The sequence below is a fragment of the Ictidomys tridecemlineatus genome, chromosome 12 (assembly GCF_052094955.1).
Source record: "Ictidomys tridecemlineatus isolate mIctTri1 chromosome 12, mIctTri1.hap1, whole genome shotgun sequence".
Classification (NCBI taxonomy): domain Eukaryota; kingdom Metazoa; phylum Chordata; class Mammalia; order Rodentia; family Sciuridae; genus Ictidomys; species Ictidomys tridecemlineatus.
In genome coordinates this window covers 68,680,069-68,818,159 of record NC_135488.1, presented here as the reverse complement: position 1 = coordinate 68,818,159, position 138,091 = coordinate 68,680,069, and the positions used below count along the sequence as shown (strand labels likewise).

Below are 138,091 nucleotides of genomic sequence, written 5' to 3'. Positions count from 1 at the left end.
GGTACCAAAAAAAAAAAAAAAAAAGTGTGTTGTTTGCCACATACCTCCATAAAATTAAGTCTTGACAGGACAACTAGGTTGCAGGCCTTAACTGAGCATCTACAGTAAGCCAAGCGCCAAGCCAGGAACAACAAAGAAGAATGCCCCAGGCCATAGAACTACTGAGACAGTCCCTAAGGGTGGGCAGTTAGTTGCCCATGCCTCTACCATGGTCCCCACCACACCCAGCCGTTCTTTTGTATCTTGTTTTCAGTGACACCACATTCCAGCACAATTAGGAATTCTAGAAGCCTCTAATAAAAGGATTATCCTGCAAGCTCATACTGGAAGCCCTCCATTCCTCTGCTCTGAAGAAACAGATGCCTGTTCCAACCTGGATACTTCCAGCTTGTCATAGAATATGGAAACCAATTTTAATTTCTGGGAAAGGTACAAAGGATGAGGAGAGAGACTTTGCACAGATCAAAGGCCTAGTGTGGCCTTTGACAAATATTAATTTGCATTCCTACCCTGGCCTGTGGTTGCCTTGATTCTCTCCTGTGGAGAGTGCTTGAAGGCTGGGTTAGTGCCTACTGATTGAGTTTTGTTTTGTTTTGTTTTAAATAGCCAAATCAAAAGCAGCAGTTCCACACACTCAGCTGCCTCTGCCTAGGTGACCAGGAAGTGCGCTGGTCTGTTGGATCAGGATCCTTCTCAAAGGAACTTTCACTTACCTCCAGGAGCAGCATAAGCCATGCAGCCAGGAGGAGCATAGGGCTCCAGTCCCAGCTCTGCCACTCGCTTGCTATGTGACTCTGGGCACAATAACCTCTCCGCGGCTCAGTCTCCTCAGAGTTAAAATGGGGTTAATAAACTGGGCACTGTGGCGCACGCTTGCAATCTTAACGACTCAGGAGGTTGAGTCAGGAGGATCACAAGATCCAGACCAGCTACTTAGCAAGACCCCCATCTCAAAACAAAACATAAAAAAGGCTGGGGAGGCAGCTCAGGGGAAGAGCGTCCCTGGGTTCAATCCTTAGTACAGCAAAAATAAATAGATGATATAATAAAATGGGGATAATAACTGCAGCAATGATGTAGGCTTTTGTGAGGATTGAATGAGTTGGTATATATTAAATGCTCAGAAAAGCACCTGACACATGAAATGTATTGTCAGTGTTTGCTCTCAAATCAGAGTAGATATAAAGGTTCCCAAGCAGCCTGTGTCCCTTGGTGCCTGGGCCCAACAAAAAGCATGTGTGCATTTTTTTTGGGGGGGGGGGGCGGGTGGCAGGGGTACCAGGGATTGAACCCAAAGACGCTTAACCACTGAGTCACATCCCCAGTCCTTTTTATGTTTTATTTTGAGACAGGGTCTCACTAAGTTGCTTAGGGCCTCGCTAAATTGCTGAGTCTGGCTTTGAACTTGCCATCCTCCTGCCTCAGCCTCCTGAGCCACTGGGATCACAGGCATGCGCCACCACGCCCAGCTCTGCATGTGTGCATTTGACCCTTTTCCCTTTGGAGAGATGGAGAGGAAAATCTGCCCAACTCGTAGGCCTCTCAGCTCATCCATCCTTATGCAATACAAGAATGAGTCTAACATTTTGTTCTAAAAGCATTTGGACTTCTGCTTTAAAGGAACTGGGCCTTGTTAGGATGCACTTGGATGACTCTTCTTCACAAAAGGAGTGTTCCATTCACCATTTCCTCTCTTCAGTTATGTTCTTCCAAGTCGCAACCCAGAATGCAGACAGCTCCCAGCAACACGCTGTCTTCCAGACAGGGATTTGCAATCTTGGCCAGCACTTAGCCCCTTAACCATCACGGAGGGACTCAGGGAAGGGAAAGACAGGCGTGGGTGTTGGGTTCCGATCTGCCTGCCAATCTCAGGGCTCTTGATCTGCAGGCCCCCAACTTGGTGATCTCAATGAGTGAGGCAACACGTATCAAGAGGGAATGATTTAAATAAAATTTCCCCTCTCAAAGGAAAACAGTCATGAGCTCTCATGGGTTTTTAACTATATTGAGAATTGGAGCTTAGTGTTTCAAAATTTCTCTGAATTATTTGTTATAGGAGCTGTATTTTTAGCCTGTTTCCTGTTGCTAATTCCACAATGCCACAGACTGAGTTAAAAGAAAAAAGGTTTATTTGGGCTCATGGTTCTAGAGATCCAAGGTCAAAGGCCCAAATGATGATGACCTTCTTGCTGGAAGAGTCCTGATGTGGTGCAAGACATTATATGGCCCAGACAGGGAGTACACATCACATGTATGTGTATGTACATGTAACTTGTACATCTTCTGGTGTGCCTCCCTCTTATAAAGCCACAAGGATTCCATCATGAGAGCTCTATCCTAATGGCCTTATCTAGTCCTAATATCTCCTAAAGCCCTCACCTCTGAGAAACACCCATCACTGGATTAAGTTACCTGCATCTTAATACCTCTCAGTGGGGATTATATTCAACACATGAACCCTTAGGAGTCACACCCAAACTGCATCTCAACCACAGCAGGAGCAAGACATAGAAGAACATTGGGGGCTGGGGTTGTAGCTTAGTGGTGGAGCACTTGCCTAGCACGTGAGAGGTATTGGGTTCGATCCTCAGCACCACATAAAAATAAATAAATATATTCCATCTACAACTAAAAATGCTTTAAGAACAAAATAAAACAAAAAAGAACATTGGGCTGGATTGTTAGCAAATATAAGATTATTTGGAACAAGATGTGATCTTGGGATTCTTAGGGTGATTTATAACAGGTAAATTTGTTCCAGGACCAAGGGCACATCATGCCCAATATCTGCCTTTAAGGGCAAGAGAAAACCATGCATGAAGTTCAGAAGTGTTCCTTCTTTGAAAAAAATAGCTCCAGGGGATGTCCTAAAGTTAGTAGATCAGTAAGATTCAGCATCTCTCTTTCTTTTTTTCTTTTTCTTTTTCTTTTTTTTTTTTTTTTGCATGCTGGAGATTGAACCTAGGGCCTCTCACACATGCTCGGCAAGCTCTACCACTGAACTATATCCTCAGCCCCAAATTTTTTTTAATAATAGGGATAGAATCCACATGCCATAAAATTCACTCTTGTAAAATGAGCAATGCCATGGTTTTTAGTATATCCACAGAGTTGTGCAATTATCACCATAATTTAATTCCAGAAAGTTTTCATCACCCCAAGAAGAAACCCTGGACCCCTAGAAATAAAAGTAGAATCTACTTTCTCTCTCGTGAATTTGCCTATTCTATACATTTCATATATGTGGGATCATAACATCTCTTCCTTTTATAGATGCATCCCAGGTAAAGAGAATTGATGTTCAGAAGGAACCACTGCCCACCTTCCCACTCACTACAGCCTTCTCCCCACACACTCAAAGGAGGCCTTACAAGAGAAGATCCACTAAAGGTTCAGTCATTTTCACTTGTTCTCCATCTATTCAGAAGAATTTTTTTTTTAAATCAGGAGTTAGACCCAAAAAGTGGGAGGGGGGAGCAACGGGGGAGGTGAAGATTTCTGGTTAATGTATTAACCAGAACACTTAACTTAGAAGATTCTTTTGCCCAAATATGTATAACAGATGTTGGTCTCTGCATCTGAATCACATGCTAAGTTAAAGTGTGGTCTGCATCCAGGCAACTGATTCTGTTAACACTGGCAGGGCTGCCATACTGCGTAGTACCATGGGGGCATAATTCACATTGCATTCTGGGTGAATGATGCTCACAGTTGTGCAGTGTGAAGACTTCCTGTGTGCACATGATAGACCTGGACTCTAGAGGGCAGCTATAATTTAAAAGTTTGACTCAGCTGACCACAGTGGTGCACGCCTGTAATCTCAGCAACTCAGGAAGCTGAGGCAGGAGGATCACAAGTTAAAGGCCAGCACTCAGCAGCCTAGTAAGACCCTGTGTCAAAATTAAAAAGTAGAAAGGCCTGGAGATATAATTCATTGGTAGAACATCCCTGAGCTCAATCCCCAATGCCACAAAAGAAAAAAGAAAGGTTTGACTCACATTCAAACACAAAGCATGTTGAATATGTGTGCTCTATAAAAATGGTGTTGCTGTTCTTGTTTTTCCTTTTAAGAAGTGTGGGCTAATGAGTCTCCAAGGCAAAGGGGTTGTGGTCAAGAGGAACTTCCTTGCCAGACACAGTGGCCCACTCCTGTAATCCCATCTGCTTTGGGGCAGGGGGAAGGCTAAGGCAGGAAAATCACAAGTTTGAGGACAGCCTCAACAACTTAGCAAGTCCCTAACCAACTTAGAGAGACCCTGTCTCAAAATAAAAACTGAAAAGGACTGGGGATGTAGCTCAGTAGTTGAGCGTCCCTAGTTTCAATTCTCGGTACAACAAAAAACAGGAACTTCCTTAACCAGCTGCAGGTCATATTGACTTTCCATTTGCATGTGTGTTCCTATAATAAGGCATCCAGGTTTGTTGCTAGGCACTTATAGCATCAACATACCTTTTATCTCTCTGTTCTCTGAGCACCTGGCTGTCTGGCTGGATTGCCTCCAGCCAAGCCCCTTTAAGACCAATCTCATGACAATGGGTAGTCTCAAGATCTCAAGACTGGAAGACCATTTCATTCAGTCTTCTCAGAAACACAGCACAGTAATGGCCAGAACTGAGAGAGGCCAAGTGTCAAAGAGTGCAATAGCATCTTTGGTTTTATTCCATTTATTCCAGGTCAAAATCCAACAGAACTGATCTATGGAGTCAGGAGTCCAATGAGCAGCATCCTATGCGTGAAGGAAGAGGGTAGTGATTGGAAAGTGACAAGAGGGCCCACTGAAAGTTCTAGCAGTGTTTTATTTCCAGACCTGGATGAGCGTTTGCTTTGTGATAATTTGTTACATTCACACTTAACGTTTTATGTACTTTTCCATAATTAAGAAAATGGGGTTTTATGTACTTTTCCATAATTGAGAAAATTTTTTTTAAAAAAATGAAAGAGCTGCCAGGTATGGGGGCACACGTCTATAATCCCAGAGACTCAGGAGTCTGAGGCAGGAGGATCACAAGTTCAAAGCCAGTCTCAGCAACTTAGGACCTAAGCAACTTGGCAAAACCCTGTCTCAAAATTTAAAAAATAAAATACAATAAAAAGGGCTGGAGATATTGCTCAATGGTTAAGCACCCCTGGGTTTAATATCTGATACCAAAACCAAAAAAATTAAAAAGTAAACCAGTGCAAATAAAAGTTGTCCCCTTTAGCCACAGATGCTGCTAACTAGGAAAACCCATGTGGTTACTCAGTCTTAAAACCTCAAAGGACACCTGTGAAGAGGGGAGAAAAGCCACATTCACTGGGATATATAGGGCAGAGCCGACAAACTCTACCCCTGATTCTCAACCTCGAAGGCTCATTAGGATCACCCAGATTCAAAAACTTGCCAGTGCCCCACCCACAAAGATTCTCATTCAATTGGTCTAGGCTTGCACATGGATATTGATATTTTACAAAAAGTTCCAGTGGGACAGGCATGATGACATTTACCTGTAATCCCAGTGACTCAGGAAATGAGGCAGGAGGATCACAATTTTGAGGCCAGACTGAGGGCAATTTAGCACACACACACACAAAAAAAAAGTTAAAAATAAATTAAATTAAAGAGACTGGGGTAAATTAAAAGAGCTCAGTGGTAGAGCACCCTTGGGTTCAATTCCCAGTACCATAAAAAAAAAAAAGTCCGTGTGATTCTAATGGGCAGTCAAGGCTGCAAACCAAGGGCTAGGTATGATACCGCCCTTCCTGACCCAGGTACTTTCTCTCACTGTCTAGTCATTTATATGAAAAGCTCCAGATGGTGTTCCATTTTCCATATTCACATTTCCTACCATTTGCCCTTTTGTACAATTAAAAGGTGCCACACGCGGTATTGTTGTATGCAAAACTGACAGCCGTGTTCACACGAGAGAGATGACAGTCCTGAAGAACAGACTTGGCATGACTTTTTCACAATACCACCAGCCGGTACCACAAGCATCTTGTTGGTGACATGCATTATCATATGCATGTCACCAACAAGAGCTCTGGTGGCACTCCATGCAGTGGGGTGGGCTCTGATCAATGTGCACTTGTCCTTAGTTCTTTTGTTTTGAATTATGCAAGTAAGATGTGTTTCATTCCCCAGATGTAATAGCCATCAAAAAAAAAAAAAAAACATGCAAATGACAAAGGTGGCAAAGGAGCCATAAAAGTGCCGAGGAAGTATATCAGATGGGTATCAAAATGAACACAAAGAACTGAATGAGGAAACTGAAGATAAAAATCCACAACTAGGGAGTACAAGGAGCCCTCCCATCAAGAAACATCAGGGCAGCCAGAAGAGAGGTCAAAACTGTGAACAAGATTAGAAGACAAGGTAACAGGACAACTGTCACAACTTGAGATTTGGGGAGAATGATGTCAAGACACATTTCCTTGGGCTCATGCCCAAGTCTGTCTTGAAGTCAAGTGTATCTGCCTTGAATAAAGAACGCGATCTCTGGTAAGGGATTCAAATTGCAAACAACGGAATCCACTAATTACAAAAAGCACAACAGCATTGATGACAGGGCATTACTTAGGAGCATACAGAACTTCCCAGAGGGACAGGAAAACAGGTGGGTTACTAACAGTCTGGAACAGTGCAGTTAAGAGCCCTGACTTCTAGAAGAGCTGCTCTAACACCTGTTCCATGGCTGCCACAGCCCACCACTCTACACCTGTGACACCCCCTCTGAAAGCTACTCCAGTGGGATTTTTCCAAGGTAGCCCCACCCCATAATGCTCACGGCCACCTTCCCAGGTGCACCTTCACACAGGAGCCACTGCTTGACAAAACTGCTGGGAATTCTGGGAAAGCAATGTCCTGGTTTCAGCCTTTCTAGCTCAGGAAGCACACCTGTGGGACCTGGAATGGCTTTGAGTAGCAGACCTGCAGTGTCCGCCACCATTCCTATTGACAGGGCACATCCCTCTCTTCTGGACAAGGTCTGGACTCTTCTGAATGCCTATTAGATGACAAATGCTAATAATTTCATAAATGATTACTTCAAATCCTCTCATGGTGCTCCTGCCCACCAGCCAATGGATCTATTTCTGCATTGTCACCATGTTTGTTGAGCAATATTTGTTTCATAGCTCTTTGAGTGTTTTATTGTACTTGCCCTTGTTCTCTCCACCCTGCTCTCTCAAGTGGCAAACAGGGAAATGAAAGTAATGATATTTGTAATTAGAAACATACATCCCATAAATTCAATAAAATGGAGATAAAGATTAAAATTACCAGTAGATGCCAGGCACAGTGGTGCACGCTTGTAATTCCAATGGCCCAGGAGGCTGAGGCAGGAGGATCACAAGTCCAAAGCCAGCCTCAGCAACTTGTGAGGCCCTAAGCAACTCATTCAGGCCCTGTCTCTAAATAAAATATTTTAAAAGGGCTGCATGTGTGTCTAAGTGGTTAAGCACCCCTGGGTTCAATCACTGGTACCAAAAAAAAAAAATTACCAGTAGAATCAGGCATGGTGGCCCACACTGTAATCCCAGCAACTCAGGAGGCTGAGGCAGGAGATCACAAGTTTGAGGCCAGCCTCAGCAATTTAGCAAGACCCTGTCTCAAAATAAAATGAAGAAGGATTGTGGATGTAGCTCAGTGGTAGAGCCTTTGCCTAGCATGCATGAAAGCCTGGATTTAATCCCTGGTACTGAAAAAAAAATATACGATAGTACCCAAAGCCTCAATAAGATTTTCATTGAGATGAACAATTTCTTCACATGTCAAGAGTACATCTCTACTGCTAAGACTGTGTGAATGGAGAACACGGCTTGTGGACAAAGTGACTTTAAGAATTTCATAGTCTTTCTGGGAGAGGACCCCTCCTCTTATAATATGGAAGACTGTTTTGCAGTTTTGCCCGTCTTTACTTGGATGCATTTTCCAGACTCCATCAATGTATAAGACAGGGCTTCCCTCTACAGAGAGGAGAAGAGCAGTAGAAGGGGATGAGGAAGGACCCCCAGGTTGGGTCCTCTCCTGTTGCTCACCTGAGACAACCCCCCAGCACCTAGCACCTGGCCCATCAGCTACCAGCCCAGTTTCCCGTTCTTAGTACCAAGACCCTACCTGGCCCAGCAGTCTAGGAAGGGGACAGCCCCAGGCCCTTGGTCCTCCATCTGTTGCTCATTCCTGCTCATCCTGACCCCCTGGTCTGGCTGGCAATGAAATGAAGACACTGAGAACAGCTGGAAGCAGAAGGGAGAGGTCCTCTTTGCCACAGTGATAAGAGATTCGGAGGAACCTTCCAGGTGAGCTGAGCAGTGCTTGGAAAGTATCCATTGTAGGGCACCAGGCACTACTTGGGGGTGGGTATTTGACCTGGGCATGGCTCCTTCTTAGGTAGCTAAAATGAAATACTTCATTTTCTGATAGAATGTCCTACACTTACAAACATGTCATTTCCATCTGGGTGACAGTAGTGACTTTCAGCAGAGCACAGACCCACATTGCTGAGGGCAACACCAGCATGTCCCATGAGGCTGCTGACCTGTAAACTATAAACTGCCGAACTTAGACTAAATTCACTTTTTTTTTTTTTTAAGAGAAATGGCTTGGAACTTCTCCAAATCACAAAAGATGTTTTAATTGAAGCCCAATGAAATAATTACTGGAGCTAGAGGGCCACCCTGTGGTTAAGTGTTAAAAAAGGAGATCTGGGCTTTTCTTTATCCTTTGCAATTCTGCAATTAGAATAGTTCCCCCTTATCTCTGGTTTTGCTTTCCCAGGTTTCAGTTACCTGAGGTCAAGCACTGTGCAAAATGATTAAATGGAAAATTCCAGAAATAAATTGTCCCAACAGGCAGGACACATCAACGTGGGCAGTGAACCTAGATGGGGAGGAATGAAGGGACAAGAGACACGAAAGATGACAGCAAGACAGGAGTTCTGATCAAGCTGCAAACTTTTATTGTTCACACAGGGGTATTTATGTGCTGGGGATGGGGAAGCTCTCTTATCGGCAGTTGCTGGAAGTCTTCACAAGGTGAGATAATGCAGGATGTTTCAGGAAGACAGATGGCCGCAGGATGTCTCAGGGAGATAGATGGCTGCAGGATGTCTCCCAGGGAGCTGTTTCTTGTAACTGTCAGGCTATTCTTTGAAGGAGAACTCCCTTCTAGTCCCTGGCAATAAATAATTTATATTTTTGTTTATTTGTTCCAGTACTAGGTATTGAACCCAGGGGCACTCTGTCACTGAGCTACATCCCCAACCTTTTTTATTTTCTATTTTGACACAGGGTCTCACCAAGTTGCTGAAGCTGGCCTCAAACTTGCATTCCTCCTGCCTCAGCTTCCGTAATCACTGGGATTACAGAGGTGTGACACTATACCTGGCAAATGTATGAGTTTTAACTAACTTTTTATTAGATTATATTGTTATAATTGTTCTATTTTATTATTAGTTATTGTTAACCTCTTACTGAGCCTAATTGATAAATTAAACTTTATCTTAAGTATGTATGTACAGGAAAAAAAACATATTCTATATGGGTTAGATACTATCTGCAGTTTTGGGTCTTCACTGGAGGTCTTAAAACAAATACCTTGAGGCTACTAATAATCTTTTCACCCAAAGAGGCAAACAGGAACACTAAGCCAATTTTTTCCAATTTTCTGCTTAGAATGGTCAATTAGCTTTGCAGACCAAAGTATATTCCTGGACCTCACCCCACACCTGCTCAATCAGATGCTCTGGGATGAATCCCAACCACCTGAGTTTTAACAAGCCTTCCAAGTGCCAGGTTAAGACGGAGGACCGCCAGTTTAGACCAGTTGGGTAACAAAGAATCTTTTGCTCTGGGTTAGCATAACAGCTTGAATTAACTGAAATTGATTGTAATTATTGTAGAATTTGTTCATTCAGCAACTATTGTATTTCATTCTATTGCAGGGTGATCTGTACCCCAACAGGGTAGGTTCCTGCTCAGGAGGTATGAGCTGCCTGGGAAATAAAAAGTCTGAAATAATCAATAAGAAATAAGACAGAGGGCTGGGGTTGTGGCTCTGTGGTAGAGTGCTTTCCTAGCATATGTGAGGCACTGGGTTCGATTCTCAGCACCACATACCAATAAATAAATAAAATTAAAAAAAAAAGAAAAGAAAAGAAAAAGAAATAAGACAGAGCCAGAAATTAGATTCAAAGAGGAACACCAGATGGGTCTTTCAGTCCTGATAGGAGCTGGAACTGAACAAGGGGAAAAGGGCCCCTTATTCTTTATTTCAGGGGTATACATCAAAGGCAGGGATAAGGTTTCAGGGGGAGGAGTCTTGGTTCCAGACTTGCTTCTCCATATGGCAGAGATTTTGCAGGAAACAGGTTGATTGGCATTTTGGCATCTCCAAGAGGTTGTGTGGCTCCAGCAGGTTCACCCCATCTCTGGTGCTGTGACGAACTTGATTGGAGTGAGCCAGGACCCCATGTGAACCAGGCATTCTCAAACCAGCAGGGTTGCTACTGGGAGTTCCTGATACCAGGCTTTCCTGCCTGATGGCTTCCACATCACTTTAGTTCATGCACTGTTCATGGATGGCTCCCACCTCATTCATTTAACAAACGTGTTCTGTGCTCAGCTAGAAGGCCTTCGTGATTGGAGAAAAGTAGCTAGAGGAGAGAGCAGAGGAAATGTGTTCTGAGAGGTAGGCAGGGGCCAGGTTGTGCATATAAGGAGAGCATGATGAGGACTTGTGCGTCACGGGGCACTGGATGGTACTGACCAGGGAGTGGATATGATATGACTGTCCTGCTATAAATAACCAGTCCAGCTACTGCAGAGAGAACAGCCAGCGGTGGAGCAGGAGGCCAGAGAGAAGCCCACACAAAGCTGAGAACTTGGCCTGGGCCTAGCCTGGAAGCACTGAGATGGCTGAATTCTGTGTAGATTTTGAAGATAGAGCCAACTGGACTTACGTGTAAATTGGATATGAGGAGTCCACAATGATACCAATGCTTTGAGCCTAACCAAAACTATATTTAGGAAGGATAATGAGCTACCTACCACGGATACACTTACAATGTATCTCGAAACTTAGTAGTTTATGAACATAGTTAAAATGTTTTAGTAAGAAAAAAAAAACAATGAAATTAAGATTATCGGCCAGGCGTAGTGATGAATGTCTGTAATCCCAGCCATTCACGAGGCTGAGGCAGGAAGACCACAAGTTCAAAGCCAGCCTCAGCAAGTCATTGAGGCCCTGAGCAACTTGGCAAGACCCTGTCTCAAAATAAAAAATACAAAGGGTTGGGGAGGTGGCTTAGTGGTTAAGTGTTCCTGGGTTCAAGACTATGGGTCATTTGGGAGTTCCACACTATTTACCTAATTCTTTGCTTTTGTTTCAAACAATAGTTCATCTTCTTTTCTGAAAAGGTGTTTGAACTAAAGATTGCTGAATTTCAGGCAGTACTTTTGTACACCGACACCTATGATGAAGATAGGGGCTATACTGAAGGTAATCTATAGGTATTCTTCATTATAGACAGAAAAATAGGATTCCTTTATTAGCTTGCTACTTTATTCTTCCCGCTGTACCAATTAGCAGCAATTATGCATGCCAGCAAACATACATTTTAATACATAGCGGATACCTACTGCCTCTTTGCAGCCAAATTCCTTACAACCTCCACCTTTTGGAGCTCAGGCATGAATTCCCAAGCCACACTCAAAGTTGGGCACGGTGGCACTCACCTGTAGTCCCAGCTGCTTAGGAGGCTGAGGCAGGAGGATCTTGAATTCAAAACCAGCCTCAACTTTAGTGAGGCCCTAAGCAATTCAGCAAGACCCTGTCTCTAAATAAAATACAAAAAAAGGGCTGGGGATGTGGCTATTTTGCTCAGTGGTTAAGCGCCCCTAAATTCACCAGGACTAAAAAAAAAAAAAAAAAAAAAAAAAAAAAAAAAAAAAAAAACCTCCAAGCCACACTCAATAGCTTAAGGGATGCATCTAAAATTAAGGTTAATGATTTAGCAAGTTTCATTATTTGGTTTTCCCTGGCAACCACCCAGACTTCCCCAGGTTGAATCTAATTCAGTCCGTGGTCATTGAGTGCTTACTGTGTACAGGGCATGGTCATACTGTAATGACAAATAGACAGGATGAAGACAAAAGATGACCACGAACTGCAGCCAGCAGTGAGGAAAAAGAAAGGTCCCCATCTAGAAGAAGACAAAACTCTCTGAGCTTCTGAATTAGCACTGATCACACAAGACAATTAAATAGCCCCTCAGCTGAATTATAGCCTAAATTACACAATACAACATAATACAATGCCTAAATTACATAATAATAGCCCATCAAATTTTTAAAAGGAAAAAGAAAAGAAAAGTGAAGATGTTAGTAACTATAGGCAAATATATAAGACATTTTAGAAAAAAGTAATCAAAACAATTAGCACTTCACTTAAAGGGTTTTTCTGTTGGTTTTGTTTTGGTTTTGGTTTACTAGGGCTTGAATTCAGAGGTGTTCTGTCAGTGAACTACATCCCCAGCCCTTTTTGTTCTTTATTTTTAGACAGGTCTCACTATGGCTTTGGGCCTCACTAAAGGTTACAAGTTCAAGGCTGAGGCTGCCCTCGAACTTGCAACCCTCCTGCCTCAGCCACCGGAGTCACTAGGATTACAAGTTTGTGCCACCATGCCCAGCTAAAGGAGTCATTTTTAGTAGTCTCAATGATTAATTAAATTCAAACTATCTCATTTCCATGAGAATTAATATAAATGGGCACAGAAGTTTCTATTAAGAAAGAATTTGAAAATTGAATTTTGACTGGCCAAATAGACCCCTAGTCTTTGGATCTTTTTTATATGAATGGGTTATCCTGGAGATGAAGGGTTGGAAAGAGAAAGAATAATTGCTAGGCCTTTCCTCCCCTTGAATTCTCTCCTCTTCCTTTTTTCCTTCTCTTTGTCTTTTTTTGCTTTTTATTTGGAAAATTTAAAAATATACACAAAAGTAAGCAAAATAGCATAATAGAAGCTTTATATATTCATCATCCACTGGTCATTCTACCTCATCTAGACTCATCCAGATCCCTTTCTTGAATTATTTTGAAGCAAATCTCAGACATCATATATTTTTGTCCATAAATATTTTACTGTGTATTGTTTAGCAACTAAAGAGTCATTTTTTTGAAAATACCTCAAATTCCATTATTGTATCTAAATAATTAATGTTTTTTTCAGTACAGGGATTGAATGCAGGACTTTGAGCATGCTAGGCAAGGATTCTCCTGTAGTGGCACCCCCTTTCTCCACAGAAAAGTCTTAATTGGGCTTTTCCAGAAATCTTCACCATGGCTGATTTTAGAAGTGTCAGCAAGAGTCTCTATAAAAGAGTTCAGTGTAGATAAACTTCCAATTTTCATGTTGCCCTGTTTTACTTGGTCACTGGCCAGGAAGAAATCAGCACTCCAGGTGCTGGACACCCCCTTACCAGTTTCTCACAAACATTTATCCAGCATAGTAGTTTGTAAAAATTTGTAAACAAGGCCTCTGGCCTTGAGCTGCAGCTTCACAGAGATGTCTACATTTCTGAGATAAGAGAAGTTACCAATTGGGCTCAGTGGTAACAGCTAGCAGGAGGAGGAAAGAAAGGGGAGAAGAAGCTCTCCCCTTCTCAGGTATTGTCCTTGAAGGGTTAACTTGCCCAGAATAGTGAAAGAAAAAGCTGCTTTTATGTGAATTTCTGCAGACTGTGAACTTCTGAGCCCCTCCTCTTACATGATCTGAAACTACCTGAACTTGAGATTCAGGGGATTGATTGATTACAGCAAAAGCTGTGCCCTCTGAACCTGACTGCAGCCAAATAAAACTGTTTCCTGCTGTCTTTGGTGCCCTGCCTCGTCTGTCCCTACAACACTCCCACTAAGCTACATTCTCAGTGGCTATTGAAAATTCTTTAATCTGATCAAATCTCTACTGAGTTCAGATTTCCAATTGCTTAATAGATTAAGCTTTAAAAAAGAGGTTTATTTTGGCTTGTGACAAGTAATAACTTTCTATAAGAATCAGACTCTGCCATTGAGACTTAGTCCCCTTGTTCCCCCAGCCCTTAAAATTTTTTTTTCACTGAAATTAATTGGTTGAACTCATCGGGGCCTTTGGCCTGGAGAATCCGCACAGTCTGGATTTTGCTGATTACAATTCCATGACAACCTCGCCTTATGTGCTCCTCTCTCCTCTCCTTTGAGCACCTATGAATTGCTGGTTGGAATTGATTCAGGTTCAGTGTTTTTCCAAGACTCCTTTGTGGGTGGTGATGTGTTATTTTAGCAGGAGGCTTCTCATGTCTGGTGCTCTCTCTTTTTGGTCTGACGAAACAAAAGGATCATGGGTCCTGAAATACAGACAAGGTTATAACTCAGAGATAGTTTAATACCAAGTCCTTATAACAGCACTTACAGAGGAAAGGCGCTGGGGATGCAGCTCAGTGGTGGGGTGCTTGCCTACCATGCATAAGGCCCTGTGTGGGATCCCAGTACTGCCAAAAAAAAAAGGAGAGGGAGTGGAGAGAGAATGTTCTGCATTTACTATTTGGTTCCCCAGTGATACAGTTCATACAGAAAAACAGGATAAATGATTGAATCTTTTTCTTTTTTCTTTTAATTTGTTATATATGACAGCAGAATATAATTCATAATACACATATAGAGTACAATTTTTCATATCTCTGGTTGTACATAAAGTAGAGTCACACCATTCAGGTCTTCACATATGTACTTAAGGTAATAAGTACATCTCATTCCTGAATCTTTTTCTTTATCAACCAGTTTTCAAAATAAATGGGTTGGCTTTCTATCGTCTTCAACAGGGAACAATTTATTTCTTCTTAGGAATATCATTAACCGTAGCTTCAACTCTATTTGACGTGTTTTAATTCCTTGCAGTTTTTATCCTCACTGATGCTGAATTCATCCTGCCTTTAGCCAGTGGAGGCTTTCAGTTGGCTTCTGAATTCTTTTGGCATGACCTAAGTCATCTTTGAAAGTTTCCATACTCTCCAGTATGAAAAGACCTTCCAGTCTCATTTCATAATTTCCTGCTAAAGACATGGACAAAGATTTCTCCCAGGCATCCTGGTTTCTTTTGGTGGGAAATAATCATTTGATCCCATAATCTGGAGGTTAAGGGTGCTCAGTGCTATAGGCTGGGTCATTGCTTCTAGGTCCTTGCAGACAGGGCCAGGAGATACATTCTGAACTCACACTGATGGTCCCCATTTAGAAGCACCACTATAGGGTTTTTGACTTGACCCCTCTATCTTATATCCATATCTTCTTTCTCCTACACTGAAACTTCTCGTTTTCATTGACTCTTGGAACAACAGAATTATAAGGTCACAATAATGTGTTACCATTGGGCTAAACATTAATCAGTGCCTAGGAAAGCTTGCAGTGAGAATTTTAAAGTCTTTAAAAGAATGTAGTAAGCCAGGCATGGTGGTGTACACCTAATCCAAGCTACTCTGGAGGCCTGAGATAGGAGGATTACAAGTTCAAAGCTAGCCTCAGCAACTTAGTGAGGTCCTAAACAACTTAGCAAAACCCTGTCTTAAAAAAAATAAAAATAAAAAGGGCTGGGGATGTGGCTCAGAGATACAGTACCCCTCGGTTCAATAAATAAATAAATAAAAGAATGTGATAATGAGGGAAATGGAGAAGGGAAGCTGGCATTCCCCTTTAATCCTTAGGAGAGGACCTGAACAGAGTGACCTTAGTTGTGAAGTAAAGCAATGAATTCAAAACATCTGAAGAAAGTCCCCTGCACAGTGGGATATAAATGCATATTCTCTACATTTTCCCCCAGCTTGTAGATACTGCAGGGCCCTCCATTGTGGCCTGGCCCCCACAATAATAAAATATCCAAAACCTCTCCATATGCTTGGGATGTTTACAGCCTGGGAGGGAAGAATTGAACAATTTATCACACAACAATAAAATTTCATAATCACATAACAACATTTCTGAAAACAAAAATATGATCATTTGGGTTTTGTGTGGGTTTTTTTGTTGTTTGTTTTTATTTGTTTGTTTTTGTCTTTTCAGGAAACATTTTTTTGTTGCTCCATGTTTAAGAATTGTCACTGATGATAGAAAATCAACACTTTTAGATGCTCTCCTGCATAGCCCAGCTCAGCTTCTGAATCTTGTTTTTTGCAGACATATCAACATATTTCTCTCCAATATGAACAATCATTTAACTCATGATTGCCACATCAGTCTTCACCTCCAATTTCAATACTTGGCCTTGACTTAGAAAGCTCTTCAGGACTGTCCTTAATTCAGAGAAAACAGCTTCAGATAAAGGAGACGTGGTGGTCACTGTGCAAGGTACTTCTCCGAGGTACACACTCACAGTGGTAGAAAAGGCAGAAATGAAGCCATGGGCATTGCCTAGGCAACTGTTTTTAGCAAGCAAGTCCATCAGGTTAGACCTGATGGGGAAAACCTCCCTTTTGTTGTCATGTCACATAGGTTTTTTGTTTTGTGTTTTTTTTGGGGGGGGGCGGGGGGGCGGGTATGCCAGGGATTGAACTCAAAGGCACTTGACCACTGAGCCACATCCCAGCCCTATTTTGTATTTTATTTAGAGACAGGATCTCACTGAGTTGCTTAGCGCCTTGCTAAATTGCCGAGGCTGGCTTTGAACTCTGGATCCTTCTGCCTCAGCCTCCAGAGCTGCTGGGATTACAGGCATGTGCCAACCACGCCCTGTCTAAGTTTTTCATTTTGATGGAACACTTAACATAGGGATTCAGAATAGAAGCCGCCACATTGTGTTCCCTCATGAGTCGTGCTACTCTCAACAACTCTTTTCTACTTGTTCCGGTTTATTCTGTTTAGATGCAGTAGAACAAAAAGCATAGCATAGTGGCTTTCAATGCCGTATATCTGAACAGGAGGTCTTCAAGCTTGGTAAATGGTCTGACCACAGATGTGCGGAAGCATCACCTGCCTCAAGAGCCCAGTCAGCCATCTTCTCTCCTGATCATTTGGTTTTTAAAAATGTGTTTTGTTTTGTTTTTCTGTCCTGGGGATTTAACCCAGGGCACTTTTCCACTGAGCTACATCTCCAGAACTTTTTATTCTTTGAGACAGGGTCTCACTAAGTGACTTAGGGCCTCAGTAAATTGCTAAGGCTGGTCTCTGATTTGCAATCCTCCTGCCTCACTCCTGAGTCACTGGGATTATAGACATCTGGCAACACATCCAGCTGTATGTGTGTATTTTTAAAACACAATTGCATATTCTCTACATTTTTCTCTATCTTGCTTTTTTACTTCACAATATACCTTAGAGATCAGCCCATGGTGGTATTTAGAGATATTCTTCATGTATTTTTATGTAGACAGCTGCCAACTGTGATTGAGTGTTTATTGTACCCTGTGCCAGCATTGTTTCAAATGGTTTATACAAATTATCCCACTTAATTTTCCTAACAACCTAGTGAGATTGAAACTATTATAATTGCCATTTTTCAAATAGGAAATTGAGGGTTGAGTAATTTGTCCAAAGGAGCCCAACTGAAAAGCAATGAATCATCTTTAAGACAGAAGGAGAAAACTGGGACAGGCAGGATGGCATACATCTGTAATCTCAGCAACTGGGTAGGCTGAGGCAGGAGGATCACAAGGTTAAAGCCAGCCTCAGCAAGAGCAACTTAGCAAGACCTTGTCTCAAAATAAAACATGAAAAGGGCTAGAGATGTGGCTCAGTGGTTAAGTGCCCCTAGGTTCAATCCCTGATGCCAAAAAAAAAAAAAAGGAAAAAATTGGATAAATTTTACATCTTCATTTTTCATATATTTCCTTACCTTTAGTTAGAGGAAATTTACACTAGCATACAATTAGTAGACATCAGTGTCCCAGAATACTCAGAAGCTATGCCTGATCACAAAGATTCCTGGAGAAGTTTCCATGGATTCAGATGGCTTACAGAGCAAACAGAACATTTTTTTTTTTAAAGAGAGAGGAGAGAGAGAGAGAGAGAGAGAGAGAGAGAATTTTTAATATTTATTTTTTAGTTCTCGGCGGCGGACACAACATCTTTGTTGGTATGTGATGCTGAGGATCGAACCCGGGCCGCACGCATGCCAGGCGAGCGTGCTACCGCTTGAGCCACATCCCCAGCCCCAAACAGAACATTTAAATAGACACAGAAGGTAGATTGAAAACCGCTTTTAAAAGCTATTCTAGTATGTGAATAAAAGCAGCCTCGATTAACTATACAAATGATGAGATGACTTGGAATAAATGAAAACTTAAAGTAAGCACAATGTCACAGAAATCATCGACAGGGTGTAAATTCTCTTTTTTTTAATATTTATTTTTTTTAGTTTTCGGTGAACACAACATCTTTGTTTGTATGTGGTGCTGAGGATCGAACCCGGGCCGCACGCATGCCAGGCGAGCGCGCTACCGCTTGAGCCACATCCCCAGCCCCAACAGGGTGTAAATTCTTTGGGCACAGAGGGACATGTCTACTTACACGATCCATCTCTTTCCTTATTTTGTTGTTCTTTTTTCTGTTGTGTCTTTTTATAGCAGGATCTTTTTCAGTCATCAGCTTTCCACCCAGGGGAGATGGAAACGTTCTAGAAAGAGGGAGCTAGAGAGCTAGGAGGCGAAGCCAAATAGCATCTATTCCAGGCCTTATTTTAATGCTTTATATTCTAATTGTTTATATGCCTGGTTTCTCCTATTTATTTATTTATTTATTTATTTATTTATTTATTTATTTATTTATGTGCTGGCAATTGAACCCAGGGGCGCTTAACCACTGAGCCACATCCCCAGTCCTTTTTAATATTTCATTTAGAGACAGGGTCTTGATGAGTTGCTTAGGGCCTTGCTGAGTTGCTGAGATTGGCTTTGAACTGGGGCTTTGAACTATAAAAACAAAAGAAATTCATCTTACTAAAGTAGAGTAACTTGTCCAAATTCAGAAATTTCATAAGGATTGTTTTAGAATGTGAATTTAAAAGGTGGTCAACAGCAAAAAAAAGAGATGAAACGGTTTTAGGTATGAAATATATATTTTAATATAGAAAGTAAAAGAAATTTTTTTGGATGAAAAAGTCTTTTGCCTGGTAAAGGAAAAAGCTGTAAAATGTCTAAATAAGTTACAGAAGGTTTATGGAGGGTAAATTTCAAAAAGTTTGTGTGTAACTAAATTGGTTATATATAATTAACACAATTAGGTAAAGTTACATAAGGCTTTTTTTATTTTTCTTTTTTTATAGTGTGGGGGATTGAACTCAAGGCTTTATACATGTGAGGCAAGCACTTTACCAACTGAACTATATCCCCCACTAGGCTTTTTCCTCTTGAAAGAAGATTTCTAATCTACAAGGCTAAAGGTTTATGAAGGGGGAAGGGTGTCTCTGACATGGAGCATGCTTACAGAAACAGATGAAAAGAAAGGGCTCTTTTCAAAGACATCTGATACATTTCAGGAGGGAGTAGTCAGACTCCTAGGACAGTTATTTACGATCCAATATGTAGGGACCCATGGGTTAATTAGGCTTCCTGAAAAAGGGCTGAGAGACTGGAGGGGAACTGACCATTTCTCCAGACACAAGTCAAATATACTGATATAAACCAAAGTTTGACTCTCTATGTATTAAAGAAATAAGGATTTCTTAAAACTTTAATCTGTTCTTACTTATCAAGTTAATTTCTTATGTCTGTTAAGTTTTGTAATTTAGAAAAACTAATCTTAAAGGAATTATTGTTTGTCTAACTCTGGTTAAACAACAGCTAATATTTTAGAATATTCCACTACATTCCAGAGTCTTAAATTTTTCTTCAAAAGCAAAATTTCGTTAGTATAAGAAATCAGTGTAATTGTGATGTTATTACTAGCTTCTTTGTATACTGGATGTATTTGTATTTTCCAAATGTACAAGCCTTTAAAGTATAAGGTTTTTTTTTACCTTTATTTTATTTATTTTTATGGGGTGCTGAGGATCGAACCTAGGGCCTCACATGTGCTCTCGGCAAGCGCTCTACCACTGAGCCACAACCCCAGCCCCTAAAGTGTAAGATTTAAAAGAACATTTTACCGAGCTTGTGTTCTCAAAACTAAAGTTCTTCATAACAGTGGACTCTTACAGACTTATATAAAAATAACAAATTTAGTTGGGAATTTATTTATGCTATTTAATATCTTGTAATTAGATAAAATAATTTGTCAAAAGTTATAAAATTTTGTGTTAATCTTTACACCATGATGGGAATTTGAATACATTTTTGAAAGGTGATAGGACAGCCTGGTGTATTTAAAGGTTGACAATTTGGGATAGAAAGACATCTTGCCACTTTCTCATAGAAGGGGGTTAAAAGCTCTTTTAACTTGTTTGATTCATGTTTCAGATGTTGAATTATGTTAATGTTGAATTATGTTAACTGATTCATATTGACTCAGAAAATGATATATAAAAACTTTATAAAATCATATTTGAGAGAGAGACAAAGACCAGTTTCAGAAATAAAACACCTTACCTAAGCTTTGTCAAGAGGCCACCTCACCCAAATTAAGACTCTGTTTCTCACTTTATTCTATGTTAAGATAATCATTCAAGTTCATTTAAAATTAGGTTCAAAAGGTAGATTTAGTTATAAGGATTACTGTAATCTTGAACAGGAAATATATAACTAAGTAAAGATTTGAGATTACAAAAATTATATTTCTTGGTTCCTAGCTATGATACAAACTAAATATGTTTTTGCTCTTGTTAATCTTGTATTTTCCTTGTAAACTTTATAACTATTGTTTTCTTAGTGCCTTTCAGAAGTATAACTTCTAGTATAACAACCTAAGTGAATTTGAGATAATTAGGCCATCACCTATAGGACAAACAAGGTGTGAGGCTGACTTCCAGGACTTAATGACCCCATTTCAAAATTTTGTTGCTCATCTAATTATAAAAGGCATAAGTTGAGTTGTACAATTGTGAAAGCTGAGCCTTCTTTCATTGTGATACCCTCTTCAGTTCAACAACAACAACATTGGCTTTGACAATTCCTCACCTGCTTGACAGGTGACTTTTGCTAATTTTCCTGGCCAAGTAGAAAATACACATCAAGTCATTTCTCAGTGTTTGGCTACTTCTCCAGTGCTAGGCCATCCTCTATAAACTAAAACTGATAATACTTTCACTGATAGCAGTTCTTCTTTTCAACCGTTTTGTGATCGGTATCATATTGATCACCAAATTTGTATCCCTTATACTCCCCAAGGCCAGGCCATTGTAGAACGGGCTCACTTGTCCCTTAAGTCACAATTACAAAAACAAAAAGAGAAAGATAGAACCCCACAAAATTGGAGGCTGGGGTTGTAGCTCAGTGGTAGAGCTCTCGTCTAGCATGTGCGAGGCCCTGGGTTCGATCCTTAGCATCATATAAAAATAAACAAAATAAAGGTATTGTGTCCAAATACTTCTAAAAAAGAACTCCACAAAATTATTTGAATCATGCTATCTTTGTTTTAAGATTTTTTTAATTGTGATTTTTTAAAATTTTTTTAATTGTCTCACTGCTCAGAGTGACACAATGTACCTCCCACTGCAGGAGGCCCTCAGGCCTAGTCTGGTGGACAGACTTACAAACAGGACAATGGAATGGCCCAGATCTGGTAATGATGTAGGGTAGAGACCATGCTTGTGTCTTTCCAGAAGGTGCAGCTAATCCTATCTGGCTATCTGAGTGCGCTGTTCGTCATCACCATGGAGGATCTCAAGCCACCATTCAGAAAACTGAAGAACCTGACACACACATCAAGCTGAGCAGATCGTCAAACAGCAGGGAGGTTCTAAATCTTCAGCCACCAGGATTGTGGCTATGCTGGCTTTGTTGAGCTGTCAGGTAAGTAGGGTTCATGGGGCAACTTATTGGACTTATTTCCCAGATCCACCTTTAGTACACCCAGCAGTGTGGACTGGAGAATCCATTCTAGGATTTACTAATGATACACGCAGAACGGGAGGTTTTTTCAGATAAACATATGGCCCTTGTTCATAAAATTGGATTTAATTATACTGGATATAGTGGGAGTCTACCTATAGGTTAGTCCTACTATTTAAATGTGACCCCAGAGAAGTCAGAATACGGGAAGCCAAAGTAGCCATTGTCATTGGCCCCTGGAATTTTAAAGTGTATGTCCAGTTAGAAAAATGGGACTCCCCAATGACATAACCGTGTTCCCCACAGAACATCCCCCAATACCTTATTGCCCTAATCACACTACAACAGAATCGGGAGCCTTTTCTAAATGCGTGGGGTGTGCCAATATTTTGCCACTGTGACATAATGTCTCCGGCAGTAGTGGATATATTTTGGACTGGTCTCATAGATTTGATAAGAGGCACCCACATCAGGAACTTTGACTCCTGGAGGATTTGTTAGTAATGTTCTGACCTTCAGTGGTGATGGCATACAAAGAGATCTGCGGCATTTGATAGCTGTCTTAGATTTCATCTATTATCCTGGCAGCTCCCTAACTGATCTTGTGGACAAGAGCTGTAAAGTGGTTCCCTGTTACGACCTGAGGGCCTGCGTACAATCTCCTTATGTTTTAATTTCTGGGAATATAAAAGTAAATAGAACTGGAGAAAAGTACTATGTAACTTGTCCAAGTTGCAATCTGACTGATTGCATTACTAGGTATAATAGAGGACAAGGAGTGCTTGTGTTACTCCAACCCTCCTTTGTTTTAATCCCAGCCAACATTTCAAAGCCCTGGTACTCTCATGCTGGAGTGCAATCCTACAACAGATTCCCATCTAGCTGAATAGACACCAGTGTGCTCTTGGTCTTATTGCATTTGGAGTAGTCATTTTGATATCTGTTTTGGTCTCTGCCGTGACATCCACCCTATCCTTATCTAAAAGCATTCAAAATGCACATTTTCTATGATTTGGCTCAAAATACTTGTAAGTCTCTACAAAATCAGATAAATATTGATGAAAAAACTAAATGATGATTGATGAAAAAACCATTGATGATAAAAACTAAATCAAATATCCTGGAAGCTATGGTGATAAATATGGGTAATGAGCTTATTGCTCTTAAATTCAGACAGTGGCTTTGTTGCCATATTGGCTACCAATCTGTTTGTATTACAACAGCAAGATACAACATTTCTCAATGGGACTGGGAGAAAGTTAAAAATCATTTAATGGGCATTTGGCAGAAAAATAATGACAGTCTAGACCTTATGGAGTTACATCACATCCATGATATTCAGGAGAGCAGGAATGATCTTGTGGATCCCGCATGACTTGCTGAACAAATACTTATTGATTTAAAGGATTTTAATCCTTGGAATATGTTAAAATATATGATATGGTACATTTTTGGAATTATGTGTTTGCTACTGATACTCTTTTGTATTATAACATTAGGCTGCCTCATCTTCCGAGAAGAAATCCAACAACTCCATATCATAGCTCATCATCAAAGTGGGGGAGATGTTGGGAGTGGTGATCCCAGTCTCTGACTGTCATGCGACAGGAGTATGCCTGCGCTAGGAACTCCTTGTACAAACGCACAAGTTGAGACTGCTCAGTTGCTCTGGTGACACTGTTCAAAGGAGGTTCTGTGCATGGCACAACACTATCAGTCTTGACCCTGAATTCAGATACCACCTGCCAGGGGTAAAGAATTATGAGTGCAAGTTGATAATTACAATTGGGACTGCCCAGAACTTCTTCCTTCATCCTGCATGCTTTGAAGAAACCCCCCCCAAAAAATAAAATAAAATAAAAAACACAACAACTTTGATGTTAAAACCTATATAGTAAACATGCCAAGCTAGCTCTGGGTCATTATATCTCCATCAGAGTACAAATGATCCACCTGGTCTCAGCTTTTTCTCTCTTTGTCTGTCTGTTTATCTTTTCTAATCCCCCATCACCCCTCACTGGTTTCCTGAATTAATGGCTGCACAGGTCATAGCAAGAGCACCTCTCCTTCCCCTAAGCTCTGTGGTGTGAAGGGGATAAGCTCGCATTGGGGACCTCCTGTGGCACCCCCCAACAGGGATTGATCTCCTGATGCAGGTGAACTTCCCCCTCAAGCTCTGCCAGAGATCCCACGTAGCACCTGAGATGGGTGTGACCTGCCAAGATGTCAATCAACCTGCTGACTCCAAGATATCTTGAAGCAAGACTCCGGCCTTGAAACCTTATCCCTGCCTTTGATGTCCTCCAATATAAGGATTCCATTTTTCTTTTTCTAGTGTGGAAGCTCCATCCCTAAGATTGGCTAGCCGGTCCTGACCCTGCTTTCTAAAAATATTTCCTGTGTTCTATGGTTTTTTTCATCGCTTTATCTTTCTTAGCCTTTATTTCGCAACCAGCCCATTTCACCCAGGGGAACCCCATTTCTAACAAGCAGAAGTGGGAAAGGGGAGCAGGTCAAGCAAAGACAAAGGTAGGGAAAAGAGGGATATGTCCAGAGATTGATGAGTAATCAGCCCACTGGGACACACAGCCCAAGCACAAAAGCACTGAGAGAAGACACCAGAAGGCTTGGTTGGGTCTGTGGAGTGTCGGCCTAGCACTGCCAGGTCCTGGGGTAGGGAGCTCCTGCATTGGCAATAGGGAGTCGTGAAAAGTTCCATGTGTTATAATTGTTATCTTCTTTATGGCTCTTTCAGACTCCTAGCGGGTAGGAGAGCTGGTGTATACAATAGTGATTGATAAGATGAAATGTCAGTACAAGGCAGGAGGACAAGGTTAGACAGACTCACCAGTAGAACTAGACCAAGGGCTCTGAGGCTGCTGTGGGAATCTGATACTGGACCCGGATAAGCCCCTCTTCTGCCCAGGGTAAGCCATTCCCATTTAACATGTCCTTCCACACGAGAAAAAAAAAAAAAAAGTTGCCCCCTGAGGGTAATGGCAACTGTAACCATAACACACCAAGGCTGCCCCCGGTGCTGAGAAAGTGAACAGTCATGAAGTTCCCATCTAACCCTGTCTTACACTCCCTCTCCCAATAGCAACTTGACTACCTACTTCCAGGATTGAGAGGAAATATTCTAACATATATATATATTTCTTTCCATCACTTTAGTGACCTTAGGCAAGTCACTTAACCTCTGTGTGCCTCAGTTTCCTTGTATGTGAAGTGGGGATAATAAAAGTACATGAATGTCAATAATGTTTTATGATAATAATAAAACCGTTGGTGAGATTAACTGAGACTTATTAACATGTAAATTGCTCATTCTGCCTGGTACATATTAAGTGTCCGTTAAATGTTATCTATTGCTACTGTAGTGAGTATTTCAAGTTTTAACTGAAGCATCTGGGTGCAACAGACTGTGGATACTACTGTGAGCTGTGAATCCTACTGTAGGCTTTTCATAGCAGAGGACTGAGATCTGTTAGCAAATTACCTAGATTAAGGATCTGAGAGCACTGGCTGCCGGAAACAAAAAAGGGGGAATCACTGGAGCATTTCTTTGGAGAAATAAACAAGGGGTGTGCTTGTCATTGAACGCTCAGCTTCAAACCCACCCTCCATCCACTTCTCTGTGGGGACTCCACCAGCCACATTTTTTCTTGCCAACTGGGGACAATAGAGGGATATGACAGGGCTGTCTGCTTCACTACACGGCCACCATCGCCCTAGCAAACATGCTCCTCTCCTGCTCCTCTTTGGCAGGAGCCATTGGTTATGGTAGCAGCGGTTAATTCCCACCTCTCACTGATCCAACCTAATCACATCTGTAGGGCTAGACCACAAGCTTCTGTGTTTGTCACTGCAGCTGCTCTGCTTGTGCCCCAGCCCTAGGGGATGCCCTTGCTCCCTGCAGGTGCTATGTCAATGGCAACTTAGTGGGATTTTTTTTTTCCTTTTTAGTTCTTCAATGCCTAGTTAATGACTCTTTATGTTAAATCCTCAGTTAAAATAATTGATGTGGTTTCTTTTTCCTATGGCTTCTGAATGACGGAATGGGTAGTGCCCACCTTTACCCAGTCTAACAGAGAGGAGTGTCAAGATTTTGTAAGAAGGGCTGGGGTTATGGCTCAGTGGCAGAGTGCTCGCCTAGCATGTGCAAGGCTCTGGGTTCGATCCTCCGCACCACATAAAAAATAAATAATAAAGTATTGTGTCAACTACAACTAAAATATATTTAAAAAAAAAAAAAGATTTTGTAAGAAGCCAGGCATGGTGGTCCACGTCTACAGACTCAGCTACTCGGGAGGCTGAGGCAGAAGGATAAATCAAGCCCAGGAGTTCAAGGCCAGCCTGGGGCAACAATAATGAGATGGTCTCAAAAGGAAAGAAAGATTTGTTGGAGACCCTGGATTTGGACTGGGCACCTGCCCTGCCCTGGGCCCAACAGACCAAACCACTGTAGTTTTATCTTAGTCACAGCTTTGGCTTGTTGCAGTTGACTATGAACAAATAGTTAAACTTAAAGCAGTGGACTGGTTTACTGACCAGGCTATTGCAAACTAAGGAATCTTCTATGTTTCACTTCCATTTTTCTATTAATGCTGTCTGAACACATGGTTGGTGGGGATTTTCAAACCCTGCTCCAGTTCTGGGAACTGCCTAATTTGTGAGTTGTCTTTGGTTTTGGTTTTGTTCAAATAAAATCTACGACGTTTAATTGGTCTCAGGAATGTTCCATTTAATGAGTAATTCAGCTAGAGCCCTTGATGAACTTGATAAGTATTCCATACAGTTATTGGGACAGAGCAGACGAGTGGCTTTGTCCCTACTGGGGAACTTCAGAGGTCAAAGGTGAGCTGATGAGCTGCTCAGGAAGGAGTGGGAAGAGCTGTTGGCACATTGGGATGGACCTGCACTCCCAGATTCTAAGGTCACAAGGAGTGAGAGTGTCAGACCCAATTCAAGCCACATTTGGTGAGGGGGAGTGGCAGAGATGGAGCCAGTGGGGTTATCTAAGCCAATCAGGGCCAGCTAGAGGAGCCATGCACTCTCTGCCCAAAGGAGGCTGAGTTGATTCCTAGATACTGTGGAGGGAGCAAAGAAATGGCTTGAGTGCGAGTCAAGGGAATTCAGGTGGGACCAGCAGTGTTTAGTTTCTCAAAAGAAAACCCCTAGAGAAAATCGAATTTTTTAACACCTCCAAACTTGGAGAATACAATGCCATCTTACAACAGTATTACTCAGGTAAAAAAGTTCCTGGGCCCCCTCCCATTTTTTCCTCCTCAGGGTACAATCCTGAAGGATTAGAAAATTGGGATAGAAATCAGGTGACTTGGGAGGCTGAGGCAGGAGGATTGCAAGTTTGAGGCCAGCCTAGAGAGACCCTGTTGCAAAATAAAAAACAAAAAAGGCTGAGGATGTAGCTTAGTGGGAGAGAACCCCCTTGGTTCAATCCCCAGTACTGGGGGCAGGGAGAAAGTCGGGCCGAGGTGGGTAGACTTGAGCTGTGGATAGAAGATAATTACACCTTTCCCCTCATCCCCACATCTCATAGGAGGCTCCTGTAGGGAGAGGGGAGAAGGCTTGAAATTAAGTTAGGAATTCTGATTACTTAGAACTGACAAAAAGGCTGAATTGAGACTGTGTTGATGACTTTAAGTGATGACTTCTTAAAAGTAACCAAAAAAATAATGGGGCTTGCTGAGTTTAATGCAGGCCAAGAGGAAGAATTATTGCCCCTCCCCCAGAGGTGAGAGGATTTAAACTAAAGTTAGGATTATAACTCATAAATCCTGCTTGTTCAACATGCACTTGGATTAATAATGCTGATAGTTGTGCAATTTCTGTTAATAAAGCATCTTATTTTTCTCTATAGATTGTTACTGTCCCCCAACACTCTGCAAAAATTTGTGCCTTCTGTCAGCTTTGTCCTTGTTAAATGTGCCCGAGAACAGGGTTTGGTGATACAAACCTGTAATCCCAGTTACTCAGGAGGCAAGAGATCGCAAGTTCAAGGCCAGCCTGGGCAATTTGGTGACAGCAGAGTCTTGGAATAAAAAGGCCCAGGGATGTAGCTTGGTGATAAAGTATGGGCCAACATGCAGGAGGAGGTCTCCAGTCTTCAACTCTTTAGGGCACAATAGACTCCACCTTGTGGTCATACTGGGGAATTGCACCACTGTTGTCCATGGTCCTACTCATGGTCACCACCCACTCTTTCCTGGTCCCTCTTTAGGTCTCTTTAAAAAAATAAAAATATACCAAGATAAAGTCTATTTAATGGGACCTCATTCATCTTAAACATAATTGACCTAAAAACAAATATATATATATATTTCTTGTACATCCTCTTCGATCAATATTATGTTTTCATTGATGTCTTCAAAGCCACATGGGTCAGGTAGGTAAACACATTTTCACACTAAATCCTTATAGTAACTGGGAGACACAAATGTTACTAACCTCATTTCACAAATGAGGAAATTTAGGCCTGCAGGGTCAGTGAGTTTCAAGAACTCACCCAAGGTCACATATCTTATTTTGGGAGAAGTTGAAATTTGAGTCACATCCTAGCTTTATTTTGTTTTTTATTAGAGACAGGGTCTCACTGAGTTGCTTAGGGCCTTGCCATTGCTGAGGCTGGCTTTGAACTCACGATCCTCCTGCCTCAGGCTCCCAAGCTGCTAGGATTAAAGGTGTGCGCCACCATGTCTGGCTAAAGTTGGATTTTTTTTTTATTTGTTCTTTTATTATACATGACAGTAGAATGTATTTTGACATATTGTATATATATGAAGTATAGCTTCCCATGGGGGCTGGGGATGTGGCTCAAGCGGTAGCGTGCTGGCCTGGCATGCGTGCGGCCCCGGTTCGATTCTCAGCACCACATACAAACAAAGATGTTGTGTCCACCAAAAACTAAAAAATAAATATTGAAAGAAAAATTCTCTCTCTCTCTCTCTCTCTCTCTCTCTCTCTTTAAAAAAAAATGAAGTATAGCTTCCCTTGTGGTTATACATGATGTGGAGTTACACTGGTTGGGTATTTATATATAAACACAGGAAAGTTATGACCAATTCATTCTACTCTCTTTCCTATTCCCATCTCTCCTCCCTTCCCTTCATTCCCCTTTGCTTAATCTAGTGAACTTCTATTCTCTGCTCCCCCCACCACCATTGTGTGTTAGCATCCAAATATTAGAGAGAACATTCAGCCTTTGGTTTTTTTGTTTTTGGTTTTGGTTTGGTTTTGGGGTTTTTTTTATATTGGCTTATTTCACTTAGCATGGTAGTCTCCAGTTCAGTTCCATCCATTTACTGACTAATGTCATAGTTTTATTCTTCTTTATGGCTGAGTAATATTCCATTGTGTATATATACACATTTTCTTTATCAATTCATCTGTTAAAGGTTACCTAGGTTGGTCCAGAGCTTAGCTATTATGAATTGAGCTGCTATAAACACTGATGTGGCTGTATCACTGTAGTATGCTGATTTTAAGTGTTCTGAGTATATGCCAAGGAGTGGGAATAACTGGGTCAAATAGTGGTTCCATTCCAAGTTTTCTGAGGACTCTCCATGCTGCTTTTCAAAGTGGTTGCACCAATTTGCAGTTCCACCAGCAATGTATGAATGTACCTTTTTACCCACATCCTTGCCAACATTTATTGTTACTTGTATTTTTTCTCTTAGTGGGGAGATATCAGGATTAAACTCAAGGGCACTTGACCACTGAGCCACATCCCCAGCCCTATTTTGTATTTTATTCCAGGGTCTCACTGAGTTGCTTAGCACCTTGCTTTTGCTGAGGCTGGCTTTGAACTTGTGATCCTCGTAGGCCTCAGCCTCCCCAGTTGCTGGGATTATAGGTGTATACCACCACTCCCAGCCTTGGTACTTGTATTCTTTTCTTTTCTTTTAACATTTATTTTTTTAGTTGTAGGTGAATGCAGTACCTTTATTTTGTTCTTATGTGGTGATGAAAATTGAATCCAGTGCATCACGCATGCTAGGCGAGCACTCTACCTCTGAGTCACAACCCCAGCCTATACTTGTATTCTTGATAATTGTCATTCTGACTAAAGTTGGATGAAATCTCAGTGTAGTTTTAATTTGCACTTCTGTAGTTGCTGGTGATGTTGAACATTTCTTCATATATTTGTTGACCAATCATATTACTACTTCTATGAAGAATCTGTTTACTTCCTTTGCCCATTTATTGATTCAGTTATCAGATTTTTTGGTGATAAGTTTTGGTGTTGAGTTCTTTATCCCAGAGATTAACGGTCTGGAGATGCAGGTGGCAAAGATTTTTTCCCATTCTGTAGGCTCTCTCTTTGCATTCTTGATTGTTTCCTCTGCTGTGAATAAGGTTTTTAGTTTGGTATCATCCCATTTATTGTTTCTTGATTTTACTTCTTGGGCTTTAGAAGCCTTGTTGAGGAATTCAGTTCTAAGCTGACGTGATGGAGATTTGGGCCGATGTATTCTATTAGCAGGTGCAGGGTCTCTGATGTAATGCCTAGGTCCTTGATCTACTTTGTGTTGATTTTTGTGCAGAGTGAGAGGGGTTCAATTTCATTTTGCTACATATGGATTTCCAGTTTTCCCAGCACCATTTGTTGAAGAAGCTATCTTTTCTCCAATGTATGTTTATGGAGCCTTTATCTAGTATGAGATAACTTTATTTACGTGGGTTTGTCTCTGTGTCCTCTGTGTCTTTCATTCTATACCATTGGTCTATGAGTCTGTTTTGGTGCCATACTATGCCGTTTTTGTTACTGTAGCTCTGCAGTACAATTTAAGATCTGGTATTGCAATGCATCCTGCTTCACTTCTCTTGCTGAGGATTGCTTTGGCTAGTCTGGGCCTCTTTTCCATGACTGCTTTTTCTATTTCTATGAAGAATATCATTGAAATTTTAATGGGAATTGCATTAAATCTATATAGTGCTTTTGGTAGTATGGCCATTTTTGACAATATTTATTCTGCCTAGCCAAAAACATGGGAGATCTTTCCATCTTCTAAGGTCTTCTTCAATTTTTTTCTTTAGAGTTCTGTAGTTTTCATTGTAGAGGTCTTTCACCTCTTTTGTTAGATTGATTCTCAAATATTTTTTTTCAAGGCTATTGTGAATGGTGTAGTTTTCTTAACAGTAAAGGGATCTTGATTGTTGCTTCCTCTACCCATAAGCAGAAACAGTTTTTTTATATCACCTCCTGAATGATACTGGAATCTGTGTTTTCCTCCCTTTCCCTACAGCCTCAATCTTACTTCAGCCCTTCAGCCATTACATTGCATATGAAATACTACAATAGCCTCCCCACAGGTTTCTATGGCTCCCAATCCTGCTCCATTGAAGAGAGGAGTCAAACTCAGTGGTGCACACCTGCAGTCCCAGCAACTCAGATAGATGAAGCAGGAGGACTGCAAGTTTGAGACCAGACACTGCAACTTAGCAAGACCCCGTATCAAAATAAAAAATTATAACAAGGGCAGGGGTTATAGTTCAGTGGTGGAGTGCCTGCCTAGAATACATGAGGTCCTAGATTCGATCCCTAGAGCTACAATAAATAAGTAAATAAACAAATATCCAAACTCAAAGTCACCGTCCATTTAGAGGACATTTATGCTAGAAGTATCAAGAGTTTTAAAAATGGATACACCCTGGAAGCTGAGGTTGTGGCTCAGTGGTAGCGCATTTGCCTGGCCTGTGTGAGGCATTGGGTTCTATTCTCAGCACTACATATAAATAAATAAAATAAAGGTCCATTGACAAAAATATTTTTAAAAAAGAATGGTTACACTCTTTCAGTCAGCAATTAAACAGACTGAATTTGTGCTATATGCACAAAGATGGTCAAGGGGTCTTACTGACACAATACATCCATCCTTTATAACTTTCTAAATACTCTACATAGAATAAATTATTTAAATCAACTTAATTTCAACTCCAAAACAACAGGATTTTCCACCTCAGGCTCTGCTTGGGAAGTCCTCAGAAGGCCCTGCAATTATGGGTCATTCATCTGTCACTGACAAGGTCATCCGTGTCCCAATTTACCTGGTTCCCTCAGTTCTAACAGCCCATTAGTTTTAGTGCCACCCTTGAGAAACATGGCTACTGGTGAGTCAGGAAACAGCTGTGGAGACAGCTGTTTCTCTCTGAGGTCTGGCCACCCCCTGGGGTATTGTCAGAAAGCCGGACATGGGCCTCAGCTTTGCAGAACACTGGAACCACCACCTCCCCTTGAAGCAGTGTTTTAGCCTGGGCAGAATCTACCACAGCAGCCTGTTGGGCTTCCCCTGGAGTCCTTTCCCGTCTCTCCACGCACTCAGGGGGTTAGGCTTCTGAAAACAAAGCCAGGAAGGGAGGTGTTTTGCTGGCAGCTTTTGCTTTCAGCCTGCCACAAAGCACCTCCGAGGAAAGCCAAACAAAGCCTGCTACCTGCTTGAGGAAGGGAAAGGAATGGGAAAACACAGGGGGGGAAATCCCACATTCATAGCTCAAAAAATTACCATACTTAAAGAAGCCCCAGGATGACACAATTTCATAAAACATGAGTTGAGACATGAAGTGTGTGGGTCACACATGGATGCTGACACAGCCTGGCCCTATCAATGAGCAAAATTGTTTATTTTAGTTTGTGCATTTCCAAAGTTTTGGTGAAAATGGCTGAATGAATAGATATTACAGTGACTGACCGGGGCTTTCCAGCTTTACCCTCCCTTCCACACCTATGGAAATCGCTTTCCTGTCTGTTATTTTATCTATTACATCGACAGGATCGATCTGTCGCTGTGAGGGGAGTCTGAGAAGGTCTGGAGGAGATCTGTATTTGAACTTTCCAGATCCTTGACTCCACTGTAGGAAAGAATTTAAGGGTGACTCAGATTTTAGTAAAGTGAGGAAGAGCTTTATTAGAAATGAAAAGCAATGGTGCATGCTTTCAGAACAGAATGTGGGCAAGCTCAAGAGCATGGTGCTGACCCGCTGTGGTGGTGCACACCTGTAATCCCGGCAACTCGGGAGGCTGAGGCAGGAGGATTTGCAAGTTCAAAGCCAGCCTCAGCAACTTATCGAGACCTTGTCTGAAAATACAACATAAAAAGGACTAGTGAGGTAACTCTCAGCGGATGAGCACCCTTGGCTTCAATCCTCAGTATGTAAAAAAAGCGGGGAGGGTGAGATGTTCCACCAAGGCTTATGGCTTTTACTGGAGTACATCATTAGGTGGACTATGTATGATCCAAAGGGGCTGGACTTTCCTCAGAATTGGGAAATATTAAGATCACCTTTCCCCATTAGGGGGCCTGATACATAGATTTCAGCTTACATCAATGTCTGTGGTGGCTCGGTGGTCATTAGGGTGATTGGGTCAGAGGGTCATGGTCCAACTAATATTAGCCAAGAGGTTAATGGTATCTTTCTGATGAGGTCTTGTTCCTGTTTCGCTCCATTCCGGAAAACTTATAGGGAACTAAAGAGTTACAAAATGTTCAGTGCATTCTTACATTTTGATCCTTTTCAGTCCCTTCGGCTTCTTTGTCTGGCTCACAAGTTGTTTAGGAGTTGTTTGCTCTGGATTTGAATAGGGATATCTTTCCTGTAGAGACTCAAGTGTTCTCTCCATATCCCTAACTTTCCACCTCAAACCAACCCTTCTCCCTCTGTGGCTCTGGCTTCCCAACTTCATTCTGCACATCTCACTCACTTCACACCCCAAGTCCACACAGTCTTCACTCAGGTCAGCCTCCTGTGCACACATTTCACTTTTTGTCAGTGAAACAGGAGGGGAAGGTCTGAGCAAATTCATTCCTCTTCAACATCCCCCGGTGGAAGTATCCTATACAGAAGAACTTCCTCTACAGAAGTTGCCACTTGCTACTACCATTTAGATGAATGGATTGGAATGAGCCCCAGTCACAAGCACGGCCATGCTATTGGCCAACCAGACCTACTGAAGTAGCTTGGAGTGAAAGTTCCGACCAGCAAGTCCACCTTCTATTAAACAGTGACCAGCTGAATAATCTGATCATTTCTCAGGGGCTTTAAAGACACATAGGTGTTGGTATTGCAGGAGGGTAAAAGCAGAGGTAGAAAGAGATGGTAATTTAGGTACTATAATGGGTCTCATAGATAAAGTCAATCAGGTCATCAGGAACTCTGTTGGTCTCATTCACTCCTATAGCAGGTGAGCGTTCCAGTGGTTGGGAAATAGAAGGAAGTATAGATGTTTTTCTCTATACTTCCTTCCTTCCTCCCTTCCTACTGCCCACCCCCTCAACACATTTTTCCTTTTTTTTTTGGTGGTAGTAATGGGGTCTGAATGACCTCCCTATATGAGTTTGAGGTGAATCCCCATGTGAGTCTTGGCAAAAGGGAAGGCCATAAATCCCACAACAGAAGCTGAGAGGGTCAGGTACTTTCCAGCCCCACATCCTGGAAGCTGGAGCTTGAGCACAAGATGATTGTGATACTGAATCAGAGACTCAAAGTCCATTGAGAAAAACTTTACTGCAGCAGCATCAAATGTAAACAGTGGCCCGAACTAACAACAGTATGCTAGCCATACTGTTTGTCTTTTTAATAATTCCATTACAGACTTTAATAAAGACAATCCCTGGATACATGTATAGTGCATGTATACATATAATATTTTAAGTATTATCAATCCTTTAAAATACAGAGTATTTGCTTTCTCTAAAAATAATTATAGTAGCACATTTATTGTTTCATTCACAAGCACACTTTAGTCAAATAAAAAGATCTGTGTAAAGTGCCTCTTTGCTGAGATGAATAAAACCCCACACTACACATACACATAAAATCTTAGATATGGATTTCCTCCAAATAAATTTTTTTTTAATTTCACTTTTAGTTATATTTTAAAAAGTTAAAGTCAATAAGTACTTTAAAATATATATATCACATCCAGGGCTGGGGAGTAGCTCAGTGGTAGAGTGTTTGCCTAACATGCACTAGGGTTTGGGTTCAATCCCCAGTACCCTTTGGCTCTGGCATGATCAAGGGTGTGCATTCTTATTGAGGTTCAGCTGGCAACCACCAACATGGAATGTAAGCAAAGACCACAGGGTACTTTTGTCTTCAGGTGACACCTGAGAAAGGTAGGCAGTGATTTAAAAAAAAAAAAATCAGACATAACTCTGAAGAAAAATTTTACTGGCAGAAGAGCTCCACACTATACAAAGTTACCCACGAAGCCTTTAGGACAGGGAAGTCAAAGACTTCTCAAGCTTCTCCAACCAGGGGATCATCCCATTCTCTGAAATTATGTGTGAGGCTAGGGCATTGTAAGAGACCCCCTTGGCTTTTCCAGCCTGAAGAAGCTGAACCTGTGGTTCAATATCACCCACCTCACAGTACTTGACCTAGTGGAACATCTCCGAAATTTCAGGCACCGGGCCCAACATAGGGGTAGCGGCTTGGATGGCTGCAGTGGCCAGCCAGACTATTCTTGTCATGAGAAAAGCTACAAACCTATAGAAAAGTTGAAAGAGTGCAATGTAGATAGCCTTAGTGTGTACATAGTTATTAGTGATTAATTATCTATTGCTGAAAAAAAAATCTCCAAACACCATAGCTAAACAGAACAATGCTCCAGGTGTGTATCTCAGTGATAGAGTGCATGCCCTGAGTTGATAGAGTGATTGATAGAGTGCAATCCCCAGTACCAAAATAAAGTGTATCATGATGGTTAACTTTAAAATTTAGTCTACACATTACAACATTAAAATGGGATGATGTTGAAACTTAGAGGAAGAATAGACCATCACCTACAGATGTTGCACTTAGGTCAAATACAATAAATGATAAGACTTTGAGAGATCCTACTCAGGAAAGTGATAAGTACATTTTGCTGTTGTAGGAGAGATGGTTGATTATGTTGTAAGGGAGTATTTTTATTTAAAATTGAAAGCATAGAGTGAAGCTTGTCTGTGACTATTGGGCAGCCTAGGGGCTAAATTATAGTGGGGTTATTTTTGGCTACCTAGGATCTAACTATTCTTCTAGTTGGAGGGTGAGTCTTATTTAAGTTGGGCCCCTCCTCCCCACACTAGAAGCCAACAGGTTGAATAGAAACCACAGAAGAAACCAGAACTCCCCTTCCCTATTGGCAGTTAGAACACAAGCATATAACTAGACTAGACCCAGCAAATGGTCCTTTCCAAAACACGAATCCTGAGTGAAGGCATAATTTCACAGAAAAGGTAAAATATAATTCATGGCCACACCAAGGTGCAGGTATGCACCCTAATCAAGGTTGGAGCAAATGGTTTGGCTAAGTAACTTGCTACTGGATCTCCCTGGGTTTTTATTTCTAGGCCTGGTTCTCTTGCTTTTCTGGTGCAAAGAGTATAACCACGCACAGCCTCCAGGCTTACTATCCCTGCACTTACAAGTACCAGAGGAAAGAGCGAGCCTCTTCCTTCCTCATTCTCTGATATCCCTGACAAGGGCTCAGACCATGTCAGGTAGACTCATAAACCCATCCCTTGGGAAACCTTTGAGAACAAGAGGAGAGGGATTATAATTGGCTAAGCCTGAGCTCCATGCTGCCCTTTCTCCACACCATCTCAAAGAATTGTGGTACAAAAGAACCATCTGATTAACTGAACGCAGACAATTCCTCAAAGGAAAGATTACTGTCAAGTAAAAACAAAAGATGCTCACAATATTTCAGAATTTCAGAGCAAAAAGGAAGATGGAACTCATCTATTCTATTCCCTCTCTCACACGTGAGAAAATCATACAGGGTACAAAATGACAAAGGTCATAGAAAAAACAGATGACTGGGGGGGGGCAAAGGAGAAAACACCTTTGGCTGAGGATCTCAAGGAGGGCTGATGAAGGTGGGGAGATTTGACCTAGGTCCTGACATACACAGAGTATAACATGCTTGTCTTATGCTTACAGTAGAATTACTGACTTCCTTTCTGGTCACAGTCTGTTTATCTCAAGTTCCAACACCCATAACTTCCTTAGCTTTTTTGAGTACTTACTCACTTGGCTTTGATTCTCTTTCAAGTTCCCTTCACTTGATCTAGTGCCCCAACTCTCTGCTGGCCAGACCTGGCTGCCTGTTTGGACTTGTTCCAGTTCTGTGTTCAGCTATGTTGGAAAAGTCCCAAATCTCAAGTTTGTGGGATTAAGTGACTCATCTGGAGGTCTCCTATGAGTACTGAAACAACCAAGGGCCACAAACACAAATGCCTTCAGATGTCAGGTAAGTAACAATAATACATGAAATCTCTGGCTACTACTTAACATACAAGTGGTACTTGTGGATTCATTCGTTTGGTGTTGGGAAATGAACCCAGAGCCTCCTATAGGCTAATAAATTCTTATTTAAAAACAAAAATCAGCTGGGCATGGTGGCACATGCCTGTAATCCCAGCAGCTCAGGAGGCTGAGGCAGGAGGATCACAAGTTCAAAGCCAGCCTCAGCAAAAGTGAAGCACTAAGCAACTCGGGTGAGACCCTATCTCTAAATAAAATACAAAATAGGGCTGGAGATGTGGCTCAGTGGTTGAGTGACTCTGAGTTCAATCCCTGGTACCAAAAAAAAAAAAAAAAACAGTTTGCAACTTCAAATCCAGCTTCAGCAACTTAGTGAGTCTCTGTCCAACTTAGACTCTGTCTCAAAATAAAAAATAAAAAGGGTTGGAGATGTGGTTCAGTGGTTAAGCACCACAGGGTTCAATCTATAGTACTAAAATACAAAAAGCAAACAAAACCATCTGAGGGCTAACTGCCACTGTCCTGATAGGTTCAGGAAAACCTAAGCCCCTTAACGCCTAACTACAATGGGGGTCAAGGAGCTGCAAAGGAATTCAAATCCTGCTCACGGTTCACATTTACAGACTGTTTTTATGAACTGGGGGGACATTTTGTGGAAATCAGAAAATGTTGATGAGAGAAAATCATAAGGGAGGGTCTGAGATAGGTTACAAAGTGACCCCCTTCCCCATGACTGCCAGGTAATAGTTCCTCAATGATTCAGGGGCTCAGTGGTAAAACGTTTTTGCCTAGCATGCCTGAGCCCCTGGGTTCAATCCCTAGTACCCCCAAAATACAAAAACAAACCCTCTATGTTACAGTATTCTACTCGGTGGTAATTAGGCTCCTAGGCATCTTGGCTCCCACTTCCCCTCGGACTCTATCACCGACTCCCCATTAGACCAGGCTGCTCAGAGTGCCACTAAGCAGCTCCTGGTTCATTTATCCCTTCTCTCCCTCCCAAACCAGCGTGCGTCCCACCTCTTCCTGAATGCTGACACCAGTCGCCGGGCTGAGCGATCGTCCAGCGGCGCCTGCTTCTGACAAACCCTAGCTAGCACCTGTTGCCGCCTGCGTCAGGCCACCAGGTTTAGACGCGAAAGTAAACAGACGCTCCAAGCAAGACAGAGCCCGCCTCCCTGGCAGCGGCGTGTCCAGAGCACGTCCGCGCGCCCAGAGCAAAACAAATGAATGAACGCCTGACTCGCCGCCCCGCCGACAACTAGGAGAACGGGCCTCCTGCCTCGAAGCTCCGGGGAGTTCCCCGGTGCCAGCCCCTGGACCACGCGCCCTCCCACGACCCCGCTACCCGCGAAAAAGTGAACCCGAGCCGCGACTGCCTAAGGCGAGAATGCGGTCCGCCAAAGCAGATCGGGTCTCCCATAGGCCAAGGCGACGTAAGGGGCGGGGTCTTTTCGTCGGAGCGGGCTGTGTATTGGTGGAGTCTCCACACTGAGGGCTCAGATTGGCTGCTCCGGCCTCCCGGCGCGGACGGAGAGTGGGAGGGCCGAGGGGCGTGGCCGGTGCTCGGTCCCGCCCCAGCGTTCCGGGCGCCAGCGGGAGGGCCACGGTTGTTGCCTGGGATCCCGGGCTCGGGCTGCCGCATGGGACTGCGGGGCTGCCCAGGACGTGCGAAGGTTCGAGGTGCGGTGAGTAGGCAGTATCTGACGTACGTGTCGGGGTGCCGGGTGTTGGAAATAGCGTCCTGGGCAGCCCCGCACTTGCGGTGCGGCTCCCTCCGCTCCGCGATCTCTCCTGGGCGGCCTGCGAGGCCCGGGGCCGTGCGGACTGGAGGGCACAAAGGCTTCCTGGGGGTGGGGGCGCCTCGTGCCTTCGCCTCCATCTTGCATACCGAACCGGGCCGAGGTGAGGGGCGGGAGAAGGGCTGAAGAACGGCTGGGAGCGGCAAGGGCCTGCGGAGCGAGCGCGTGTCCACACATCTGGCGGCCCCGCAACTGCGCCGCGCGTCTGCCTCCACGCGGGGGAACCCTGCTTCTCGATCCGGGGGAACGCAGCCCAGGGTCATTCCCATTGGAAAGATCGAGACGAACGATTCTCTCGCTCGTTTTCTGGATATTGATGCCGGGGCTAGGAAGAACGCTGTCCTATCGCTGTGACCGTGGCAGAGGAAGAAAAGCAAAATGACTCATTTTTTAACCCAGAAGAGCTATCCTTTCCAGCTGTCATCACTAGAATAGTTCCTAGCAGCCCAGGGGCGCTTGTCCAAAACCTATTCCAGACCCTTTATAATTACTAGGTTGCGTTCAGTGTATTGTTTGTAATAAAATGAGCGGAAACCTGCCAGAGCCAGGGCAGACTGGACTTCACTGGGAGTCCCAGGTGGCGAGGGCACAAGGGAGCTAGCTTTGGCATATACCCCATCAGCTCTCAGATCTGGGGTGTAAGGGATCTTGTTAAAGGGCATGAAAAGGGTTTTGTATCAGTTTGCTTTGGGATTGATTAAAAGAAATGCAAGTCACTATTTCTCACCTTGTTCCCTCCAGGCCCTTTCTTCAACATCTGGGTAAATTCTGTTCCACTTAGTACAGAAAAGAGCAAGGGACTCAGTTTCACCTCTTCTAGGAAGCTTTTTAAAAGTTCTTCCCCATCCTAAAACTGATGATCACTGCCCTCTTTTGGGCTGCTTTCTATAACCACTGTTTTTACACACCGCCCTGTGTTGTGGTTTCCCAAGCCCCTAGCCTGATGAAGGCACTCAGTGATGGAAGGAAGCCTGAAGAAAACAAAAAGCAGTAGTGGGGCCAAAAGTTGAAAAAACAGGAACTTTTATTCTTTTAACTTGTTGGGCCAATTAATTCTCACATCTGAGCTTAGGCTAAGTCAAATCAGACTAAAGCTCTGCTGAGTTAACAACTCTGTGTAAATTAACTTCTCTGAGCCTCAGTTTCCTCATTTGTGAAGTGGAGTTAGTAATAGTACCTATTCCGTGGGTTTTGAGGATTGAATAAAATACTGATAATAAAATGCCCAAGATAGTTCCTGGCACAAAGAAAATATTTAGTAGCTGTCAGCAGTTGTTAGGATAAAAATAAACAGATACTTGAACAGACTCACCAATACTAACTTTCTGTAGAGTACTTGACCCTTCAGATCTGCTTTTTAGTCTTTATATGATCCTTAATTTTAAAAAAGAAAAAAAATCCCTTAAACCTTTCCTGATTCTCCTCCCATGGTGAAAAGTATTCCATAGATTATCTGTTTATGTTTCTACAGTCTTACCACCCATTAGAGATTGGGTGCCAAATAACAGTTTGACCAAGTATCACAGTAGAATTTTTTTTTTTTAGAATTTATTTTTTAGTTGTAGGTGGACACAATTTCTCTATTTTATTTTTTATGTGGTGCTGAGGATCGAACTCATTGCTTGCTAGCCAAGCGCTGTACCTCTGAGCCACAACCCCAGCTCTAAAAGCATTTTATTTTTATGATTATTGTTATTTTTTAGGTATGGGGGATTGAACCCAACAGGGCTTGACCACTGAACTATTTTGAGACACGTTCTCACTAAGTTGCCGAGCCTGGTCTCAAATTTGTTATCCTCCTGCCTCCAGAGTTGCTGGGATTGCAGGTGCACCACCATGTCTAGCCACTGTAGACTTTTAATGTGATGTATTACTCAGATTGGTCATGTGATAGGGCAGAGGCATGAAATAGATGGTGCCTGATGTGACTGCCAAAAAATATTTAGGATGAGAGACAGAAAAGGTCTTTTTTTTTTTTTTTTTTTTTTTTGAGACAGGATCTCACTAAATTCTGTAGGTCCTTGATAAATTGCTGAGGCTGGCATTGAACTTGCCGTCTTTCTGCCTCAGCCACCTTAGCTGCTGGGATTATAAGAATATGCCACCACATCCAGCAAGAAAAAGTCTTTGGCAAAAGGCAGAGTTTGTATAGGTGAACTTTGAGTGGCTTTTCTCCTTAGAACTAAATCTATTCTCATGAAGAAACTGCTTCCTGTCTTTAAATTTGTTTCTAGACATGTGAAAAGTGGAAGAAGTCTTCCTGTTGTCTTTGGACTGTTTGCTGACCTAGAGGTGCCACGTGCAACCCATGGGGGTTGCTACCTCTCTTCCAGGTTTTCCTGTGCCTCATCTGGTTGCAGGAAACAGACCGAAGTGTGTATTTCCTTCCAACTGTAAGCCCCCCTTGGCATGTCAGCTTCTCTTTAAATTATTTCACATCTCCAAAACAAGTATCTTTGTTCCTCTTCTTACTTGTAATTCACAGGAGAAATTCAAATATGTGATTATGTTTTTAGTATAGCCACAGTACTCTTCTTTCTGGGAACATCCTTATAGCTGTGACATTTCATAATTAGCATTAAAAATTTGCCACAAGATGTGAGCTTTTTCAAGTATCTTATTGCAGAAGATTTCAGGACAAGGACCATAAATTTCCTTCTGTGTGCCTGGCATGTGTGCACTTGCTTGCTCAGTGATCATAAAGCCATTGGACAAGACCATCCTACTTACCAGCCTGGTGTTTTCTGAAACATTAGTGTGCCTAGCAAGTCATTAGGAGATTCTGCTAAAATGCATGTTCTGCTTCCAAGGCTGTAGGTGAGACCTGAGTGTCTGTATTTCCAGAAAGCTCTGAGGGGATATGGATGCTGCTGGTCCTGGATCACATTTTTGAATAGTAAAGTACTAACCTAAGTATCTTTTTGCCTTTTTCGTGTGTTTAAAGATTGATTTTATTTTTGCAATTCTAGAACTGGGCAACATTTCCTTCCATAAAATAAAATAAGTGTTTCTTCTGTGCTTACCTTTTAGAAGGTTCTGTTGATGTGGTGTTAGTGCTGGTGGTGGTGGTGGTGATTTGGTACTGAGGATCAAACCCAGGGCCCGGTGCATGCACCCTGTGAAGCATGCACCCTGCCATCAAGCTACACCCCCAACCCATCACATTTTATTTTCTTAGGTATTGGAATAAAATCTTATATTTAGGAATTTTTTCTCTTTCTGTTCTTAGCAAGTCCATTATCTTGTTAAGTGATTTTAGGAATCTGAGGTGCTTGTATTGTAACAAGAATTTTAATAAAAGCAATTGAGGCAGGTAGGTTGAAAGAAAAGAAGAAATCAAGGGTGAGATTAGCACAAAAGTGGTATGCCTCTACCCTGTACATTTTAGTTATATGGGACTGCTTTTCTAGCTCTGGCCTTCGTAGCAGCCAAAGCACAGAGGGAAGTTTTATAAGTTTTGCTAATACCTATAAAGTAAAAATGGGTTGCTCAATAGAAGCAGCTCTTTCTGTTAGTGAGACCATAGAATTCTTCTTTCATGGGTTCTCCAAAGAGGACATTGTAGTGTACTAAGTGGCATTCTTCATAGTATCTTTTGAGAAAATTGGTAAGATTCTTATCAGTCTTTATGTGTGTAGCCTGATGGCCTCCCAGAAAACTGTCAGTATAGTAAACCCAGTGGCCTGTGAAATGCAGCCATGTGGAGCCAACGCAGCTTCCTCTGACAGTAGGAGCAACTTGTGTTCCAGGAAAACCATTTTTCTGCTTGGCTCTTTGGTGGGAAAAATTAATTTGAACACATTTATTTCGCATTTAGACCTCAACATCCTTGTTCTTTGAACTTTGATGCGAACACTCTACTACCTGAGGAGGAGGCCCAAGAACTTGGGATGATGGGAGGGGTGACTGGGCTCAGCCATGCTCTTTGTAGATGTGGCAGTTGCATGTCTCTAAAGCCATTCACAGACCTTGGCTTTGCTGTGAGGCTGGCTGGTGGTTGTAGTCAGTCAGCCAAGAAGTGAGTGGGTGAGAAAGCGAGAGGACTGTTAGCCTGGCTCATGCACTCCCCAGCATAATGAACTATAGGAACCCACTGTCTCCTCCCATAGCTGTGGGGACTCCTCCTGTTCTGTGGACCCAAAACAGAACTTTAAGAAGCAGCCTGAGGGAGTAAGAAAAGAAAGATATCAATGCCTAATGGTTCAGGAAAGGCCTTACTCTACCCTTCTGTAGCTTTGAGCCTGGTCTTCATTTTCACCTCAGGGAAGGATGGGCTGGTCCTGAGGACTGAGGGACTCCAGACAGCCTTCTGCAGCCAGGGTAACAGCAGACAATAGCAGTTGCTCTGGGCCATTGGCCTGCAGTCACAGTTTTCCCTGCACCAACCTGCTCTGAGGTGGGCCTCAAAGTCACCTCTCGTTGTCCCCTTTGTGGGCCACCCCAATATATATCTTTTCCCCCTTTCATGCAGCCACCTTGCATGGATTGGCATTCTTTTCTCCTATAAATCCAGTTCCCCCCAGGAGTCTTGAACACAGCCACCTGCCCTGTGGGTCCTACCCTCCCACCTTTCCCCTTGCCTTGGTTCATACTTGTGGAGGAGGAGAAGCAGGCAGAGCCACTTCATATGGCTCATTGGCCACATTCTGCCACTGTGTATTCATCTCTGTGTGCATTTATCTCTATGCCTATGGCTCCTGTGAAAACAGATTTCACCCATGAGGGCCCAGAATGCTTGCTCTGTGAAGCAGCACCTGGCCCCTGTGCCAGCAAAGGTGGCCATCTGTAGACTCGGATGCAGGGACCAGGCCCCTGCCAGAATGGAACTTCCTGGACACAGCTGGGATAAATGGGATTGTTAAAAAGAGAATTCATGATGAAAGAATCTGTATGCTCCCCTACTGGATCATTTTTCTATTTGAATGATTTAGTCAAGAGTGGACAGCCTCCATCCCCCTTTCCCATTCCTCTTTTCTCTGTCCTGGACAGGAATGAGTGGGAGCAAGCCTGGCAGCTGTGACAGGACTGCCTTCGAGTGATAAGCAGATAGCAGGAGGGTCAGGTGGCCAGGCTTGTAGAGTTAACGTTACCTCATACGTGGTGCTGAGCATATTTTTACTGTAGGACAAGAGTAAGCCAAGCCTACCTCACTCCTAATTATATCTTGTAGATCATACAGCCTTTGTGGGTCCTGGAAACTATGGAGGATTTTAATAGCAAAGTCCAGGTGGTCCCTAGAGTATGCAAAGCTTATGTGGCCTGTCTCTTGGTTTGGACGGGGACCGAGCAGTTGTAGTTAGTGGGTTCAGACATTCTCAGGCAGTGATGTATTTCATTGCTCATTGTAGTGCTGAGGATTTACATTTATCAGTGCCTCATGCATGCTAGGTGAGCACTCTACCACTGAGCCACAACCCCAGCCCCTCATTGTCTATATTCTGATGCCTCCTTTCACTCAGTGCCATCTTCTGATGCTTCCCTACAAGGAAGGAGGCCAGCTAAGGAGGCCATCATGGAGCCGCTGTAGTGCAGCAGCTAAGTTGATGAGCCAGCATAGCAAGTGATGCTCTTCAGTGTGAACAGTCCTTTCAGCTGTTCTGAGAGGGACACACTGTCTCTAGAAGGAAGGTCCAAGCAGGCGCCCCACCCTCAAGCAACAGTTACTACATCAGGGATTTTTCCCTCGTTATCTCTATCCCTGTCGATTTCTCCCTTTCTTTGTATTTAGTATCATTTCATGTAAGATTTGGAAGGCATAATTGCTTTTATTCTTTTATTTCACATTTGTCTAATTCTCAGAAATTATGCAGCGTAGGGAAAGGACATTATTTATTAGGCATATCAGTAAAATTAGATTGTGAAGGGACTGCTTAACCACCTGTATTCTGTTTTTTTTAAAATATATATACATATATATATATATATATATATATATATATATATATATATATATATATTTAGCTGTAGTTGGACACAATACCTTTATTTTATTTATTTATTTATGTGGTGCTGAGGGTCGAACCCAGCACTTCTCATGTGCTAGTCAAGTGCTCTACCACTGAGCCACAACCCCAGCCCCTTGAATTCTGTCTTTTTGTAAGTACTGTTTCCATGAAAATTATTGGTTTTCAGACCTCCTTACTCGTTTAATGAAGGGCCTCTGGTCATGCTGGTAAACCTAGATTAGGTTTGTGTGTGGCCTTGTGAATTACTCAAGGGTGTCTCCTGAACAGCATAGAATAGTTACTGTAGTTCTCCACACTCCCTTCCCCAGGATAAGAATAATGAAGTCCAGATAAGACAACGCATCCTCAAAGCAAAATGTTTTCACTTGTCTTGCCTGGCTTCATCTCACTCCAGCACTGACTCAACACTCCTTAGTGAGGGGCATAGGGAACTCTGGCCATTGAGAGAGTTTTTAGGACTGGAGCAAGAAGGAGCAATCAGGGGTTGTGGGTTAGATTCGGCCTTCACCCTAATTTCTCCAGCTCGTGGGCTCAGCCTGTTCCCACAGTTGTGAAATCACAACTTACCGGCAAATGTCTTCATATGCAGTTTCTTAAAGAGCCACAAGGTGAGGATGTGGCTTCATGAAAATCCCTCTCCGCAGGACTTGGTCACTGTGTCCTTCCATCCGTCTTCTCCACCAGTCTTTTCCTTCTACTCTGTGCTTTTCTTCTGTCGCTGCTTCCCTGCTTGATCCATAAAGAGCTTGGGTTCTAGAGTCAGACAACCCTTGGACTTGACTCCTGAGCTGTGGTTTCCCCATCTGAAGTGAGAAGGGGCCCTTCCTGCAGTGGGATGCCGCACTGGCACATGCTGGTGGGAGTCTGGATTGACAGCTCCCAGAGGCTCCTGGCAACGTGTGCGGGTCCTCTGCACCTCAGGATGCTGGCTTGCGTGCAGATGATGTGCTGTTCTCAGGGTATTATTTGTAGAAGCAAAGATTGGAAATAACCCAACTATCCATTAATATAAGTGACTGGTGATGAAAAAGAAAAAGGAAACCTGTGCATTGGTAAGGAACAGTTTCCAAGGTAGTTTGTTTTAAAATAGCAGCTAAAATAGATAATCATGTTTTGTACACATTGGGATGCAGGAGTCATCCACAAAAACTACTAAGGCAGCTTACCTGTGTTTGTGGGAGTATCTGGTGGTAAACGTTTTTGATTTATATGAAAGGTTGACTGCTGTTTCTCCTGTGTAACTCCTTTGTTCCTTCCTTGTAAGGTGACCTGTTAACACTGATTCTGTCAGTGCCCCCATGACACTATTGTTAATAGTTGATGCTTAGTACATGTGCTGTGCCAGCCACTGTTTGAAATGTTCTGCATGCACTGGCTCATTTATTGGAGGAACAGGGGACATGGACAGAGGGAGACTTTCACATCTGTTGTGCATTTTGTATTTGAGCCATATATTACCTGTCCAAAACTTGTTTTTCTGACTAACTCCTGCCCTATCTGATGCTTGAGAGAATTAAATGAGCATGCTGGTAAAGTGCATGCTCTTCTGAAGGGTCACCCCTAAAGCAGGGTGGAGCCTCATGTGCCTAGGAAGGACACAGTGAGGACTCTAGTATTCTGGGATAGAGTGGTCTCAGGTGTATGTGGTTCTCTCCCTGGTTGTGTTTCCTGACATGTGAGCCAAGTGTGAGGAGCATGCAGCTGCGGCCTCCTCCCCCTTGGCAGCCTCCCCTGCTGCCAACAGCGCCTGCTCTTTCATGCTTTGCCTCCAGTCTCTGAGGAAACAAGGCTATTTCTGTCCACATTTGAGCTTTGAGGTTGGCCTGAGTCACTGCAGGTGGCTGCCGACATCCCGGGCATTCATAGTTGCCTTACCTCCTCCCAAGCCCTCCCAGAGCTGCTCTTCTGTCAGCTCTTCAGCCCAGCACCATCCTGCCCTAGCAGCAGCCCGGCTGACCAGTCAGGCCCAGGCTTGTCCTAGGTCTCTTCCTATTTGCAGGTTCATCTCAAATTCTTTTCCTCTTCTCTGAGTGCCCACCTTGTGTTCTTCTGCCTACCTGGTTCTCCTCACATGGACTAACTCTGGTCCCACCATTACCCACCTGGTTTCCACAGCTTCCCTCAGCCATCAACATCAGCATAAGCCCAGGCTAGTGCCAGGCACAGTGAGTACACACCTGTAATCCCAGTGTTTTGGGAGGCTGAGGCAGGAGTACAAGTTTGAGGCCAGTCTCAGCAACTTAGCAAGACCTTTAGTATCTTAGCCAGACCTAATCTAAAATTAAAAAGGTCTGGGGATATAGCTCAGTGGTAAAGTGCTGGATTTAATCCCTAGTAACAATGACAAAAAAGACCAGGTTAGATCCATTGACAACTAAAAAAATAAAAATAATTTTTTAAAAAGCCAGGTTAGCCTGAAAAGGTTACTGATCTCTCCTTTAGGTCTCTGACCATCCTTAGAATGAGAGGCCCAGCCTCATCCATAGCCTGGGCATAAGGTTATATGTGCTGAGAGGGCCCTGCCTCCTCTGCCAGGCAGAGCCAAGTCCCATAAGAAGTATCCTTTCTTGGGCCCAGTGGGAGGCAGGGCATGCCCTGACTTGCTCTTCTCCAGGGTAGAAGGGATAGAGATAGGCCCAATCACCTGCCAACAGACAGACAGGCTGTTGTGACACAGAACCATTGTAGGCTGTGCCCAAAGAGGGCCCAGCTGGGCCTCTGGTTCAGTGGGGTTGGGTCAGAGGGACTGTATGAAAAGGTGACATAGGCAGGACCCTAACCTTGACTCTGACTCAGACTTGAGAAGCTGAGCGCTGAGGCAGTATCTCCCCCAGTCTCCCTATTGAACCTTACCTGACCCTAGTCTTCCACAGTCATCAGGTGAAGTGTGTTTTCTTTCTTTGCTGTGAGTTTGGTGCTCAGCAAGAGGGCTTGGGGCAGCTGCCCCCTCTAGCCTGTCCATTGTGTAAGATGTCAGGAACTGCATGGGGGCAAACCAAGCAGTGACAAAAACAGCCTAAGGAAATAAAAACCTTTGCTCTTTGTTCTTCTGAGTTGCAGAACTGAAGAAACACCTAGTGATTAGGATCAGGATTGGGTGATTAGGATCAGGATTGTGTCTTTTGGCCACAAACCTCCACCTGTCAGAAGGCCTACCATCATCCATCTCCTATATAAGTTGTCCCTAACTCAGCCTCACAGGAGTGTGACACTTTAGGACAGAAGGGTCCTAGCTAGCTCACCACCATAGAGTTCCTTCTCTGCCACCGCCCTGCTCCTCCACTAGGCCAGTGCTTTGTGCTGCAGGCCCACCAAGCCTTTTGCACCTTAACACCTGTACTGACCTTCCTGGGTTCCTTCTGCTGGGGACAGAATCAGCTACCATAAAAACAGAGGACAAAATGTGCTTCTGTGTTCCCTCTGAAAGTTCTGAAGCCGGGGAAAACCTGGACCTTAGCACTCCCTGTGGACATAGTCGCTGTTTCTTTTTCCCTTTGGCCAAAATGTTTGTCTTAAACATTAAAAACCAAGGTTTCTAGGGCTGGAGTTGTAGCTCAGCAGTAGAATACTCACCTAGCATGTGCGAGGCCCTGGATTTGATGCTCATCACCACATAAAAATAAATAAATAAAGGTATTGTGTCCAACTACAACTAAAATTTTTTTAAAAAATGAATTAAAAAAAAGAAAAGAAACTGGGGCTGGAGTTGTGGCTCAGTGGTTCGGCATTTGCCTGGCATGTATGAGGCCCTGGGTTTGATCCTCAGCACTGCATATACATAAAACAAAAGATCCATTTACAACTAAAAAATATTTTTAAAAAACAAAATAAAAAATCAACAACAAAACACAAGGTTTCTTGAACACAGATGAAAAAAAAAAATCTTGTTTTTCTCTCCTGTTCTGTAGGGAGTAGAAGGCTTCAGGGGAGCCCTGACCTAGGGACAGCTTGATGGCCCTGGGTGAAGAAAAGGCAGAGCTGGAAGTATCTGCAGATGCAAAGGCCCAGTCCTGTGGGAGATGGAGCCGTGGGGAGCAAAAGGTGGATGTGCCGGGGCCCATGAACCAGGAGCAGCCCCAATGCCTAGAGGCTGAAGGAGGGCCGGCCTCTCCTGTGTGGGGGGCGGAGGGGCTACCTACCCCTGACGGCACCTGCAGAGCTTACCTGCCACAGGCCAACGCTGCCAGCAGAGCAGCTGTTAGGTCTAGGCCTGCCCCCAGTGGCCTGCTTCCTCCTGCCAGCGTGGGAACTGGAGACCTCTTGCACTCTGTGGAAAGCCAGGTAGGTAGGAAGGCAAACAGGACTGTGGGTTCTGACACAGTGCTGTCCTTTGGGGGTGTGGACGTTTCCTCACCGACTAACATCCTTTCCCTGCCATGGTGCAGGTTGGAGGGTTGGAGGAGCCTGGGAATGAGGATTTCTGTCTCAGTTTTACTTTGAGAGGTAGGCCTCCAGGCCAAGAGGGCACTCTGTCCATGGTGTCTCTTGTTCCTTAAGAGCATAACTGTTGACCTTGAGGACTGGTGAGGGTATGGCCAAGAGCCTGCTGCCCAGAGGGCTAGACCAGGGGACCTTTGACAACTGGAGCCCTATTGTGTGTCTTCTGAGTTGGTGATTTGAAGGATTCAAGAGGACCCTGGGGACATTTTGGGCTTCTGAGGGCCCCGAGACTTGAATTCCCTTGGGACCAGGAGACCTGTCAGAACCCCTGTGGGGGACAGCACTGTCTATGGCTAAGGAGAATTTCTTGGGCATCTGACTGCAAGGAACCCAATGAGAGGGAATCCTACTAGGTTCTGAGAATGTGGCCAAATCATTGCATCTTTCAAGGCCTTTTTATAATTGGAAGGTGACCCTAATGATCTGTCCCTTCCAGTTCTGACATTCTATATTCTGCTTGCCAAAACCTTTCCTGGGAATGGCTTTTTGTTTGTTTGTTTGTTTTTTTCTTTTTTGTGGTGCTGGGAATTGAACCCAGGGCCTTGTACATGGGAGGCAAGCACTCGCCCAACTGAGCTATATTCCCAGCCCGCTTTGATGTTCTTGATGTCATTGTGACCTTGACTGCTGCTTGCTTCCCCATGGGCCCCATCCTGTGGGGAGACTCTTGAGTGTGACTGGGAGCAAGGGGCTGAGCTAATGTGGTGGGGCAGGTAGCAAGTCAGTCAGCACAGAAGTGAGCAGCTTCACTAGAGTGAGTTTGCTTATCGAGGTAGTACCTGGGCTCTTCCCAAGTGCTTTGCTCCAAGAGTTCAGTGACCCTTTCCTCTTGAAAGGGCAGTGCTGTTACCCTCCCCACTCTACACACCAGCAAAGTGAGGCTCAATCTTAGTTCTGGAAGGTGGCAGAGCTTAGGAGTTGACTAGTTCAGGTCTGGGTTCCAAAGCCCATCCCTTAACAATTGTGCTGTCCTGCCTCTATGGAGGCTGAGTTTTTCACTGAGCTGATTAAAAATTCAAAGTGAAGAGGCTGAGGTGAGGGACTATGTTGTCAGAGTTCACCTACCACTGGGGAGCAAGCTGAGCAGGGTGCAGCCTGGTGGGGTTTGGATCTCCTGTCAGCCACATAATAGATCAAAGGTAGCCCACCCAGGACTTGCTTCTCAAAGAATGGGGCAGTGCTCTCCAGCTGCAGCATGACAGAGCTGGGTTTTGCTTGCTCACAAACTGGCCATCCATAGAGGAAGAACTTCTGAAAGGACTGGGGACAGGGATCTCTGCTGTGGGGGACTGCTGGGGCAGCCTGAATCACTCTGCTTCTTGCCTTAGGCCACAGACTTTTTCACATTTTGAGATTTTTCCCTGCCTGCGTTGTCGTGGGAAAAGAAATTGGGTTTGATTATTTTTACCCGAGTGCCTCTTTGTCCCTTACTATTGCAGATGGAGGAGACCAAGCCTTCTACCTCCCAGGAGCTACTACCTCAGAGTGTTGACATGCCCAGAACTACAGCTCTTTGCTCAGGACATGAGGCTGATACTGAAGATGACCCTTCCCCAGTTGGTTCCCCCTGGGTGCTCAGCCAACAGCCTCAAATCTCACGTTTCCCTTTCCCATCACCATGGAAGTCCGTCGTAAGCCCAGGGGCTGCTGCTCCTCAACTGTCCAGCTGCAGTGTTTCTGCCTCCTCCTCAGGCAGCAGTCTCCAGAATCAGCAAGAGAAGGTGGAAACCCAGAATGACTCCCTTACCAAGATCCCCTCCTCCCTGGAGCTGGCTGTCCCTCAGAATCCCCCTTCTCTGGTGGGGTCAGGGCCTCAGCTCCAGTGGTCATCACAGTCTGCAGCTTCTGGGTGTGATGCTACTGGCTTGGGCCGGAGGCACCTCTCCTTCCAGGCTGAGTACTGGGCTTGTGTGCTTCCGGATTCCTTGCCTCCTTCCCCTGATCGCCACTCCCCGCTCTGGAACCCAAATAAAGAGTATGAAGACCTGCTGGACTATACTTACCCCCTGAGGCCTGGGCCTCAGCTCCCAAAGCAACTTGATAGCCATGTGCCAGCTGACCCTGTCCTGCAGGACTCAGGTGTAGACCTGGATAGCTTCTCTGTCTCTCCAGCAAGTACTCTGAAATCACCCACTAATGTCTCCCCCAACTGCCCACCAGCACAGGCCCCTACCTTGCCATTTTCTGGGCCTAGAGAGCCAAGCCTTAAGCAGTGGCCCTCTGAAGTGTCTCAAAATCAGGGCAGCATGAGCCTGGCATCTTGGAGCCAACTTGCATCCACCCCTAAAGTCCCAGGAAGTAGAGATGCCTCTTGGGAGAGCAGAGAGACAGCCTTGAGGGGCGTGAAGAATCGGCTTCCTGTGGGTGAACACCTCGAGGTGGGCGGTTCTCCCCAGCTGAGGACAAGGGACAGAAGGTGTCCTTCACCCAGGCCAGAAAGGGAGAAGAGGGCCTACCACAGTGTCCGGCGCCCTGCCTACATGGATTCTAGATGGAAATCAGAAGAAGAGGTGGAGAATGACGATGAGTTTCTTGCCCTGCCCACTCGGCTGACACAGGTTTCTAGTTTGGTTTCCTATCTAGATGCCATTCCCACCTTGGTGACCCTGCCCCCTGGAGTCGCTGAGGGGCAGAGTTCCCTGGAAGTATCAGACACTGATGGGCCAGCTTCCCTTCCATCGGACTCCAGCCAGAGCCAGCTTCCTTCTGGGACTACTGTCCAAGGACCTGGATGTCCCAAGGGACATAACCACTGCTGCCTGCACAACTTTGTCCAGGCCCGAGACTCGGCAGGGGAAGGCAATCTGGTGAGCAGCCACGTGCTTGGGGTCTCTTCTAGACTGCTGAAAACACACCCCTCCTTGCCAGCTGTGTTGGACAGGTGGCCATTCTTGGACCCAGATGCTGAAAGGCAGGATCCCAGAAAAGAGCAGGGGAAAGCCTCCCTGTTGCAGTGTGTACAGGTAAGGACCTGGGGCAGGGCGGGAACGGAGGGTTTCTTGTCTTCCCCAGTCCACAAACTTCACAGTAAAACTTGCTGACAATGACTGGTATTTTTCACATTCCCGGCACTGTGCTGCACCTTATTTAGTTCTTACAATTCCTGAGGCTGGGGTTGTGGCTCAGCAGTAGAGCGCTCGCCTAGCACGTGCAAGGCACTGGGTTCAATCCTCAGTACCACATAAAAATAAATAAATAAAATAAAGGTATTGTGTCTAACTACAACTTAAAAAAAATTTTTTTTTTTAATTTTTTTTTTTTTGAAAAAATTCTTGGGCTGAGGCTATAGCTCAGTGGTAAAGCGGTTGCCTCCCATGCGGGAGGCACTGAGTTCTATCCTCAGAACCACATAAAAATAAATAATGATACTGTGTGTTCATCTACAACTAAAAAATATACATAAAAAATATTTTTTAAAAAACCTTACCCCATAAGTACTATTATCATTTTGCTGTTTGGAGAAGAAGGCAGAGTGTGTGGGACCAATGCCAGGAATCAGACCCAGGTGGACCCTGCAGATCCTGATTCCAAACCACTAGCCCTGGCTGCTTTTCCTCTCAGGTATCCTGCACAAAGGGTTCCTGTGCAGGTGCCCTTAGGAAACACTGGGCTCTATAAAGGTAGCAGCTCTCTCAACTGCAGGACTTTTCAGCGCTTCCTCTACCACAGTGGTGTACTCCACAAAGTAAGAGGTGTTAGATGTCCCATGTCCTAGACTTCTTGGCCACTGAACCTTTCATTGGCTACCTGTTAGAATCTGAAGATTTGGGGCTGGAGATGGAGCTCAGTTGGTAGAGTACTTGCCTTGCATGCTCAAGGCCCTGAGTTCAATCCCCAGTACCACACACACACACACACACACACACAAAAAAAATCTGAAGATGTGATCAATACTGGGTGGAATAGATTGCTAATGGGCAGGCAGATCTGGACTGTAAATCATGGCACTGCTGCCTCTGGGATTTTGGCTCAGTCCCTTGAGTTTGCTTCTTTGTGAAATGTGGAGCCCTGCCGCTTTGGGATATTGTGTGGATTAAATTAAATAATTCACATCAGGACTTTATGCAGTTACCGACACCCGGGAAAGGTTCAGGAACGTGCCTTTCCCCACTCTCTGGGCATCCCTCTGCCCTCCTTCCCCACCAGGTGGCAGAAGGATGCTTGTCTGCAGCGTAGCCCTCGGCCTGTGAGCCCATGCTACCCACGTGTCCTAGCACTCATGGGGGGTTTTAACCTGCCTGATGTCACATGTGTTATTTTCTTTGTCCTGGGTAGCAGGTAGGACTAAGGTTATTGGACATGTTATCTTTTGTGGTAAAAGATGGAGATAGCATGAGGTAAAAGTTGTTTTCAGCAATGGGTTCATGTTGGTCAGGATTTGTTCCCTTAGAAACGGTTTGATGGTAATGGTGCTATCCCAAGAATTGGTTTTCAGGATAGAACTGCTCCTCTCGGCTGTCCAATCCATTGCCTTTACAGTTCACTCCCATTGCAGGGGCTGGGTTTTCTTAGTCTCTTATTTGGTGTCACATCTGACTAAAGGAAGACAGAATCAAGAGGGGCTTCTCATTGCTCTGGCAGAGGAAGGTCTGGTGTCATGGGAAGGGGAGAGAGGAGCCTGAAGGAAAGCTCTGAGAGGTGCACACCGTTCCCAGAGCCATCCTGATATTTTTAGCCTTTTGATTACAAATAGGAGTTCAGTCACTAATACCGTGTGTTCATTTATTTGTCTCTGCAGACGTTTTGCTGTCAGCTGGAAGAGCTGATCCGCTGGCTGTATGATGTCTCAGATGTCATTAACCTTGGGTCTCCACCCAGGTCTAGTCTTACAGGTCTCAAGTCTTCTCTGCAGCTTTACCGGGTAATGTGTGGTCCTGGCTTTTGGCCTTTTACTTTCGAAGAGTGATTGCAAAAGCACTTAATCACAAAATAAAATCTCAAATAACTGATGCCTAATATGTTGTAGGTCAATTATAGCTGAAACTAATCAGAGGGGCTTTTCAAATTGTAAGTGTAAAACTTTGTAAAATGAACTGGAGTGTAATCCCAGCAGCTCCGGAGGCTGAGGCAGGAGGATCTGCTGCCTTAGCAGCAGCGAGGGACTAAGCAATTCACATTCTCTAAATAAAATTCAAAAAAGGGCTGGGGATGTGGCTCAGTGGTCAAATGTCCCTGAGATCAATCCCCAGTGCAAAAAAAAAAAAAAAACTTTTTAAAATAAATGAATTGATTCCCAGGCCAAATAGAATTAATATACACTGTAAATATTTCAGGGTGTTCTGCATTATAATTTTCCAAATATCTCAGGGTTTATAATTATTGGCCTGCACTGTTACAGAGCCAGCAGTCACAGATGACTGTTGAAATTAAGATTTTTCACTTGTATTAGCTGCATTCCCAGTGCTAGTGGCTACCACTCCAGACAGTACAGATACAGAACATTCCATCTCAGAAGTTCTGATGGGCTTTGTTATTTTTTAAGTAACTGAGCTGAAATTTTCCTGACTTCAGAATGTCAACAGGGCATTCAGATGAAGCAGATTTAAACAAAAATTTGACATCAGTTTGCTTCTGTGTGTCTTTGGGCTTGGGTTTGGCTTTTGGGGGGGGGTTACCTCTCTTTCATTAAGATTCCATTCTTTTAAAAATACTTCTTTGTGAGATCCAGTTAACTTGATTCTAGGGTAAGCATATTGAATGGGATTAAGCATATTGAAATTATGTAATTTTTATCCTGAAGCCAGGGAGAAAAGACTTTACTGCTAATCAGGCTCCACTAAAACTCAGGGGGAAGGTTGGTGAGGGAAAAGCAGGTTTTATTCTAAACCAGTTTTGAGTAGGATAAAGGAGATGAGGGTAGAGAAGACCTTTCTGTCTCAAAGACCATTTGGGGGGCCTGGGGTTGTGGCTCAGTGGTATTGTGCTCGTCCAGCATGCATGAGGCACTGGGTTGGATCCTCACCAGCACATAAATGTAAAATAAAGATATTGTGTCCACCTAAAACTAAAAAAGAAATATTAAAAAAAAAAAAAGACCATCTTGGAGAATGGAAATCTTTTATGAGAGGGGAAAGGGATACAGTAGGACAAAGGTCAGGGATTTCGGGATTTCCCCCTCTTCTAAACAACCTGGCCTTTCTTATCTGAGTCACTGTTACCCTCTTATCACATCAAAGGGAACCTCTCTCTACCTCCTGGGGCCAGCATCTCCATCTTATTTAGACAAACCTATTACTTTTTAACTGAGGGCGGGAGAGGGATCATAGAGGGCTTTCTTTAGAAAGAGAGGTTAAAGACAAGAGAATCTAAGAAGTACTCCAAGAACAAAACAAGAAATTTTTGTGGAAATACTTTGGTTAAAATAAATAAGTAAATAAGCAAGCCTCCCAGAATGTTCTATTAAGCAGCTAATACATTTAACCTCTGGTTGGCCAAGCCTTCGTAACTTCTTCCTGAGGGGCAGTGACAGCATTTGTGGTCTGAGTCTGATGACAATCTAGAAGGGGTCTTCTCTAAATCTGTACAACCTTAAAACCTGACATTAACTTCGACAGAAGAGGGCGTGATTTACAAGTTCCTCAGGCTGCACCACCCTGACTCAGAGCCTGGCCGAACCACAACCAGGCTGAAGGGAGGACCTTTGTTTTCTATCTCTGAGCCAACCAAAATCTGGCAGGCAGGCCAGCTGCTCCACCCTCAGGAATGTTATTTACTGCACTGTGGAGAGAGGTAGCCTGAGTTCCAGAAAGAGCTTGAAGAAGGCTGAGTCTCAGGGTCCTCTGTAAGCCGACTCCATGACCCCACGTTGCATATATCTGTAAAGAAGAGGAAATGCCCTGTTAGACTTACCTCAGTGGTCTTTGTAGCCTGTCATTAACAGGTGCATCTAGGCTAACCCCATTCCCTTCATTTTATCCCTCATGCCATTCTCTGCACCTCACTTCCAGCAACTATCTTGCTTTGTGAGATCAGTTGAGATCTGAGCTAGGAGTTACTCCTGCAAGTCAGTGAGGCCTAAGCCTGTGTCACACAACTGTCACAAAGTGAGATTGCACTGAACCCCTTCCCCACACAGAATACTGCATGGCTTACGTGTGAGTTAACCTTGGCTCCTGCTTAAATCAAGACTTAGTATAAAAGGGGCAAGATGGTGCTCACCTATAATTTTAGCTACTCTGAGGCTGAGGCCTAGAAAAGTTGGAGGCCAAACCAACATGGTAGCACATGCCTGTAATCCAGATGTAATGCTAAGGCAGGAGGATCATAAGTTTGAGGCCAGTCTGGGCAACTTAGCAAGACTCTGCCTCAAAACAAAAAGGGCTGGGGATGTAGTTAGGTGATAAAACACCCCTGGTTAAATCCCAGTATTTAAAAAAAAAAAATTCCAACTATTATAAGCAAGTGTGCATGCTCACATATTTAATTTACTTACTTTTAAGATGTTAGCTGTGGGTATGGCTTTTTTGAGGGGGAGAGCCCCGTTGGGGATTGAATCCAGGGATGCTTTCTCACTGAGCTACATCCCCATCCCTTTTATTTTATTTTTACAATTATAATTACCATAGAATTTTGTGTGATGTGACAAATAAGCCCATTGAGTTCTTGAGGCAGAAAGAGGACAGTGGTATATACAGTCATTAGTGTGTTCTTGAGTAAAGCCAAGAATATTTAAGCAGATTCTCCATGTTGAGAGAATAAATCTGAACACTTGCCAAGTTCATTAAAAGAGTCTGGGATCCCAGACCCTGTATGTGTTTCTGGGCTTGCAGGTCACGTTTCTTCAGTATGTCACAGAAACAATTTTTGTTGACATTTGGGTTTGTATGAAGTGGCCCAGCCCTTTTATTTTTTTTATTTTGAGACACGGTCTTGCCAAGTTGCGCAGGCTGACCTCAAACTTGCAATCCTCCTGCCTCAACCTCCTAAATCACTGGAATTGCAAACACTACCCATCACACCCAGTTCTGTGTTCACATATTTTAACTGAAGCCTTTTCCATACTCTGCCTATCTTAACTCAGTGGGGTTAAGGCAGCATCTCAACTACATAAGAGTACCAAGGAATAAAATAAGTGTAGATATCAGGGTAGAGGAAGACTGAAACCAGGAAAAAAGTAAATCCAAGAGTGAAATTATGGCTCAAAAAGTTAAGCACCCGGGGCTGGGATTGTGGCTCATCTGTAGAGCACTCGCCTAGCACGTGTGAGGCTCTGGGTTCAATCCTCAGCACCACATAAAAATAAACTATAACTAAAAAAGAAATATTAAAAAAATATTTTAAAAAAAAAAAGTTAAGCACCAAGCTGAGCATGGAGGCTCATGCTTGTAATCCCAGCAATTTCGGAGGCTGAGGCAAGAGAATCACAAATTCAGGACAGCCCCAACAACCTAGTGAGACTCTGTCTTAAAAAATAAAAAGGGCTGGGGATGTGGCTCAGTGGTTAAGAGCTCCTGAACTTAATCTGTAATACATAAGGGGAAAAAAAAGAAAAACAACTAAGCATCGAATTATGCCCCATGGATTAAAGGTGGCCATAGTTTTGACCTAATGTTTCTTAGCAACTAAAAAAAAGATTAAAACAATTGACTACAAAGTTTGGTAGCTGTGAGGGCAAAACAGATGAGCTGCTTGGGAAACTTGCCACTTCCCTGGTCGAGGCAGTAACCCTAAGGTGGAGGCCGAAACTGCCAGAGGTCACTAGCCACATTGCTTATTCTTACTTATCAGGTCCAGTAGAAAAGAGTTTATTTTGGGAAACCCATACTGTTATGAGTTGATGAGAACCCCATAAAATAGGGCACAACAATAAATCTGTTCATGAGCCAGCCTCAGTCAGGGAAAACTTTTGTCAAACTAAACAGAAGGAAAAAAAAAATTAGGCTCAAGGAAGATGAACTTAAACTAGTACACTCTTTACTTGAGGAATTCTGCAGACCAAGTGGTATCTTCCATGTTAGAGGACTAAAGCCACTTTGCATGGTGTTCATTTAAGTTTTATAAAACAATAGTAATGAAGTTTTGTTTTCCCTTTTCTTTCCCTATATGTCTTAAGCAATTTAAGAATGATATAGATGAACATCAGTTCCTGACAGACAGTGTCTTACAGAAGGGGGAGATTCTTCTTCAGTGCCTATTGGAGAACACACCAGGTGAGATGCTTGAGAGATTATTGTTTAACCTATTTTTTTTTTATTATTTTTGATTGACACACAGTTGTACCTATTTATCGGATACAGTGTGACATTTCAGTACATGTGTACAATGTGGAATGACCAGATCAGGATTGGTATATTGGTTATCTCATTTATCATTTCTTAGTGTTGGGAACATTTAAAAACCTCTGTACAAGCTATTTTGAAATAAACAGTTAATTATTGTCAACCATTGTTATCTTTCTGTGCTGTAGAACACTTCTGAAGTGGGGCTGGGGATATATAGCCTAATGGCACAGCGAAGCTCTAGGTTTAATTCTTGGCACTGCGAAACCTGAGAAATTATTTCTCCTACCCAGCCGCACTCCAGAACCATTAATCATCCTATGATTAGAGATACCTCTCTTTCTGTAAGATCTGCCTTTTAACTTCTACATAATGAGAACATGCAGAATCGGGTTTTTGTTGTTTGGTTGTTTTTGTTTTCTTTGTGTTTATGGAGCTGGGGATCCAATCCAGGGTGTCATAAACTCTGGGAAAGCCCTCTAAAACTGAGCCACAACCCCAGCCCCCAGAATTTGTCTGCATCTGACTTATTTCACTTAATATTCTATCCATGAATATGAAATGACAGACTTTTGTTCTTTTTTATGCTTTCAATATTCCACTCTGTAAATGTACTTTCCTTACCCATTCATCCACCAGTGGACACCTAGGTTGATTCCATATCTTTGGTATTATGAATGTGTTGAATGTGAACATTTGAGTGCAGGGGGCTCTGACCTGCTGATTTCCTTTCCTTTAGATGTGTATACACAGTAGTAGGGCTGCTGAATTACATGGCAGTTCTGTTTCTAGTTTTTTGAGAACTTCTTTACTATTTTCCATAGTGGCTCTGCTGATTTACATTTCCTACCCAGCATTATCTGAGTGTTCCCCCTTTTCCAAATATTCACCTTTAATTTTTTTGTCTTTTTGATAATGGTCATTTAACTACAGTGAAATTTTATTTTATGGTGGTTATGATTTGTATCTCCCTCATGATTAGTGATATTGAGCATTTTTTTGTATATTTCTTGCCATTTGTGTATCTTTTTTAAAATGTCAACACTCAGTCATTTACCCACTTTTAAATCAGATTATTTGGGTTTTTTGTTGTTGTTATTTGAATTCCTTTTATACTTGAGAGTTAATCCCTTGTCAGATGACTAGTTTACAAATACCTTCTCCATTCTGTAGGTCTCTTCATTCTGTTTTTTCCTTCACTGTGCAGAAACTTTTCAGTCAATGTAATCCTGTTTGTCAGTTTTTGCTTTTATTGCCTAGGCTTTTGGGGTCATATCCAAAAATTGTTTGCCCATACCAATGTCCTGAAGCCTTTCCTCATGTTTTATTCTAGTAGTTTCATAGTGTTAGGTCTATGTTTAAGTCTTTGATCTATTTGGGGTTGATTTTAATGATTTTTTTTTTTTCTATTTTGTTTGCAGTCTTAAGGATTGAACCCAGGGTCTCACACATGCTAGGCAAACATTCTACCACTGATCTATATCCTCAGTCATTTCATTTTAATTTGGCAGGGCTCAAAGTTGGCCAGGCTGGCTTCAAATTTGAAATCCACCTGCCTCAGCATCCAGAATAGCTGGGACTGTAGGCATGTACTGTGCCCAGTTTATGTGCTTGAGCTTTTAATTTAGCTAGAGTTTAATCCCTCTCAGCAGCAGGCCTGGTGAGAATACAATGTTGCAGGAACCACCCCCACCTGCCTTAAGAGTCACATGGGGACTTCTGCCAGGTCTTTTTGTCATCATTGCCCTGCAAACCCAGGTTGAGGCAGTTGTCATTAAAAGTAAATCTGTCAGAAATCCAGCTTAAGCTTGCAACAGTGGCGCTCATTTGCTTATATAGTTTCTTGGTAGTGTTGTGGGTGGGAATCGTGATTGTATTCTAACAATCCTTAATTGTGGCTGGAGTATTCAGTGGGTAACACTCAGGGGTTCCTCATTTTATTCAGCTCAGGTTGAACTCTGGTTTTTCTGCCTTATTTTCTACTTTAGGGAAGGAATTGTTCCAGAAATCGTTGACCAAAAGGACTTGAGAATAATCTATTCTCATAGATTAGACTGAATGAAGAATTAAACTGATGAAAGGGAATGGGGTGGCAGTGGCATGCAAACCAAGCTCAAACCCATTTTGCAGGATGAGTTTCCAACTGGTGTTGTGAGAATCAGAGACTAAGAGGACTCCTAGCTGGGCGTGATGGTGCACTCCTGCGATTCAGGAGGATCACAAATCCAGAGTCAGCCTCAGCATCTTAGCAAGACCCTGTCTCAAAAAGGGATGAGGATGCAGTTCAGTGGTAAAGCACCCCTGGGTTCAATCCCCAGTGCCAAAAAAGAAGAGAAGGTCTGAGTGTACCAGGTGCCTACAGTTTTACACACATCTTTGTCCTTATAGGGCAAGAGGTGTGATATGGAGGTTAAAATCTTGAACTGAGGGAACTCCCCAAAGTAGTCCCTAATTTCCTGTAAGACTATGTACAAACAATTGCTTTAAGATCTCATCTATTTTTTGCTTGAGCTTTGGAGTGAGATGAGATTTATACTGGAATCCAAGAGTACGCAAAGCTGAGCAAGACCTCAGGAGCTTGAGAAGGCACTTTTTTTAAGGCACTTTTAACAGAAGTGGGTGTAGACTAGGGAGGTAGTATAGACCTAGGTTCTCAACCCCAGCACAGTTGTTGTATGTTATAGAGGGTTTTCCCTATGCAATTGTAGGATGTTTCACAGCATCCCTGACCCCACTAAATACCAGTAAGCCCTTCTACTCCCACAGTGTGACAACTGAGCACTTGCAGATATTCAGTGGTACCCTGGGAAGTACCTGTGAATCAGCAGAGGGGTTCTGATGGACAGTGACCCCTAAAGGGTTTACAGTAGAATGATTATCTCTTGTAAGTTATGCGAACCCTTTGCAATTCTCTGCCCCTTTAAGGCCTTTGGCTCTTCCCTGGTTCCCTTAGACTAGGATCTTTAGGTTTTATATTGGGGCACAAACTCGGCATGCCAAGCTCCTTTGCTGCTGTAACTACACCAGCATTTTACTGATCACTTAGCATGGGCTGAAACAGTTGGCATCTTTTTTTTCCCCCATTTAATCACAGCTCTGTGAGGTAGATGCTATTATTACCTTACAGAATTGTGAATTTGCCTCAGGCAGCCCCGATGTGCTGACTCTATATTGCTGTCAGTGTCTGGAGGTGTGAGGCCTGAGCAGGGAAAGCTCAAATGCAGGAGCCTCTTTTCAGAGGCCACATGTGAAAGTAGGCCTCTATAAAGTGACTGACCTTCACTTTAAAAAGTTTTCCTGTAGTTTTCAGTAGCTAGCCTGTATTAAGAACACCCCACTTGACGCTGCTCTCAGAAGGGATCCTGGGGTAGTACTGGCCAGAAGAGGAGGCTTTCAGTTAGAATCTATGGTTCATGGATATGTATCCAGGCTCTTTCAGATTGGTACAATGCCCCTCCCTGTCCTCTGCCTGGAATAATCAGAACGCTTGGCTGTTTTGTGAAAATCACAAGTTCCTCTCGACACTTCACACTTTTCTTCTTCCAGGAGCACCTTATCAGAGTGAGCAGAGGCCAGCATATGCCCACTCCGCCCAGCCTCACAGCCCGATTTCTTACTTGACTCCAAGTATAACCCAAGGCATTTTCCCTTAAAGAGTTGCCCATCTCAGCCTCCTGCCAAAGGCCTCCACATTTTTACCCAGTTACTTGTACAGATTGACAGTTCTGTCTTGCATCTCAACCCTTATAACTGGTCAAATGACTGGAACCTGTTAATGTTAAGCTGTACAAGGCCCCTGTTTGTATTCAGTTAAAACACACAAATTAGAGGTGGGTGTGTTGGCACATGCCTTGTGATCCCAATGTCCCAGGAGGCTGAGGAAGGAGGATCACAAGTTCAAGACCAGCATGACTCTATCTCAAAATACAAAATAAAAGGGTGGGGATGCGACTCAGTAATAGAGTACCCCGGGATTCTATCCCCAATACTGCCAAAAAAAAAAAAAATCCTACTGGGAAATTATTCTGTACTTCATTTCCCTTTCTAGCTTCTCTTTTCCTTGGCCCCTACAGTCAAAGATTAAAGTATAATCAAAAAGTTCCTCTGAATTCCACTGACAACAACAGGAAGGCTGAGCAAAGTCTGAAGGTGGAGGGGAAACACCCAGCTCAGCCACCTTTATGACCAAGCTTTACTGCACATCTCCGCCACTCCAGCTCTCTAGAGTTGTCAGAACAGCTCATTGCCCTGATGACATGGCACTCTGCGGCTTCCCCAGGGGCTGATCTCAACATAGCCAACCTATATTCCTCCTTTTGCCCATCCAGTCAGCAATGTCTGAAGGCATGCAGCTTCCCCTTTCCCTTCCTCTGTTGGCAGATGTTGTAGCTGTGGCAGGAAACCAGAAAGCATGTTAACACAGCTGATAAAGGCACCGGAAGCTAAGGCAGCCTTTGTGCTTAAATTTTTTTTTTATCTTTTGAAGGAAAAAGTCTGCTGTGCGTGAAATAACTCTGGCTATATATAAAGCCCATCCATAGCACTACTGTAGGAGTGAAGCCCAGCCTAATGATTTTGTCCTAGCCTGCTCTCAGATCATTTTCTTTTTAAGTCTGTTCACATAGGACCCATAGGACTCATAAGCATCCCCTAATACATTACCAAATCACTCATATATGAAATGTCCTCAAGCCAACAGAAGTTGATAGGAGCTGGTCGCATCAGCATTTTTATCTTGGCATGTTTTTATATATGTGCCCGATCTCATCTCTGAAGTTAAATTATACTATCTAACAGAAAGCCATGTCTGTGTGCCCTATTGTCAGTTATGTAATTCCAGAGTACAGCTGGTGAATACTAGCTTTAACTGAAAGTTAATAATGTAGCCAGGTGTTGTGGTACACACCTGTAATCTCAGCTACACAGGAGGCTGAGGCAGGAGGATTCCAAATTCCAGGTCAGCCTAGGCAACTTAGCAAGACCCTGCCTCAAAATAATAAAAAGGGTTGAGGAAGTACGCAGAGGTAGAGTGCCCCTCAGTTAATTATCCAATACTGCAACAACAAAACAACACAACAAACATTAACAGACCCTCATTAAAAATTTACAGTTCCACAGAAGTCCTGGGAACATCACTGTTTTAAAAAATAAAATGAGTGGGCATTCTGAAACTACTGCTACAGCCCTACTTCAAGCAGAATGCTGTATCTTTGTATAACTTCATTGTTAGTTTTAAAGGATGTCCTTGGGAGGATCGAGAAGCAGTCTGGTGAGCTGGAGAGCCATGCAGATCGCCTTTATGACTCTATCTTGGCCTCTGTGGACATGCTGGCTGGCTGCACCCTTATCCCTGACAGTAAGCCAGTGACGGCAAAGGAGCGCCCATGTGAAGGGGTTTAACCCGGTAAGTAGAGGAGCCCAAGAAGAAAGTCTGCCCTGCAGCCCCGATGCTGATTAGGGATTAGAGCTGCTGAAATAGTACTGGAGGAAGGCTGCCTGTGGTGCTGAAATAGGGGTCACTAACACAGCCTGGAAGGAGGGTGTGAGTTTTCCTGTAGCAACGAAAGCCCATTTTGGTGTCTTCCTTACCTGGTTTCACTCCTGCTGCCTGCTGAGAACAAAAGTGCTCTGTGCACCCATTTTTATTGCATTACCTTCCCCAGTCCTAGCCCCCAGCAGCAAAATTGTCCATACCTACTTTGTTTCTACACATGAATGCCTCTCCTTTATGGGGCTATGGTCAGGTTGCCTCTGTCCTCAGGTTCTTCTTATCAGCTTATTTGATGCTCCTTCTTTAAGCATGGCTGACAGCACTAAGTGCCCATGGAAACCTAAAGTTACTGCTATTTCTCCCAATGTCCCAACCCCCTTGCCACAAAGGGTTTCTGCAAATTTCCCACACTGCTCCTTCCAAAAAGGGCTGGGGGACAGAATAAAATACATCTTGGAGACTTACATAGTACAACTTTCTTTTTATCCCTTGAAAACTCAAATAGGGAAAGAGGAAAGGAGGTAAAACAAAAGAGGGGCTAACTGGTACCAACCTTGGGTTTGCACTGCCCAGAACATCGTAATTTTGCAACTTTTTTTCTGAAATTTCCTCTCCTACAAAATGATTTTCTAGATGTGAATTTACTGTAGCTATATCAAGAGCAGGGAGTCCCTGCATTTTTACATCAAAGCAATTTTAGTAATTATCTTAGTTCTGAAATGGATACATGTGATTGCTGTTATTTCTTCCTGCAACATTATGCCTGTAACAAATGCTGCTTTCTCTTTCAGGCATCTTCTCAGGAAAAGATGAAATTGTCAGCCAAAAGTTGACTCTTGGGAAGGAAACTGTCAAGAAGTACTTGCAAGAGCCATTTAACAGTTAAGTCAAGGGAAAAATGTTAATGTATTTTTAGCTTTAAATGCCTTTCTCTTCTCTGAAGTAAGGGCTATTAAATTGCTGGTTTTATTTACAAAGAATCCTTCCAAACTATATTCTTTTTGGTGCTTTTCCACAGAAAGCATGTGGCTTTGCAACTTTTGTTAAAATAAGATTTACAGTTACAGGCCTTGCCTCCCCTATGTCCAGTTTTAAAAAAGAAAAAAAAAAAAGAGCTCCTAAACTCTTCTTCCTGCTAAGATTATTCACAGAAGGCTGCTTTGAGAAAGAAGGTTCCAAATACTTAGTATGACACAAAAAGGGATCAAGTGAGGCTTAGTAAGTTCCTTTTTGAAAATTTTAGCCCTCAGTCTACAGAAGAAAAGGGGTAAATGAATAGAACTTCTACAGATTACTTTGGGCAATTGTGACATCTTTTGCCATCTTCAGGGCTTGGGTCTCCACCTTCCTGGCCTAGTATCTTAAAAGAAAATGTGTCTGGGAATTAGAGAACTGCCATTGTGCTTCAGCATGGCTAAGGAGCTAAGGATCAAACTTAGGGTATCTCTGGGAGGAGGATCCTGTCCCTCCACTCCTACTCCCTTGGAAGACTAGTGCAAGGTCAGGGAAGTGAATGGATAGGATCACACCGCCTGTTTCACTATAGAAACTAAAACTGTCAATAAAGGAAAAAAGGGAATTCTTTGTTGCTTGGGAGTTGGCCTGTTAAGTACCTTGTCAGAAAAGGGAAAAATATGCATGGATATAAATATATTTGAAGCATTATCTGTAGCTTTTTGAAGCAAAGCAGTATTTTGCTAGTGACCACAGAATCTTTAAAAAAAAAAAAGACACTTAAAAAGTTTCTGACATTGAAAGAATATCAAAGAAACAACATTAATAGGATCCTATTCAATGTGACTTTTCTGCCTCTACATTTCTCAGACTTTACAGTCACTGGAAAATAGCTGTAAGTTCTAATAATGAAAAGTGAACCAGTCAAAATTAACTAATTATTCAGGGCTGGGGTTGTGGCTTAGTGGTAGAGCACTTACCTTGCACCTGTGAAGCACTGGGTTCAATCCTCAGCACCACATAAAATTAAACAAAGGTACTGTGTCCATCTACAACTAAAGAACTATTTTTAAAAACACTAACTATTCAATAATAGCTTCACAAAAAATGAGTTCTTAAAAAGAATGCCCAGTGGTATGCCCAGTGGACTCTATTACATTTGTTAATGTACTATAAAGTGGAACATGCCTTTCACTGAGTATGTTGCTATTAATGAATTAAACCCACTCACTTAAATCAGTCTGTATTAGCATTAAAAAGTTGGGATAACCTTATAAAAACAAACTGGCCAGTGTATCAATTGAATTCATATTGTGGCATTCATCAGCTTCAGCTGACAGGATATCCCAAAATAACAGAATCTGAAAATTCCTACTTACCAAGAAAATGGTGCCTTAGTTTTAAGTGATAGATTTGTTCATCCTCTTTGAAATAAGTTGTGAAATAAGGTGCTAACTTTCTGAACCTGGCTCTAGCCACTGAGAAATATCAATATAACTGTTAATTTTACCTTCAGTTTGAGACCTCCCTTTACAACTCAAAAACAAATTGTTTCAACCTAGGAAGATGCTGGCCAAGTGAGATTCAAGTAGCCATCCCTTAATGATAAATGGAATTTGAATCCACAGTGGAGTTGCAAAACTAAAGGGTGGATTGGGTTTTTGTTGTGCATCCAGGGTGAAGTGCTAATAAATGAGAGACTGTTACAATACAGGGCTGTTCTAAAACTTAAACATGAGCATAAAGGGTTTATGTGAGATACAGTGGAAAGATAATGTACATGCTGAAGAAGATTTCTTCCTATTCAGCAGACAGCGAGTTAACTGCTCAGACCATAATCACTATTACTCTGTAATGACTTCCCAGAGTGTGCCACAGCTCGGAACACTCTTCATTACCTAAGCTAATTTATGGCAGCCAGTTATATTTAAAACATAGCAAGTGATAATTCCCTGTATTTGTGAACAGGCCCATAGTAACCTTGAAATGTTTGTACTTGAAATAGGGATAGAAATGGAAATTTGTTTTTCTCAAAACCATAATTATTGGTATATACATAAAAGCAAGGAGTGCAGCATGCTGAAATATGTTGTAGTCCCAATTTTTGACTGCCATGGGGGGAAGAACACTACAGTTCTCCCAAACTAAGTCTGTAGATATGCTTACATATTAAAGTAAATCATGTAATGTTTTTCTGCTAACTCACCAAGAATAAGCTGACCATTTAAACATCTTTTGCTGTATGAAACTAAAGTGCATGGCATCACATTGTCTAGTATCAGTTTTGTATCATTTAGCTATTTTAGAAAATATTTTCTGAACTTTATATTGTATTGATAAGGCAAAAGAAACTTTTTTTTTTTTTTAAGCATTAAAAACAAGATATTCACCCAAATAACTATTGGTGACTTCAGGAATTTGTCAGTTGCCTTATGTAAGGATGAATAGATCCAACAAGCACGTCTATAATACAAAGTAAACTATGATTTTATTGTGAAATTCTCATAGATGGAAAATTAAATTGAATATTTATTCTGTCCATTTCATTTTTACAATAATCTTACCACTTATTTTTGTACCATGTATTTCAATTGCCTGTTTAGTGAAAAATAAAAATTAAGAAAAACCTATAATTTTTGGCTTGTTTTTTAACTTAAGTTTTCTCATTAAAGACCCCACAATAAAATGTGTTGCCAACAGCCACATCCCAAGCCCATATGTGAAGAATGTTTTGGCTGTTGCTTCAATCTAAAGAAACAGTCCTTGACTTCTGTCACCTTAAAATGGTAGTGTCAGCAAAAGACTTGTTTTCCACAATAAAAGTAAAAACAAACCCTAGAATCTTGAAGGTCCTATTTAACAAAATTTTCACACATGCAAAATTTCACTGAAATAAATATATTTTTCTCATTTATAATTCCCACCCAGCATTTATGTTTTCAGTTAATTTTTAGGGATATAATTTCTAAAATTAGGGCACTCAAGTTTCCTGCTTTCTCCTTTAATGCTTAAACTCTCCAACATGAGTTATACAATTGTGAAGGACAAAATAGTTGACATCTGACTCAGAGCATGGAAGAAACTTCAGCACACATTATCTGATCATTTGCCAATTACGAAGGGTGTGCCGCTCTTCACTGCTACCACAGATGAATTAACAAACTCTTGATCAGTGGAGCCATTTCAAATCATTTTAGAGAAACATCAGAGATGGTGGGGCTAGACAGCATACATTCTAAACTTGTTTTTCATACAATTTGAGCTTCTTGAACCACTAAAATTGATTAAATCCCTACACAGCACAGAAGCTGCCCTAGGTCATTTATCAGGTCTATAATCTAGAAAGCAAATAACTGAATGCTGCGCTACAGGTAGGTCTACAGTGCCCTGGTTGCACACACAAATGTCTGTTTTCAGTATAATGCAAGGCTCTATTTCCCTTTAACCATAAGAATTAAAACAATACTTATCACCATACAGTTTGATATTACTTCCAATAAGTACAATATTTATTAAACATATCTTCAGTTGTTTTGTTACATAGTGTGCAACAAATTACAATATTCTGCAGCCACAAATTATATGCAGAGTATGAAGAAACTATTAATCAGATAGTGTAATCTTTCCATTTATAACTCTACAAGGAAGAACTAGCAAATCAGATCTTACATAGAACATCTCACTAAACTTTATGCATGGAAAGTGACAGACACTGGTTGTGCTGTTTGATACAAAATGGCTGAACTTCATCTTCAGAAGACTAAACCCGACATCTAAACATGCCAATATAAACATCAAAACAAAATGTATTCTAACCAACCACGGGAAACAGTCTGGTATCAGGAAAGCAACAAGGATTACACACATTATTTTATAAACCAGCACACAAAGGTTTAAAACAGTTCTGAAAATGAAGTTAGCTGTCTTGAGTCAAGGGAATAAAAAAAAAGTCAGTATTGACCATTTACAATCTCTGACCTTTGTGGAGACGGTAAGAATCTGTTGTAGTGCAGCTACATACAGTACAATTCAGGCAATTTTGTTTTTTCACTTGGGTTCAGATTGCAAATTCATTGCTGTGAGAAAAGGACGGAGGCAAATTTTAGCAGCAACCTCCACCTGACTGCTTGACTGGAGTGCTCTGAATTTTAACATTGGACTTCTCTGCGCCACCAGCTGTTGCTCCAGGGCCCATTCGCTTTTTAATCTCAGCTGCCATCGTCATGAAAGACTGTTCTACATTCGTTGCGTTCTTAGCACTGGTTTCCAAAAATGGGATTCCAAGGGAATCAGCAAATTCCTAAGAGAAATAAGACACAATGAACACTGAAAAACCTTTTTCACTTAGTCCATTTCTGCCATATAAAATGGGAGTGAGGAAAGTCTAAAATTTCATTGGATCCAAAGACACTACATGTACAATTGTTGTCAGTATCCTAGTACACATTTTTAAGTATTAAGGTGGTTGGTTGTATGGCCATCATGTGACTTCATATCCATTCATAATTAAAATTCAACAACTTCAAATTCAATTTGAAAATCAAACTTTAAACATACCTTTGCTGTTGTGTAGTCTACTACTTTCTTTGTGGTCAGATCACATTTGTTCCCTACCAACAACTTGTTGACATTTTCACTAGCGTAACGATCTATTTCCTGCAGCCACTGTTTAACATTATTGAAGGACTCCTAAAAAGACAGATATTTTTAAGAATGATCATACATACAATTCTGGACAGGCTTAAATATAAAAATATTAATAGAGGAAAATACAGCTCTACATTTAAACTAGCAAACCCAAATTGTTTTTGAGATGTGTAAATCGAATGTACCATAAAGCATAGTTTTTGAAATTCAATAAAGTTTTGATTTATGAATAAGTGTTAAGTATTACTCCCAGATGCATCAAAAGATGCTATTTGGGCCAGTGCAGTGGCGCACACCTATAATCCCAACAGCTTGGGAGGCTGAGACAAGAAGATCGCAAGTTCAAAGCCAGCCTCAACTGTTGAGAGGCTATGCAACTCAGACTCTGTCTCTAAATAAAATACAAGAGGGCCTTGAGTTCAATACCCAAATAAAAAGGGCTGGGTATGAAGCTCAGTGGTGTGGTACCCCTGAGTTCAATTCCCAGTACCCAAAAACAAACGTTATTTGGGCTGGAACTGTAGTTCAGTGATAGAGGGCTTGCCTAACATATGAGGTCCTGGGTTTGATCTCCAGCAAAAAAATATACATTTTTTTTTTAAACATCTCAGTAATTTGAAGAGACTTTCAAACTTAGCACTCTTCCCCAGCTTTTCTGGAGATAGGATCTTGCTATGTTGCTCAGGCTGTCCCCAAATTATTGACCTCCCACCTTAACCCCTCCTAGTATCTGGGACTGCAGGTGGGTGCTGTGCCACATAACATTTTTTCTCTATGCTTCTAATGGCACTGAATCTGAATCTAAGTGTAAGATATCTCCTTAATTCACAGCTGAGATGAGATTTTAAGATCTAGCATTTGCGGGCTGGGGATGTGGCTCAAGCGGTAGTGCGCTCGCCTGGCATGCGTGCGGCCCAGGTTCGATCCTCAGCACCACATACCAACAAAGATGTTGTGTCCACTGAGAACTAAAAATATTAAAAATTCTAAAAAAAAAAAAAAAAAAAAAAAGATTTAGCATTTGCTATAAGAAAAATGAATTGCAGGGCTGGGAATGTTAACTAGCTCAGTAGTGGCATGCTTGCCTAGCACGCACAAGGGCCTGCCACAAATAAAAACCCAATTTTATTGGGTTTTTATTCTTTCTCATAGGGGAAAAAAAAGTGATCCTGAAATCTGCTAAGTTTCTGATCAAAAGAAAACTTAATGGCCCGTGGACCACATTCTCCCCACATCTTCCTGACTTCTTTCAGACATTCACTCCACTAAAATCCTCCTATAGCATATTCCATTCAAATTCTGAACCATAACCAACACATCTCACTTTTGGCAATTCTGATAGGAAGAGTCTAATCATCAGGTATATTCTTGTTTCTTTGTTTTTTAAATATTCTTTTAGCTGTAGACAGACCTTTATTTTATTTTATTTATTTTTATGTGGTGCTGAGGATCAAACCAGTGCCTCACATGTGCGAGGCAAGCACTTGCCACTGAGTCCCAACCCCAGCCTCAGGTATTCTTGTTAATATATAAAATGAAGATTGTAATACAAGAAACCATACAAGCCGTAATTCCCTACAATTCTCACCTTAGATCATTTATTTAGTTGTTAATGACTACCAGAGTCTCTTGAAAGCAAACGTAAAAATAATTACTAAATTGTCTCTTTACTAAAGGGAAATAAATATCTAAATGATTCATTGGGGGAGAGAGGGCAGTACTAGGAATCAAACCAGGACCTTAAGCATGCTAGACAAGAGCTCTACCACTGAGCTACATCCCAGTCCATGATTCACAGTTTTATCTGAAGAGAGTTGTGGCCTTTTTAAGTATCAGGGATTGAACCCAGAAGTACTTAGCCACTGAGCCACATCTCCAGCCTTTTATTTTTTGAGACAGGACTCACAAAGTTGCTTAGGCCCTCACTAAAGTGCTGGGATTAACAAGCATAGCACTGTGCCAAAGTGAGAAAAATCTTCTGCCATAAAAATAATACTGATGTCTTATATTAAAATAAAAGAATCTGACATTAGTCAAATAGTAACTTCAGGCTTTGTTACTATAACACCATCTTCTCTTGGAACTTACCTGATCTGTCACATCATACACAACTATGATGCCATGGGCTCCTCTGTAATAACTGGAGGTGATTGTTCGAAATCTTTCTTGGCCTGCTGTGTCCCACTATTGCAAAACAATCAAGAAACCAAACAGTTCCATTAAAACAGAGTTGGGGAAGGTTCAGAAGGGAAAACAATCTAGTTGTACAGATTATCAGGATGTGATATGGAAACAACAGTCCTTAATATTCACATTAAACTGCACTGCCTAATACATGGAAGTCCAGAAAAGAAAGTAATGCCTGCAATTTATCCCATGGTAATGATATCAAAATTATAAGCTCTTCGTGAGCACAAACCATGTTATGCTATTCATATTCTGTATAGCGCTTAACACTATGCTAGGCACACAGGTTGACTTGGTTAGGAAAGGGGCCCAAAGCCCCATGAACAGAAATACACCCTCATGAGGCAGAGTTAATGGCTAGCATGTTTTATCATCATAGAAAGAAAGAAAAGGATCTACTTCAGGTAACTACTCATCAAAATAGCATTTTAACCACTGCAGCCAGGTACTATCTTAATCCTAGAAAAAGTAATATATCAAAGACACTTACATTATAACATTAATACTGTGAATTTAAAAAAAAACTATTTTGAAAAATACCAAGAAAACTCAATTTTTAAATTTACAAAGCCTTGGTTTTTATGCAAGCTCAGGGAAAGAAGCACAAAACTGTGTAAACTATACCCTGGTTCTAATCAGCCCCCATTACTGTCTCTCTATAAACATCAACATCCATGACCAAGGGGTTGCTGTTTCTCCTTCTAGAGATAGCCTACATTCTCCTTTGAATGTGTTGGTGCTTTCCAAAATAAAAATGTGTGCACGTCTAGAAAAAAAGGAGAGGGAAAAAAAGGACCTGTTTATAACAGGATGCTGGGCATTTTGTTTGCTCCTAAACAATGGCCTCCTCTTTAAAAAGTGAATAATTAACCAGGCACCATGGCCCATGCCTGTAATCCCAGCAGTTTAGGATACTAAGGCAGGAGAATCACAAGTTCAAAGTCAGCCTCAGCAATTTTAGTGAATCCCTATCTCAAAATAAAAAATAAAGGCTAGCAATGTAGCTCAGTGGTATAGTGCCCATGGGTTCAATTGACAGTACCCAAGAGTATATAATTAGAATAGTTACTCTACCATAAGTTACTGATAGGGCTGGGGAAGTAGCTCTGTATTCTAACATGCCACAAAACCCCAGGGTTTCATCTTGAGCACATAAAAAGACCCCTGTAATTCTGGTAAAATTTGAAGACCAGCTGGATATTAACACATAAGTGTTAACTTTGTTAAATGTGATTTTAAAAAATAGTAATAAAGTAAAAGTTGCATTCTGGAGCAAAGAAAAAAAATCACAATGTCTATAAATTTGGGGGGCAGGGCGTGGTACTGGGTATAGAGCCCAGGGGCACCTACCTAAGCTATATCCCAAGAGTTTTGTTTTGTTTTTTTTTTTTTTTAAATACCAGGGATTGAACTCAGGGGCACTCAACCATTGAGCCACATCCCCATCCCTAGAGAAAGGGTCTCACTGAGTTGCTTAGTGCCTCACTTTTGCTGAGGCTGGCTTTGAACGTGCAATCCTCCTGTCTCAGCCTCCCAAGCCATTGGGATTACAGGCATGTGCCACCATGCCCGGTTACCCCAAGCCATTTTTATGATTTTTTTTTTTTTTTAATTTGAAAATAGGGTCTCACTAAGTTGCTGAGACCAGTCCTTTTTTTTTTTTTTTTTTTTTTTTGAGAGAGAGAAAGAGAGAGAGAGAACTTTTTAATATTTATTTTTTAGTTTTCGGCAGACACAACATCTTTGTTTGTATGTGGTGCTGAGGATCAAACCTGGGCCGCACGCATGCCAGGCAAGTGCACTACCATGTGAGCCACATCCCCAGCCTCTCTGAGACCAGTCTTGTACCTGAAATTTTCCTGCCTCCTCCTCCCAAGTCGCTGGGATCACAGGCATATAAGGTGGTGACCACATCTGGCTTGTAATTTATTTTAATATACTCAATCCTCAGAAGAAAAAAAAATGCATATAATGAAGCAAATAATCGAAAAGATTAACAGTCATTATCTAAAACCAAAAACAGGAGGCTTCATTTCTTTTTCTGTCCAAATTACTAAGTCTGAGAGCTCAGAAGACTAATTTGAGCTATTGTTATCAGTAAGGAGCCTCAAAGTTTTTAAGAATAACACTGGAGAAGCATGACCTCTGAAGTCAAGCCAACCTGACTACAAAAAATCAAATCCAATTTCATGGTTCCTGTTAACACCAAAGAATCATTTACCAGTTTCTTCAGCTGTAAATCAAAGATGCCACTCATCTCATGTAACTGCTGAAGTTTAACTGTTTTTAAAATGCATGGCAAGGTGCCTGACTATAGAAGCTATTCAGTAAAATATTAATATTTCTTTCCCTTCCATGCCCAAAGATTCCTTTCACAAGACAATATAAGAAAGTTTTCTGACTAAAAGTTACCAAGGAATCATAGCTAACTAAAATAAGAAATGGCATCTAAAGAGTACCATTTCTGATGCTACCCTGAAGATCTTCCTGACTCAGTACACCAACAGCACTAATAGTACCCTCTCATTATCACAGGGTAACTGTTTTTTCTCTTCAACTGAAACATGATCTTATGGCTGTTTTTCTCTGTAACTTCAACTATCCAATGCCTGGTATAAATGTAGGCGTTTCCATGTTATGTTCCATGAATGAATGAACAATTACAGAAAGAGGCCTTTCTATGACTAAACTTTTTTTTTATTTTGAGTCAGGGAGTCAAAAAAGTTGTTTACAGCCTCACCTAATTACTGAGACTGACCTTGAACTTGTTATCTTCCTGCCTTAGGAGTCTCTGGGATTACAGGTGTGTACTACCCATGCCCAGCTTGGAAAAAAAAAAAAAAAATCACTAATTTCACTAAATACCCAGATGTCACAATTGAATAAGAAAAGCTGAAATGAAAACATAATTAAAATATAAGTCAACAGAATCAAGAGTGTGAAAGACCTAGAAGAATACCTGGAAAGATAAATGAAGCCAAGCAAGATGAAATGTAACAGAGTTAAAAGTAAAATTCTGCATGCAGATTTTAAAAGCATTAGTCACAAGAAATATAAGATAAAACCTTTTTCTTTTTTGGTACTGGGGACTGAACTTAAGGGTACTCAACCACTAAGCGACATCCCTAACTCTATTTTGTATTATATTTAGAGATACGGTCCCACTGAGCTGCTTAGCACCTCACTGTTGCTGAAGCTGGCTTTGAACTTGAAATCTCCTGCCTCAGCCTCCCCAGCTTCTGGGACTACAGACATGTGCCACCACACCCAGCTCTTTTTTTTTTTTTTCTAACTAAAAACAAGCAAACCAAAATTTTAAGATATGCATTACTAGGGTAATATGGCTATTGGACAGCAAAAGTAAACTAACTTTCTTTTTATCTCCTCCAGAGGATTAATGATGAGGAGGGACATGAGCCCCTAAAGGCCAGAAAGAAAACTTTGTAATCCTGAGTTACAGGTTTTAAAAACATATGCTCCAACAAGGAATGGCTGACCAGCTTTAGAGACAGAAAGGTTGTGTGATAAACTCAATCTACATGGCAGCCTGCACCAGCAGACAGGAATCAGTCTGATTCAGTAGCTTCAAAAGACAGAGAAGTAAGTAAGATAAAGGAAACTGGCTTTAGCTCAATAGAATTAAAAATTAGGTTATAAATAGGAGTAGATGCTTTGAAAAATGATGAATTTCCCAAAAATTTAAACACAAAACAAAAAAATATAGTACCAGATATGGGAAGGAAATTCCTAATGAAAATGAAAGGCAGAATGAGTGACCTGTAAGATCCTTTCCAGGCTTGGGATATATAGCTCAGTTGGTATAGTGCTTGCCTCGTATGCACAAGACCCTGGTTCAATCCCCAGCACCACAAAAAAGAAAAAAAAATCCTTTCCAGCCATTGTCACCTAAACAAAATGTGAATGTTTCACAAACATACACTCAAATCTTATGATATCCTCACACTCATAATAATCCTTAGCTTACAGGCTTAAGCAGGTCTTTTTGCAGTATTCTCTACAATAGCACATATAAAGCTCATACTCTAGCTAAAATGTGAAAAATCAATATGGAAGGTAACCTGTTCATTGGTTCAAAACATTTCAAAAGCTGTTTCTGATAACTGTATCCTTAGAGTATCAGTATCAGCATCTGGGACTACAGACATGTGCCACTTTGTATTCACTTGTACCAAAATCAATAGATCTTTTCCCATGTACCTTCCTTTCCTCAATACAAAAATAATAAAAATAAATAAAATAATAAAAAACCTATCAAACATCCATTTATCTGAACATGCATCAGTAACATCTAAATAGTACATAAAAGTTCAAAACAGGCATTCACATCTCTCATATGCACCTACAGAGCTACTATATTTGATTCTCACAGCTATCTTATAAATTGATAAAAAAAAAAGGCTGATGATACCTAATTTTTTTTTTTTATTTTAGAGGTACTGCATATTGAACTTAGGGCTGCTCTACTAATGAGCTACATTCCCAGCCTCCACCTCCCGGCTTTTTAAGACAGGGTCTCATTAAGTTACTAAAGTCTTGAATCTTGAACTTGTGATCCTTCTCTCTCAGGAGTCATCTCTGGGATTAAAAGTATGTGCCACAGTGCCCAACTCAGACTCATTTTAGAGAGGAAACAGAATTATCAAGGGAAATAAGTTAAACCCACAACTAACATAACTACCAGAACCAAGACAATAAATATAAACTCTTATTCAAAATTCAAGACTGCTTCCAGTTCACTGTGGCATCAGCTCCAAGAAAAGAAGTTACTGGTTTTCTAGTTTATCTCATACTAACAGTCAACTCTAAAAGATACTGGCATTTATTTTTTTAAGTTCACATATATGACCACAATGGTAGCACCAAGATCCATATTAAAAAAATGCAAGTAAACTTACAACTGCCTGCATTTAATTGGAGGCTGGGTATTGATATGGGGGTTAGGATAACCTGGGAACACAACATACTGAAGACAGAGATATAGGTCACTTGGTTCTGCCAGTAACTTTAGGCAATCATTAAATCTCTCAGCATCCATTTTCTTAGAATAAAATGACCATGTTAATTTCATAGTCATTTTAGTCTCAGTTTCCTTCCAACCAAATTTTATGTTTCTATAAAATTGGTGCATACTATCTTAAAAAGTACAACAGAACTAAATAAATACTTTTTTTAATAATTTTATTTATTTATTTATATATCTTTATTTTATTTTTATGTGGTGGTGAGGATTGAACTCAGTGCCTCCCGCTTGCCAGGCGAGCACGCTACTACTTGAGCCATATCCCCAGCCCCTAAATAAATACTTCTTTTCAACAAAACTACCTATGAAGTGCCTCTCCTAGGTTTCTTTTAATGTTCCACAGCACTCTTACAAAGTCATACAGAAAATGCTCAGTAACACTTTCACCATAGACAAAGTAAACTTAGCTCTCCATCAATGAAAAGAAAGTGAGACTAAGACAAAGTTTGACTTAAAATGTGAAATTCTCTGCCTTATAAAAGTCCTAATCCTTGGAAATTATTTTTAGTCTAAACAATTATTCTACCATCCTATCACAGGTGCATGATTCTTAAGATATTTTGAATCCAATTTTGTCAGTATTGAGAGGCCCCGAGTTCAGTCCCCAGCACAAAGGTCTGAACAAACAAGGAGGGAGGAAGAAAGGATAAGAAGGGAGAGAAGGGCTGGAGTTGTGGCTCAAGCGGTAGCTAGCTCGTCTGGCATGCGTGCGACCCGGGTTCGATCCTCAGCACCACATACCAACAAAGATGTTGTGTCCGCCGAGAACTAAAAAATAAATATTAAAAAAAATTCCTCTCTGTCTCTCTCTCTCCTCTCTCACTCTCTCTTTAAAAAAAAAAAAAGAAGGGAGAGAAAAATGTCAATGAGAAAACTAATCCTAGGAAATTATAAGTATAAACAATTATTGTACCACACTTATCATAAATGCATGACTTAAAATACTTTTCTGTTCAATTTTGTTAGCATATTAAATATACATGTATAAAATAGTACATTCTAAATTTACCAAAAAATTTCCCAAAGGAATTTCCAACTAAAAGCCACTTACTATTTGAAGCTTGATTGTTTTCCCATCTAACTCTATAGTTCTTATTTTGAAATCCACACCAATTGTGCTGATGTAGCTTTCTGTATATGTGTCATCCTGCAGTGGGAAAAAAGTTAATAATGAACAATGTTCAGTAAATTTTTAAATGTTTACTTTTACCAATAGTCAAAGTTTATTCTGTTTTTGTTTTTTGTGGTGCTAGAGATAAACCTCACACATGCTAGGCAAGCACTCTACCATGGAGCTTCATTCCTAACTCTGAAGTTAATAAAGTTTATAAAATGTTGATAAGAGCCCTCTACCCTGCTCTAGTACTCACTTCATGTTCTGAATACTAGTTAACAGTAGTTTCTTTTGTCCTTAAGATTTTTTCAATAGCAAATCATTTTGTTCCCAAATACCTTTTTACCAATTCCTTACACATATCATAAATAAAAATATTTTATAAGTGTGATTATAAATGATTTTTCTATTTATTCCATCCATACATCCACCTACCTACATTTCTGAAATAGGATCTTGCAACATTGCCCACACTAGTCTCTTGAGCTCAAATGATCCCCCCACCTCAGCCTCCCAAATGCTGGGACCACAGATGCATGCCCAATATAAATACTTTCTCTAATTGCTATCCAGCAAAACTCTTGCTCCCCACCCACCCAATTTATTCATCACAAAATATGATTAGACTTCACTCCCTCCTGGATTTTTTTTTTTAAACAAATCAACTGTATTTGCTAGTCATGATTTTTCCCCCAGTACTGGGGACTGTACCCAGAGGTGGTCTACTACTGAGCCACATCCTCAACCTTTTCATTTTTTAAGACAAGGTCTTGTGAAGTTGCCCAGGTTGGCCAAGAAATTCAGATCCTCCTGCCTTAGTCTGCTAAGCAGCTGAATTACTAGTGTGCACCATAGTTATGGTGGGGTTTCTTTTGGCTACACTGGAGATTGAACACATTGTACTAGGCAAGCTCTCTAGCACTGAACTATTATGATTCTTTAAATTGACATGTAAGGCGCAAAAAACTCACCCTTCTAAAGTATACAACTGGACTTTAGTACATAAACAAGTTTGCATAATTGTCACCAGTATTTAATTTCATAATATTTTATGACCCCAAAAGGAACCCTATACTCATTAACAGCCCCACAGCCCCTCCCTATTTCTACTTTGTCTCTGTAGACTTGGACATTATGGACATTTCATATAAATGGAATCACATAATATGTGGTGTTTTGTGTCTAGTTTCTTTTACTTAGCATGTTTTCAAGCTTAGTCCATATCGTAATATATATCAGTACTTCATTTTTATGGATGAATAGCATTCCATTGTATGAATACAACATATTTTGTTTAACGACTCTTAGATATCTGGGTTGTTTCCACTTTTTGCTTATTGTGAATAATGCTACTATGAATTTATGTACACCAGTTTTCATGTAACACATTATTTGTCAATTTTTTAACCCAATGTTAAACTTTTAAAATTGCATCTGTTTCTCTAAAGTCATAACATTTTACTCAGAATGAAAACACTTTTAAGTGGGGGAAGGAAATAAAAGTATTTTGTGAAGCCAGGTAAGGTGGTACATCATGCTTATATTCCAGCAACTCAGGAGGCTGAGGAAGGAGGATCATAAGTTTGAGGTCAGCTTGGACAACCCAGCAAGACCCTGTCTTAAAATAAAAATTAAAAGGGTTGAGAATGTAGCTCAGTAGTAGAGTATATAAGAAAATGTCTAAAACCGAGTACAGTGGTGTACACCTATAATCCCAGAGATTCAGGAGGCTCAGGCAGGAATATCTCAAGTTCGAGGTCAGTCTGAGCATCTCAGTGAAACCCTGTCTCAAAATAAAAATATAGCTCAGTAGTCAAGCACCCCTGGATTCAATGCCCAATACTCCCAAATGAAGAAAAGACAATCTCACTCCATTTGAAAAAATGTCTGCCCAGCTACCCAATTCTGCGTAACTACAGTTTATCTGTTAACTGGTTCTTTAATGTTTAGAGGGAAAAACCCAACAAAAAAAGAAGCTAATTCAACTCAAATCAACTACTCTAATACTTTTCTGAGACAACCAACACACCCTAGTATGCAGTGAAGTGCTTTATGTGTACTTCCTATTTCTTCACATGGGTCTTTAAGAATCAAATTTTTTTAAAAAATTAATAATTTTTACTATTTTTGTTAAGGACATTCTTAGGTGAAAATGGTTTTTCAGGGTAGGGGAGCATATCAGTGCACAAAGGTGAAGAATATCATGACTGTGATTACAGTTTGGTTTTTAACACTACCTTAATGTGTATCCAAGATGCCAGCAGCAGTTTTAGCCACCAATGCTTTTGCACCATCACAGCAAATATCAGCACAGTGAAAAAGGTAAATGTTTTTTGTTGGTATAGTTCCTAATTAAATATTTACTTACGGTTCAGTGATAAAAGAGATTGCCTAGCATGCATGAGGCCCTGAGTTTGATCCCCAGCATCATAAAAAACAAATCTAACATTAGAATACTACTACAAAGACCCTGAGAGGGTCTTGATAACCCCTAGCAGTCTTTAGTCCATATTTTAAGAACCAAAGATCTATACAGTGAGAAGGGAAACATGCTAAATTTAAAGGTAGTTTTTAATCATTAAAAATTAAGGAGACTGTGGATTGTATTATGACAAAAGTCAGATTTCTGTGAGTTTCTGCATATAGAACGCCATGCCATTGTCCAACAAAGTTTCTACTAGGTCCTACTTTTTCTCTTTGTTCTATTAAAATTTAACTTGAAGGTTTCTTTTCATGTCAATTTCAACACAAGCCAACTATTTCCCCTTAACACCTATTAGAATGAACCACTGTGTGACTTCTACCAAAATATCAGACACTCTGATTTTATAACCACATTTTGGTGTATTTCTTTAAACGGCAACATTTATTTAACAATCCCAGTTTACCACTAGGGATGTACAACTGTAGTTTTAAATGTGTATTAATTCTGGAAGAAATAAATTTACTCAGAATAAAAACCTTTTTGTCTACATAGAAAATACAGCATTAACTGTATTATTATAAAGCACTTTAAATTCAACTTACTGCAAACCTAAGAAGGAGGCAAGACTTTCCAACCCCGGAGTCGCCAATCAGAAGTAACTTGAATAAATAATCACTGCAAAAAGAAAACAAAAATCACATTAATAAAAAGTATATTGCATTGTAATTTCCATAATGATAAGAACATGGTTTTTAAAAATAAAAAAAATTTAAAAAAAAGAACACATGGATAATATTAACAGCTCACTGTGAGGACTATAGCTCCTGAAAAACCCATGCATGGCTTAAAAGAAGCCAAAACTAGAACCAAAAGCAACTCTTACTAAACATGACAGAATTACATAAAAGGAAGATAGTCAATAAAACCCATGTCACTGAGACCCCTGAACTTCCTCTTCCAAGGAAAAAAATGAAAGGAAATATATGTGATACACATTCCTGAAGAGCCCAAACAAATTCCAGTTCCTCTACAGAATTAGAAGAGAAAGTTAAATGTCTATTGTTCCAACCAATGAATGTATTAGGGTTTCCTTCAAATTCCAAAACCAAATCATTACTTCATGACATTCCTCCAATGAAAGGGATTTTATGATCCTTTCCCAGCATCCCACCTGGAATTTTCCCTCAAAAAACAGATCATTTCTGAAAGACAATATTATAAACTTTTTATGTTAGAAATGTGATAAAACCAAAGGTGATTTATTCAAGCTCAGAACTTTACCAACATTCTAAGCTTGTATTCAAATATCCTTCAAAAACACTGAAAGCTAGACTCTGCCTATGTCCTCTATTATTGCCAGGTCTGACTCAAAAACCAGCCCCCCAAGAATTCCTCCTGGGACCTGAACACAACAATAGATTAGGACTCCAAAGAAATCTTTCATAAATCATTACCAACTCAGACAACTTCCATATGTTCTCAGCAAATTAAAAAAGAGCAGGGGTCTTAGCTCAGTGGTCTTAGCACTTGCCTACATGTGTGAAGCACTGAGGTCGATTCTCAAGGCCACATATAAATAAAGGTCCATCAACAATTAAAAAAAAGTTTAAGAAACATTCAAAAGGACAACAGATCAAGAATTTACAAATTCTTTTTTATTGACAAAGTATATATGGTTTCCAATTTTCTCATTTGTGTCAAAAGTGAGAAAATTTTAGTTTTCTCATTTTTGTTTCAAATTTTCTCATTTTAGTTTTAAAAGCTAGTATCTACTTAAAGGTGAAAAACAAAAGTCACAAAATTTAAATTAGGTTATATTAGCATTATTTACATAAAATGTAAAACTTTTAGAACTGATTATCTGTGAATATCCACAGAATGTTACCTAGGTTTAGAGAAATAATGCATTATTTTAAATATCATTTTGGTTTTTCCAAATTATGATATGCTCATTGTTCCTAATTATAACTGAAGAATTAAAAAAAAAGTTCTAGCAGTAGCAAAATAGACATACAAAAGGATATTAAAAGCTTAGTAATAAAAGCCCACCTAAAACTAAAAAATAAATTAAAACAAAAAAAAAGCTTAGTAAATCAGAAGCACGACTAGGGTTGTAGCTCAGTGTTACAGTGCTTGCCTAGTACTTGTGAGGGCCCTGCATTCAATCCCTAATGCTACAAAAATTAAAACAAGAACAGAATGAATCATAGTATGAACTAAATAATTAAAATCCTTTCAATTTTAGATTATTTGAATAAACAACCTGAGTCATCTGTACCCAAGGCAATAAAAAGACTGCATTAGGCCACAGATCTTGTCTAAGGTATGGTACCATAAAGATCAAATTCTCTACTTTCAGAGCAACTATAAGGCTGGAAAAAACATGAATACTTCCTAATTGTTACAAATAACAAAGCTTCTAAAACTTAGATTTTAGTCTTAAGCATATGGTGCATGCCTCCAGGGACCTAGGAGGCTATAAAGCAAGTGGATTGTAAATTCAAGGTCTGCCTGGGCAACTTAGACAGTATCGCAAAATAAAATTTTTTAAAAGGGCTAGGAATGTACTGCAGTGGTAGAGTGCTCGCCTAGTATGCAGGAGGCCCCAGGTATGATCCCCAGTAATACAAAAAGGGAAAGCGAAAGGAAGGAGGAAAGAAAGAAAAAGAGTTGGGCTGGGGATGTGGCTCAAGCGGTAGCGCACTCGCCTGGCATGTGTGCGCCCCAGGTTCGATCCTCAGCACCACATACAAACAAAGATGTTGTGTCCGCCGAGAACTAAAAAATAAATATTAAAAATTCTCTCTCTCTCTCCTCTCTCACTCTCTCTTTAAAAAAAAAAAAAGAGTAAAAATCTTTAAGTCACTTTTTTCAGTTAATATTAAAGTTTTAAAAACAGTATTTTTATTAGAGATATTTGAGTTTCTAGACATTTCTGTAACTATAATTTACAAAACAGTAAAACTGTCATAGAAAATATACAAACCTAGTAAGCGAGGTCCAGTGACACATGCCTGTAACAGCAGCAGAGACTTGGGAGCCTGAGGCATGAGGATCACCAAGTTCAAGGCCAACCTCAGCAACTTAGTGAGACCTTGTCTCAAAATAAAAACTAAAAAGGGTGGCTATGGAGGCTGAGACAGGAGAGTTCAAAGCCAGCCTAAGCAAAAGCAAGGTGCTAAGCAACTCTGTGAGACCCTATCTCTAAATAAAATACAAAAAAGGGCTGGGAATGTGGCTCAGTGGTTGAGTGCCCCTGAATTCAACTGCCAGTACCCCCCACAAAAAAAAAAAAAAAAAAGTTAGGGATGTACCTCAAAGGTAAAGCGCCCTTGTGTTCAATCTTTACTATACCCTCCCCCCACAATAAAGCACACAGGAACCAACCTGAAAATTCGCTGAATGAATAAGCCAAAATAATTTTGAGCCACAACCAGGTATGGTGGCACATGCCTATAATCCCAGCAGCCCGGGAGAATGAGGCAGGAGGATTAAAAGTTCGAAGCCAACTTGAAGAATGTAGTGAGGCCGTAAACAATTTAGGGGAGACCATCTCAAAATAAAACATAAAAAGGGTTGGGGATGTGTCTCAGTAATTAAGCACCCATGGGTTCAATCCCTGGTACCAAAATAATAACATCAACAACAATGATAATTTGAACCACAAAGTAAACAACCATGTATTGCTGGATTGTAACTCAAAGAACAAATATCCTTGAATCTACACTAGTATAAATTAAATAAATGGGAGAAGAGGGGGCTGTGGCTGTAGCTCAGTGGTAGAGCACTTGCCTCGCATGTATAAGGCACTGGGTTCAATCCTCAGCACCACATAAAAATAAAGATATTTTTTAAATAAATTTTTTTTTAAATGGGAGGAGACAAATCTTCCCTAATAGGAAAATTCCCATAATATATGTAGAAGAAATAAGAGAAACAGATCAATAGATCTCCACATTATTAACTGCTGTGTGGGGGATCTACTGCCAAGTAGCTTTAATTAGTGGATAAAATTTAGAAGGAGAAGCAAGATACAGTGGTGCATATGTGTAATCCCAGCTACTCAGGAAGCTGAGGCAGGAGGACTGCACATTCAAGACCAGTCTGGGCAACATAGTGAAATCCTATTTCAAAAATATTTAAAAGGGTTGAGGATGTGACTCAGTGGCACAGCACCAGCCTAGCACACTTAAGGCCCTGGGGTCAATCAATCCCCAGTACCACAAAAATAAACCTTAAAGGAGAAACAGGATATTTGCATAGCAAAGAATGTCCCCCAAAGTGTTTATTTCTGGTGGCTTTAACATATCCCACAAGTTATTTGACTATTCCTCCCACAAGGAGGAGTGAACTGTACAATACTTGATTGGTTTCTAATAAACAGTGTTATCAAAAGGAGAAAATTGGGGCTGGGGCCATAGCTCAATGGTAGAGCTAGAGTGCTTGCCTCACACAAGTGAGGCACTGGGTTCAATCCTCAGGACCACATAATAAAAAAGATATTGTGGGCTGGAGATGTGGCTCAAGCGGCAGAGAGCTAGCCTGGCATGCGTGCGGCCCGGGTTCGATCCTCAGCACCACATACAAAAACAAAGATCTTGTGTCCGCCGAAAACTAAAAAATAAATATTAAAAAATTCTCTCTTTTTTAAAAAAAAAAGATATTGTGTTCATCTCAACTAAAAAATATTAAAAGAAGAAAATAATAACTTCACTGTGGAGAAACCTGACATTTCTTTAAGTATGTGGTGAAGGTGGGGCTGGGGATGTGGCTCAAGCGGTAGCGCCCTCGCCTGGCATGCGTGCGGCCCGGGTTCGATCCTCAGCACCACATACAAACAAATGTTGTGTCCGCCGAAAACCCAAACATAAATATTAAAATTCTCTCTTTAAAAAAAAAATTATGTGGTGAAGGTAATAACCAGTAATGTTCCAGTAATAAGCCCAGAAATAATTTTCCAGTAATGAGAATATCATCAGTATGACCAGCAATTATATCATATTGACATCACATGTCTTCTGATGTGATATGATGAACAGACTTCTGTGGTTCCTGTGTTATTTTCCAAAAAAAAATCTATAAACCCCATCTAATCATGTGAAAACAAACACAAACTGATGGACATTCTATAAAATCCAGTGCTTATTAGCACTCTTCAAAAGTGTCAAGATTAGCAACTTGAGAGGCTGAGGCAGGAGGATCTTAAGTTGCAGACTAGCCTCAGCAATTTAGCAAGGTCCTCAGCAATTTAGCAAGACTCTGTCTCAAAATAAAGATTTGAAAGGGGGCTAGGGATATGGCTCAGTGGTACAGCACCTCTGGGTCTAATCCTTAGTACAAAAAAAAAAAAAGTGTCAAGATCATTTTTATACTGTGTGCATGTACAGATATGTAACAACAAATCCCATCATTATGTACAACTATTATCCACCAATAAAAAAAAATGTGGGGGAAAAGAAGAGTTAAGATCATGAAAATAGGAGAGATTAAGAAATTCAGATTGAAGGTGACTAACATAACAAAACACCTAAATACAACATGGTATTCTGAATTAGATCCTAGCATAGTAAAAGTAGAAAACTGAAGAAATTAGTATAAAGTCTACATTTTAGGGAGCAATGAACCAAGGTTAATTTCTTAATTTGTCAAATGAGCCATGTACACAAGATGTTAATATTGTGGAAAGCTGGATGAAGAATAACACATAGGAACTCTCTACATTGTTTCTTCAACTCTGATGAATCTAAATTTAGTTCAAAATAAAACATTTAGGGCTGGAGATGTGGCTCAAGCGGTAGCACGCTCGCCTGGCATGCGTGTGGCCCGGGTTCGATCCTCAGCACCACATACCAACAAAGATGTTGTGTCTGCCAAAAACTAAAAAATAAATATTAAAAAATTCTCTCTCTCTCTCTCCCTCTCTCTCTCTCACTCTATCTTTAAAAAAAAATTTAAAGAACCACTAACAATACTAACAATGATGAAGAAATGAACAAAATAGGTACCAACAACAATCCCTTCAAAAAAGCAGCTCCTGCTGGGCACAGTGGCACACCCATGTAATCCCAGCAATTCAGGGGGCTGAGGCAAGAGGACTGCAATTTCCAGGCCACCCTGGGCAACTAAGGGACAACCTGTCTCAAAATAAAAAATAAAAAAGGGTTAGGGATGTAGCTCAGTGGAAGCATACATCTAGATTCAACCCCAGTACTGAGGGGAAAAAAAATAAAGTTAGCTCCTGATTTTATTGATACACACACACACACACACACACACACACACACACACACTCATGAGATACTTTGTTTTCCATTTTGTAATCAAATCATAAATCATGAATTTGTAAAATCACTTCTAAAAGTCGATTTTGAAGCACATTAAGGAATTCTTTTCAACTGCTTGAATTTATATTACCATGAGCAATGACATTAAATTTAAGTATCAAATTCAGAGGACAGGGGTTAGGGATGTGGCTCAGTACTAAGGCACCTGCTTATTAGCAATGCTTGAAGACTCTGGTTCCAACCAGACACCACAAAAAAATACAGATCATTCAATGAGAAAGTTAAAACATGCAGGTAGGAATGGCATCACTTAAGGCTGAATGAAAAGGAGGAGACTGGGGGAAATTGGTAGGCTTTTCACAATTGAATGACTGAGTATCAAAGACAATAACAAGTGAAAAAAATATTTTTGCTATCAATTCCTCCTGAAGTCAGCTCATGGTCTACCTTAGTGACACTGGAGATTTCAAGAGTAAAACACAAACAATGTGGTCCAGTAAGAATGAATTTTATTCTATCTATCCAGTTTTCATGAAGTTAAATGATAATGGCAAAAAATGTATCCTTTTTTTGGTCAACATGTTAGAATGATCTTTTGCTTAAATGAGATGAGGAAAATATGAACTATACATTCTATTCCAGATCAGCGAAAGGCTAACCCCAAAATGCTTGATTGAACTTTCAGATTAGAGCTTTACTTCCATTATTTATACAATATTCTTGAAAAAATTACTAATACAAGTCAAACATGGTAGCTCACACCTGTAATCCAATTATTCAGGATAGTAAGACAGAAGGAACACAAGTTCAAAGCCAGTCTGGGCAACTTAGATCTAAAAAAAAAAAAACTTAGGCACACATAAAAAAGATTTGGAAAAATGCAGACTTCTAAACTGCAGCATCACAGCTGACCTTTTTTTTTGGGGGGGGGGAGTTACTGGGAATGGAACTCAGGCACTCAACCACTGAGCCACATCCACAGGCCTATTTTGTATTTTATTTAGAGACAGTGTCTCACTGAGTTGCTTAGCACCTTGTTTTTGCTGAGGATGGCTTTGAATTCAAGATCCTTGAGCCAATGCAGAGGTGCACACCTGTAATCCCAGCAGCTCAGGAGGCTGAGGCAGGAGGATTATGAGTTCAAAGCCAGACTCAGCAACTTAGTGAGGCATTTAGCAACTCAGCAAGACCCTGTCTCTCAATAAAATATAAAAAGAGCTGGAAATGTGGCTCAGTGGTTGAGCACACCTGGGTTCAATTCTCAATACCAAAAAAAAAAAAAGATCCTCCTGCCTCATCTTTGTGGGATTGTAGGTGCGCACCACCCGCACAGCTTGACATTTCTTTTGTATATCTTTTTTAAGCAGCCTATATAGCCTTACCTCTACTCCTGTTATGTCACCATCTTAAAACTTACAGGAGCAAGGAGATCTCAGAAACACTTCTTGTTTTCTTTTGTAGTAATGGCATCAAAACCAGGGTCTTGCACATGCTAAGCCCACAGTCTATCACTGAGCTACACTCAAGCCTCCCAACTTTTGTTTTGTTTTTTAATTGAAATTGGATCTCATTATGTTGTCTGTCCTGGCCTTGAATTCCTGAGCTCAAGTGATCCTCCCAAGTAGCCAGGACTACAGGTGTGTACCACCTCGCCAAACAAGAACAGTTTGACATAACATTTTCTCACAATACAGCCTCTAAAAGCAACCTAGGTTGTTAGGGGATGTAGCCCAGTGGCACAGCATTGCCTAGCATGCACAAGACCCTGGGTTCAATTCCCAGAACCAAAAAAGAAGAAAAATTCAAAAAAATACAAAATTAAAAATAGGCTGTCCTGAACTTCTAATGATAGAATTCTTTACCTTCATACCAAGGAGGTTGAAAAAGCACCAAAATCCATATGTGACACTTGCCCATGCTTCCAAGGGTGCTGTGAGACCTTAAATTCTTATAAGATTGCCTAAAATAAAAAACATTCCAGCCAGGCCTATAGTGGTTCCATGTGTTAAAAAGTGTCGGTGATAAATCCAAGCATATTTTTCTTACTGCGGAACAGATAATCAATGCAAAAGTTTCAAAGGCACAAGCAAAAAGCCAGAAGAACTAAATATAGAAATGAAGCTTCTAGGCTGGGGGTACTGCTCAGTGGTAGAATACTTGCCTAGCATGCACAGGGCCCTAGGCTCAATTCCTAGTGGATGTATGTCTGTGTGTGTGTGTGTGTGTGTGTTGTGTATGTATACATACACAACACACACACATAAATAAATAAATCTCTGTTCCTATGATCAACCACTAAAATTACTTGTTTTTCTTTGTTAGAGACAATACCTTAATCTTCTACGTTTTATTTTAGTTGTGTTTAGAATATTTCAAAAATTCAAAGCTGAATTCTGAAAATGAAGGAAGCTTTGGTAAGGCAGAAGGAAGTGCTCAGTGATACAAGAGAACAAAAGATTAGACAGTTTTGCAATACATATACAACAAACATTTGCTGAAAAACACCAATGAGGGAATGAATGGATGTAACCATGCTCTACCACCTTACCTCTCAAAGCTTGCATGGGTTCTGAAGCTAGAAACACCTTTATTAGATTCAGTTTCTATCCAATACAAGTTACTCAAAAGTTTGATTAACACCCACCACCACCCAAATTAGGTTTATCAAGATTAGGAAAAAGGTCTCTGATCTGCATAGTGACATACACCTGTAATATTAGCTACTTGGGAGGTTGAGGCAGAAGGATATAAAGTTTGAGGCTAGTTTGGGAAACTTAGCAAGACTGTCTCAAAATAAAAAATAAAAAGGACTAGGTATATATAGCTCAGTAGTAAAGCACACCTGGGTTCAATCCCCAGTACCATGAAAAAAAAAAGGAGGTCTCTAAAACATTTATCACAATGTCTGTCACATGATAGGAGCACAATAAGTACTCAAGTATTTTTCCTTCCTCCCTCTGAAATACAAGGTAACTTACTAAAAACTTTCAAAGGTACAGACAAAAACTTTAAGGCTATTTTATTCAAAGCTTCTATTCAGATGAATGAAGAATGAAAAACAATCACAGGAGTCTTCCAATTTAAAGGGAAAGTTTAAAAATCACTAGCTAATAGTTATATAAGTAGTATGACCATATCAGACATAACTATCAAAGCCTAGTAACATAAAATACTAACATGGTCTCTAGCCAAGTGTGCCGTCTACAAGACAGTTCTCTGCCTCACTTGCTTTTTTAATCACAAAGACTTCCATGACTTCTAAGGACCCCAAGTATAAATATCCAAGAGCACTCAAGAGCACACACACGGGCTGGGGATGTGGCTCAAGTGGTAGCGCGCTCGCCTGGCGTGCGTGCGGCCCGGGTTCGATCCTCAGCACCACATACCAACAAAGATGTTGTGTCCGCCGAGAACTAAAAAATAAATATTAAAAATCCTCTCTCTCTCTCTCTCTCTCTCTCTCTCTCTCTCCTCTCTCACTCTCTCTTTAAAAAAAAAAAAAAAAAAAAAAAAAAAGAGCACACACACACACAAAAAAAAAAAAAAAAAAAACCTGAAAATGGATACTTATTTATATCAATCAACACAAGACTTGAAGGACAAAGTCAAAGGTCCATTCAAACCTAACATGTATTCTCCTAATGAACCCTTAAGGGTGGGAGGAGGGGGGGTAATTAGGTAATTAAATTAAGGATCGAACCCAGGGGTACTTTATAACTGAGCTACAACCCCAGCCCTTTCTTCAAATTTTTATTTTGAGACAGGGTCTTATACTAAGTTGCTTAGGGCCTTGCTAAACTGTTGAAGCTGGATATGATTTTTGATATCACCTGTGCCTGAGCCTCCCAAATTGCTAGGATTACAGCAGCGCTGGGCATCCCTTAACATTTCTAAAGAGACCTCTCTATTGTAGTGTTGTTACATGAGGAAACATTCAGAAAAGTTAATCATAAATTCTTAAATTAAGAGCCACAAATTTGGGCTGGGAATATGGGATATAGCTCAGTTTGTAAAGTGCTTGCCTTGTATGCACCAGGCCCTGGGTTCTAGCCCCAGCAACACACACACACACACACACACACACACACACACACCAAAAAAAAAAAAAAAAAGTCCACAAACTGGACCAGCCACTGTGGTACACGCCTGTAATCCCAGGAGCAGGGTAGCTGAGACAGGAAATCTCGAAATCAAAGCCAGACTCAGCAACTTAGCAAGGCCCTAAACAACTCAGTGAGACCCTATTTCAAAATAAAATACAAAATAGGGCTGGGGATGTGGCTCAGTAGCCGAGTGCCCCTGGATTCAATCCCTGGTACCCTGCCCCCTCAAACCAAAAAGAGAGTCCACAAACTGGACAGGTTGGTACATCCCTGTAATCCCAGTGGCTTGGGAGGCTAAGGCAGGAGAATTGCAAGTTCAAAGCCAGCCTCAGCAACTTAGCAAGGCCCTAAGCAACTCAATGAGACCCTCTCTCTACATAAAAATACAAAAAAAAGGGATGGGGATGTGACTCAGTAGTTGAGTGCCCCTGAAAAAAAACAAACAAGAGTCCACAAAAATGGCAGGAGCCTAATTACCTGACTTGGATTTTAATTTCCCAGGGCTGGGGATACAGTTCAGTGGTTGAGCATCTAAAGGCCCTGGGTTCAATCCCCAGGACTACCCACCCCAACACACATACACATAAACTGAATTCCTAAAAGTAACCATCTGTAGGAAAGTAGAAACAGCATACCAGGACTAAAATCACAGGCCCTTAAAATTCCAATTCTGCCAACAACTCCAAATGCCCTGGGCAAGTCTTTTTAACTCTTTAGTCTGATCTTTGTTTCTTCATCTTTAAAACTAGGACAATATGAAGGCTAGGGTGTAGCAGAATGGTAGAGCAAACGCTTACTTAGAGTGTTGGGAGGCCAGAGGATTTATTCCCTAGCACAAAACAACCATACAAAAACCCTCCTAGGACACTTTTTTAAAGAATTTATTATGAGGATAAAGGAAATAATGTATATATTTAAAGTTTCTGACTAATGGAGGAAACTCATTTTTTTTCAAATTGTCTTTAATTGACTCCACCCCAAGACTAGCATATCAAGGTTTCTAGAGAATCCTCAATGTTGAGCTCCTCTCCACTTAAAACAAACTTCCTGTAATAACAGAATTCTCAGGCCCCTTCTACAAATTTTTTGCACTATTTCACTATCCTATTCTTTAAATTTATCACAGTATTTAACTTGTTGGCTGGGGGTGTAGCCCTGTGGTAGAGCGTTTGCCTAGCATTCACAAGGCCCTGGGTTTGAGTCCCTAGTGTCAGGAAAATAAGTAAATATGGACAGAACCAGGTTTTTTGTTTTTTGTTTGTTTTTTGTTTTTGACAGAAAAAGGGAGGACCAAATCATCAAAATAAAATCATGCCCCAAAACATCACATTTTAAAACTCAAATGAAGACTGGGAATATAGCTCACCAACACCATAAAAAAGTAAAATATGTATTTTTAAATGTTCCTAGAGGTCACAGGAGTACATATCTATAAATGGGTCAAGAATATGTGTCCAAAAATCAAGAAAATGGAAAATATCTATAGGCAAAGTAGGAAAAAAATAAATATTTCTACTTAAGCACTATTATTATGCAAGGAAACACATTCAGAAAAGTTAAATGGATTCTTGTGCTTGGAAAAATTCAATTATATAATTCACTCAGTTTCATCTTTAAAGTAAATTTGAGAGGCTGACCCTCTTAAATGCCCTGTATAAAAACCCTAGTCAGCCAGGTGTGGTGGCACACATCTGTAATCCCAGCAGCTCAGGAGGCTCAGATAAGAGGATGGCAAGTTCAAAGCCAGCAACAGCAAGGCGCTAAGCAACTCAGTGAGACCCGTCTCTAAATAAAATACACAACAGGGCTGGAGATGTGTCTCAGTGGTTGAGCACCCCTGGGTTCAAACCCCAGTACCAAAAAAAGAAGGAAAAAAAAAAAAACATAGTCAAGTGGCTGGCACAAAGAGTAGTGGATACTTCTTAAACAATACTTGTCATTAAAAAGTGATGGTGGCCAGGCATGGTGGCGCACACATTTGGCGCACACATGTGGCGCACACATGGGAGACTGAGGCAGGAGAATCACAAGTTCGAGGCCAGCCTTTAGGCCAACTTTGAGAGACCCTATCTCAAAATAAAAAATAAAAAGGGCTGGGGCATGCTCAGTGATTAAGCGCCCCTGGGATCAATCTCTGAATCTGTTTACCAAAAAAAATTAAAAAGGTGATGTTTCACCTCTGAGCAAATGCAACATAATTACTTGTCAGAATTAAGAATCTGCAAACACAACAAAATAAACTTAATTAGACTTTATCATAATCTTGAGATTTAAATAAGGCAGGATGTTCTGGCCAACTGAGCCAACCAGTCACAAAAGTAACAAGGAAAACTTCATTTCCTAGTTTTCCTTCCAAACCCTATTTCTTATGCTTTAGTTGGCCAACAAACCAAGAAACACTTTGTTCTCTGGCTCCTCAGGGGTTCAGAACCCCACCACCACCACCTACATATATCATTCCACCATTATCCTTTTATAATTTGAAACATTCCCAGGGTGGTGCCAAAGAAAAACCAAGACCTAGGTTTTCTTCCCTAAATTCTATTCCTGACATCAAAGCAGCAATCTCAGCCCCACCTTCTACAGGAAAACAGAGTAATAGTCTGACCAGTCTCTCCCTCTAATGAGGAAAAAAAAAAATCTGGGCATTTTGCCCAAATCTCTTACTAAAACTCCTAAGTGAAATTAGACAAAGAATGATAAAAAGCTGATAAGCTACATGTCTAAAATATCTTATGCATTAGCAACTCTAGTCTCAATTTTGATTTAAGACATTCTAAGTTGATTATTAGCAAATCTTTAAAAATCTCAACGTCTTAAAGTCTTTTATTTTACTCTAAACATCTTCAAATTATCAGAAGAGAAGGAAAAGTAGACAGCATTTGCAAAAAGAAATTATTCTTTACTACTGGAAATAAAACTTAGCAGCTCAGGAGGCTAAGGCATGAAGAAAGAGTTCAAAGCCAGCCTCAACAATTTAGTGAGGTCCTAAACAATTCAGCAAGACCTTGTCTCTAAATAAAATACACACACACAAAAAAAAAAAAATACACAAAAGCGCTGGAGATGTGGCTCAGTGGAGTTAAGCGCCCCTGGGTTCAAACCCCAGTATCCAATCAATCAATCAATCAATCAATCAATCGAATTTAGCTGGCACAAGCTGTAGTCCCAGCTACTCAGGTGGCTGAGATAAAAGGATCCTAAGTTTGATGGAAACCCTATCTTTAAAAATAAAATAAAATAAAATAAAAAGCACTGGGGATGCAGCTTAGTAGTAAATCCACCAAACTAGAAAATTACCAAAGTAACACTTGATTTCAAAGCTCTTTCATCTTTAAAGCAACCTTTTTCTGCTAATTGGGTGTGGGGTTGTGGTTCAGCGGTAGAATACTCCAGGCCCTGGCCTGGTTCAATTCCCACCACCACCAAAACAAAAAAAAAAAAAAAATTAATATATAAATTTTATGGCACAAAATTGTCAACTTTCCTATTTTAAGTTAATTATGATAAAAAAGAAAAAAAATTTTGGAACCCGGGATTTAACCCAGGGACACTTAACCACTGTGCAACATTCCCAGCCCTTTTTATTTTGAGGCTTGGTTTTGCTAAATTGCCCAGGCAGGCTTTGAATTTGCGATGGTCCTCCTTTAGCCTCCTGAGTAGCTGGGATTACAGGTGTGCATCACCACATCCAGCAAAAAGTAAATTTTTAAATGTAAGATTTCAGTTCGTATCTATAAATGATCCCATAAGATCATCCCATTCACAAACACAAAAAAAAAAAATGTGAGTACATTTTGTGGAGACTCTTATAAACTTAAATTACCCAAAGAATTACAGATTTGATTCTTTGCTGACACTTAAAAATCATATTCTGGACCATAAAAATACAGTTATTGGGCTGTGATTGTGGCTTAGTGGTAAAGCATTTGCCTAGCACATGTGAGGCACTGGATTTGATCCTCAGCACCACATTTTAAAAAAACAAATGAAATAATCTTATAAAAATGACTTTATTAAAAAAGAATAGTTATTTTTCTTCTTTAAACTTTTTGGAGGGGAGTGGGTGTGATCCCCCAGAATCATAAAAATAAACAAATAAATGAAAAATCACTAACAAAAAAACTGTATAAAAGCCAGGAATATTCCTAATGAAATCATACTGTCAGATAACAAAACTGACCTCCTTTTTACTTTCAAATATTTAAAGGAAATAATGTGAGGGCTGGGAATGTAGCTCAATGGTAGAGTACTCGCCTACCAAGCCCAAGGATCTGGTTCAATCCACCATTGCAGAAAAGCAAATTAAAAACTGACAAAATTGAGACTGAGAGACATATTTTTAAAGAGGAAAAGAAAAGCTAAAGACAAAGTAATCCCTTTAAAATCTGTATTTAAAAACTACCATTTTAAAAAAATAAATAAATCAGGCCCAAGAGCACACATCTGTAATCCCAGTAGCTCAAGAGGCTGGCAGGAGGATCTTGAGTTCAAAGTCAGCCTCAGCAATTAGTGAGGCTCTAAACAACTTAGCAAGATCCTATTACAAACAAATAAAATAAAATAAAAAAGGAGTAAGGATGGGATTCAGTAGTTAAGTACAACTGGGTTCACCCAGAACCAAAAATAAAAATAAACTACAATAGATAGAAGTAGACTACTACTTTTCTACTATAGTTCACTGGTACATCAAAGATGGGTCCACGCGTTTTATTTTCAATACATTTATTAAGACATATCTAATATATTCTTTAAGACAAAATTATTTTCTTGACACTAAAAAAATTCACTAGAAGTATTGTGAAAAATGTTTCTGGTATGAAAATAATGTTAAGTACTTCTTAACTAGTGCTTCATCACCTGGTTCAGAAAAATCAAAATTTTTTTTCCTCAAGAAAAAGGAAAGTTTTGACCTTTTCTGCCTACTTTTCCAGTTGCTTTTTTTATTTGCAGTTGAAATTGCTAACAAGCCAGTCATCACCTTTAATTTCTACCTTAAAGACAACCCTGGATTGTAATTTATCCCCAAATCAATCTAATACAACAGAAAGCAGTCAAAGGGACAGATTAAATACAACCATTATTTTGGGGCTAAGTAATGGTGACAGAACTCAGGGATGTTTCACCACTGAGCAACATCTCAGTCCTTTTTTATTTTGAGACAAAGACTCCCTGAACTGGTCAGACTGATCTTGAACTTGCAAACTTCCTGCCTCAGCCTCCTGAGTAGCTAGGATCATAGACATGTACCATCATACCCAGCATAAAATTCTATCATCAAAGCTCAACATTTTTTTCCTCCTCACCCCTAAACCAAAAGCTTACAACTTAAGGATCATAAAAGAGCATTCAGTAATAAAACTAGCGAGAAGTAATCTCATGTCAACCAATATAAATCTACAATCCTACTCCTCCTTAAAGAAAATTTTTTCTTTTGTCAACATCTTATTTTCTCACAAAATTCTTAGCAGCACCCATTCGGTACACCTTTAAGTTTCTAAAAAGAATGAGACAAATTATTAGCTGATAAACTAAAGCAAGTAAAGGAACACTTGGGATACAATTGTAAGCATTAGTTACTACTCCATTCATTAGTTACTAAATCAAAATTCTGAAATCAGGAAAAGCCCCTGCCCCAACCAAGAGTTTATTTTTTTTTTTCAGAAAGAGAGAGGGAGAGAGAGAATTTTTAATATTTATTTTTTAGTATTTGGCGGACACAACATCTTTATTTGTATGTGGTGCTGAGGATCCAACCCAGGCTGCATGCATGTCAGGCGAGCGCATTACCGCTTGAGCCACATCCCCAGCCCCCCAAGAGTTTAAGATTTTAAAGTTCAAATAAGATATTAAAGAAAACAGACTTTTATCTGGGTGATAAAACACTAATAACAGCCAGGCACAGTGGTGCATGCCTGTAATTCCAGCTACTTGGGAGGCTAAAGGATGGAGGATCATCAGTTGGTGTCCAGCCTCAGCAATTTAATGAGAGCCTGTCTCAAAATAAAAAATAAAGATATGGGGATGTGATTCAGTGGTACCCCTGAGTTCAATCCCCAGTACAAAAATAAATAAAACTCTTAAAATTAACTTTTCTCTGTTTTCCAAATTGGTAAACAAATTTCAAAGACAAAAAACAGGTGAAGACAGATTGTTAAAAGGCTTGTCCTCCTAGTGATGTTACCTTATAAAATATCCAACACCTCATATCACCTTAAGCAATTTTCATTAACACTTTTGCAAAGGTTTTCCCAAACTCCTGGATTATTTTATTAGGCAATCTAGAATACCAACAGAGTAAGCCAAATATTAGAATACTTAATTCTAGGAAAAAAATATAACAACCATTCCTGGAGCCAGGCTCAGTAGTACATGGCCATAATCTCAACCACTCAGGAGGCTGAGGAAGGAGGTTTCAGGCTAAGCCTGTGCAACCTAGCAAGATACTGTCTCAAAAAAAAAAAAAAAGGCTAGGGATTTAGCTGTGGTAAGGTGCTCCTGAGTTTAAGCCCCTGTACCCTCAAAAAAAAAAAATTTAAAAATTTCTGGGTTTGATTCTATTGAGATTATTAAGCTAGAGACCTCAAAAGAAAGAATAATTTCGCACAGTCATATATTTCAGAATTATTGTCCTTGCCATTTATTAGTCGTTTCTCTTCCTCTCCCCTCTTGGAAAATTCTCCTTAATCCCCTACAAATGTAATTGCTAATAATTCTTACAGGTGTCTTTTTTACAGTTTTCCAAAACTCAACAGCCAACCACAACCCACTATCCTCTTCTGAAATTTTATTGCTCTTGATATATGCCAAGCATCTGGAACTTTATGGGTTTATAAGTAGTTAACAAGAATAAAATCTATTTTCCATACTGCATTACAAGTTCCTTGAAGTTAAAAATCATATTCTTAAATCCTAGCACTAATAGAATGATTTATACCACCTAAAGAGTATTTGTGGGGTGCGGTGGCATGAGGTGCTCAGGAGGATCATGAGCTCAAAGCCAGAAGCCAGCCTCAGCAACTTTGAGATGCTAAGCAACTCAGTGAGACCCTGTCTCTAAATAAAATACAAAAATAGGGCTGGGAACTTGGCTCAGTGGTCCCTGAGTTCAATACCGAAAACAAAATGTGTTTACATACTTTCAAATCTCACCACTACCTTAATAGGAATGAGTCCTATGCTATTTTACAAAAAGAGAAACATTCAGAAACTGAGTAACTTATCAAATTTTTATTCAACTAATTAATCTTCAAGATTTATTTAGAGTACTAAATATATTTCACAAGTACAATATATTTCACAAGTACAAGAAACAACAGAGGTTTACAAACCTCCATAAAATGGTCAATCCATACTCCTGACTACCAGGAAAACTACTAATTAGGAACCCCAAGTTCTTCTCTGCTCTACCATGCCAAACCCACAGTCCTTGGAGCCCTTGATAAAGAAAGAAAAAAACTGCCAACACAGCAAATATGTCACTGTAAAAACACTATCCTCAACTTCTTAAAGTATACAGAATTCCAATAAAATACCATGACTTATGTTGAGTGCAAAAGGGGACATTTCAGCATCAAACCACTGTATTACAAAACTTGAAATCAGAATGTATTTTGCAAGAGCCATGTGACAGACACATGACAGTCAGCTAAACTAATGGGTGGACCTTTTAGGGGGAAATCTTTAGCAGTAATTGACTAAAGGACAATTCAACTTTCAAGACAAATACTGATTTGTGCTTTAAAAAAACTTCCCCTAACCCTAAAGGCTTCTGACGCTAAAAAGAAATACCACCTAAATCTCCTCTAGTTATTCATTAATTTATACCTATGTAAACTGGAAGATTTATTTTAAGAGCCATTGAGGAGCCCCTAACAAAGTCTTTCCAAAGGAAAGTGAATACCAATTCCCAAGAAATGTGCCAGGTATGTCACATCTGTTGTGGTGACTTCTTGAGTAAGCAAGAAAAAAGAATACATTAACTTTTCATGACACGTCATGGAACCTCTTTCCCTATCTGCAAGCATTCAAATAGGTAATCTAAAACCTACAGATCTATATAGGTCCCACTTTGAACTTGACAGCAACCTCTTCCTTTTAATTTGGTAGTATCAGAAAGACATTCCTTGGCTTCAGTTGTTTTGTTGTTGTTGCTGACCTACAGAAAATAAAATGACTTAAGTGTCCTCTACAAATGGAAAAAAAAAAATATTCACAAATGCCCAGGTGTTTAGGAGGGCAATGGACCGGCGAGTTCTTCGCAAACTCTTCCAAGAAACAACTCAAAGAGAGAACTAAACATTTTAAATCGCTCCTCACCATCTACTCATTCCCCTCAATCCCACGCAGTCCCGAGAAACATCCATATTACCTGAAACTGGCGGGGAGGGTGGAAGAAGAGAGAGCCAACAAGCTCAGGATTTACCAGTAAAGCTGGTTTCCACCCTGGCGATCCTGACAGCTCCTCAGAGTGCGTGTGGAGGGTCTGCCAGTGCCCTCTAGGAAAGCACCCCCACCCTGCCCCCGCCCCTTAAAAACAAGTCCTCCTTCCAAAGTCACTGCCCTCCGGGAGAGGCTACCCCTTCAGACAGCCCTCCACCCGACGCCCAAACGCCTCGACCCCGCAGTACACCGTTCCTCCGCAGCGGCCGCGCACCCAGGCCCTCCAACCTGACCCCGGCCAGGCCCGGGAGGCTCACCCCTCCGGCCCGGCCCGACCCCTCCCCCAGGCCGCCCCTCCGCCGTCAGACAATGGGGCCCGACTCCCGGACGCCAGCCTCTCCCGCCCCAACACCCTCTCCTCACCCCGGCCAATGCCCCACTCCGGCCCCAGTCCTCTTCGCCCGCTTAAAGCTTCCCCAAGCTGGCCCAAGACCCAGCCGAACGGTGCTCTCCTGCACTCACTATTCGGGATTCATGCTGGACATGTCACTGCAGCTGCCGCCGCCGCCACCGCCGCCCTTGCTGCTGCAGCCGCCGCCCTGACTCTCCGCGCCACGGGTAATTGAAGGAAAGGAATGAGATAGGTTGTTCCGGGAGAGCAAACGTCTTCCCCCACTCCGTCCCCTTAGAACACAATCAGCAGCCGCCGCCACTCAGCTATCGCTTCCACCCAAAATGGCCGCCGGCGAACCAGGAAATAGGGAAGCCTTAGACCAAAGGGCCTTTACATAGCCCAGAGGGCGGCCGCACCGAGTGGCACGCCGGGAAATAGAGTCGCGAGCGCGCCTATGCTTGCAGAGGACCGACGGTGCGGCTCCGCGATCAGCACTCAGCTTCCCGCCAAGCCCTGCGGTTCTGGCGCATGCCCACTTTGAGGGCGTGTAGCCCACCCCATTCCCCACTCCCTCACCCACTAATCTCCTCCCCTCCCTACTCCCCTCCCCGCTGACTCGCTGGCTAGGACTTCGCTCGGACTCCCCCTAGCGGATTGGCTAAGGCCGAGCGGCCCTGGTGATGTCATCAGTGAGACGTGGCAGCCGGGCGAGTCAGTGCCGGACCCGGGAGGGGGGTAGGGAGGGGCGGAGGGCGGTGCCCGCCGCGATAGAGGATGAGCGGGGGTCGGGGGGAATAGGCTCCCGGAGAGGAAAGGAGGGAGGGGTCAGAGCCAGAAGGACGACCCGAGTGTGGGGGCGGGGAGGGAAGGGGGCTCCAAGACAAGCTTGACTGGTGCGGCTTCTGCTGGCTTGACCAGCTTGAGGCCTGCCCCTCCCGGCTAATCTGAGAATGTCGGATCAAAGGACGGAAGGAAAGTCAAGGGGCCCCTGCCAAAGACTCTGGCTCTCTGGACTGCTTGGTTGGATCATCTCCAGTGAAGGCCTCAATTCGTATTGCAGCTCCTGGATATTGCAGTAGCCACCAAATGGACTCTGCCTCTATCTCTTCTCCACCCCACCCCATTTGCACACATAGCCAGATTTATCTTCCCTGAAACCACCACTATCACAACCCCACAACCTTCCCTGGTTCCCTACTCTGGATGGGACACCGTCCTGAGTCATCCTAAATTTCCACTCTTCCTGCTCTGGCACTAGCCTTCAAGTTGAATTGTACAGCTTTTTTGTTAGTTATTACTTATTTTCTAGTTGTTCTGCAAGATTGAAAAGTAATAAGTGATAAAAACATGCAATTCATCACCTTATAGACCTACAAACTCCAGAAGTAACATTAACACTTTATTTGTAAGCAGTATGGTCTTAACTAATCAGCTCAGGAATTTAAATCTCCACTAAACTTTAACATATTATCTTGGGTTATTAAATTACAAAGGGCATAGTATAATACTTTGTCCAAAGTTTATCTTACAAGTTGCTCTAAGAACCAAGAAAAGTATCTCCTGAGACTGACCACAAAATCACTTAAAATTTCTGTAACACCAAACCAGGTATGATGGCTCTAGACTGTAATCCCACCCATAAAGTAGGCTGAAGCAGCAGTACCAAATTGTAGGACAACTTGGGAAGTTTAATGAAACCCAATCTCAAAGTAAAAAATAAAGCCTGATGCAGTGGCATAGGCATAATTCCAGCAACTAGGGAGGCTGAAGTAGAAAAATTTAGAAGGCTGAGGCAGGAGGATTGCAAGTTTGAGGGCCAGCCTCAGCAATTTAGCAAGAAGAACTGGTGTTGTAGTTTGAAATAGAGAGCCCCTGGGTCTAATCCCTAGTACCAAAATAAATTGTTTTCTATGACACCAAAATATGGGGAAAATATAGGTTTTCATTTCTACTAATACCAGCTATACCCTTAGCTTCAAGTCCTCCATATGCCTTAGTTGAAAACCTCATCAAACAGTACACAACAGTTCTTTTACATGATGATGACCTTTTTCCCCTCCTACTGGGAACTGAAGTGAGGGCTCTCTATCACTGAGGTACATCCCCAGTCCTTTTTATTTTTTATTTTGAGGCAAGGTGGTGGTAAATTGCTGAGGCTGTACTCGAATTTGTAGCACTCCTGCCTCAGCCTCCTAAATAGCTTCAATTACAAATGTGCATCTCTCCCTAGCAAAGTATATTAAACTCATACTTTTAACAAGTTTTGCTGATTCAGACTTTAATATATTTCATGTTTAGGTGTTTAGGAACAACCACATTTATAGTTCAGATTCATACCTAAGAATAATTTATTAAACTAACATGAGCTCTGCTGACCACCCCACTGTTGAAACAGAACCTTTCTGGGGGCAGGGATTGTAAACTTGGTGGTAGAACACTTGCTTAGCAAAAGCAAGGCCCTGAATTCAATCACCACAAAATGACAACAACAACAACAAAACTCTTCTAGGACCTTTTCCTGGGGCCATTCAGACATTTGAACATTTGTTGGCTTTCTTTTTCTTTTTTTCCTTCTTTTTCTCTCTTTCTTTCATCATGTATTTCTTTCTAACACATGATAAATGTATTTAGAACTTCAGTTTGAATATCTTTGAGCAATACAAAGATAGATGATTACAGCTGTCTTCAAGATTACCATCTAGAGAGAAAGAACACAGGCAAAATCTATAAGAGCATAATACAAAAATAGGTTAAAATAATATAAACTGTATAGGGACAGAAATCAGATCAGTGATTTCCAGGAACTAGGAAAAGGAAGAGAGAATTGCTTCAAAAAGTTGCACAGGAACTCTTTGATTTAATGGAAATATTACACACCTTCATTGTAGTGATAATTACTCAATTGTATGTGTTTGTCAAACCTTACAGTACTGCAAAGTACAGTGGGACACAGCCTGTTCTCTCAGCAACTTGAAAGCTAAGGTAGGAAGGTCACAAGTTCCAGACCAACCTGGGAAACTTGGTGAAACCTTGTCTCAAAAAATTTAAAAGACAGGGGATGTAGTTCAGTAGTAGAGCGCCCCTGGGTTCAATCCCCAGTATCTCAAAACCAAAAACTCAAGTACAGGAGTAATTTTAATTGTATATAAATTATACCTATTATGAACCGCGTATTTTTAAAACAATAAGCAGTGAAAATAAAAGGAAAGAAACAATTCAAAATCAAACAACTGGGGACATTTCTATGAAAGAGGTGGTATTGAAATTAGGCCATTTAATTAAAATTGACAACCATTAAAATTTTGATCACTGACAGAAATGGTGAAAGGGTAAAGTTTCTAAGCTGGAAAGCTTGAATGTAAAAATTAGGTATTATTAAGTTCCTCTGTTACACCCAGATTCCTGAGATAGTTAAGACAACGCCCTACTGGCCATTCAGCCTAGGGCCCTGTGCAGTTTGTCACAGGGCCCGAACCAATCAGTTTGAATGTGTATCCCGCTTAGGAGTGACCAATCACCCCCGCCCGACCTGTTCCCGCCAATGAATGTGCCAATCACGTCTCAGAGTTGTTGTTCAGTTTTCCCCGTGCCTCATGATGATTTGTTCTGATGTATGCAAAGCCCACTGCCCTCTCCAGAAAGTGTACTTAAGCTCTGCTTGACCTCAGCTCTGGGCTCTGGGCTGCTCTCCCTTCCTGAGTGAGCACGGAGCCCCAGCGCGCTGGAATGGATCCCCAATAAATCCCCTTTTGCCAATTGCATGGAGCCAGTCTCTTGTGTGGTCTCTTTCTCCGACGCTCCGCCGGACCCTAACATTGGGAGGGAGGGAGCCATTTATTCCAGAATAAGAGTGAGCAAAGCCATGGAAGTATGAAAACGCACATGAGTTTAAGGAATAGTGATCAACATGTGATCATAGGGTCCTTAAGTGATAAGGTGTTTAGGTTAAGGTGAGACCTTGCTGAGTCCCCAGATGCCTGTTAAAATATTTAGGCTAGCGAAGTAGTGCACTCCTGTAATCCCAGCGATTTGGGAGGCAAGAGGATTGCAAGTGTGAGGCCTTAAGCAATTTAGCAAAACCCTGCCTTAAAAGAAAAAAAAATAAAAAGGGCTGGGGATGTAACTCAGCGGTAAAGCTTCAATCCCCAGGACCAAAAAAAAAAAAAAAAAAAATTAGACTCTGCCTATAACAGTGGTCCACTTTATGCTTTGAATATAACCCTTGCTGCTCTGCCACTGCAACTTATTTTTTAAATGGACATGTTTCTTTTTCTAATCTCTCCCCATCCCTAATCTCAGGGAAACAGGATTACCTTTCTTCCCCATCCTAGGCTGAGTTATCTGTCCCTATACCCACCAAAAACACCATAGGAAGAAAGTAATCCAGATTTTGGGGATGGTACCAGAAGATCTTAGAAATGACTATCTCCCAAATTAACAAGTGAATTACAACTCTAGAAGGAAAAGATGTGGAATGTAGCCTTTGAGTCACTTGTTTAAAATTCCCCTGTTCCTGATGATGGTCAGAATCACAGTCTTTGGCAAAGCAAAAACCTTCTTTTTCCTTTTTGTCAAAACCATGTCCTCCTCAGCCTGACTTTCCCATAGCCATGCAAGTGACTTCCCTGGTCACCAAGGTAGTGCATGCATATTGGGGTTACCTTTACCTTTTCTATAAGTTGTACCAAAACATCCACTTATGTTCTTTAATTTGTACCATTCCTTCAAATAAAGAAATTTGGTACCAAAAAAAAAACAAAAAAAACATGTCCTCATTATTGAATTGGCATTAGGAACAAGGGACAGAGCTTTCAGCAACATGGCTAGGAATGTGGCTCAGTGGTAGTGCTTGCCTAGCAGGTGAAAGGCCCTGGGTTTGAGTGAAATATCAAGAAAAGTGAACTGAGCAGCTCAGTGTTTTAGGAACACTTTGGAGCTATTTGCAGCCTGGAGGTAGGAAGATTAGTAAAAGGTAATTATATTCCTTTGGGCAAAAGCTGATATATCTTGGCCTAGGCCAGTTGCATCAAAATGCAAAAGAAGGGAGATTCCAGAAAGGAACAGATAGAATCTGAAGCCATGGAGGGAAGAGAGGTACTAATGTCAACTCAGAAATATCCAGTTTACCTACCAGCAGGAACTAGTCAGAGAACAGGGTGGGGATGTATGCAGTGGAGCCAAGACAGGGCAGTGGTGTGATTGGAAGTGAGACATAGAGCTGCCCTGGTGAGGCAAGACTACCAGAAACTGTGTGTGTGTGTGTGTGTGCGCGCGCGCGCGCGCACACACACACACACACACACACACACACACACACTCAAATCTGTCAAAGGTAAACAGTTACGTAACCATGGTCCACTTTATGCTTTGAATATGTCCCTACTGCTCTAAAACTGTTTTTTTCCTCTTTCTTGACCTTCTCCCCACTGACCCTTCTCCTTCGTAATCTTCTCCTCCCTGACCCTCTCCTCCCCGATCTTCTTGGTTTTTTCCTTCCTTGTCTCCTCTTCCTAATCTTGAAAAACAGGATTCTTCTGAATCCCCTCTTTAAAAGTCCCCTGTTCTCCTTCCTGGGCAGAATCACAGCCTCAGGGACAGGAGTCTCCTGTGATTCTCCTTTGCTAGCAAAGTAACAAAAACTTTTCCTTTCTCTCAAAACCATGTCCTCCTTATTGGATTGGCTTTGGGGACAAGGACCACGCTTTCAGTAACAGGCACTAAAGTGGTAAGATAAACTTTATTCAGGAATAAACCATTGCAATGGGGAAGAGGTCCTGATGGGAACTGAGCTCAATTTCAGGAAATTAGGGGACAGCAAAAGACAGGAGATTTTTTTGGGGGGGAGAGGTAGCAGGGATTAAACTCGGGGACACTCAACCATTGAACCACCTCCCCAGCCCTATTTTGTATTTTATTTAGATACAGAGACTCACTGAGTTACTTAGCACCTCACTGTTCCTGAGGCTGGCTTGGAACTCACAATCTTCCTGCCTCAGCCTTCCAAGCGGCTGGGATTACAGGCATGCACCACCACACCCAAGACCCAAGTACTTTTAAAGGTAGAGGTATGCTCCTGGCTTTGAAGAATGCTCAAGAATGTTGGTTCCTGGCACTAGTAGGCCATATGAGTTTTTTCATTGGTGTTTACCTGGAGCAGAAGCAAACTTTTTGCATCTTTTTCCCACAAGTTAGAGTAGGTTCCCTGGGCTGTGAGTGAGAGGGAGTTATCTCCTTGAACATTTGTTCACATTTCAAATGAGACTCTCAAGTCCTAGAAGAAACCATCAAAGGACTGAAAAAAAAAAAAATTCTAACCACAAACTTTCTGCTGCAAGAGAGGGTTCAGGTTTGAGTAGAAGAAGTTATAAATTTCCCCAGTGGTACTGACCTAAGGCAGGCACCATAAGGCAGTGGTGGTAGGAGTCATCTTAAGGATACAGCCTTGAGCTATTAGAAATTATGCCAGTACTGGGCATGGTGGCACATGCCAGTAGTCCCAGCAACTCTTTCAGGCTGAGGCCTTGTCTCAAAATAAAAAATGGAAAGAGCTGGGGGTGTACCTCAGTGGTAAAGTGCCCCTGGGTTCAAAACCCAGTATTAAAAAAAAGAGAAAACCTACTAGAGTTTGGCTAAGGAGAGAGTTTCTGTCAAAACAGAACCCTCGGTTTGTTGGGCTCAGTCCTTGGAATACAGTCTCTGAAATTCATTAGCAAGAAAGAGCTGAATCATACCTCCTTGCCTTATATTCAGTCTAGTATTTTCTTTATTTTTATTTTATTTATTTTGGCACTGGGGGATTAAACCACACTTTACCACTAAACTACTTCTCAATTCTTTTTATTTTTTTTTTTATTTTGAGACCAGGTTTTGCTGAAGAGCTGAGGGTCTCATTGAATTGCTGAGGCTGGCCTTGAACTTGACATCCTCCTGCCTCAGCCTCCAGAGGAGCTAGGATTACAGATCTGCTTTATCACACACAACTCAGTCTAGTATTTTTCTTATAATATCTTCAGTTGTTTTTTAAATGTTCTAAGTGTAATGCTTGATCCCTTGAGATCAGAGCACTAATTGCCATCATTGTCCTACATTAGTGGGATTTTTTTTCTCTGTGGTAATGGGGATTGAACCCAGGGCTTTGCACATACTAGGTAAGTCCTCTACCACTGAGCCACATCCCAGCCCTTTTTATTTCTTATTTTGAGAGAGGGTCTCAAAAAGTTATCCAGGCTAACCTCAAACTTCTGAACCTTCTGCCTCAGCCTACAAAATGACTAGGATCATAGGTGTGCGCCACTGTGTCCCTCTTGTCCTACCCATTTTTTGAGATGATTAAATTAAGATAGTGTTTGTGGAAGTGTCTTCTATGAAGGGGGCCTCAAAAATGTACACTTTCTTTGTTTTTGTCACCCTTTCTAGAAATAACATTCCTTTCTCCATTTCTCCAAGTCTATTTTTTTTTTTCTTTTTTAGAACCCCTGCCCAGAGGCAAACAGATCTTCGGGAATCTCCAAGTCTTACCCATTGTAAAGATACAGTTTAAAGTCCCCATTCCTTTACTAAAATATGACTGCCACAGTGGAGAAAATATCCCTCCCTCTGAACCATACCTCCATACCACTGTGTACCCCTATTCTAGTGGCACACTTCTTGAAGATTTTCTACTTGCCTCTGGGGTTTAGCCCACAACAAATTTTCCTTAAATATCTGGTGTTTGCTTTATTTGTAAAATCAACAAATACATTTTAAAAAATACTTAGCCAATTATATTGAACACACAAGCACTGGTCATCTTTCTACATAAAAGAATAAATTCGGGGGCTGGGATTGTGGCTCAGTGGTAGAGTACTTGCCTAGCATGTGTGAGGCACTGGGTTAAATCCTCCAGCACCACATTAAAAATAAAAAAACAGAGTTGTGTCCATGTACAACTAAAAATATATTTTTTTTAAAAAAGAATATATTCAGGATGAAGGCTCTTAAAAGTGCCTTTAAAAATATCCATATATATGAGAACATTTCACACTTCACACAGTGACTAAGATGTTTTAAATGTTTTTTGGGGGGTTGTTTTTTTTTGTTGTTGTTGTTGTTTTTGTTTGTATCAGGGAATGATTCCAGGGGTACTTAACCAATGACCCACATCCCCAGCCATGTTTTATTTTGAGACAGGGTCTTGCTAAATTGCTAAGGTTGGCTTTGAACTCTTAATCCTCCTTGCCTTAGCCTCCCAAATCGCTGGGATTACAGGTATGTGCCACTGCACCTGGCAAGATGTTTTAAATGCTGAGTGAAGGGCTGGGGATGTGGCTCAAGCGGTAGCGCCCTCGCCTGGCATGTGTGCGGCCCAGGTTTGATCCTCAGCACCACATACAAACAAAGATGTTGTGTCTGCCGAAAACTAAAGAAAATAAATATTTAAAAAAAAAAATGCTGAGTGAAGTTTCCAGATAAACTTTATATAAAAGCAAGTCCCAGCTACCTGGTCGCTTGTATTCTAATATGTATATACCAATAACAACTTTTTATCAACCAAACCATTGATTGGTAAATCTCAATAATGGCTTCTGCTATGGGAAATAACCGTGGGTGTGACACCATAGCAGTTCCCATGGGGTTACTAAGGTGTCACTTGTTTTTCTTTTTTTTTTTTTTTTCACTTGTTTTTCAATCAGCTAACTCATGCCAAGGCCTTAGGTGCTTTAAGGAATTCACTTATTCTTTTTCAAATAATGGCAAATGGTAGATAAGCTCCATTTGACCTAATAGGCATACCACATAACTAAGCTGGGCAAATCAAAATCTCAGAACTAGTAGATAAGCAGCTACATAACAATATGAGGTCACCCTCAAAGCTTCAGACAATATTCTATATAGTCAGGCATGGTGCTACATGCCTGTAATCCCAGCTACTTGAGGGCTAAGACAGGAAGATCACAAATTCAAGGCCAAACCTCAGCAACTCAGAAAGACTCTATGTCAAAATAAAAAGTAAAAAGGACTGGGAATGTAGTTCTGCTGAGGGCCATTGCCAAGTAGGAATGACCCATCTAAATTTCCTTGCCAGCGTACCCCATGTTAAATGGACTTGCCTTGGACATTGCATGTGTCTTTGAGAAAGGTGACCCTGCTCAAGGACCAGGGTGGATCCAGGATTAGGGTGTATCCTGCAGGTTTTAGGAAGTATCCGGGTTTAAGACAATTTGGGGTTTAGGGTGTTCCCGGTTTAAGATAATCCGGGTTTAGGGAAGTTGTAGGTTGAAGGTTATTCCTGCTGGGAGTAGGGCGTTCCTGCTGCCTGAGTTCCCGTTGAGTTCTCCTGGAATTGAGAAAGTTTTGGGACGTGTATTATGCGGGCAGATTTTGGATTTCCCCAGAACGTGTGTAGAGGCCGGTGTGAGTTGGGGAATAAAGAATTGCTGTTTGAATCTACAAGGTGTGTGGTGGCTCGTGATTCAGTGCCAAGCCGAGACATTGGCATAGTTCAGTGGTAAAGACCCCTATGTTCAACTGCCAGGATCAATAAGGAAAAGAAAGAACAAAATCCTACATAGATGCTGGGCATAGTTGCACACCTGTAATCCCAGCAACTGAGGCAGGAGGATCACAAATTCAAAGCAAGACTGGAAAACATAGTAAGAACTTTTTCAAATTAAAAAGATAAAAAGGACTGGGGATGTAGCTCAGCGGTAGAGGCGAAAGAATGCATGTGTAAGGCCCTGGATTCAGTATCCATGTTGCAAAATAAAATTAAAATAAAACAGAAAAGCCTTCACAGCTGGGTGATATTCCCTGGAATTGGGTGAGAGGTGTGAGAAAGTGGAGTTACTTTTTCCTACTTACTTTGACACAAAACACTCACCTAAAAAGTCTTATCAGGAAGAGTTGTCTTTGCGTATTCCATGAAATCCATCTTGGTCTTCCATCTGGTTGGTTTTCACGGGTTATTCATTCAGTAATTATGTTAAGCACCTATTCTGCTCTCACATGGAGATATATCTGTGATCAAAGCAGACCAGGTGTGTGCCCTCATGGAGAATGTAAATTCTCATGAGAGAGATCTGTCAGTCAACTACTACTATTTCCTGAAATCTAAAATTCTAAAGCATCCTTGATTTTCATCATAGGTTTATTAATAACAGCTTTTCTTCCTTCTTTCTTCCTTTCTTTTTTTAGAACCAGAGATTGAGGCCAGAGGTGCTTAACCACTGAGCCACTTCCCCAGCCCCTTTCATTTTTTATTTTTAAATTTTTTAAAATATTTATTTTTTAGTTGTACACAATAACTTTACTTTATTTATTTTTATGTGGTGCTGAGGATCGAACCCAGGGCCTCACACGTGCTAGGCAAGCACTCTACCGCTGAGCCACAACCCCAGCCCCTCATTTTTTATTTTTTGAGACAAGGTCTCCTTGAGTTATTTAGCCAGCTGAATCTGGCTTTGAACTTGGAATCATCCTGCCTCAGCCTCCCAAACTACTGGGATTACAGGAGCACGTCATCATGCCTAGCTAATCACAGCTTTTCAGGAAAGAAAAGAAGTTCTACAATACTAAATATACACATTTATTGGATGTTAGTATCAAAAATGCCTCTGACTGGGCACCGTGGCACATGTCTGTAATCTCAGCAGCTCAGGAGGCTGAGCCTGGAGGATCATGAGTTCAAAGCCAACCTCAGCAACTGAGCGAGGCCCTTAGTAACTTAGTGAAACCCTGTCTCAATATAAATACAAAAAAGTGCTGGGGAAGTGGCTCAGTAGTTAAGTGCCCCTGTAGTCAATACCTGGTAACCCCCCCCCAAAAAAAAAGCCTCCCCTAAAATATCTCCAAAGTAACATGTTACTAAGATACAATTCAGTTTATTGCTTACATGGAAAGGCAGAATGCTATCTAGACAATCTTTGCAATATCTCAGAGTCAGATAAGGGCAAGGTTGGGCTATTCATTGGACTTGAAAAGTCTGGTTTAAGGTGGGTCTTTTAATGAGGGGAGTAGTTTAGGATTAGTGGACTCAGGAATTTAAAAATTTGGAATATATATTTCCTTATTTTGAGTAGTTTATAGATCTTCCCGAAAGTTCTTGTAAACAACGATAAATGATAAATTTATTTACAACTTTTGTCTTTCTGGATAAGAGTTTCCTGGAATAGTATTTATCTTGATGAAGGCAGAAGAATAAGAATCATGTTATTAAGAGTAAACTATGGAGCTGGGTTTGTGGCTAAGTGGTAGAGCACTTGCCTAGCATGTCTGAGGTACTGGGTTCCATTCTCAGCACCACATGTAAATAAATGAATAAAATAAAGGTCCATCAACAACTAAAAATTAAAAAAAAAAAGCAAACAGTGATGGTCTCAAAAGCATGTAAAAATGTGTTTAAGAGAAATGATTACCCAATTAAGTCCATGTAATTATAACATTGTGGAGAAATATAGAGTGCTTTGGGAGCATATAAATGGGGCACTTGGCCAGGCATAGTAATGCACGCCTGTAATCCCAGTGGCTCCAGAGGTGCCAAGGCCAATGTCTCGGCTTGGCACAAGATTCAGGAGGCACCCACACTTTCGTAGGTTCAAACAGCAATTCTTTATTCCAGCTCTCACACCACCTCCACACAGGTCCAGGGGCAATCTCGTTCTGCTGTCTGCCTGCACAATTCACCTACTCCACGAGGCTCTCTCCAAATCCCATTTTAATCTCACGAGAACTCAATGGGAACAAGCAGCAGGAACACCCTAATCCCAGCAATAATCTTCAACCACCAACTTCCCTAAAACCCATTATCTTAAACTGGCAACGCCTTAAACTCAAGGAGCCGGTTACTTCCTCAAACCTGATCAGCTCTAAACCCGGATCCACCTTGGTCCTTGAGCAAGGTCACCTTATTAAAGCATGCATGCAATGTCCCATCGAATGTCCTCTAAGCAGCATGGGGTACGCTTGGCAAGGAAATTTCGATGCGTCATTCCTACTTGGTAATGGCCCTCAGCATCTCCCCCCTTCTGATTAATTAAACAAGCAACGTGGCTTAGGACCGTGCCTGGTAGGTTGTCCAATTCAACATGTGGTTCTTACCCGTCATGGGAGAACTGACCTTTACACGTCAATTTCCTGTCTTAGGTTGAATCCACTGCAATCAGATCAACCCGTCACTGACTACCGGTCCAGCATTCAGCCATGCTTGTGGATAGGCCTAAGCACCAGTGGGGGGGGTGAGGTGCTTGCCTCACCTCTGTTGGCCCCCAAATTTAACCTTGGTGCCAGTGGGGGGGTGAGGTTCTTGCCTCACCTCTGTTGGCCCACAAATTTTAGACCATCACTAGTAGAAGGGAGGAAGATACAGAAATGCCACGACACCAAGCCAATTGACGGCTCCTTTGGAAAAATTGCGTCACTGGTGACACCATCAGCAAAGATGCCAGCATTACCACAATTAACATGGGGTGCGCTGGCAAGGAAATTGCATCACTGGTGACACCATCAGCAAAAATATGCCAGCAGTACCACAATTCGCTGCACCAGACAATAGTTCACAATGCATGCAACTGATATATAGTCCAGGCAAGTTCTGCGGGCAGTTCAAAGTGGAAGAGTCTATCAATATGTCCATTTCCTCCCAAAGTAAATCAAATCCTTGATTGAGCATTACTTGTTGAGTTATATTCATTGATGCATCAGTTTATACAGTTTACTATGGTAGCTATCATAGAAGCTTTAGTTTGGTTTTCTTAGTCTTCACCGGCACTGGGATGGAGATGGGAATTTGAAAAAAAGCACCGTGGTTAATCACTGTCGCAGATGTAAGAATAGCTAAGCTGGAGCTCTGGATATCAGCTGTTATGGATTTGAGTCAAATTATCTTCCTTTTCTGTAGAAATTGCTTTGGTTAACCTCTCTCGAATCCAAATCAGCTGCTGTTGTCCCTGTAGAAACACAAAAACAGAACCCCGACTCCAGACAAACACTGGGTCAGAAGCTTTCCATTGTCCTGTTAGAATATCTTTCCAAAGTACCTTAGGCTTATGTACATTTTTTGGATACATATGTCTTTCTGCAGCATTAAGTCCTGATGTATCCAAATTTAAAAAATTTAGAGTAAAAAAAGAGTTATTTTAAGTTTATCTTTGGGGAATATATACCCCTTTAAGATCCTTTTAAATATAAGTTTTTCAAAAGCATTCTGCCTTAGTTTTTAGAATTATTTTAGTCCTTTTAATTTTTAGATGTGGTTTTAAACCATAGTTGTCTTAGCCTTTTGCATTTTCTATCTGAAATACCTTTACTTGACATTTTCAACCTTTTCTATCTTATTTCTATCTTCTAGTTTTCTACTAAGGTTTTTATATTTACCCTTAGTAGCTTTTTTCTCTCCTAGTTTTCTTATTTTGTGGGTTTAAAATTCTTGTCTTTCTACATCTTTTTATCTTCCTATATCTTTTTTATCTTTCTACATCTTCTCTCTTCTTTTTTTTTTTACCTTTCTGTACTTCTGTTTTTGAAGTTTTCCACTTCAAATTTTTAATCTTCTTTATCTATATCTTGTGTCTTATTATCTTCCCATTTTCATGGGTTATATTTTTTTTCCTCCGTCATGAAGGCATCTTAACCACCTTCAATTTAACCTTTTAAAGCCTTTTGCAATGTACTTAGACATTTTACAACTTTTTACTTTACCAAAGATTATCTCATCTCCCTCTTTTTGGTTTAATAAGTACATTTTAATAGTTAATAGTTTGATGAGTAAAGCAATCTTTTATCCGCCATGAAGGTATCTCGACCACCTTCAATTTAACCTTTCAAAGCCTTCCAATTATCTTCTATACTGTACTTTTAAATGTACTTTTTCACCACCTACCGCTTTACTCTCTAAAACGAGGCTTAGATTCTGTATAAATCGCTTTAATATTAGTTTACATGGCTGCCCTTCAACCAAAGGCTCCTTTTTACTCCATTAAGAAGCTTTGTCTCAATCTGCCATGTACAAATACCTTTTTTTTTTCTTTCTTCCTTTCTCAAGCTTTTAAAGTAAGTCTAGTTTCTTCAAAATCTTTTTAAATGGCATTTACAACTTTTTACTTTACCATACAGAGATTATCTCATCTAGAAACATTTATTTAACCTTTAACCTATATATTAAAATATATTTCCACATCTTGAACCTTTTTATATCTTTTTTAACCGTTAACGCTTTTTATAAAATCACATTCTGAAACAACCCTTATAAAATTACTCCACTTTAATAAGATGAAATACTTTCATGTTTTTAAGGTACTATTATACTGTAATTGAAACCCAACTGAAACTTCTTATATTCTTTGTATATAAATTACACATGATAGAATCTTAACTCTTAGTAACCTTGTTTTAGCAAAGACACAGACCAAAGCAATATTAAACCTTTTTCCATTCACCAATTTATGAAAACACACATAATGTTTAAATATATTACCTTATGGAATTTAGTAAGTAAATTTTATATTTAGTGGTTGATATTTTAACACTTTAGCTTTGTAAATTAATCAGATGTCTGAAAAAACCAAGATCTTAGACAAGTATAGTAAATAGAACTAGCCATCTCTTTCTTGTTGAAGAAAAATCCTTCTACAGGATACCATGATGGTCCCATTGATATACTTAATAACTCATCTTTATAAAGCCATGGGCTACATTTTTGTACTGTATCAACATATGCCCTAATTGTTCTTGGTCTTACTGGGGTGCCTCCTTCCTCTAACAATCTCTCTTCCTCGGAGGCGAAAAACTTCAAACCTTGAGTCAACCATTTTCCCTAGTTTGCCTGAGAAAGTTCTAGGAACAGGCAACTTGAAATAAAAACAAAATAAATCAAAACAAGAACACGTTGTTTTTTGAAATGGTCACCCATTCTCTCGCCTTCCCTCAGGGGGGAGCGATTTTACTCACCTCCAAATTTCAGATGTTCCCCGTACGGGCCACCAAAATGCCAAGGCCAATGTCTCGGCTTGGCACAAGATTCAGGAGGCACCCACACTTTCGTAGGTTCAAACAGCAATTCTTTATTCCAGCTCTCACACCACCTCCACACAGGTCCAGGGGCAATCTCGTTCTGCTGTCTGCCTGCACAATTCACCTACTCCACGAGGCTCTCTCCAAATCCCATTTTAATCTCACGAGAACTCAATGGGAACAAGCAGCAGGAACACCCTAATCCCAGCAATAATCTTCAACCACCAACTTCCCTAAAACCCATTATCTTAAACTGGCAATGCCTTAAACTCAAGGAGCCGGTTACTTCCTCAAACCTGATCAGCTCTAAACCCGGATCCACCTTGGTCCTTGAGCAAGGTCACCTTATTAAAGCATGCATGCAATGTCCCATTGAATGTCCTCTAAGCAGCATGGGGTACGCTTGGCAAGGAAATTTCGATGCGTCATTCCTACTTGGTAATGGCCCTCAGCACAGAGGCAGGAGGATCCCCAGTTCAAAGACAACCTAGGCAACCATGAGGCACTAAGCAACTCAGTGAGACCCTGTCTCTAAACAAAATACAAAATAGGCTAGAGATGTGGCTCAGTGGTTGAGTGCCCCTGAATTCAATTCCTACTACCAATTTAAAAAAAAAAAAAGGCTTTTTTTTTTTAAAGTAACTTGTGTTAGAACTAAGGCAAAATGATGTTTCACTAAATGAAGGAATGAAGAAATGGGAAGATGAGAGAGTACCTGCAAAGGTCCTGTGGCAGAAAGAAACACAGTATACTTAAGGACTTGAATATCAGCAAAGCTACAGCACAGAATGAAAGAGATACACTGTGTAGTTGTTAGAGGAGGAGAGCATTGCTGCCCTTTTCTATGTTTCACAGTAACCATTTTTGAGACAAAGCCAGAACAAAACACTTTATGCTCTGAGATCTAAAGATTGTATTCTCAGAGTCATAATCAACATTTTCAAATCCTAAAAACCTTGATGAACAAGCCTCCCATTCCGAGCTGTCATAATCAAATCAGATTCAAACTGTTGCCCAACAACAGTCAAACCAGTTCCAGAATATCCTCCTACATGAGTTCAAATTTGTGGTCAAACAAGTCTTCTGGATTCTGGTCTGGAGGTCTGGCCATGCCCAAAAGAAAGCCAAGAGTGACCAGATAAACTTAAATTAAGGAAAAAGAATTGTTATTTTTGTGGACCTGGGAGTTGAATCCAGGGCCACATCCATGCCAGGCAAGGGCACTTTTTTGTGGGGAGGGGTTTACCAGTTATATGACCCCAAAGGCATATAACTACTGAGCCACACCTCCAAACGTGTTTTTGCTTTTGAGACAGAGTCTCACTAAGCTGACTACTGGGCCACATCCCCAGCCCCTTTTCTATATTTTATTTTAATTTGCTAAATTACTTAGGACCTTGATAAATTGCTGAGGCTAGATTTGAACTTGCAATTCTCCTGCCTCAACCTTCTGAGCTACTGGGATTATAGACTAATAATGTTCTTTATACCAGCTTTACCACCTTATTGCTTTCCTCATTATAAATAAGGTGAGTGAAATCTTTGACATGTCATTTTATATGCATAAATGATGGTTTGAAACATTTTTGAAAGTTATACATTGTTCCTAGAAGTGTAGCCTCATGGACACCAAAAGAATCCTTTATATTCAAGAAGAATGATGAATTACAACAAAATACTACTTCATGCCCATTAAGATGGTATGAGTCAAAAATTCAGAAACGGCAGGCATGGAGTCGCACGCCTATAATCCCAGCAGCTTGGGAGGCTGAGGCAGGAGGCTCACAAGTTCAAGGCCAGCCTCAGCAATTTAGTGAGGCCCTGTCTCAAAATAAAATAAAATAAATAAAAGAATTGAGAATGTAGAATAGTAGTAAAGTGCCCCTGGGTTCAATCTCCAATAACCCCTGACAAAAAAAAAAGAATGGTGTGGTTAGTAATGTCCAATGCTCAGAAAAAGCAAAAGGAGAAGAATGCAGAAGTGGGAGATGCAGGAGAGATGAGTTTAATGAATTTTTTCACAAAGTTCAGCTGTGAAGGAAGGGCAAAGGACCTGTATATGGTAGATGCAGTTTTGAAGAATATTTTTTAAGACTGAAGATAACAGAATAAAGATGTTCATAGAGAGTGAGAAGTTGGAAAGACAGAGAGATTATTGCTAAATTGAGGTAGTGAAGAGCAGGGCCAGTCCAGGGCACTGGTATAATCTGACAGCATGGGGGATATTTCCTTTGGTCAAATGGGAGAGATGGAAAAAGGCAGGTTGTGGAACACGTGGGTTTGCAGGTTGGGTCATAAGAAGATGAGGAAATTCTCTGATGACTTATGATCTTGCTGTGATGTTGCTCTGGCCATCTGAGGGAGTGAGGAGGAATGTAGTAGGATCAGGGAACGAAATGGTTGCTCCACGTAGTGGGTTGGCTATGTGAGCATAGTGCTATGTGAGCATTTGTGCATGTGTGTGTGTGTGTGTGTTTCAGTGTTGGGGATCAAAGCTAGGGCCATATGTAAGTTATCTGCCACTGAGCTACCCACCCCCAACCCTAAGCATTTGTTAAAATAAGTGCAAAAACAGAGACAGGAAGTATACCTGCCAGTTTCATGAAAGTAAAGGCATCTAGGAATAGAGGAGAGAAGTTGGAGGCCAGAGAGGCCTCAATGTGTTAGTTCTTTAAACACAAACAAAATCTGAACTGGGCACAGTGGTGCACACCTGTAACCCCAGTGGCTGAGACAGGAGGATCACAAGTGCCAAGTCAGCCTCAGCAAAGTTGAGGCACTAAACAACTCAGTGAGACCCTGTTTCTAAGCAAAATACAAAACAGGGCTGGGGATGTGGCTCTGTGGTTGAGTGCCCCTGAGTTTAATCCCCAGTACTCCCCTCCAAAATTTTTTTTAAATAAATACAAAAAAAAAAAAACCACTATGGCCCATGGTGAAGAAGGAAAGTCACCTCTTATCCTAGATCTCAAGGGACCTAAGGCATCTCTGATGCAAGAATGATAGTGACACACTAAAGCCTCCTTGAATGGGAGGGAGGAATGTGGAGGCACCAGAAGGGGAAGGTACTCCTCAGCACACTGATCCACACAGGGGCACAGCCAAAATATCACAAATGCCTTAGGCAGGGCATGCTTCTATGTTGCAAATCATGGCAGGAAATGAGTCCTATCTGGAAAGGATTAAGGAAACTAGAAGAGATGCAGGAGAAGGGCACATTGGAGGCCAGCCTCACCAATTTAGTGAGGCCCTAAACAATTTAGAGAGACAGTGTCTCAAAATAAAAATAAACAGGGCTGGGGTTGTAGCTCAGTAGTAAAGCACCCATGGGTTCAATACCTAGTACAAAAAGAAAAGAAAGAAAGAAAATGCAACCATCTTTTTTGATTTATTTTCTTCCTTCCTTCTTCTTTTTTTTTTTTTTCTTTTTTAATACCAGGGATTGAACTCAGGGACACTCGACCACTGAGCCACATCCCCAGCCCCATTTTATTTAGAGACAGGGTCTTGCTGAGTTGTTTAGTGCCTCGCTGTTGCTGAAGCTGGCTTTGAACTCAATCCTTCCTAGCTGCTGGGACTACAGGCATGCACCACCACGCCCAGCCTTTGATTTATTTTCTATTGCTGCATTAATAATAACAATAATAATAATAATAATAAAAAGATTGGCTCATGCTAAGTAAGTGCATTTAAAGTGGTTTGGGGCCAAGTATGGCAGCATACACCTGTAATCCTAGTGGTTTAGGAGACTGGGACAAGAAGATCAAGAGTTCAAAGCCAGCCTTAGCAAAAGCCAGCCACTAAGCAACTCAGTGAGACCCTCTCTCTAACTAAAATGCAGGGGCTGGAGATGTGGCTCAAGCGGTAGCGCGCTCCCCTGGCACGTGTGCAGCCCGGGTTCGATCCTCAGCACCACATACCAACAAAGATGTTGTGTCTGCCGAAAACTAAAAAAGTAAATATTAAAAAGTTCTCTCTCTCTCACTCTCTCTTTAAAAAATAAATAAATAAAATGCAAAATAGAGCTGGGGATGTGACTCAGTGGTCAATTGTCCCTGAGTTCAACCTCAAGTACTCCAAAAATTTTTTTTTAAAAAAAGTAGTTTTGAGAAGAATAAATTAGGACAGGTATCTTAAGTTATTAGACTAAGGTAGTCTGCCCCAAGTCTCAGGAACCAAATTACTTTTTTCTATCTGGCAATTTTTATTAATGGATAAAAATTAAGGAGAGAAAAAAAAGAAGAAGAAAAGCCTTGAGAGTTAATCTACAACGTAGTTTGTCAAAACTGATGAGCATATAAATTCACTGTTCTTGTGACACCTGTCACCTGCCAGGTGCACCTGTTTTTCAAGAGAACTCCAGAGACAATGCATCTAGTCAGGCTGGCAAGAAAGGAATGAGTGTCACACAGAATGTGTATTTATGGCTTAATGAGACACAAAGGATTATTATTTATAACACAATCACCATATGTAATTTATGAAGTGATTAAATCTTGTCCCAGAAGAACTCACATGGATCTAAGCCACAATGACCCAATTATTTAGAAGATTTTTTTCCCCCTTTTTGGTCATAATCTGTTTTCCAGTGACCAGAAAAGGATTTGAACTACTCTGAGATAAAATGAAAGGCCATAATGGCCTTTGTTTTCTCTGAAATTACATGGAAACAGAAACAAAGACTTAGCTTTAAAAAAATAAAATATAAATATAAATAACCTTACCATAAACTCCCAGATGGGACCATGCACATTTTGGGATTTTGATTACCAAAGTTTCATCCTTAGTATTTTCATATCCTTCCATTTCCTTAGCCCTTACATGTATGTGGTGGTTTTTCTTTGGAAAGTGTTTTCAGTTAATGTACAAGATCCTTCCAAACCCCTTGGGGTGAGCTATATCCACTTTCTATGGCGATAAAAAAATATTTGGCTGGGGCACCCACCAGGCCAATGAGGCATGAACCAATCAGTGTTGAGCTCTCAGTAAAGCCAGGGAGGAACCCACAAGAAAACACTAGCCCTGCCCATTTGTAGGAGGAGGAGATGGATGATCAGGAAAACTATGCCTGAGGTCGCATGCTCAATATTCTATACTTTAAGGCAGCAGGACTGGTTCCAGGCTACCTGATTTCCAATCTGAAATCACCCTCCAGCCCTTAACCACTTTAAAAGAATGATGGAATTCCAAAATGAGTAAAGAAGTTTTTTCCTCAGGCCACTACCAAAAGAAAGCAGTCAGGTGTGGTGGTGCACACCTGTAATCTCAGCAACTCAGGAGGCTGAGGCAGGAAATCACAAGTCGAGGCCAGCCTCAACAACTTAGTGAAGCCCTAAGCAATTTAGGGAAACCTAGTCTCAGAATAAAAAATAAAAAGGACTGGGGATGTAGCTCAGTGGTACTGGGTTCAATCCCTAGTACCAAAAAAAAAAAAAAAGAAAATTTAAAAAAAAAAAATGGTGGGCTGGGGCTGGGTCTAGCAGTAGTGCACTTGCCTGGCATGTGTAAGGCACTGGGTTCAATTCTCAGCACTACATATAAATAAATAAAATAAAGGTCTACCAACATCTAATATATATGGAAAGAAAGAAAGAAAAAAGGGGGGATGGGAGAGAGAAATAGTAGAGCCTCGCTATCAATATTCAATATTCATGCACACCTTATGAGCACTGGAAGTATAGCCTCATTGTGATCAACTGTTTTTAAATACCAATTTTTTTTTTGTTTTTTTGTTTTTACAGGGGGCGGGGATACCGGGGATTTAACCCAGAAGTACTTTACCACTTAGCTACCTCCCCAGGCCTTTTTTTTTTTTTATTTTGAGATAGAGTCTCACTAAGTTAATTAGGGCTTCACTAAATTGTGGTCCTTCTGTCTCAAATACCGATTGTTTCTGGGTTGTTATATTTGTTTGGTATATTTGCTCATTTAGTTCTGCATTTTTCAACAGTAGCATTATTGACATCTTGGGCTGAATAACTCTTCTTTCTTCTCTTCTTCTGTGTGCCATGTGAGGGATATGAACACCAGATCTTCTGCAAGCTAAGCAAGCTCTTTACCACTGGGCTACACCACCAGCCCCTGAATAAATCTTTCTTGCAGGTGCTGTCCTATGGATTATTGGATGTTCAGCAGCATCTTGACTTCTATGCACTAGATGCCAGTAGCACTGTCCTAGTTGAGACAACCAAAAACTGTCTTCTGACATGGCCAAATGTTTCAGATGGTTCTCCAGGTAAAAACTATTGGTTTGCTGGGCACGGTGGAGCATGCCTGTAATCCCAGTGACTGTGCAGGCTAAGACGGAAGGATCAGAAGTTTGAGGTCAGCCTCAGCAATTTAGCAAGGTCTTAAGCAACTTAGCAAGACCATTTCAAAATAGAAATAAAAAGCGCTGGGGATGTAGCTTAGCAGTAAAATGCCAACAGATTAAACCCCCTATTACCAAAAAAAAAAAAAAAAAACAAACAAACAAAAAAAAAAACACCTGCGAAACAAAGTGGAAAACAGTGGTTTACTAGGTTTGTTTTGACAAAATTTTGGATACAGATGGAATTATTAAATCAGCTAAGTTCCAGTAGCAGACATCTTTGAATTTTATCATGCATAGACCTAACAACACATTTGCATTTTTTTTTCATTATAATGATTGAATCCCAGGGCCCCGAATGTGCTAGACATGAACTCTACCACTGAGCTATACCCCAACCTTTTTATTTTATTTGGAGATTAGGTCCCACTAAGTTGGCCAGGCTGGCCTTGAACTGATATTTTCCTGGCCAGAATCACATTTTCTAACCATTTGTAATACAAAGAATCCATTTCTTGATGTTTTTCTAACACATCCAATAATTTCTTTCTTTTTTCATGTGATGGGGTATTGAACTCAGAGCTTTGTACATGCTAAGCAAGAGTTCTACCACTGAGCTACATCTCCCTGGCCCCTCCCTTTATTTTTATTTTGAGACAGGGTCTTCTTCAGTTGTTCAGGCTGGCCTTGAACTTGTGATACTCCTGTCTTAGTCTCCTGAGTACCTGGGATAACAGGTACATGTCACTGTGCCTGGTTTACATATCTTGTGTTTATTTTAGAGTTATGATATATCACCTTTATTTTTTCCTTTAATTATAATAATTCCATATTATCTTGGGAAGTTTATTTAAATTATTTTGCATTTTATTTTACAAAAGTTATTTCTAAAGTGCTTAGACAACTGAAAAGTGCTCCATGAGTCCGAAATGTACCTTTTGAGCTTGTCCTATGCTCATGTTCATAGCAGCATTAGTCACAATTGACAGAAGTGGGGTCAACCCCTAGAGTACAGCTAACAGATGAATGGAAAAAGAAGATGTGGTCTATACATACGATACAATATTATTCACCCTCCAGGAGGAATGAAATTCTGCCACATGCTGTCACATGAATGAACCTTGAAGACTTTATGCCAAGTGAAGTAAAGCAATTACATAGAACAAACATTGTATGAGTTCAGATGATTCCCCTTAAATGAATAACGTGGAATAGTAAAATTCATAGAGACTAAAGTAGAATGGTGATTACCAAGGGCCAGAGGGAGAGAGGAATGAGGGGTTCTCTCAACAGGTACAGAATTTCTCTCTCCACCCCCACCTTTTTTTTTTTTTTTTGATACTGGGTATTGAATTTAGGGGCCCTCAACCATTGAGCCACTTCCCCAGTCCCATTTTGTATTTTATTTAGAGACAGGGTCTCATTGAGTTGATGAGTGCCTCATTTTTGCTGAGGCTGGCTTTGAACTTGCAATCCTCCTGCCTTAGCCACCTGAGCCACTGGGATTACAGGCATGTGCCATGGCTCCCGGCCAGAATTTCTCTTTCTCGGATGATGAAGAGCCAGGTGCACATTTGTAATCCCAGCAACTCAGGAGGCTGAGGATTGCAAATCTGAGGCCAGCCTAGCAATTTAGCGAGGCCCTAAGCAACTTAGTGAAAACTTGCCTCAAAATAAAATAATAATAATAATAATAATAATAATAAAATTAAAAGGGCTGGGGATGTCGCTAAATGGCTAATCTCCCCTGGGTTTGATCCCAATGAATAAATAAATAATCTAAAAAGAGCCTGGAAAAAAATTTTAAGGGAGCTAGGTACTCCCTGTAATCTCAGTGGCTCTGGAGGCTGAGGCAGAAGGATTGGGAGTTCAAAGCCAGCCTCAGCACCCCATTTCTTTTCTTTGCAAAAAACCCTACGAATACAAATTTGACACTATATCTCTGAAATTGACTTGTTCTATTGGAAATAGAAAAAAAAATTTTGTGTCTGTAGTAGATATGTCATAATAAATTTATGATAGTTGATTAAATTAAAAATTGGGGAAAAGTTGTCATGTGGGCGATGAAGGGCAACCAATATCTAAACATACATAAAATAGGGCATTTGTTGGGCTGGGGATGTGGCTCAAGGGGTAGTGCGCTCGTCTGGCATGTGTGCGGCCCCGGTTCAAACCTCAGTACCATATACAAACAAAGATGTTGTGTCTGCCGAGAACTAAAAAATAAAAATTAAAAAAAAAGAATTTATAAAAAAAAAATAGAGCATTTGTTGTCTGATTACTGTAAACAGTGTAGACAACCTTCTTGCCCTTCCCAACCCGGTCCCCATCAGTTGGCATGGATGTGATTATATGTAAGTCAGTTTTTATTTTGTAACTAAGAATGCAGAAAGGAAGTCTGGGGAAGGGGGAGAGGCTGAGGTTAAGGAATTGGAGAATGGAAGGAGATAGAAAGGATTCCAGCATCTACCTCATTCTTTGAATTGGTTTTGAGCTCATTACTAAGGGTGAGAGGCAGAAATTGATGGGCTATTCAAGACCATCTTTGGGGCTGGGATTGTGGCTCAGCTGTAGAGTGCTTGCCTAGCAGGGCGGGACCTGGGTTAGATCCTCAGCACCACATAAAAATAAAGACATTGTGTTGTGTCCATCTACACCTAAAAAAAAAAGACCATCTTAGACCTGTCAATAACAGAGGAGGAATGGGTTGGGCTCAGTGGTAAAGCACTCACTTAGCATGTAGGAGGCACTGGGTTCAATTCTCAGCACCACATATAAATAAATTTTATTTATTATTTATTTATTAATTTGTTTATTAATTAATTAAATATTTATTTATTTATTTATTAAATATTTATTTATTAATTAATTGAAGGTCTAAAGAAACAGGGAAGGAAGAGGAAGCTTCGTTCTTTCATTTTTGATGGTCCCCACCTGTTCTTGGCTTCTTCTTATTTTTTTTAAATCATGTTGACCTCTATTTTTTGTTTTTTATTTAAATAAGGAGAGTCTGTTCTCAGATTCTGAGACCTGGAAGCATTGGGAGACCCAGAGACTCTAGCTTAGGGATAAGGAATCAAGGGATACCACCATCAGGCCACAGTCAACAGCTGTGGACCAAAGAGATCTGGAGAAGCTGTGGGTAGCAGGGGTGTCATGACAGGCACAATCAGAGCATACCTTTGGTTGCTCCCAATAGTAATGCAGGGTCACTCGGAGGTAGGGGATGGGAGTCTCTTTTTATTTTTATTATTTTGTTGTTGTTGTTGTAGTTGGACATAATATCTTTATTTAATTTATTTATTTAAATGTGGTGCTGACAATTGAACCCAGGGCCTCAAACATGCTAGGTGAATGCTCTACCGCTGAGCCAAACCCCAGCCCCAGGAGTCTCTCTTTATGAGTACAGCAATGCATAAAACCTAGTAGATATTGAATGACACATAAGTTGTTTTACTTATTCCTTTAATAATTCTGAGAGGTGGGATTATTGTTATTGTCATTTTATAGATAAGGAAACTGAGGCTCACAGAGGTTAAATAACTTTCCAAATGCTACATGGGTCCTAAGAGGCTTAGCTGGGATTAGAACAAAAGTATATTTGACTCTAAAATCTGTGGTTTTTTTTTTTTTTCCTTTTTTGCATTCTGGGAATCGAACCCAGGGGTGCTTTACTACTGAGCCACATCCCCAGCTCTTTTTATTTTTAATTTTGAGACAGGGTCTCACTAAGTTGCTTAGGGCCTTTGTAAATTGCTAAAGCTGGTCTCAAATTTATCATTCTCTTGCCTCAGGCTCTGGAGTCACTGAGATTACCTTAAGCATGTGACTATCTTTTGTTTGCTACAACAGTAACTTTTAAAAGGGTCATAATAAGAGTGGGGGTCAGTAAACAATTCCAAAATATTTTCAGATAAAGCCATGTAAAAATAGACATTCTCTAAAGTATAACTGTAAAAAAATAAAATTAAAAACTTCCACATATCTACCACTTTCTTTGCAATATAGATGTATATATAATTCACAAAAGACAGTTATGGGATTGGGATGAAGATCAGTGGTTGAGCACTTGCCTAGCATGTTTGAGATCTTGGGCTCAAACCCCAGCACAACAACAACAACAACAAAAGTGAAAAAGAAAGAAGAAAGCAAAGATTTCAAGGTTCGTTATTTTGTCTGACCCTTCTGATACATGCTGATACTTCTGGCTTACACAATGTCTTCCAGGACAAATTCCTCTGACTTGGTTAACACATTCCAAGAGTGTATTTAGCAGAACATGGCAGAGTGATCCTGGACGCCCTCTAGCGGGATCTCTTTTGTGTTTAACTTGGCTGCCTATTTGGTTGCAAAGAAAACCCTAGAATGGAAACTCCTGGAGGTCAGGGCCCTTATTTTGTACTCTGCCATATATCTGGGCACCAGAACCAAAGAAACAGAGTAGAGTAGGTGCTGAATGAGTAAATGAGTGAATGTATCCAGTAAGTTTGACCTAAAGCTGGCTTCATACATAAGAATTTGAGTTTAGTTCAAAGGTTTCTCTATACACATTGAATTATAACCTAAGTGAATCATAGGACAGGATTCTGAGGAGGTCCCTCCAAGGGGACAATGGGACTTCGATTCTGCCTGATTGAGTTTTCAACTTATGTGTCATTGAAAATAATTTTAGGATGCCTTGAAAAAAAAGTATAAGCAAAGATTTTTAAAAAGAGAGCAAAGCAAAGTATATGCTCTTTGCCTCTCACAGAAGAGAAGATGAGTAATGCACCTAGGTTTGAGCTCTCTGACTCTAAATCATTTTCCTTGGAAGAAATGTCAAAAAAAAAAAAAAAAAAGAAAAAGAAAAGAAATGTTCGGGTTACCAGGAAAGCTTTTGTGAAAATCAAATCCCAGTCAATCATTTGATATTTGGGGTTTAGAGTGTTTCTTCTTGGTTAAGCAGTCTAGCCGTAAATCAGTTGTGAGCACATTGTGTAGGTCTTTGAATCTGGTGACATTTAAGTTGATTATGTTTTTATTCTAGTTGATCTGATTCAAACATATGCTGGAGTTTTGTTCATCTGACTAAAGAGACAAGCATGGCTGGTCATGCTCATAGATCTAGGTAAGGATTTCTTTCTCTCCCTGAGAGCCCTTCAACTTGATGTGTAAAAACAATCTGTAACTCATGCTTGCAACAAGTTAACTGAGTCTCAGCCAATCATAAGAGACCAAGGGTTCAAAGCATTCAAATAAGACATATGGAGCTCCAACCAATCAGGATGCTTCTGCATCTGACTTTCACTCCTCCATGTCACTTCCTTTTATCTGAGCCCATGTGGTGGGTTGAAGCATTTTAAACAATCTTGGATCTGCACTGCTGTCTGATTAAAGAATGGCAAATAAAGCGAACCAAGATCTGCAAAAACATATATATATATATATATATATATATATATATATATATATATACATACATATATATATATTTTTTTTTTTTTTTAATTTTAATGCCAGACTACGTGAAGAAAAGGGGAGAGGTGTTTTGGACATCCAGAAAATGGAACTACAGAACCTATCTGACCTCTTGAGAGTTAAGGCACCTCCTTTGGAGCATGGCCTGTGCTTATACAAATTCCTGGACCACAGTCCCCTTTTATCTTCCCCTAACCTCGTGTTTCAAACCCCAGCCTATGGATGATCTCTCCATCATGAGTCATCAATATCCTCTCCTCTTACCTCCTCAAAAAAGTCCTGCATGGGGCTGGGGATGTGGCTCAAGCAGTAGCGCGCTCCCCTGGCATGCTTGCGGCCCAGGTTCGATCCTCAACACCACATACAAAAACAAAAGATGTCGTGTCTGCTGAAAACTAAAAAATAAATATTAAAATTTCTCTCTCTCTCTTCTCTCTCTCTCTCTTAAAAAAAAAAAATCCTGCATGGAGGACAGGCACGGAGGACAGTTAGTTTAGCCAAGAGGGGTCATTGGGTAAGGCAGGTACTGTGGTTGATGTGGCCTGTACTTTGTTCTTTATTGTGGTCCTTGGAACCTGCAGCACTGACATCATCCAAGAGCTTATTAGAAAGGCTCTCAGGGAACATGGGTGCATATTTGTAACCCCAGCTACCTGGGAGGCGGAAGCAGGAAGATTGCAAATTTGAGGCCAAACTGAGCAACTCAGAGAGACCCTCAGCAACTCAGCAAGACCCTGTCTCAAAGTAAAAATTAAAAAGGGCTGGGGATGTAACTTAGTGGTAAAGTACCCCTGAGTTCAACCCCCAGTATCAAACAAAGAATCTTTTTTTTTTTTTTTAAAGAGAGAGTGAGAGAGAGAGAGGGGGAGAGAGAGAGAATTTTAATATTTATTTTTTAGTTATCGGCGGACACAACATCTTTGTTGGTATGTGGTGCTGAGGATCAAACCCGGCCGCACGCATGCCAGGTGCGCGCGCTACGGCTTGAGCCACATCCCAGCCCCATAAAGAATCTTTATCCTAACACAATCCCAGGAGAATTGTGGGAACATTAAACTTTGTGAAGCACTGTTATTCTAGGCCATTCTTGTTGCGCTCCTGTTAGACACCAGGCAGCTCTTCTGTATTTATTTATTTTTACCTTGGTAGCACTGTTTTGGGACTCTTTATTTTGCCTCTTTTTTAAAAAAACAATTTTTAAAATTTTAATTTATATATGACAGCGGAATGCATTACAATTCTTATTACACAGAGCACAAATTTTCTTCTTTTTTCTTTTCTTTTCTTTTTTTTTTTGAGAGAGAACTTCAATATTTATTTTTTAGTCCTCGGCAGACACAACACCTTTGTTTGCACTCGGTGCTGAGGATTGAACCCGGGCCCCACGCATGCCAGGCGAGCTTGCCACCCCTTGAGCCACACCCCCCAGCCCCAGAGCACAATTTTTCATATCTCTGGTTGCATACAAAGTATATTCACACTAATTCGTGTCTTTATACATGTATTTTGGATAATAATGATCATCATATTCCACCATCATTTATAACCCCCTGCCCCGTCCCTTCCCCTCCCACCCTCCTGCCCTATCTAGAGTTCCTCTCTTCCTCCCATGTTCCCCCTCCCAACCCAACTATGAATCAGCCTCTTTATATCAGAGAAAACATTCTGCATTTGGTTTTTTTGGGATTGGCTAAATTCACTTAGCATTATCTTCTCTAACTCCATCCATTTACCTGCAAATGCCATGATTTTATTCTCTTTTATTGCTGAGTAATATTCCATTGTGTATATATATCACATTTTTTTTACCCATTCATCTATTGAAGGGCATCTAGGTTGGTTTCACAATTTAGCTATTGTGAATTGTGATGCTATAAACATTGATATGGCTGTGTCCCTGTAGTATGCTGTTTTTAAATCCTTTGGGTATAGACTGGGGAGAGAGTTATTTTGCCTCTTAATTTATTTTTATTATTTTAAAACTAGGAAAGCTGCTATTTATTTATTTATTTCATATTTATTTATGTCAAACTTGGGGATCAAACCCAGGGCTTCGTGCATACAAGGCCAGTGTTCTACCATTGAGCTTCTACCCCTAGACCTCAATTGCTATTTATTGACCACCATAATTTTTTATCCCCTTTCTTTCTTTTCTTTTCTTTTTTTCTTTTTTTTTTTTTTTTTTTTTTTATCCAGGAATTGAACCCAGGGGCACTCGACCACTGAGCAGCAACCCTAGCCCTATTTTGTATTTTATTTAGAGACAGAGTGTCACTGAGTTGCTTAGTGCCTCTCCGTTACTGAGGCTGGCTTTGAACTGGCTATTCTGTCTCAGCCTCCCAAGCCACTGGGATTTCAGGTGTGTGCCACCACACCTGACCTTTATCCCCTTTCTTTATAGATGTGGAAACTGAGGCTGCGATATTACACATCTGCTCAAGGTTGTAAGCATAAAGTCAGTGCTGCTGCATAATTCCTAAGCATTCTTTGCCACATTCAAAAGGTAAGTGCTTAAAATATAAGCATATGTCAATTTCCTCAGAAGGAAAAATATCATTAGATTTTGTTTCTTCGTTTTCAGGTTCTTGGAGTTGATGTGAGGCAGCCTAGGTTCCAGCTGCTTGGTCCTACCTAGAGAGGTGCTACCTTAACAAGCTCCAGAGAGGAAACAAAAGCTTCCACCAAGTGTTTCCCTCCAGACCTCTCCTAAATCAGGGCTCTTGACTCTGGCACACTTGAGAATCACCATGGGAACTTAAAAAATACCATAATCTGCGCTCCATTCCCAGTTATTCTGAATTAATTGGTGTGAAGTGAGGGCTGGGTATCATTGCTGTTTCTTTCTTTCTTTTGTATCTGTAGATAATTATCAAATGCAACCAGGATTTAGAGCCTGTGCCCTAAGACCAGTGAAACCAGTGGCCCCTAGGTCCAAGTGAAAGGTCTGAATATAGCTCTACAAAATGCTGTAAAAATGCTATAAGTGGATACCAGGTGCCTCAGCTTTCCATAAACTAGATCAGTAAAGGACTTTTTCCTGATGTGATTACAAGACCAATTCACAAGCAGTTCTGTAATTAGAATTTATTTTTTATTTCATTTTTTAAAAATATTTATTTTTTAGGTGTAGATGGACACAACACAATGCCTTTATTTTTATGTGGTGCTGAGGATTGAACCCGGGTCCTGCCGGTGCTAGGCAAGTTCTTTACCACTGAGCCACAATCCCAGCCCTAGAATTTATTTTGTGGTGAAGAACACAGCAAAGGAACACAAGAAATAATGAGTGAGAATGAAGTCACCCTGGGCTCCCGCTGGCTAATGAGGATGAACTCCTTCCATACTGCTGGGTAGCTCTGGAGTCTCTGGGAGAGAGCGCGCCCGCTGCACATGGCAGGGCCGCAGGACATGCTCATAATGTGGCTGGGTCAGTAAAGAGCTAAAGAGAAAATTTATGCTATTCCAAATCCTAAAGGTCTTGAGAAGTGAAAAATATATTTTATTAATGGAACTCAGTATTTGAATTAGGAACAATGAATAACAAATGGTAAAAATGCTATTAATTTCAGTCCTAGCATTTCTGGGAAAGATAGCAAATAGTTTTGACAATTAAAACAACAGTATATAAAGTAAAGGGATTGTTTTCTTTTTTTAAAGGCATAAACCCAAAAGGAGGCTCCCAGCTAAACAGCCTAATTAGATCAATACAGACTCTCAGGCAGGGTCTGCATGTGCACCCAAAGCTTCAAATCAGATTTTTAGCCTCCCCACACCACATTTTCAAATGAGTATTGTAAGATGAGGAATCAGATAAGGATACCCACTTGTACCAATTCTAATCAATGTGGTACTGGAAGTTTTAACAAGAGCAATTAGGTAAGACAAAGAAACAGAAACATGAGGGGCTGGGGATGTGGCTCAAGTGGTAGCGCGCTCGCCTGGCATGCGTGCGGCCTGGGTTCGATCCTCAGCACCACATACACAAAGATGTTGTGTCCGCCGAGAACTAAAAAATAAATATTAAAAATTCTCTCTCTCTCTCTCTCCCTCCTCTCTCACTCTCTCTTTAAAAAACAAAAAAAAACAAAAAACAGAAACATGAAACATTTATGTGGCAAGAAAGGGGTAAAATTATCTTTTTTGCAGATGACATAACTAACATATAGAAAATCCTAACACACACACACACACACACACACACACACATACACACACACACACAGAGATAGCTAATAAATGAATTTAGCAAAATATCATGATATAAGATCAACACAGATTGTTACAGTTTGAATCTAAAATGTTCGCCAAAGGCTCCTGTGTTGAAGGCTTGGTGCCCAAGGCAACAATGTTCAGAGGTGGAGCTTTTGGGAAGTGATTGGGTCATGAGGACTCTGACCTCATCAAGAAATTAATAATTTGATGGCAATCCTGGAATGTGGTGGAAACTAAAAGGGCGGGTGCTACTTGGAGAAATTAGGTCACTGGGGGTGTGCTCTGACAGGGTATATCATGTCCTTGGCCCCTCTCTCTCTGCTCTGCTTCCTGACTGGTGAGGTGAGCAACTTTCCTCTACTATGTCCTCTACTATATCTACCATGATGCTCTGCTTCACCTCATGCCCAAAGCAATGGAGTCAGCCAACCATGGACAGAAACTTCCAAAACCGTGAGTCCAAATAAATCTTTCCTCTTCTACCTGTTTTTCTCAGATATTTTGTCCTAGCAACAGAAAACTAACATAAAAGTGTGAATTGTGTTTCCCTAAGCTAGCAAGGAACAATCCCAAGATTAAGAAAACAATTATATTTACAATAAAATCAGAAAAAAAATAAAATGCTTAGGAATAAATTTAACCAAGAAAGTGCAAGATTGGGGCTGGGGATATGGCTCAAGCAGTAGCGCGCTCGCCTAGCGTGCGCAATCCTCAGCACCACATACAAACGAAGATGTTGTGTCCGCCAAGAACTAAGAAAAAATAAATAAATGTTAAAATTCTCTCTCTCTCTCTCTCTGTCCCACCCTCTCTCACACTCTCTCTTTAAAAAAAAAAAAAAAAAGAAAGTGCAAGATTTATACACTGAAAACTACAAAATATTTTTTTTCTAGAAAATATTTTTGAAATTAAAGGAGATCTGAGTAAATGAAGAGACATTCTATGTTTATGGACTGGAAAACAATATTAAGATGGCAATACTACCAAAAATGATCTAGAATTCAATGCAATCCCTATCAAAATCTCACTAATCTTTTTTGCACAAATGGAAAAGCTAATACAAAAACTCATACAGAATTGCAAGGAACTCCAAATAGCCAAAACCATCAAAAAAGAAAACAAAAATTTGGAGGACTCACACTTCCGGTTTCAAAAATTTCTACAAAGCTAATAATCAAGACAGCAATAAAGATAGACATAAAATATAAGAGCTAAAAATATAACACTCATGGAAGAAAACACTGAAGGAAGTTTTTATGACCTTGGATTAGGCATAGATTTATTAGAAACACCAAAACCACAATCAGAGAAAAAATAGGTAAATTGAACTTCATCAAAATAAATATCTTTTTTTTTAAATCTTTTTTTTTTTAGTTGTAGATGGACAGCATGTCTTTATTTTATTTGTTTATTTTTATGCGGCGCTAAGGATCAAACCCAGTGCCTCACATGTTCTGGGCAAGCGCTCTGCCACTGAGCTACAACCCCAGCCCTCAAATTGACACATATTGTATATTAAAGGACACTATGGAGAAAGTGAAAAGGTGGGCTAGGAATATAGCTCAGTGCTTACCTAGCATTCCCAAGGTCCGGGGTTCAATTCTCAGACCCACAAAAAAAAAAAAAAAAAAAAAGTGAGAAGGTAACCTACAAAATGGGGAAAAGATTTGCAAACCAGCTGAGAAACATCCATATCAAGGATTTTTTTTTAAAACTATAAATCAACAACAAAAAGCCCAATCAATTAAGAGCAGATACCTAAGGATCAACAGAGGGAAGTTTCTAATGTCAATGAAGTTTCTAACCATATGGACCAGGACAAGTAAATGGGGGGAAACAACGTGTAGGAAATAGAGATTCTACAGGGAGAAGGCAATCAGCAACCATGAAATAACAACAGGGTACAACTGGTGGGAAAGCCAAAACCAAACGAAAAACAGTATTCCAACAATAGTCCTGGAAATCAAAAAGTAAAACTACTCAATAGCGGGTTCAGAAAATAAAGCAGAAATTGTCAAAGCTGTCATCTGAAGCCAAGTTAGCTTGACCCCAAAACCCACAGAAACAAAGGAAAGATACCTTACCTAAATTATTCATTAACTTATATTTTCTTATGATGGATAATAGGGCATCTTATATTGCCACACTCATTAAAAATTAGCTTCAGACTCTTAATTGTTTGGAATCTACTCAATGAAAGCCAGAGGTAACCGAGTGCTTTTTTTCTGGAAACATACACGATGCAATAATTCCTAGTTTTAATCTCTTTAATTAATGTAATCATCATATGCAATTGTACATAGCAAGGCAGTTTCAGGTTCACACTTCCAAGTTGAAAATAATAATAATAATAATAATAATAATAATAATAATAATTCTAAAAAGGGCTGCATTGGAGCATGCCTGTAATCCCAGTGGCTTCAGAGGCTGAGACAGAAAGATCTCAAGTTCATAGCCAGTTTCAGCCCTAAGCAATTCAGTGAGACCTTATCTCGTGGGGGGTAGCTGGGGATGTGGCTCAGTAGTTAAAGGCCCCTGGGTTCAATCCCCGGTATCCCCCCCCCCCACCAAAAAATCCCACAAAGGCCATGTGCAGCCAACCTAGTCTCTGCACAAGCTGTGCCCAGTGCAGTGCACCCTGTGCCTGTGCCCAAGGACAAGGCCATGAAGAAGTTCTTCATTTGCAACTTAAAAGAGGCCAAGCTCTGTGTGAAGCTGCATTTTTGCATGAGAAGTGCCATTCTCAGCAAGGTGGCCAGGAATCCAGGTCATGAAGCCTGGAAGGACCCAGCCCCCACTGGATTTAGACCAGCTGGTGCTGCCCCATGACCTCCAGGAAGGATCCTTAAGGACTGAAGAAAAACCTCCTCTGGAAAATAAATAAATGAAATGAAATTATAGTTTTTAAAAATATGCAAGGCATACAAAATACTACAGGGAAATATATATGTGAGGTTATATTGTTAATTTTTTTGGCTTGGGAAATTCATTTTGAGTAAAATTTATTTTTTATCATCATCATCATCATCATCATCATCATTATTATTTTTTCGGTGCTGGGATCACATGCTAAGCAAGCACTCTATCACTGAGCTACATCCCTAACCCTTTAAGAGTTCAGATTTTTTTTATGGTCATATCTTTTCCCAGACTTTTGAAAAATTTTATAATAAAAATAGCCAAATGCTGTTGCAACAGAATAAACTGCCATTCGTGAAAACATGGTGCATTTAGTTGTCAGTGTCAGCCTCCCAAAACGTCAGCAGCCATAAATGCTCCTTCATCCCCTATTTTTCCCCATCACTACTTATTGTACCATCATTTTATATTATCAGTCAAATTCCATTTCCTTTTCATTTATCTTTTTTTTTTCCCCCTGCCTGGCACTGGGGATTGAATGCAGGGGAGCAGGGGAGCTCTGCCAATGATTTATATCTCAGCCTTTTTAAGTTTTTATTTTGAGACAGGGTCTCGCTAAGTTGTCTCTGGCTAAGTTTATTTTTATTTTATTTTTTTAGTTGAGCATGGACACAATACCTTTGTTTTACTTGTTTATTTTATGTGGTGCTGAGGATGGAACCCAGTGCCTTACTTATGCAAGGCAAGGGTTCTACCACTGAGCCACAACCCCAGCCCCTAAGTTTATTTTTTATTAAAAACTTAAAAGGGCTGGGGATATAGCTCAGTGGCAGAGCACTACTGAGTTCAATCCCCACTACCCCCCTCCCCCATATAGATACATGTATTTATATGGAGATTTGGGAACTGGGAGGAATCCTAAATGTCATCTAGCTTTTTTTTTTTTTTTTTTGGTGTAAAATATGTGAAAAATTGAGCCAGTAAGAAAACTGGAATTCAAGTATGCTAGCTCCAAGTCCACCACAACTTCTGCCTCATAGAACTTCCAGAAGTAGATATTGCATTAGTTCTGATACCAGCATATAATTACTTTAAAACTTTGAAAGCTCTATATGGTGGTGTGGTGGTACACGCCATAATTCCAGAAGCTCAGAAGGCTGAGGGAGGAGGATCAAGAGTTCAAGGCCAGCCTCAACAATTTATCAAGGCCTTCAGCAACTTAGGGAGACCCTGTATCAAAATTGAAAAAAAGCTGAGGATGTGGATCAGTGGTTAAGAGCCCCTGAGTTCAACACTCAATACAAAAAAAAAAAAAAACTTGAAAATCAGGAAAGAGTAACTGGGTCAGCTGCTACAACTACAGCATAAAATAAACACATGATTTTGCCCTGTAGTACTAATGATCAAATCTTCCAACCTCACATCTCCTACATATAATAATCAACAAGTATTTCTTAAGTAACTGTGAAATACATGACAACAAATAAAGCAGCTAGACCACAGTGTGAAGCACAGTAGAACTGCTGTGCAGAAACTGACCACACTGCTTAACACCGCTTGGTGCAATTAATTTTGTTGAATAGCATTAATTTAGTAGTGTTATATATGAAGTTGAATTCTCAAAATTAAACAATGTTTTTTTTTAAGCTGGTATTATTTTATTATAGTGAGTAAACCATCAAAAGTTATAGGGTTTGGGGATGAAATGGAGTAGAATCCAGATGATTGGGGTGGGGTTGTGGCTTAGTAGTAGAGGGCTCACCTGGCATGCATGAGGCACCAGGTTCCATCCTTAGCACCACATAAATGTAAAATAAAGATATGGTGTCCATTAAAAAAAAAGAAGAAGAAAAAAAGAAAGAAAGAAACGAAAAAAATGATTGTTTAAAAAAAAAAAAAAAGAATCCAGACAATTGAAGACAAAAAGGGTTTTCTTTGCTTTGGTGCTGGGAATTGAACAGAGGCCCTTGCTCATGCTAGACAAGCCCTGTACCACTAAGCCACATCCACAGCCATTTTTTTTTTTTTTTTTGGTGTTTGTTTGTTTGTTTGGTACCAGTGATTGAACCCAAGGGCGATTTATCACTGAGCTAAGTCCTTAGTCCCTTTTATTTTTTATTTTGAGATAGGGTCTCACTAAATTGCTGGGGCTAGCCTAGAATTTGCATCCCCCAGCCTCCTGAATAGCTGGGATTACCGTAGTACACCACTGTACACAGCAGGAGATTATTCTTAAACTGACTTTAACCCACACCAATTGTCCTATATTGAGTCATGTCTTTTCACTTTAAGGGAAGTGCAAAGTGAAATCAATGAAACAGCTGAATTGATATGAGTTCCAAGAATTGCAACATAGAGAACAATTAAATCATTCATAGAAGAAGCCATTCAAAAACAGCCTAGTACCACTGTAGTAAGAAAATAAGGAACAGGGCTGGGGGTGTAGCCCAGTAATAGAGCACTTGCTTAGCATGCATGAGACCCTGGGTTCCATCCTAACACAACAAGAAACAGAACAAAACAGAAGTAGAAAGAAAAAGTGTCACTCAGGATTCTCTATTTAAAAAAGGTTTTAATTATTTTTAATTTATGGCCTAATGGAATTCACATTGTAGGGTTTTTTTTGTTTTTGTTTTTGTTTTTGTTTTTCCTGTTTTGTTTTGTTTTGGTACTGGGGATTGAACTCAAGGGTGCTTTACCACTGATCTACATCCCCAATCCTTTAAAAGATTTTCTGTTTTCTTTCTTTCTTTCTTTCTTTCTTTCTTTTTTTTTTAATTTTGAGACAGTGTCTTGCTAAATTGCTGAAGCTGAGATGAGATCGAACTTGCCATTCGCCTGCTACAGCTTCCCAAGTTGCTAGGCTTGCAGATGTGCATCATTGCACCCCACACATCATAGTTTCTTTTGCTGAAGAAATGCAACCAGAGTATGACCATTCAGTTTATTCACTGCACAAATATTTATTGCATGGCACACGTCATACTGGGCAAGGTACTATTGTAGATACGTAGCATATAATAGCAAGCAAAACATCCCTATCCTCACCCCAGCTGACATTTAGATGATAAACATCATGCGTAAAGAAGTTAGGTAATGTGTTAGAAGGCAGTAACTGCTATAGGGACATAAGGGCAAAGTTAGATGGATCCAGCATATGTGGAGGTGCAGGCTGGGATCTTAAACGGTAGGCTTTGATGAGAAATTATTTATTTGTTTAGGTATTAGGAATTGAATCCAGGAGCACTGTACCAGTAGCTCCCCAGCCCTTTTTATTTTTTGAGACAAAGTCTCACTACATTGCCAAGGCTGGTTCTGAACTTGTGATCTTCCTTCCTACCTCAATCTCCTTGGAATTACAAGTGTCTGCCACCATGCCTACCTTGAGAAGTGACTTTAAAAGAAGATTTGAAAAAGGTGTGAATATTTGGGAGAAAAGCATTTCAGGAAGAGGTAACAGCTGGTACAGAGTCCCAAGAAAGCAGGAACATCTTGACTTTTCCCAGAAACATCAAGGTGACCGAGAGTGGGAAAGGAGCATAGTGGGCCAGGAGGGAAGTGGAAGGAGATCTCAGAGGGCCTGGAGCTGTTGCAAGGTTCCTGCTTCCATTTTCCTTATTTATTCTAAACTTTGCTTTTGAACAGAGAAGAAATTCAATTTAACTTTCATATTAAAACAGTCTTTCTGGCTTCTCTGTTGAGAATAGACTGAAGGCAACAAAGCACAGAGACCAGTGGGAGACCACTGCAATAATCACAGCAAGGGCTGGAGGTGACTCAGGCCAGGTGCACAGTGGCAGTGGAGAAAAGGGATAACATTATGGTTGAGTTCTGCACAGGATTTCCAGAAAAGTCAGATGTGGGTCAGAGGAAAAAAAAAAGAGAGAGAGAGTGACCCCAAGGTTTTAACTCTGAACAACTACAAAAAGTGGAGTTGTCATCAACATAGGGGAGGGAGCTGCCAAAGGGGCTTTAAGGAGGTGAGTCAGGAGTTTGGGATATATTACTTTGACATCCAAGCAGGAAGTCAGTGGGCAGTTTGAAGTGTGAGAATGGAGTTCAAGAAAGAATTCTGGGGGGCTGGGGATGTGGCTCAAGCCGTAGCACGCTTGCCTGGCATGCGCGGGGCACTGGGTTCGATCCTTAGCACCACATAAAAAATAAAATAAAGATGTTGTGTCCACCGAAAACAAACAAACAAAAAAATAAATATTAAAAAAAAAAGAATTCTGGGATAGGAGACACAGTTTGGGTGTTGTAAGTATATGGATAATATTTATATATTATCATTCTCTCAGCATGAACATTTTATATATATATATATATATATATATATATATATATATATATATTTTTTTTTTTTTTTTCCTTATGCTGAGTGCAGTGGTACATGTATATAATCCCAGTCAGTGACTCAGGAGGCTAAGGCAGGAGGATCTCAAGGTCTAAGCTGGCCTGGGCAATTTAGCAAGATCTCATCTCAAAATAAAAAAATAAAAAGAACTGGGAATGTAAAAAAATAAAAAGTACTGGGCAAGGTACTATTGGTAAAGCACCCTTGGTGTCAACACCTAGTTTAAAAAAAAAGAGAGAGAGAGAGAATTTTACTACGTTGCTCAGACTGGCCT

The 138,091-nt window shown here is 40.9% G+C and overlaps 2 protein-coding genes and 1 pseudogene across 6 annotated transcripts; 1 reads left to right on the top strand and 2 right to left on the bottom strand.

Annotated features, from left to right (window-relative positions):
* Positions 1-16,128: 16,128 nt before the first annotated feature.
* On the bottom strand, positions 16,129-16,969 carry LOC101963683 (ATP synthase peripheral stalk subunit OSCP, mitochondrial pseudogene; annotated as a pseudogene).
* Positions 16,970-38,721: 21,752 nt separating this feature from the next.
* On the top strand, positions 38,722-67,696 carry Cep68 (centrosomal protein 68). Of its 4 annotated transcripts, none has more exons than XM_005322071.5 (7): positions 38,722-38,875; positions 48,869-49,241; positions 50,840-52,363; positions 54,139-54,261; positions 58,453-58,549; positions 63,849-64,022; positions 64,901-67,696. In XM_005322071.5, exons 2-6 carry the CDS (start codon positions 48,912-48,914, stop codon positions 64,016-64,018), a joined length of 2,244 nt encoding a protein of 747 aa, XP_005322128.1. In that variant the 5' UTR covers positions 38,722-38,875; positions 48,869-48,911; the 3' UTR covers positions 64,019-64,022; positions 64,901-67,696. The 4 variants fall into 4 exon arrangements, with proteins under 4 accessions (XP_005322128.1, XP_021579983.1, XP_077885235.1 ...); XM_021724308.3 differs by having other exon boundaries at positions 38,748-38,880; XM_078029109.1 differs by having other exon boundaries at positions 38,755-38,900.
* Positions 67,697-68,543: 847 nt separating this feature from the next.
* Rab1a (RAB1A, member RAS oncogene family) lies at positions 68,544-100,016 on the bottom strand. Of its 2 annotated transcripts, XM_005322072.5 has the most exons (6): positions 99,769-100,014; positions 81,080-81,152; positions 77,990-78,085; positions 71,799-71,894; positions 69,621-69,752; positions 68,544-69,363 (listed from the first exon to the last, which is right to left on the bottom strand). In XM_005322072.5, the coding sequence occupies exons 1-6, from the start codon at positions 99,789-99,791 to the stop codon at positions 69,166-69,168; spliced, it is 618 nt and encodes a 205-aa protein (XP_005322129.1). In that variant the 5' UTR covers positions 99,792-100,014; the 3' UTR covers positions 68,544-69,165. The 2 variants fall into 2 exon arrangements, with proteins under 2 accessions (XP_005322129.1, XP_040127300.1); XM_040271366.2 differs by lacking the exon at positions 77,990-78,085 and having other exon boundaries at positions 99,769-100,016.
* Positions 100,017-138,091: the final 38,075 nt, after the last annotated feature.

Coding starts and splice junctions, on each gene's coding strand:
- Cep68 (XM_005322071.5), top strand. CDS start 48,912: ATGGCCCTGGGTGAAGAAAAGGCAGAGCTGGAAGTATCTGCAGATGCA. Junction 49,242..50,839: donor TGCACTCTGTGGAAAGCCAG/GTAGGTAGGAAG, acceptor TTACTATTGCAG/ATGGAGGAGACCAAGCCTTC. Junction 54,262..58,452: donor CTTCTCTGCAGCTTTACCGG/GTAATGTGTGGT, acceptor ATATGTCTTAAG/CAATTTAAGAATGATATAGA.
- Rab1a (XM_005322072.5), bottom strand. CDS start 99,791: ATGTCCAGCATGAATCCCGAATA. Junction 81,153..99,768: donor TCCAGCATGAATCCCGAATA/GTGAGTGCAGGA, acceptor TTCTTTTTGCAG/TGATTATTTATTCAAGTTAC. Junction 78,086..81,079: donor GCCTCCTTCTTAGGTTTGCA/GTAAGTTGAATT, acceptor TTCCCACTGCAG/GATGACACATATACAGAAAG.